At 41.1% G+C, this 144,179-nt stretch overlaps 4 protein-coding genes and 1 pseudogene across 4 annotated transcripts; 2 read left to right on the top strand and 3 right to left on the bottom strand.

Moving 5' to 3' along the window:
• The first annotated feature begins 7,053 nt into the window (after positions 1 to 7,053).
• LOC147451668 (uncharacterized) lies at positions 7,054 to 7,695 on the top strand. The gene has a single exon (XM_086518794.1). The coding sequence runs from the start codon at positions 7,054 to 7,056 to the stop codon at positions 7,693 to 7,695; it is 642 nt and encodes a 213-aa protein (XP_086374920.1).
• Positions 7,696 to 13,668: 5,973 nt separating this feature from the next.
• LOC147451669 (uncharacterized) lies at positions 13,669 to 66,868 on the bottom strand (annotated as a pseudogene).
• Positions 66,869 to 104,634: 37,766 nt separating this feature from the next.
• Positions 104,635 to 105,189, bottom strand: LOC147451670 (uncharacterized). The gene has a single exon (XM_086518795.1). The coding sequence runs from the start codon at positions 105,187 to 105,189 to the stop codon at positions 104,635 to 104,637; it is 555 nt and encodes a 184-aa protein (XP_086374921.1).
• A 111-nt stretch (positions 105,190 to 105,300) lies between these two features.
• LOC147451671 (uncharacterized) lies at positions 105,301 to 107,036 on the bottom strand. Its single transcript, XM_086518796.1, has 3 exons — positions 106,843 to 107,036; positions 106,184 to 106,630; positions 105,301 to 106,079 (listed from the first exon to the last, which is right to left on the bottom strand). Exons 1-3 carry the CDS (start codon positions 106,884 to 106,886, stop codon positions 105,302 to 105,304), a joined length of 1,269 nt encoding a protein of 422 aa, XP_086374922.1. The 5' UTR covers positions 106,887 to 107,036; the 3' UTR covers position 105,301.
• Positions 107,037 to 129,565: 22,529 nt separating this feature from the next.
• LOC147451672 (uncharacterized) lies at positions 129,566 to 130,102 on the top strand. The gene is made up of 2 exons (XM_086518797.1): positions 129,566 to 129,943; positions 130,019 to 130,102. The coding sequence occupies exons 1-2, from the start codon at positions 129,566 to 129,568 to the stop codon at positions 130,100 to 130,102; spliced, it is 462 nt and encodes a 153-aa protein (XP_086374923.1).
• Positions 130,103 to 144,179: the final 14,077 nt, after the last annotated feature.

The raw sequence follows: 144,179 nt of genomic DNA on the forward strand, positions 1-144,179 counted from the left end.
TGCTACAAGCAATGCATATCGCTTCTCTCATCCTAATGTAACGAAGAAAACATACAAGTGGGTCCCTAAAGCTTCTTTAGTGACCATAGCTAGTGCTAAAAAACAGAAGCCTTGTAAGAAACTTACCACTCGCTCCAAGAAAAGTAAGAAAATGTTGTGTTGGATCCCTAAACGACTATTGGAAGCCCAAGGCTACTATCAAGGAAATGATCAAATCTGGGTACCAAAACGTAGATTGTGCTCTTACCTATCACCTGACCCAAGTGAGCCCAATCCCGTAGCTCCAAAACGAATCAATGATCGTGGAAAGAAAAAAATCACAGAATGCTACACACCCGCTCCCGAGCTAGTTTGGGTACCAAAGAAAGAACGATTTGTTCCACCTAGCTCAGGAAGGGGGGAGTCCCATGAAGATTCTAGCTCTTCATGTAATACATCCATAGAGGTAAAAGCTTCTACACCGCCTCCATCTATAGTAGTGGACCTCCATGAAGCTACCAAAGAATCCACACCTCCCAGTGTTCAAGAATCACCTAATGAACCACTTCAAGTTCGATCCTGGGAGAGTACCTTACCACCCTTGCAGCTTGACAAGGCACCTAGGGTAATAACAAACTACTGGCAAAAATCCTCACCTATTACCAACTGGAACAATTGGTTTCAAAGGGTGACAAGCTCATTTCAAATGGTATGATCTACCCAAGGAAGGGGGGAGTGTTTGGTGACAGCCCTCATTCACTTGCTTCCCTCTCAACCTTTTTCCCTGACCTCTCAATTCCGATCTTAGGGAATGTATATATATAGCCTTATACTCGCAAAAAAACAAAAATAGTAAAGAGCAAGAGCGCCTAGCAATGAGAGAGCACCCTATCAGATCTTACATATAAGTCCAAATTCACCGTGTCAAGTCAAGCAACACACAAAAACAACTCTTATGTTTTAAAGGCCTAACCAAATCTATCTGTCTTGTCAGAAATGGCTACTTCACCAGAGGCATGCACTTCTATTTTTGATGAAAGGTACCCCTTGTCTTTTCAACAAGTGTTCTACGTATGCTACCCTATACTTTCTTGCGAATGGGATTTGATAGAGAGCCTTGCATGTGAGAGAAATTTTGAGGAGTTAGAATGGCTGATACGTCTATGGCTAACTAGTGATCCCTACCCAGTAGCGAATGTGTCTCCAATGGCACATGCTTATTCTTTTGCACAAGATGAGTATCCACGCATCACGAGGTTCTTGATTAGCATGCTTGCACAAGAGGATGATGAAGAGGAACTAATAGAGACCGAGGAAGACTATGGCCTCACGGACAACGATTTTATTTATCTAGATGATGAGGATAGAGGCCTAGCCTTAGGGTGGCCACCCGGTTTATATAATATCCTCTTTCCTTGATTCTAAAAGGGGTGACAGATAGGTAGGTTAGGGGTCTAGATGGTGTTTTGAGTTTGTTTTTTAGGAGTTTTAATTTTTTCCACTGATGTGCCTCCTGGAGGTATTCCTTTTGTTTCCTAGTGTGTACAGGAGCGTGTTGCTATTGATAGGATTTGGATCTTCATGGAACCTTCAGATCAAGCGCGACCATCAACACAAACAGGTGTTTCTTGTCCATTAGCATTGCCGTTATCTTTTTGCATCTATGATTGTCTGCCTTGATTGTGATTGGTAGCATAATATTCAGTGCATATTGCTTAGTATCAAACATTTAATTCAATGTAATGTTTTGTCATAATCACTTGTTTAGGTGTAAAAATCAAGCAGTCCGACTAAGCTAGTTTGACCAAGCTAGGTATTAGAAATCTTCTCTTAATACCATGGGGAATGCCTTCCTAATAATCAATGGTTACTTAGGTTCTTAATCCGATTTAGGCAGCATTGTATGAAATGTACTAGGGCTTTCTAGTGGGCTTAACCCTATTGACCTTTAGCTTAAGTATTATAAAGGGAGTTTACTAATGTGATGAGCCTGGGGAGGGTAACAGTGTTATATGGCCCCCCAAAGTTACAAAATTAAAATGCTGAAAATGAACAAACAAAAAATCAAAGTGCCACAATGTAAAATCTTAAGCTGGAAGAGAAATCTCGGCTTGATTTGGTACTTCACTCACATGTATCGCCTATGGTACTAGAGCCCTAGAGGTTCCCAGTGTGGGCGCTTTTCCTTGAAAAGCAAAAAACCCAAGGCATACAAAATAAGCACACACATCATAATTGAATCAATGTGAAAAGACTTTGGGGGGTCAAAGAAAAAGTAATCAGTCAGGCGATGATTTCATGAGAAATTCCTTTTATGGTAGCTTAACTACAAGGTTTTCTAGATATAGCCTCTAGTCAGCCCTCGAACATGAATACTTGGCTCTCGCGATTAAACAACTTAATTGACCACAGAAAATTAAGAAGCTTACCCATGGTATTAATATTCGATCTCTAGTGCTTTTCGACCGTCAAATTAGCGACCCCAGACTTGTTTAATTTTCTACCTTTACATCTGTTTATGCATTTGATTACATTGCAATTTAATGTTCATTGCTAACAAATTGTTTGAAATTCTTTTACCAATCAAGGTGTCTACCTAAAACTGCTTATGCTTTTTAAGAGAATGCAATTACTGTGCCAATGTTGTTTGATTTTGCAGTGACTGAAGAAGGCTAAGGACATTCATCTCAAATGCTCTTCCACCTCGACGAACCAGCTTCAACTCAATAGCTTCCGAGGACGGAATCTACATCAGGAAGGGGGGCATGTTAACCCTCACGGCTCACGGACACCCTATCACCTACGATGGACGCGTATTATGTATTTGGTAGAGTCAGGTACCGGGCTTGTCGGTCCAATAGGGGAAGGTAGAGTGATCGCTGATGAGAGGCGCACTTTAACTTGGACATTCAAGGGATTAGTTGGTTAAGCATGGGCGCCCAAGTGTGAATGGGGTGAGCTCCTATAAAAGCCAACTAAACCTAATTTTTACTCATTCTCTCATTTGTGCAATTGAAGAGTGCTCTTGCTCCATCTCCATCTTCTTCTTCTTCACCTCCTTGTGTGTGTGTGTGTGAGAGAGAGAGAGAGGGAGAGTGTGTGTGCGATCGAGCATTACGAAGGCACGACGGCGGCGAAGCGGTTGAGCGCGGCACGACTGCAGCTTCTTCTTCATCGCGGCGAGGAATCCACCACGAAGGCGAGCGTAGAGCGGTGAGTGACACACCCTTTGTTTTCTTGAGCTTGCTAGTTTAGGCTTGTTGTGTGCTTGGAGCCGTTTGTGGCTCGCATACGGTGTATTGGCAAGTCCCTTGCTTCGACAGTGCGGCAAGGAGCGCACAGTTGGTCACATATTTTTTTGTTTTCGTAAGATTTGATGCTTGCAATGCGCACAAGGACACGCCATCCTATCATCCATACTTTATCTACCAATGATGCAACAAATAATTAAAACACACTAGTTTTTATAACTATATACTATTAAGTACATGACAAGCTTTAACAACCTCACATTCTCTAGCCAGGCCCGATTCCCACACACCTCGGTCTAGACGTGCACGGAGATTAGGACCACAGGGTAATAATCTCGTCTTTATTGGTCAATGACTATATATTAAAGTTCTTGAAGTCTGTGTGCACTTTTGAAGTCCGATTGCATTTTTTCAACTATTTTCTGCTAGCTCTAACAACCTCACATTCTCTAGCCAGGTCTGATCCCCGCACACCTCGGTCTAGAGGTACACGGAGATTAGGACCACAGGGTAATAATCTCGTCTTTATTTATCAATGACTATATATTAAGGTTCTTTCATTCTGTGTGCACTTTTGAAGTCCGATTGCATTTTTCTACTATTAATTTGACGCTATCTCTAACCTAACCTATAATCTAACCTAACGTAAAACCTATATCTAACCTAACTTAATGTAACCTATCTTATAACATCTACCTAACTTATAGCCTAACCTAACCGAAGTCCGTTTGCGTTTTTCGAAGTACATGAGTCATCTTCGACGTCCGATTGCGTCTTTTCTACTATTAATTTGACGCTAGCTCTAACCTAACCTATAATCATTATGCCTAACCTATAATCTAACCTAACGTAAAACCTATACCTAACCTAACTTAATGTAACCTATCTTATAATATCTACCTAATCTATAACCTAACCTAACCTGCCGTTTGCATTTTTAGAAATACACGAGTCATCTTCGAAGTCCGATTGCGTTTTTTCTACTATTAATTTGACGATAGCTCTAACTTAACCTATAATCGTTATGCCTAACCTATAATCTAACCTAACGTAAAACCTATACCTAACTTAACTTAGTGTAACCTAACTTATAACATTTACCTAACGTATAACCTAACCTAACCGAAGTCCGTTTGCGTTTTTAGAAGTACACGAGTCATATTCGAAGTCCGTTTGTATTTTATAGACTATTATGTCGTCGATAGCTCTAACCTAACCTATAATCTTACCTAACATACAACCTAAACCTAACCTAACATAAAAACAACACAATGATGAGGTGTTTAGAAAAACGACAAACCATACAACTTGCCCACAATGCATATGCGATGTGGCAAAGCTTTATGGCTTGCCAATTTGGCAAACGGCTCACCATTGTGTTGTTTTTAGAGTTGCGAAATGATTTTACGGCCTGAAAACTGCTCGCAGACATATAGACAACACAATGGCGAGCCGTTTGCAATATGGCAAGCCATAGAGCTTGCCCACAATGCATACGCCTTGTGGGCAAGCTTTATGGCTTGCTGTATTGCCAAACGGATCGCCATTGTGTTGTTTTTAGGGGCACGAGGTAATCTTAGCGCTTGAAAATCGCTCGCATACATATAGACAACACCATGCCGAGCCTTTTGGCAATACGGCAAGCCATAAAGCTTTCCCACAATGCATATGCATTGTAAGCAAGATCTATGGCTTGGCGTATTGCCAAAAGGCTCTCCATGGTGCTATTTTAGGACTGAAAAATCGCTCGCGGACATATAAACAACACAATGGCGAGCCGTTGACACTACGGAAAGCCATAGAGCTTGCTCACAATGTATGTGTATTGTGGGTAAGCTTTATGGCTTGCCGTATTGACGAATGTATCACCATTGTGTTGTTTTTAATATGTGATGTGGGTAAGCTCTATAGCTTGCCGTATTGTCGAACGTAGCTTAACCTAACTTAACCTAATGTAGCTTTACCTAACTTAACGTAACATAACCTACCGTAACTAAACTTAACATACATTAACTTAACCTAACCTAACATATAAGATAACCAAACCTAACTTAACGTAGCTTAACTTAACCTAACTTAATATAACTTAACCTAACGTAGCTTAACTTAATCTAACCTAACGTATAAGATAATCTAATCTAACCTAACGTATAACCTAACAATATAACAACATAGCTTAACTTAACGTAACCTAACATAATTTAACTTAACTTATAACCTAGACTTAACGTAAAACATAAACCCCATCAACTACATAATTTGAAAAACGACATAATTCAATAAAAAAAATTTCAGAACAAGATTTTTTCATAAACTTAAACAAGTTTTTTTCATAATTTAAAATAAAATTTCACATAACAAATCCTAATTTCTTTTAAAGCATTGAAAGTTTAAAGCATTCAAAGTTTAAAGCATTCAAAGTTTCAAGCATGAATTTTTTTCTCTTAATATACAAAGTAATTTAAATAAACTTAATATGCATTTAAGGTTTGAGCACTCACATTCGTTCTATTTGAGCAATGAAAGTTGTTGTAAAATTCCTTGAACTTGCAAAAACGCATACATAAACACAAAGTTAAACCCTAAACCCTAAATCTACAAGTGAACATGAAAACAATCTTACCTTAGTGTTATGCGCTAACCCACAAGCAAGATTAGCACCTCCGACGACATGTATCGTAGCAGATCTGTGAGAGATGGTGAAGAGGAGAGCTTGAGATGTGGCGCAAAAATTAGGAGAAATGCACAGAGAAAGCCCGCGGTTTCGGTTTTTGCAAGTACCGTCAGTATAGGTATCGGTTCAGCCGCCGGTCCAGTCATCGGAAGAGGCGTCGGAATGCGCATTCGCGCTGCCATCGGAAGAGGTGCCGAAAGAGGCATCAAAAATTTGAAAATGAAATTTTCAAAAAAAAACCTTAGCTCCTTCCATAAATACACACACATATATCGACGCCCGTCAGTGACGCCGATAATGTGGCGCCGAAATTCAAGTAACCTTTTGTAGTGGCAGGCCAACAAGAAAATGCAAGAAAAGTCAAGACATGCCAGATATGAAATGAAAGTGAAATAAAAAGATCCTTTTTTTAAAACCATAAAAAACACGAGCAAATTTATATTAAAGAATATTTGTATCTACTGACTGAAAGCTAACTATACCCCAAGTGGTAGTCTTTTGTAACTTCACTCCTTAAAAATATCCATTTACTATTTTAAAATTGAAATAACATTTAATGTAAGTTTCAATAATCATTGAAAACAATGAAAGTATACCTAACCAACTCAACTCCAAGGCTTGTTTTTAGATAGCAAAAAATGAGGGTGTCAATATTTAGAGACGAGGCCTCCCTAGGTATAAAGGGGCGAGGCTCCTAAAGAGATAAGGTGCCTTGCGGCCTGTAATTCACACTCGTACACGTCGAGGGTTGAGGTAGGGGTGTGAGTAGTCTGAAGAATAATATAACGCCACCATAGTCAATATAATTTATAAATAATGAAACAATACAAATAAAAGATATGAAGCAGCGTGAGCCAAAAGGTCACGAACTGCGCTTGTACAAGAACACAACGCTTAATGAAAACGAAGCAGTTGCATCTACATCTCTGCGCTCTCTGTGTTGTCATCTCCTTCTCTTATCTTCTTCATAGTATTTAATATTTCTACATGGTATCGGCTTGGTAAGAGGGAAATAACACAGCGCCATATTCTACACCAACGCTTTGCAAAACCATGAGCCACTGATCCGGACAGTCGGTCTCGATGGAACAAGTAGTAGCATAAACATACAAGATTGACAAGCTTAACTTCCAACCATGGAAGATGACGATGGAGATTGTCCTTCAGAAACTGGACCTCCTTGATATCTTAAATGGCACATCTTCTTGTCCAGATGCTACCATCGCGACAAATGCTAATGCCGTGCGGGATTGGAAGGACAAAGATTCCTCTGCCCGTTTAGAATTACTCCTGCATATGGATGATGCTCAGAAACAGGCTGTAAGAACACTTATCATAGCCAATGCTACTTGGGTTCAATTAAGAGACACGTATGAGCATACTGATGTGTCCACCCAGGTTGGCAACCTCAAACTCTTAGTGAACCAGACAATGAGTGATGACCAGGATGTTGAGAAGTTCATACAAACCTGGCGTCTCGCCATGGATGATGTAACTCTCTTGGGGCTCGACCTACCGCCTAGAGTACAAGCAATTCTTCTCTTGGGTGCACTTCCATCATCATGGCAAGCATATATTAGTACCAAAGCCACCAGTGCTAACTTAACCTTTCCCATTCTTATACCTGCTATCATTCAGGAACAAGCAATGTACCATAAGCTCTCATCTGGGGGTGCCGCATCATCATCTTCATCCCAATCCCTTGCACTTTATGCCAATCCTAGAAATCGGTACAACCCACGCAATAAATCATTCACTCCGCGTGCCCCTATTCAAGCTCCGCAACCCTGATCAACTCCTAATTTTCGTCTTACCAACATACCTTTTTGTAAGATCTGTGCTCGCTCAGGTCATCATACGCGTGATTGCTGGAACTCTCAGCGGAAAGGCAAAAAGCCTTATAGAAGAAGTCAAGCACATTATGCTGCAAATTATGACACCTTCTCAGATGATGATCATGACTCCTGTACCTCATCGTGTTCATCTGAGAATTCTCATGAAGATTCTTTCCTAGCCTTCATGGCTGAACATAATCCAACCCATCACTCATCCTCCACCTGGATTCTTGATACAGGAGCTACCTGCCATTTAACCTCTCAGCTTCAGTGATTATCACATTATCGTCCTCTGAGTCAACCGTTTGAAGTTCGATTTGGCAACAATGGTACTAAGTATGCCATCGGCGTTGGTACTACTCATATTCAGCTTTCGGATGGAAAGGTAGTAGCCATTGACCATGTCTACTATGTCCCACGCATTGCAAAATATCTCATCTCAGTAAGCAAGATAACATCTTCTGACATGACTATAGAGTTCTACCATAACTACTGTGTAAAGAATGAGGATGCAAGAGAGCTACACAAGACAAGCACAAAGCACACAGAGATGGAAAGCTTCTTCTTCTTCTTCACAGAAAAGAGAGTACAAAATGACTAAGTGCTAAAGCTGAAAAGTAGCACATATGTACATGCGGTCACTAAGTGTGAACTCGCTAGAAGCGTACTAGGCTGGCACTATAAGTGTAGTCCAGCTGTAGAATCACTGGCAGAGATCCTCCATGTCGGTCACCTAACGCGCCAGTGAGTAAATGCCGTAAGCGGCCAAGACCCGTAGTGGATGCCAGCTCAAGGTGTAGAGCTCGACATCTCAACACTCCCCCTCGAGCTCTGCATGTCGCAGAGTCCAAGCATAGTCCGGAAACGTCGAAGCTTCTCAGCTCCGAGGGCCTTGGTAAAGATATCCGCTATCTGCTCCTCTGTGCTGACGTAGACCAAGTCGATGTCGCCCGCCAACACTCGCTCTCGAACGTAGTGGTAATGGACCTCTATGTGTTTGGTCCTGGCATGGAACACTGGGTTCCTAGCCAACTGCATGCTGCTGAGGTTGTCACAATGGATGAAAATCTACTGGTCCACATGCACTCCCAAGTCCTCAAGTAATGTGCGTAGCCAAGCTACCTCGCACCCCACAACTGCTGCACCTCTGTACTCGGCCTCTGTGCTCGATAAAGCAACTGTAGGCTGCTTTTTGCTGCTCCAAGTAACAGCAGCACTCCCAAAAGAGAACATGAAGCCACTCGTAGATCTCCTATCAACAATGCTACCTGCCCAATCTGCATCTGTATACCCATACAATGCTAATGGTGCATCTGCTGCATAGAACAATGCGTAGTCAAGAGTACCTTGCACATACCTAAGTGTGCGTCGTACTCCATCCAAATGTGGCTTCCTCGGAAGTTGCATGAACTGACTCTCCAAGCCTACTGTGTAGCTCAAGTCTGGCCTCGTGATAGTCAAGTAGATTAGACTACCCACAATCTTCCTGTACATGTTGACATCCTCAACAACATCACCCTTCTCTGCACTCAGCTTTGCATTCACATCCAAGGGAATGGAAATCGGCTTACAATCAGCCATACCATACTTTGACAACATGTCCAAAGCATACTGTCTCTGTGATAGCCATACACCCTGTGGAGTCCTGATCACCTCAATGCCAAGAAAGTAGCGCAACTCGCCCAAATCTTTCATTTCAAACTCCTGTTTGAGAAGACCCTTCACATGGTCAATCTCCATAGCATTGTCACCAACAATAATAAGGTCATCTACATATATGGTAATGACCACAATCCCCACATCACTCTCACGTACATAGAGTGAATGATCAGCATGAGCTCTCCTAAAACCAATACTGACAAGATACTTGGCAATCCTGTCATACCATGCTCTAGAGCCCTGCTTCAAACCATACAAAGCTTTGAGAAGTCTGCATACATAATCTGGGTAACCTGGATCGACATAACCAGGTGGCTGATCCATATACACTTCCTCTTGCAACTCACCATTCAAGAAGGCATTCTTTACATCCATTTGATGCATAATCCATCCTCTAGATGCAGCCACTGCTATGACAGCTCTCACTGTCGTCATCTTTGCCACTGGAGCAAAGGTCTCCTCATAGTCTATGCCATACGTCTGTGCATAACCCCTTGCGACCAGCCTTGCCTTGTGATGCTCAATGTTACCATCAGCCTTATGCTTGGTTTTATACACCCATTTACAGCCAATAGCTTTCTTGCCACTTGGAAATGACACTTGGAAATTGCGAACGAAGGGATTGTGATGCTCTTGCTCTCTTAGCCTCTCTTGCCTGCACCAGGCTCTGATACCATGTAAAGAATGAGGATGCAAGAGAGCTACACAAGACAAGCACAAAGCACACAGAGATGGAAAGCTTCTTCTTTTTCTTCACAGAAAAGAGAGTACAAAATGACTAAGTGCTAAAGCTGAAAAGTAGCACATATGTACATGCGGTCACTAAGTGTGAACTCGCTAGAAGCGTACTAGGCTGGCACTATAAGTGTAGTCCAGCTGTAGAATCACTGGCAGAGATCCTCCGTGTCGGTCACCTAACGCGCCAGTGAGTAAATGTCGTAAGCGGCCAAGACCCGTAGTGGATGCCAACTCAAGGTGTAGAGCTCGACATCTCAACATACTGTATCGTGCGCCATACACTTACTTCAGGACACAACTACTCAGTGATTTGTCCCAAGATCGGTCGTCTATATATCCTTGGCCAAAATATGGTTGCTGCTGAGGCTTACTCATCTGTACAAAAGTCTGACACATCCTACAAAACACTTTTATGGCACTATCGTCTTGCCCATCTCAACATTTCCACTATGAAATTTATGGTGAAACATCATTTTGCTTCAAACTATACTATTGCCTCAACCAGCCATCTAAACTTATGTGACGGTTGTATCTTTGGCAAGCTAGTGAATCAAAAATACCCTTCCCGATTTTGGATTGGTGCCTCCAATTTTTGCATGTGTATATATGGAGCACTAGCATGACACCTAAAATGAATGCAATATTAGAAACAGTATTCAAAGAGCAGCAGGCTAACTGAGAGGTGCTTTTACACAGAGTCATTGTAGTGGACAACCTTGTTGGTAGATATATAGTAAGCCTGTATTCTTGAAGGATTTGAGATTGTTTTGGAAGAATTGCAACTTTGGGCCCCAAAACAGTCTAATTATTGACGATAGTATGTACAAAGTGTGATTGAACGCTGATGGAGGTTGGCTAGTTACTCCTAAGATAGAGGACCGGACCAAAGAACAGCCACAAAACTTCTTGATAGATACTTTGAGCAGCTGGCTGTTCCTATGGTTGCAATCAGAGGAACGTGTATTGTATATAGCTGAAAATGCGTTTGATATTGCCCCAAAAAAAATTTCACAACAAGTGATTAGGAAGCTGGAATAAAAAATGCACCGGTGCAACGAGGCCCAACGTAATGAAGCCATGCACAGGAGACAAAGGGAGGCTGATGAAGAAGCTGAAAGACATAAGAGAGAGAGGCTACAGAGGAAAAATTTAAAGAAGCAACAACAAGAACAAGAAGAAAGAGAGTTGCAAGAACCAAAATCTCAGCACGAAGAAGAAAGAGAGCAAGACTTAAAAGCTCAGCAAACAAAGAAGCAAACGGACATTGCGCAAAAGCGACTGTAAAGCGCGCTAAACCACGATCTTATCCAAAGTATGAGGCTCTCTGCAATTTTGTAAAGTTATGAGGGAAATTTGTAAATTGGCTTTCCAATGTTTATAACTATTCGAACATTCACTTCAAATAGTAATGATCAGATCCTGTACTATTCTTCTTTTGAAGACAATACTATGTGTATTGTTGGCGTCTTGTAAACATTAAATTTGTATACATTCTTGTTGGAAATCAGCGAAGGTATGCTAATTAGCATAATGTTTATGCTAGTTAGCAGACTGTTTATGCTAACATAGCCAACACAGTATGCTAATGAGCACACCATGTATGCTAATTAGCATATTCACGGTAGCTAATTAGAATACATTCTAATTAGCATACTGAGCATTTTTGTTTGTTCTAACTTCCACTCGCAGCATACCATAGTATGCTAATTAGCATATACAATATACATGAAGCTGCCATGTTTTCTCCTTGAAACCAACAATGGTATGCTAATCATCATACTGTCTATGCCAACTAGCATAAACAATATTCTAATTAGCATACATGGTATGCTAATTAGCATTCCTTCAATTAGCATACTGTGAATTTTTGTTTTTGCTAACTTCCACTCACAACATAGTATGCTAATTAGCATACACAGTATATTGAAAGCTGCCATCCCTTCTTGAAACCAGCATACAGTATGCTAATTAGCATACATGGTATGCTTATTAGCATAAACAGTATACAAAGAGTTGTGATCTCTTCTCCTTAAAACCAGCAAAAGTATTCTAATTAGCATACTATCTATGCCTATTGGCATAGACAGTATGCTAATTAGCATACCTTCATTTGAAATACTATACATTTTTTTTGTGCTAACTTCCACTCATTATAGTATGCTAATTAGCATACACAGTATACACAAAAATCTGCTATCCCTTCTCCTTGAAACCAGCGAACCTATGCTAATTAGCATACTGTTTATGCCAGTTAGCTATGCTAATTAGCATACCCACAGAATGCAAATTGGCATAAACAATATGCTAATTAGCATACACAAGATGCAGAGACCTGTCATCTCTTCTCATTGAAACCAACAAAGATATGCTTATTAGCATTCTATTTATGCCAACTGGCAAAAACAGTATGCTTATTAGCATACATAGTCTGCTAGCATACCTTGAATTAGCATACTGTGCATTTTTGTTTGTGCTAACTTTCACTCACACCATAGTATGCTAATTAGACCACATAGTACATAAAAAGCTGTCATCTCTTCTCCGTAAAACCAGCGAAGGTATGCTAATTAGCATACTGCTTATGCAAACTGGCATAAACAGTATGCTAATTAGAATACATAGTGAATTGAAAGCTGTCATCTCTTCCCCTTGAAACCAGCAAAGATATGCTAATTAGCATACACAATATACAGAAAGATGCCATCTCTGCTTCCCTAAACCAGCAAGGACATGCTAATTAGCATATTGTTTATGCCAGTTGGCATAAACAGTATGCTAATTAGCATTCCACTCACAACATAGTATACTAATCAGCTACACAGTACACAAAAAGTTGCCATCTCTTCTCCTTGAAAATCAGTAAAGTTATGCTTATTAGCATAATTTTTATGCTAACTGGCATATATAAGTTTATGCTAATCAACATAAACAGTATGCTAATAATTAGCATTATCATACACAGTATACAGGAAGCTGCCATCTCTTCTCCTTGAAAACCAGCAAAAGATATGCTAATTAGAACATTGTGTATGCTAACTATCATTAACAATATATGCTAATTAGCATACCATTTAGCATACACATAGAACACAATTAGCATACCTTCTTATTATCATACTGTGCAAGCCATTGGCCTTCTTTGTACACATCTTTCCAAACCTTGATGCCTTTATTATAAGCTAGGTGTGCCTTCTTTTATAGTTTTCATTTATATTTGTGGGCTAATTGCTCAAACCATATGGAGTCCTACTGTTAAAAGCGTAAATTGTAAGAGATCAAAGGAGGCAGACTTTGAGCTTGTTTGATCACCTATCTAGAGTTCTACATTTTCTTCATGAGCTTAGATCCTCTATGTTTAATGAGACAGGTTGTACAAATGATCTCTCTTAAACTGAGACCCCTCTGTGATAGACACCAAAGCCATGTATACACAAAGCACACAAGAGACACAAGAGACAGAAGATACCCAAGTTTTTGATAAAATTGCATTATATCCGAGCATGAAGTATATTGAAGATGCAATGATTACAACTTAAAAGATGAAGGGCATGCTATTATAGATTGCTTCGTAGCTTTCTGGGTTGATTGTGTACACCTGTCGTCTCCTTGGGATGTGCTCCATGGGTATTTTGATACATCGTACCATATGTGAAAGTACGTGGACGATGGGCTTCTTGTGATCTAGCTTGAAGGTGTATGCATCCAACTGCTTGTAATACATACCTTGCACAACATATGAGCCTCTATCAGTTGCATTGCCCCACTCATCAAGGTATCCTTTCTCCACCTTCTCCTTTGTTGCAACACACTTGACCAGGTAGAAATCCACATCCTTGACGTTGGTCGAAGCATCTGGATTTACAACAAATGTGCCGCCATCACATAAAGCGCTACTCAACACATCATGATGATGACCTGCGTATGTGAAGTCATTCTAGGCGGCTGCTTCATCTTCCGGCTCAGAATCTGACACAACCTCATCAAGTAATGGCAGTAGAGTATGATAATCCCAAGGCTGCACGTGAGCTTTATTGATGCAGTGATTCCATCTTCCGTGTATGCATGCATCACAGAAGCATGCCAAGGCTCTTGTTGCAAGGGCAGTTGGACCCCCAGGGTTGTGACCACAAAAAGCATGCAGAGAGCGAGTTTTTTCCACATGGCACAATTCCACTTCACCTCCTTGTTCACTTCCCCCTCTTTAACCTCTTAGAACACACGGGCCCATTCCATTTCTTTGGAAGGATAGTGTGAAGATGATCCCTGCAACAGGTTGGCTTGGTAATAAGCAACCACATCAGCTGCACACTGCAAAATAGCTCCATTAGGTTTTAGTTGTTCATGGGTCAAGGTTCTTTTCACAACTACTCCTGCACCATCATGCTCTCCCTTGCCGTGCCCTGGTCCAAATAAGAACTAGCTCATCCCCATCTCTGTGAGTCCACCATATCTTGCAACGAAGTAAAAAGGATTGGCTCCCTTTAACTATGAGGCCTCACCATCATACCACACCCAATTTTCTTAGGAGTGACACCCTCTTGTTGTAACCAGTCACGGTGTAGCATGAAGTAGTGTTGCACGAACAACGTGTCATGCACCTTGTCATCTGATATGAAGAAGTGGATGGTTTTTTACTACCTCCCCTGCCTTGCGGTAGTATGTTATGTGTACAAAAATGGTTACTTGACTAGAGTGCCAATGCATTGACTGAATCTCATTTTGTTCCTTGAAGGCATAATTCTCTGCAAAATCAACAACTACCACGACTACATCATCCAAAAAATAAAGAAGGAAATCCTTGAATTGTTGTCCTTGTCATCAAGCCACATAGTTATGAGTGATAAAGAGCTCCAACTTGGTCTTCAAGGTTGAAGAAACTCCCAGCACTGCATTTCTTTGTGCAAAAGATCTTTTCTTTTTTTACTGTTTCCATGCTTGTCTTGAGCTTGTATATATGCAAATACTTTCACATTAATACTATTACCTGTCTTTGCTATCTCCAAGAAGCATAATTCCAACCTATTCACTCCACATGTCAAACACTCTCCCATCAAGCATTCCCTTCTATGGAAAACTGCATCTGCGGGCTTTGGACAAAGAACAGACTCCCACATATGTGTGACACCTTTGAACGTGTGATGTGAAGCCAAGAAACCCTTGCTAATGTTCTCACGTGGGACACAGATATTGCATATTGTTAAGGCGGTTACGCCGCTAGCGGAAGCTAAATAGCGAGAACTCAACCAACAACAGAATTTGTCAGACGAGGACGGAGCTTGACCCGCAGGCGCATGGAAACAACTAGGTGGGTGTCAAATCACCTACTCGACCTTCTAATGACAATCACTACTAAGGAAATCAAATCTAAGTTCTAAAATACGCAAGTGACTGAAATCCGTACTACGAACGAATGCTATACGAAACAGGATCTAGAATCATTGAATCGATCTCAAACTCAAGGGGAAGTCTATACACTAGGTAAGAACAACACCCTAAAGACTTGAACTGCAAAATCAACCTATAACCACTCCGTGCGGTAAACGCGTATGAAGACAGGCCGAAAATTACAGGTGACCGAAACTTGACCCCGATGGTACTAATGCGTAGCTCTACTCATTGTGGTTCTATAGATATGCTGCACGCTCTATTCCGACACACGAGTTGGAAGAAAACTCACACCGAAGCTCGTAGGAACTTACCACACGTAGAAGCCGATAGCGCGCACTCTTGGTATCTGTGCGTAGCTCTCACCGTTGCTAACACAATGGCGGTGTCGCTTCTCCAATGGTGGCCCCGTAGCTCGCGTAGCAAGAAGTTAAGACTCTCTCTCTCTCTCTCTCTCTCTCAGACACAGTCACGGCGCTCAAAAACTCACTTTGATTAATAATTCAATCTCTTAGGTTACAAAACTTTGGCTTATATACCTCAGCCTTGGAGGTGAGAACATCTCTAATTATTTACATCAACAGGTGAAATTACTTCGTGATTACAAGCTGGAAACTCAATTGAGTCCCGTTACTTAATGAATGGCTCAAATCAAAATTAATGTCGGAAAGACATTTATTACAATCAATGGTTACAAAATGATGGGTGTGAGCAAAAATGTGGGTGTGATCCTCTGCTGGCTCAACACTCCCCCCCTCCGCGTTCATGTCGTCCCTGACATGACTTTTAGGCTTGGTCAATAGAGTCCTGTCGTCTTGAGCATCTGCAAATGTGATTCGTAGCGTAGGTTGCCGATGGTCAAGGTTGGGCCGAATATTTTGCTTTCGTGAGTGAAAAAGCCGGTGTAGAAAGCTTCTTCGAATGTTTGTATGTGGAAGCTAGGCAAAAACATAATTCTTTGGTATAAGAGATGTAACACCTTTGGTGATGGCTGCAATGAAAGATCATACATCATATCCGTCACTGTGTCGGCCGTCGATAGTAGACTCGAGGTAGTGGCTTTATCTGGCGCGAACACTTCAATGCATGCTAAGAGAGTCCTACAGATTTTCTTTAGCATCTGACACGAAAGGTCAGGAGAGCCAGTAAAGAGTTTGATGGTGCCCGTTAGGGTTTTCACCATGTAGGCTTTACCTATTCTCTCTCCTGCCTTTGGTCCTGGCATCCTTGGGTAATTAAGCCAATTTGGCTTCTTTTCTTCAATCCTGCCATGCTCTTTCCAGCTTCTGACTCTTGGCGCCGGGCAGAAGGTTGCATCCTCCCGAATCTCCTTTGGAGCCTCTACCAAGTAGATGAGGTAGGCTGGGTATTTGTTCAGCCAACCTTTCCTCCATCTAGGTTGAGAATCTACAATCTTCTTTGATTGTTCATCCTTTGTGATGTCGCCTTCGTAAAGAGCGACATACTGCTCCTCCTCTATTCTCTTTTTCGTCTTTATCACTTCAAATTTCATCAGAGGGAAAGGCAGGCTGGGTTGCATCCACTCTTCATGGAGCACTTTTGTGTCTAAACCTTGAAGTCTAATGGAGATGAGGAGTCTCCTTTCCCATTCCATTTCCTCCTTGGCACTTTCCTCTGTTGACTTTTCTATTTGGTCCTGGAGCCTTTGTTCTTCTTCTTCAGAGATTCCTGAAGTTGAGGCCACTTCTTGAACTGGGGCTGGATCTTCAATTGTGGTTGCCTCTCCAGTTTCTGGTAGCTCTATGGCTGCTCCCCCTGCTTCTTCTTGTGGTGTCTCTGTTTCTCTTCTTTGTTGCTCTTGGAGGTCTTGGAGCTGTTTGCGGAGGGCCTCATTTTCTGTCCTTAGTGTTTGGTTTTCTGATGTGAGCCTCTCCTCTGCAGCCAATGATCCCTCCGCCATGTGCAATCTTTGCACTTGCTCTAACCTTAGCTCTCTTTGAAAACTTCTGACCTGATCTTCCAGAGCTGGTACGAGGGCTCCCTCTTGTTCTGTTCCTGCTCTGCTAGCTCTAGGGGTGGTCCTGAGTCTCGTGATTGTCCTTTCTTGAAGTTCGACTCTTTCCCTTAGCTCAATGAGCTCATCCTTGGCTGCCTCCAGCTCATCTTCTATTCGCTCCTTTGCTTCCGGTGAACTTGTTATCTCTCTTGAAGCTTCGGCTAGTTGGAGTATCAAGCCGTCTCTCTCGTTTTCTGCATCGTAGAGTGATGCTTTATGACTTTCAGATTCAGTCATAGCATTCTCTAACTTCTTCTGCAACTCTGCTTCCTTTTGTTTTGCTGTCTCAATTGCTACTTCCTTTGCTCTGGATCTTTCTTTAATCTTGCTGAGCAGTTCATGCACCATGTGCATGTCTTTTTCATCTTCATTTGTCAACTTGACAGCTCTTTCTGCCACCACCTCCAATGGCTTCGGCTCTTCTAGTATGTTCTGTTCGTCCATTTTCTCTTCACTCTCCATTGTACCTTTTGTCTTTTCCTTCGTCCCTTTCCGATCATCTTCTTTTCGTAGGGATATCCCATAAACTGCCTCCAGGGCCTCTTCTTCACTGTATCCGATCGCTACCAGATCCTCATAATCATCTTTCTTTTGCTGAACTGGATCTATCTCCTTTTCCTTGGTCCCGGCCTCTGGCTTTTCCATAACTTCTGTTTCTATTTCTATTGTGGTCTCCTCCACAATAATTTCCTTCTTCTTCGGGCTTGGTACATAAGTAAAGGAGGGCTGATTGTCCTCAGTCATCTTGGCTTTCCCTTTGTTTGCTTGCCCGTCTTTCTCTCGAAGTTCAGTAGACTCATCTACTTCCTTCTTCTCCTTGTCGTCCTTTTTCAGCTCAGCTTTTAAAAGCTGTACTTCCTCTTCAGTATAAGGCTCGACAGGTTGCTGCTCCAGTATGGCCTCCGACTCCTCATAAGCTCTAATATATTGATCATATTGATCAACATGTGGCCTGGCAGAGCTGGTTCCGACTTTAGTGGGGTCTGGCACCCACATTTCTTCAAAGTCCCCCTTTAGAGCTCTTTCCGCTCTAAACTGCTCCACCAGCCTTTCCATTCTTGCGGCTTTTTGACTTTTGGTTTGCTTGGGATCAGCCTTCTTCTTCGCTTTCTTCTTGAGCGGCTCGTCCACAGCCTCTTCAGGTTCTGAAACTATTTCTAGTTTTCGGCGTGCTCTTGTGGACGCCCTCTTGGATACTTCTTGCTGTTCTTTCGCTTCATCGGCTTCTCTAAGCCACTCATTCTGGGATGGAACCCGTGGCCCTTGATCCCTAGCTCCAATAGCTTCATAAGCTATTCTTGTTAGGATTTCTCCTCCTCCTATGTACTTTGGCTTCTGGTTGTGCATGGCGATTACTTGCTCGTGGATGTATTGAGCATAATTCACCTCTTTTGGCATGTTGCTCTTCAGTGCCCATGTGATGGTTGTCGCAATGGCATGGGGTGGTGTAGTATACTTCTGCGGTCTTTTACTGCACACATGGAAAAACTGGTTGTATAATCGGCAAAGGGTTGCCGCTCGTTGATCTGCCATATCTCCATAGGTTGTATTTTGTTTCTTTGATCCATAGACCTCTATGGCCTCCCTTCTTTCTCTGACAGAACTCCCTTTGTTGTGCAGCTTCAATGCATCTGCAATGAGCTGTGGAGTGATCTGTACTTCAACTGTTTCTCCATCCATGGCTGTCAACGTGGCTTTCCCATCCTTCTGAATGGATGTTGCCAACTCATACACTCTTCTTGTGTCTACACCTGATGGTCTCGAGGTGAAGAACCTGTGTAAGTCAACCTTTTCCAGGTATTTGCTGATGTTCTCTGATCTGCTATAATCCACTAATTCTCGTGGGATCATAGGTACATCGACCGATTGCCCTTGAGGATCTCTGAAAGTCCCCTGGTAGATCTTTATTCCCTCTTTTTCTAGTACTGCTTCCTCCACCCAAGTCTTGGTTGGCTTGAGGGTTTCTGTTGGAATATCAAAAGGTTCTGCTTCTGCAAGAGCATCCTTGATGGTTGGTCTTTTTCTCTTAGTTGTCGATGACTTAGCGGAATCCATGGATCCTGTAACTCCAATTTCAGAAGTTATCGTCTTTTTAGTACTGAAAGCTGAAATGAAGCTTTTAACTATTCAAACGACTTGAAAATTGAAACATGAGCTATTCAGGGCCTAAGGATGCAATGTAGGTGAAAAAATATGCAAACTGGGCTCAAAAACATGCTTGAGACATCATACACGTATGATGTCTTTTGTGTCAGAATGACTTCATATTGGTTGTGCTTGTAGCTGATAGTGTATACATGAGTATCATATGCTTGGATTTGAGTTTGGATCCCATTTGGTCAAGTTTTGGCCAGTTTAGTCCGGTTCAGGCTCTTGGCAAAATTTTGAAAGGGAATTGGATTTTATGATCCAAATTGGGTAAAACTTGGTGGATTACTTTCAAATGGCATGTAGAACACTTCTGTTTGGTGGTTGAAGCCCTGAGGTGCCAAAATCACATAGTGAGACATCATACGCGTATGATGTCTTTTAGTGCATTTTTGGACCAATTTTCTCTATAAGCTTGGTTTTGGCTTTAGATAGGCTTATTCAGTGGATTTATCAAGTTTGGATAGAATTTGGACTAAAAATGGCTTTGGAGACATCATACGCGTATGATGTCTTTTTCATCAATTTTTCATGGGATTGGTTCTGTGGACTCTCCATGTGCTAGTGAAGGACTGTTTATACTCAAATCTTGGTTTGGACTTGAATATGTTGGATTTGGGACAAAAATAGGCTTTGTATGAAGGATTTTCTCTTAATTGGGCTAATGGGGTGATCCACTTGACCAAATGGTTTCAAACTTCATATGTAGCATGTATTAGATATATATAATGGATGTATGATGACAAATGAGCATTTTTGGCTCTGTAAGTGCAAATAGACATCATATGCGTATGATGTCTTTTGTGTCAAAATGGTGCTTTTTGGTTCCAGATAGCTTGTAGATATGTTAATCAACAATCCTACAAAGTTTCAATGAGTTTGGAGTTATTTTGACAAAATTAGGACCAAAAATCAATTTTATGGCCTACTTTGCGTCTTTTTGGTTTTCCTTGGGTTTTCTAACTCCAATTCTCATGATACTTGGTTCATAGGATGTGATTAACATGTGGAATGAGGCTATGCACTCAAATGTTGAAATGGATGTGAAAATCATGCTGTGAGACATCATACGCGTATGATGTCTTTTCTTGAAATGTTGGTCTTTTTGTGCAAAGAATGCTTTGTGCTAGTGCCCTAAGCCCTGCTAACTAGTTTTCAACTTAAGAAGTCATCAGTTTAGCTAAAAAGCCCCCTTATAGGCATTTCAGTCTCCGAAGTCGTCTTTTTGCCTTGGAGTTGAATTTCTTCAACTTTTCTTCTCGAGAGTTGCATTTCCAGCTCATTGGATATGCTGTGAAGCCACCTATTTGGTTGAACTTGACTTTGGCTCCCCGTTCTCCATCTTTCTCCATTTGGTTGCCCGAAAGCGTCTTTTTCACCATCGGTAAGTGAATCAGCTTTCTTTTGGGTTTTGCTTGCAAACATAAGTCATCCATGTATATTTGAAGCTGCTTGTGAAGTTTCATGTCATTTGGTCGTCAATTTCAGCCGTTATGCCAAAATGACGCTTTGTGTGTCCGCCGCCGAATCGGTTGTTCCGACCTACTTTTGGTGATCCAAACCCGGAGATACTCCATGGTTGCATTGCCCTCGATGTTGTTAAGCTTCCTGAGAAGTTTTGTGTCGTTCCGACAATTTTTTTCTGTTTGCCTCTTGCAGGCTCTGTTGACCTAGGGTTTTTCCAGTCGTTCTTTCTCGAGCTTTGAGTGCTAGAAACTCATCTCCTATACTAGGGTAACCCACCTCTAAGTTCTTGTAAGGTTTGGTTAGGCGGTTGTGCCCCTACCTAGCGTTCTTCCCCATTCCCCGTCTGCTCTTGTTTCTTGGTTTTGGTGAGTTTTCGCGACAAAAGTTAACGATAAGCATCAAAAGCTTATGGCAACGAGTCTACCTCTCATGTCTGGTGTCCTCTGAGCTCTCGTAGCAGTCGTAGAAGGCGGTAGAAGGTCGGATGCTCCTGTGTGCTCTTTGCTCTCTCCAAGAAGGTAATAGTGGAAATGAGCTTGATAGTGAAGTGAAAAATACTTAACTTCGGGCTTCCCGGATCACTTGTTACCAAATTTGACATGTGCTCCTATCTCGTCGTGAAATGCACTTTAGGATTTGAAATTTCTCAATTTGGACTCCATTTGACCTGTTTCTGAGAAATCTGTCCACTTTGCCAAAATTCTGTCATTTCGGGCTTTCCGCAACTTTTTCAGAATTGTACCCCATTTTTATCCTGGGTTGCCCTTGGCATTAGGACCATCACCGTCTATTCTTTTCTTTTTTCCGATCTCATTTCACCTGCTTTTTTATTTTTCTTTTATTTTTATTAAGAAAATCATAAAAAATAAAGGAAAATAGCAAATTGAAGCCAAAAAATTCCAAACATACACGATAAATAGCTGGTAACCTTGTGTCTATGAATACACACTTCTTTGTGATTTCTGGACTTGGATTACCACTTTTTTCCACTTTTTAGCTCCAAAAACACTCTTATTTAGTGATATTTACACATCTAGAGACCCAAATTCATCATTTGATCTCTTCTTGTTGCAAAACAAGGTATATAAGGGCATAAATATTATCAATATCCGCAATCAAACATAAAAAATTACAAAATCATGTAAGACACTGCCCTTGTAATATAATTTTTGTTTTTCTTTGTTTTTTCCGCTTGTAGCTGCTTTGTAGCTCCTGTATACCTCCCCCCCTCCTAGTCTGAGTCCTCCCGGACGACTATGAAGTGTCTGTGGGTGAAGCATTGTAGTTGTTCTGGTCATAAGTTCCCACTGCAATTGTAGAGCGATGATACAACAGTCCTTCCAATAAAGCTGCTCTTTGTTTGATTGAAGGATTGGTGGTCGGGTTTTGGGTTGGTTTTGGCACTTCGGTAGTAGAATCAGTAGATGGATTCTTCGTTACCTTGTTGTCTTTTTTCACAATCCAAATCTGCTTCCGCTTTGTTTGTGCTTGCCACAAACTCTTTGCGACCCAAACCTGCTTTGTTCTGTGTGTTGATTTCCTCGCCTTGAAATACCTAGGAGTTTCCGTTGATTGTATTGAAGGGAGTTCCTGTTTACAAATCTTTGGGATCCAAATTTGCTTGCTATAGCTTTGTGCCGTCATGAACTTCTTTGGAATCCAGATCTGTTTCACTGTCCTTGATTGTCTGGAATCACTCTGTTGTCTGGTATTGAAGACTCTGTTTTCCACCTTTGTGTTCTCTGGCACAGCCTTTTTTGGTCTCCATACCAACTTTGACTCCGTTTTTTTCCAAGGTTGAGCTGTTATATTATTGCTTGTCTTCCTTATCCACTGTTGAGAATTCCTCGTCGAAGAGTAATCCGGTTGTATAGAAACTTTTGGTTGCCATTGCTTCTTCTTTTCTCTGGTTGTTGTTTATCTTTGTCTTTGGGTTCGTCCTTTGGAGTTGGCTCTTCTCCTTTGGTGAACTTAACTGATTGACTTTCACCTTCGTATTTGATAAGCACTGAATTAGAACTCCAGTCAATCATTGCATTATATTGCTTCTGCCATGGTTGTCCTAGCAATAATGGATGTTGTGTAGCTTGGTCTTCAACCACGTAAAACATATGAGGATACACATACTGGTTAATCTGTATATGTAAAACTGTGCATCCGACAGTTTTGATTGAGTTCTCAGAGTAACTCTTTAACTCTTGCTTGGCAGTTTGTAGTTTAGTGTCATTTGTCAATTGTCTATACAAACTGAGTGAAAGTAGGTTAGCTTGAGCTCCTGAATCCAATAGTGCTCTGGCTTTGATTTGGTTGGTTCCTACTTTGCATTCAATGATGGGTTCTTCTTTGTCATTATCCATTTCTGTTGTACTGACTGCGTTTATTCGTATTGCTCCTTCATTGCGCTGTTTCTGACGCAGTAGTCTTCTTTTCTCCATTCTTTCCTTCGCCTCAGCTTGCGCTTCCTCCTCAATCTTTTTCTTTTTCTGGACACGCAGCTTTTCTTGATGTATTTTGAGAAGCATGTCTTGGGTTAGCGGCAAAAGATATTTTTTCACTCTGCATCCACTAATCCAATTGGGCATTTCTTCTCCGTTTAATGTAGCAAGCTTGACGGCTCCACTTGGTGATAGATCTTTAATCACCAGAGGTCCCATCCCTCGCTTTTTAAGCTTCTTAGCATGCTGTTTCAGAGTGTAAACTAGGACATAGTCCCCAACTTTAAACTCTTTAGTCCGCCCATGCTTATCAAAAAATTCCTTTTGTCGCCTTTTTTGAGCGTAGATAGAAGCTACTGCTTTTAGGCGAAGCTCATCTAGCTTTTCCAGGTCATCTATTCTATCAGAGAGCTCGTGCCCTGTCCACTCTAGATCTTTAGCCACCCTTAAGGTTGAAATCAAGAATTCTATTGGCAAGATAGCATTTAGCCCAAAAACCATGTTATATGGGGTCGTTCCTATTGATGTTTTATATGCTACCCTATATGCCCATAATGTTGAATGCAACTTCTGGTCCCAGTCAGTTCTCGACTCAGATACAATCTTCGTAAGGACCGTGCATATGGTTTTGTTTGTTGCTTCAGCTTGTCCGTTTGCTTGTGGATGATACGGGGCTGATTTCCTATGGATTACCATGAATTCATCTAGAAGGATCTTTATCACTTCATTTATAAAATGTGTGCCTCGATCACTCACAATTTCTATTGGCAATCCATATCGTACAAAGACGTATTCATACAGAAATTGTGCCGTGGTCCTGGCATTTGCTTTTTGAGTTGCCTTTGCTTCGACCCACTTTGTTAGATAGTCTGTAGCCACAATGATGTATTGTGCATGAGTCTTATATGCAGGAGGTGAAATGGGTCTGACATAATCAATCCCCCATTTTGCAAAAGCTCTTGCCTCCATCATTGGTCTAAGCGGCATATCATCTCTTTTAAGTGGTACTTTGGTCCGCTGACAGTCATCACACCGTTTAACGTATTTCTCAATGTCCATATGTAATGTTGGCCACCATATTCCTGCGGCTAAGACAAGTTTTGCTGTCTTATCACCTGAGAAATGGCCTCCACCTACTCCTCCATGAGCTTGCTCCAGGATTATCACATACTCAGACTCTGATGCGCAAATCCTAAGCTGGTTGTCTTTACCTCTCTTATAGAGTTGATCTCCTATTAAAGCGTACTCTCTAGCTTCTGTCTCTACAGATTTCTGACGAGCTTTTGACGTTCCTTCTGGGAAAGTTATTTGTGAGATATTCAACAATATACTGACTCCATTCTAGAGCGATCATTATCTGATATAATGTCGAATACTCGGCTGGCGGTTTTGATGAACATACAATACATACAGTGACATATTCATGTACGCTTTCTTTCATTCCTGGCCAATAGACTCCCAATTGTAACAAATTCCTATATGTGTTCCTTCTTGAACAATGAAATGCACATTCCTGAACATGTGCTTCGCGCAGATATATACTATATTCCTCAGGATTGATGCATAGTCATAAAACATGATCATTTCCCAATTGATACAACCTTCTTGCAACCAATTGAAGATTCTTGGATTGCTGAATAGCAATATGTTTCAGGTTGTATTCTCTTCTATCGAACTCTCCTCCATAGGTTAATAGGTTAACGACATTTTGAGACCACCTCGGTATCATTTCTATGTTGAACAAGTACGCGTCTGGCATGTCGTCATCTACTCCTATAGGGTCTTCTCCATTCGTCAATCGCGAAAGATGATCAGCTCTAAGATGTGTTTTGCCTTTCTTTACTACTACCGTGAAGTCGAATTCCAGTAAGATAATGAACCATCTCACTATTCTCCCGGTATTGCATGGTTTATTCACTAGGTAGAGCAAGGCTTGGTGATCCGTAAAAAACACAAACTTGTTGGCTAGAAGATAATGCCGAAATTTCTTCACAGCATAGATCATTCCTAATCCTTCTCGCTCTGTTGTGGTGTAATTCTTCTCTGCATTGTTGAGCTGTCGACTGGCGTAACAGATAGGAAAATCCATGTTTCCTTCTTCTGGCTGAGCCAGAATGCATCCTATTGCATATGCCGAAGCATCTATATGCACATGGAATATCTTCTCCCAATCTGGTGATTTCAAGACTGGAGCAGTAATGAGTGCCTCTTTCAATTTCTTGAACGATTCCTCACACTCCTCTGTCCATTCAAAGTTCACTATTAGCCTGTAAAGTGGTTGGCCTATTATAGCGTACATGTAAATGAATCGTCTATAATATCCACAATGTCCCATAAAGCTCTGTACTTGTTTCGCATTGGTTGGTCTAGGCATATCCACTATAACTTTTATCTTCTCTAAATCCGTGGATATTCCGTTTTGTGAGACAATATGTCCCAGAATTCTGCCCTGTCGGACCATAAACACACATTTCTCAGGATTGAGACAAATGCGATATGTCCTACATTTCTCAAATACTTTTCTTAGGTGTTCTAGATGCTCATCTCTCAGTAGAGAATGTACACATAAGTCATCCATGTATATTTCGAGAAACAGCCTTAAGTATTCTTTGAAAGCATGCGTCATCAGCCTCTGGAAGGTTGCGGGAGCATTGGTTAGACCAAAAGGCATAACCCGATAAGCATAAATTCCCCACTCCGTTGCAAAAGCTGTTTTATGTTGATCTTCCAGTGCTATGGCTAGCTGGTTATATCCTGAAAAACCATCAAGAAAGGAGTATGCTGTTTTTCCTGATACACGCTCTAGAACATGATCAGTTATCGGCAGGGGATAATTGTCCCTGATTGTTGCAGCATTCACTTTCTTTAAGTTGACACACACTCGGAGTTTTCCGTTCTTCTTAGGTACTACCACAATCGGAGATACCCAATCAGTGTGTTCAATCTCGTATATGAATTCAGCTTCCATTAGCTTATCTATCTCCTCCTTGATTCGCTTAGCAAAAGTATCATTATATGTGTATGGTCTCTGTCTGCTAGGCTTTGCGTCTTGTTTCAGTGGGATTGAGTGTTGGCATATCGATGGGTCAACTCCCTTTAAGTCCTTATAAGACCATGCAAACACATCCCTGTACTCTCTGAGAAGACTCAAAAGTCTCTCTTCCTCGCTTGGAGACAAATCTGTGGCTATGTACACCGGTCTAGGCGTCTCACCTGGAGCTGCTAAATCAACTTTTTTTGCATCCTCCGGTCCGTCATAAGATTCGTTCTCCTTCCTCTCTCGAATAGGTGGGTTAATATCACCTTCCTATCCTCTATTGTGAATTTCCTATAGTGAGAGGGAACATCCATGTTTTCCTTGATTTTGACGTTTTCGTCCTCTCCACTCTCAATTTCTGTCGTCCAAACTTCCTTCAGAGTTTTCTTGAGCTCTCTGTACTTGTTTCTACGTTCTAACTTGGACTCCGTGTATTCTCTGTTGCGCTTGTTCTTTTCTGATTTTTCTGTTTCAGTTTTCGTTCCATTCTTTTGAACTTGATTTCTTGAGCCTCTTTTGTCTTTTCGTAAGCTCTTTTGATCACTGCCTCTCATTCTTCCAGAAATCTTATCCTTAACACAATCTTCAGCCTTTACTAGCATTAGGAATTGATTTTTTCCTCTTATTCTAGGCATCGGATTGGTTCTAACCCCTTTTGTTTTTTTCTTTGCTCTATAGTGTTTCTGGCGTTGTTTAGTTTGGTTCGGAAAATCATAAAATCGGACATCCGTTATAGTTTCTTCGTTTCCGCTTGAATTGTCCGTTGACTCGTTGTCTGCTTCATTTCCCCACTCTGGATGATTGGGAATGTCGTGAAACACCTCTTCTTCATCTTCTTTTCCAGTGTATCGTTCTTTTCAGTTTCTTTTTCGAGTACAGTTCTCAACATGAAATACGGAACCACGTCGTACCCGTCCTTGTCGCAAAATTTCGTTGTGGGACCATCCGGAATTGCACAAACATCTAGGGTTGCTAGAATGTGTGTCCATTCTAATGGTTCAAACGTGTCCTCTGGAAAGGGTTCTCCTACATAAGTTTCGTCTTCGATAGCCCTTTCTAAAACACATTCTTCTCGTTTCAGACTTCCACATTTCGAAGCTCCACACATCCATAACTCCTTGGGTTTACCTAACCAAGCTGGAAATTCGGATCCCGCCAAAGTAGCTGAATCAAACTCCTCTACCGGTGTTCGGTTCACATCTTTGTAGCTATGGTCTTTCAGGTTCACACGTGTAGTGGTTTCCATATTTCTCAAGTATATGTGATCGTAGCCCCAATCTTGGACCATTTTCAACTGTCTCATGAATGGTCTTCCCAATATGATATCATAGTTATTCTCCTTGGCAAAATCGACAATAGCAAAAGTATGTTCGTATTCAATGCCGCAAGAAGTCACTACAACTTTCTCTAATAACCCCATAGGTTTCTCCATGTGTCCATCTGCTAATTGGAGTTTCAACCTAGTCTTCCTTATTGCTGGTTTCCCCCATTTTTTCCAGATTTCTTTTGTAGCAATGGCTACCCCTGCTCCGCTGTCTAGTATTGCCATCGTCTTCACTCCTTGGAATTCAACTGGTAAGGTTGTATTCCCCTCTTCACCTTCGCAATACTCTCCGACCTTGTTTAAGGGTACAGGCTTAGCGTTCTTTTGTGGCTTGCTCAGCTCCTCTATGCTCTCTTGCAATCTCGATGTTGGATCTTTTATCCCGAATTTCTCCAAGCATTTTCTACAGTGGTCCACATATGTGGTCTTAGCCTCAAAAGCTCAGCTAAGTGATAGTGCATGTCACTGGTGTTGACAAAATCTCTATCAATCCTTGCGAGTCCATGACTTTTTCTGATGAGATTTTCGTGAGGGAAGTGCTCTAATCTCGGATTTTGCTTCATACTCTCCTAAGTATGAAGGTAAGGTTTTCAGTGAATGAGGTTTACTCTCCATTGTTCTTACAGAGCCCCCATCTCCCCAGTAAGATTGCAGATCCAAGTCCACTTGAGATCCTGCCTCAAATTCCACTATGGGAGGATTCCTGATGTCCTTTTCCCAATTTGTCTGATTAGCTTGGCAACTTAGCTCGTTTGCAAAGTTTGCCTCTCTCACTTGTTTCCAAAATTCATTGTAATCCTCATCTCTTCCGTAAATCCTCTGTATGACTGGATGAAAACTCTCGACCTCCTGATCGGTTGTGTTCAACACTATGCGGTCATCCTTGTGTGTATTTTCAGGCTTTTGTGCACTGGGAGTCTTTTCAGCTACCCGTGAAACGATAGTCTCTTGCTGAATTGGGTTTTCCTTCCCACAATTCATTGTTTCTTTTGGTGGTTCTAATAAGGCTTGTGCAGTCTCGATCATTCTCTGGCACATTTCAAGTCTCTGCTTTTCCAATTCCGCGTTTGGGTATGTCATCCACCTCTGTTCTTGTGTTTGGTTGTTCTTTAACCTAGCTTCGTAAGCTCTCATCAGTGCGTCCAATGGTTCGTGTACTTTGTCGACTAGCACTGATCCCCTTGAGCTTAAGCTCGTTGTTTCTTTGATACTCTTTTGTTTCGTTCTTTCCGGGCTCATCTCTCGTTTCCCGTTTTGACTCTCAAGTTTTTCTAATCTAGCTTTAGTTTGCTTTAGTTCCTCAACTAGAATAGCGTCCTCACGTTCTTTTCTCAACTTCATGCGTGCTTTTCTAGCTTTCCATGTGTTTTTCTGACTCCGTGGTCCTTGACTAACCACTTCAGTCGCTAACTTTCCATTCTCAGGTTCTCTAGTGGTTTTCTTAGCTTGAGCTCTAGTAACAACTTGCGTTGGTATAAGAGTTTCATTTCAGACCCACTGCTGGTAGGAATAGTTTCTAACATATTCAATGTTGTCTTTTGCACTTTGTTTGGATTCTTTGAACAATCCTCAATGAAGTGAGTAACCCCACACTCAGTGCAATAAGCGTTAATTCTAATGATTTCCGTATGTGGGCAAACATTCATCAGATGGTCACCTCCACACTTGTAACAGGGTCCTAGTGCTGGTCTTGGTCCCATTTGATTCGTCCTTTGTGGATAGGATGGTCTTTGTCCTGTTAACCCTCCATGAGCTATGAACATCAAGGTTCTTGCGTCCATATTGTATCTCTCTTCATCAGAAGCACTTGTAACTGTTGGTGTTCCAACATTCCCCATCATGCCCCATGGTTCTGGTTGTTTGGGTTCTTCTGGTGGGTAATACACTGTCAGAGACATGTGTGCACCCGATTCTTCGTAATAGGCTTGAACAGGCACTAAAGCTTGTTCTTCCTGATTCTCTAAGGTTGGTGCATATCTAATGCCCACTGGTCTTGCTCCTGGTAAAGGTGGTTGTTGTCCCAATACCGGTTGCGGTCTTTCTATCCCCATAGGTCCTGGTACATTTCCCGTTGGGTATCGAGGTACTGGATGTATCTGAGGTGGTGCTAATTGAGCAGGAGGTGCATACTGGCGCTCCCTTACATACCCTTTGTTGTAATAACACTCCTCTGTTGGATGATTTGTCCATTTTTGTTCAATAGCACACCATTTCAATGTTTTTGGCAATGGTTTTTGGTATGGTGCCATCCTTTTTAGAGCATCTTCTATCATTTGCTCTACATTTGGCATGGTTGTTGTTTGAACATTCTTTTTAGTGGTAGTCTCGCTCGCTACGGAGGAGGAGCTACTGGATGCAAAATCTGTATCCGCTGACACCTCTCCATAAACCGTACAGTTATCCACTAAGTACAATGCCTCTCTCGTTACTTGCTCGAAACTTGTACAAGCTTTCAAGTGCAAGTCCTTCTTGAGAGTGTCGTTTCTCAGTCCCTCAATAAAGAGAACAGATAGTCTGTCATCTTGTGGTCGTTCACGTACTGGACATCTCTCAATGTATTGTTTGAAGCGAAGTGAAGCTTCCTTCACTTTTTCGTGTTCTCTCTGTTTAAAAGCATATATTTGTGAGACCGTATTGTGCTTAATCCCTCGTTTTGAGAATTCCTCAGCAAACTCTCTTAGCAAATGGTCAATGTCATGGAATCCCCCTATGTTCATTGGTTGAAACCATGTCAATGCAGTACCTTCTAGAGTAAGACCAAATCCCTCGTATTGTGTATGGAAATCTGTTATCTGCTCAGCTCTTAAGACTTGCTTAAAGAGTGACACATGTGCATACGGATCTCCTGAACCACCATACTTCTTTGGCATACACTTGGCTACTTGAGATGGTCTCATACGTCTATGATCTGCTACCAATCTCATTGCTCATGTGTCTCGGCTAAAGCTTTCTCTAGCATCATGGACTTCATGGGTTACCCTTGTCGGTTCCTCTGCCCTGAATCTACTACTGGGAGGTAAATGTGATGGTTCCGCTTCAAACCTTGGACCTGGAGTGGTATAGGTGGGGATTGGAACCGCACTACCTCGATTCGTCTCCATTGACTCTCTGGAATGTAATGATCCCATTGGTCCAAGCTTCGAGTCCCAAGGTTGACTGAAAGAGTCAGCAACCTGAGTTCTTTGTCCTCCTGTTGTCATTGAGTTTTGCACTCCAGTTGTTGGTGCTGGTCTATGTGAGCTAGAAGTAACATAATACTGATGTAGTGGTCCCCCAAAGTATGTATATCCTTCTAATTCTTTCTTGCCCATTGTTGAGTATTGCCTGCCATACTTATCGTAAGCGGCAATTTTCACTTCCGATCCCTCTGTGTAGGTAAAGACATAGAGTCTTTTTTTGTCTGTCAACTCTCCGGTGTAGGGTTCTTCACATCTATAATAGAGATCTTGCTCCCCATTATTATATTTGTATAGACCCACATAGATGTTATCAGTGTTGATCCTTGTAGTTTCATTCTCTCTTCTTAACCTCGCATTAGGGAAGTTCATTATTGGTGCTTTCTCCTCGAGTTCTTCATCTATTTTGGCTTTGGTGCCCATCAATCCCCACTTTTCCACAATGTTAGGGTTTAGGACTACCAAGTACATGGTACCCTCGTCATCTAGATATCTATCTCCGCTATAGCTCACAGGCACTAAGTCCTTGAACTCACTAGGTCTCTCTTCTATCTTTACACAATAGCGGTCCATTCCATCTTTGTAGATCTTTGCACCTTGCTCATTGTCGTACTGATATTTTATGAACAATAGCTTCATTGTGGCGAAAGGGTTTGATGATCCTGCTGCCATATTTTCTCTGTTGTTCCTGTTCGAGTGTTCGGTGAAATTCTCGTAAGACCTCTCCGAAGAAGTATCAGAAACACTTCCTTCAAAGATCGGCTCTAATGGTTGCACCCAACTTTGGTTTACACTTCCCTCGGTTGATATGACACTTGCTAGTTCCCCTTGTTTTGGTTGATTATTCCGGAGATTCCTGCCCGATCTCAAATTCATCAATTCCCCTAAAGGACTGTAACTTTTCCGTCTCGGCAATTTGTTTTCCCCAAGTTTTTGTGGTCAGAATTGATCAGAATTGATCCAAACTGACTGATACTTGGTCAATTGTTTAATCTTGTCAGTTGGACAACTTCTGTTTCATCAAGTGAGAATTTTGTCGCACTTATGCTGAAAAAGACATTATACGCGTATGATGTCTTTTTTCACAGATTTTGACTATTTTGGTTATGCTCACTCTCAGTGGCCCCTTTATGCTCTGTTCACTCACAAAATTCAGTTTGAACTCTGTTTGAGCAAGTTATGGCTAATTTAGGCTTTTCTTGGCAATTTTCCGCTTTTGACTTGTTTTTTGGGTCAATTGTGATCCAAATGGGATGAAACTTGAAATATAACCTCTAGACAGCTATTACAATGGATCTGTGTTAGCAAAGTATCAAAATATGTCCAAAATTAGGTCAAAGACATCATACGCGTATGATGTCTTTTTCATCAATTTGGGTCCAAACTTGATATTTATGCTTTCTACAGTGTTTGTAACAATCTTGTCAGGTCAGATTTCAAAAATAAGCAGTGGAAGTGCCAAAAGACATTATACGCGTATGATGTCTTTTGTCCCAGATTTTGACTATTTTTGGTTTTAAGCCTTCTCCAATGTTTATAATTGAGTTTCAAGTGTTTTTGTCAGGTTTGAATGTAAAAACAAGATCTGAATCCAAAATTTCCTATTCTTTGCGTTTCTTGGACTCCGACTTGTCTTTTTGGGTTTCTTTGAGTGTTAATGCTCTTGTTTTAAGTTGATCTTAGGGTAAAACCCCCCTTCTAAACACTCTGGTAAAGTCAAAATTTCTGTTTTGGTCTCTGTTTGGTCATTTAGACATCATACGCGTATGATGTCTAAAGTTGCAGATTTCCAGTTTTTCAGCACAGAACTCTTCCAATAGCTCTTTTAAGTGCTCAGCAACAATCAGTTACACAGAAAATTTTTCTGAACTTTGTTTATTGCATATTTCACTACCAAAGCGACTTTTTCAGTGATCTAACATGCAATCAAACACATCAAGCAAATAGAACACCAATTGATAGCTCTAGATCAGGATCAAATCAGGCCCTACCTATGCTACTTCTAATCATAAAATGGATTTTTTGCAATTGAAAATATAAAGAGATTTACTACCACACAAGGAGTAGCAAATGCTTTTTATGTCAACAACCACTTAAACACCATAAAAAACAATCTAATCTAAGCTAAACTAAAAATACTGTCAACACGGAAGACCCAGGAATACCCCACTTCCTAGTATCTCTCGAGACCTTCGGAGTCCACCACTCCTAGATCTTTTCTAACTAAAGTATACAAAGTAGTTTATACGACTCACCTTGTAGGATTAGTCTAAGGTCACCTACTTAGGGCTCTCGTCCCCGGCAGCGGCGCCAAATGTTAAGGCGGTTACGCCGCTAGCGGAAGCTAAATAGCGAGAACTCAACCAACAACAGAATTTGTCAGACGAGGACGGAGCTTGACCCGCAGGCGCATGGAAACAACTAGGTGGGTGTCAAATCACCTACTCGACCTTCTAATGACAATCACTACTAAGGAAATCAAATCTAAGTTCTAAAATACGCAAGTGACTGAAATCCGTACTACGAACGAATGCTATACGAAACAGGATCTAGAATCATTGAATCGATCTCAAACTCAAGGGGAAGTCTATACACTAGGTAAGAACAACACCCTAAAGACTTGAACTGCAAAATCAACCTATAACCACTCCGTGCGGTAAACGCGTATGAAGACAGGCCGAAAATTACAGGTGACCGAAACTTGACCCCGATGGTACTAATGCGTAGCTCTACTCATTGTGGTTCTATAGATATGCTGCACGCTCTATTCCGACACACGAGTTGGAAGAAAACTCACACCGAAGCTCGTAGGAACTTACCACACGTAGAAGCCGATAGCGCGCACTCTTGGTATCTGTGCGTAGCTCTCACCGTTGCTAACACAATGGCGGTGTCGCTTCTCCAATGGCGGCCCCGTAGCTCGCGTAGCAAGAAGTTAAGACTCTCTCTCTCTCTCTCTCTCTCTCTCTCAGACACAGTCACGGCGCTCAAAAACTCACTTTGATTAATAATTCAATCTCTTAGGTTACAAAACTTTGGCTTATATACCTCAGCCTTGGAGGTGAGAACATCTCTAATTATTTACATCAACAGGTGAAATTACTTCGGGATTACAAGCTGGAAACTCAATTGAGTCCCGTTACTTAATGAATGGCTCAAATCAAAATTAATGTCGGAAAGACATTTATTACAATCAATGGTTACAAAATGATGGGTGTGAGCAAAAATGTGGGTGTGATCCTCTGCTGGCTCAACACATATACAATCAGAACCTGCTCTATGCATCCCAAAAGCACCAAAGCGCATGTGGTTCAATGTGTCCTTCAAAACAAACATTTGCACATGGTATTCGCAACAGCATGTGTATCTATCCTTCGGCCGCCTACAAAAGAATGGCTTCAACATCTCACTCTCCAGTCACTTTGCAATACGTCGTGCCTTACACAGAGGTGGCTCTAGCCGAATACTTCATGTATCGCAAACAACATACTCTGATTATCTATGACGATCTCTCTAAACAAGCCTTTGAATCTGAATGCGCAGAATTAACCAGTCACGTCCTAAGATCAGGCCGAGAGGTATGCCAATCTTGAATCTACGAAAGAAATCAACCTGCAACATCCATCAATTTCATGAAAACAAATCATAGTGTTAAATAGCACAATCAACATCCTAATGTGCATGCAACAATGTATGTTAACTAGTATAAAGAGTGTTAGTTAGCATATATCTTGTGTTCACCAGGTAACTTTGTATGCTAGGTAGAGCACAAGGCATGCTAACTAGCACAGACCATATGCTAACTAGCATACTCATTAGGACACCTATCATGTTGTTGAGCATACTAGGTGTTAAATAGCAAAAATTATGTTAATTAGCATACATCTTGTGCTGACTAGCTAACTATGTATGCAAGGTAGAACACAAGGCATGCTAACTAGCATAATCCATATGCTAACTAGCATACTCATCCCAGCTGGTAGTTCTGACTAGCATAACCCTTGTCTTGTATAGCATACCCATCATGCTAGTGAGAATACTAGTTGTTAACTAGCATAAGTGGTGCTAACTTGCATATTTTTTGTGTTGACCAACTAACTTTGTATGCTATTTAGAACTCAAGGCCCGGTAACTAGCATACTCCATATGGTAGCTAGCAAACTCCATGTGCTAACTAGCATAATCACTTTCTATTAGACAACGTACTTATCATGCAATTGAGCATACTAGGTATGTATTTAGCATACTAGGTATGTTAACTAGCATACCAGGTATGTTAATTAGCATACGTATTGTGTTAACCAACTAGCTCTGTGTGCTATTTAGGACGCAAGGCATGCTAGCTAGCATACTCGATATTCTAACTAGCAGAATCCATATGCTAACTAGCACAATCTATATGCTAACTAGCATACTCCATATGCTAACTATCATAGTCGCTATGATAACAAGTATACACATTAGGACACCCATCATGCTATTGAGCATACTAGGTGCTAATTAGCATAGATGATGTTAATTAGCATACATCTTGTGCTAAATAGCTAACTTTATATGTTAGGTAGAACACAAGGCATGCTGATTAGCGTACTTCTTATGCCAACCATCATACTCCATATGCTAACTAGGATACCCAGCCCATTTGCTAGTTCTAACTAGCACAACCCTTGTCTTAAAGAGCATACCCATCATGCTAGTGAGCATACTAGGTGTTAACTAGCATAAGTGGTGTTAACTTGCATACCTTTTGTGTTGACCAACTAACTCTGTCTGCTATTTATAACTGAAGGCCTGCTAGCTAGCACACTCCGTATGCTACCTAGAAAACTCCATATGCTAACTAGCATAGTCACTTTTTATTAGACAACGTACTTATCATGCAATTGAGCATACTAGGTATGTAACTAGCATACTAGGAATGTTAACTAGCATACCAGGCCCGGGGGATTCACTCTATATACAAAACAGGACGCCACCTGCGAGCGGACAACTTTGAGGAAATCCCTATATACGATTCATATTAGGGAATATGACCCCCTTTTCTACGCTTATACGACAATCAATGTAGAAAACTATCATACCCCTATCTTACATATACAATTTAGGTCTCACATGATCTAACTGAGTAAAACTAGTCAAAGAGCATGCAACATAGTGATTGGACACGTACTAAGGAACCACTTCTATTGATAACTAGATGTACCCTCAATGTGTCTTAATTTGACTTTCAAACTATGTGCCACTTCAACCTGCACTCTAGCTACTCATCCAATTTTGACCCATCTAAATTACTCAAAAAACATGGTTATAAAGTTGTGCTAGGTTCTCAATGTAAATTTGCATCTATACAAACTCTTTATAGCTTTCATCCCTCAACAAATGAACTATAATCAGAAAACAAGAAATTGATACAAAGCAGTGTTAGTTCTTGCATGTATCTTTGCAGCTATTGACTAACAAGTTCGAGGGAAAACTCTTTTGGGAATCATTTTGAAACACAAAAACTTTCTCTCATTTTTCCATTTTCTCACACCCCCCCCCCCGGCCCAATAAATATGATACCCCCTCCCTTATTTTAATGCTTGGGAGATAAATTGTTGGGGGCCTACCCCTAACTTATACGCTTATATAACTTGTAAAAGAACCCCCCTCCCCTGCACTTACCTGGTGCGGTAAGTTTCTATGGTGAATCCCCCAGGATACCATGTATGTTAATTAGCATACATATTGTGTTAACCAACTGGCTATGTATGCTATTTAGAACCCAAGACATGCTAACTAGCATACACCATATGCTAACTAGCAAAAGTCTACAGATCAGTATGCTATTGATCAGCATATATAAGTTACTGAGCACTAGAGATGCAATGCATAAAATGTATAAGTTATGATACAAGTATTTGATTGATCACTTGAGGCTCGTCTAGGAGCTGCACAGGGTGTTCTATGTACCTTTTCCTCCCCATCCTCTTTCGACAAACATCCTTCTTGTTCGGTGTCTCCACTTTCCAAAATGTGTAGACCAATTCCTTAATTCCATCTGTGATAGGGCTATGATGGTGTTGCTTGTGACATGCAGCCAATGAAAACAATCGACCATCAACATCAGGCTTTGCCTGTCGTGATCTCGCCTTGTGCAAGGTGTGACGATTGACATTTAGGACCCTGGAAATTTTTGCAATAGGCATGTTTCCTTTGAATTCAACATCATCTGCAATGCTGCATTCTTCAAAAATAACTCCTCATTGGAACCTAGCTATTTCTTGTATTAAAGCCCAAGTGGCCTCTTATACGGATATTGCCGGCCGCCCGCCCAACTCGCTTATCACTAACTTTTTGTATATACTCACTTGTGTGAATAATAAGATTTGGGAGATAACCCTTAAAATAATTATCTGCATGCTGTGTAATCTCTTTGTCTGTGTATCTGTGTGTGTGTGTGTGTGTGTGTGTGTATGTGAGTCGATCTAAGCTCCGCTCCTCGACTTCAATTGGTATCATAGCAAGGTTCAGTGTGTTTTCGCGTAATCGCGCGCGCGCGCACTTTTCAGACAGATTCTGGATCCGAAGCTTTCCGGGAGTATTTCTAGCAGGTGAGCTACGGTTTTACCCCCCTTTTGAAGCTATTTTTGCCCTCAGAATTTCATTCTGAGCACTACATCAAAAGATAGGTTTCAGGCGCAAAGAAACCCGTCTTGTGTAGATTGGTAAGCAGGAGGTGGTCAGCATCAATATCGGCATCGACATACATCACTCATAGTCTTCAAAGCATCATCTATAGACCAGGTACACATATATATCATCATATATATATAGTAGTCTGCATTGCTACTTCTTGTGCTTGCCAGGTTCCAGGGGAGGTGTGGCCGTACGACGGCTTGACACCACTGGCATGTATTGCAGATTGATGTACTGTGATTGTGGGTCTACTAATTGTGAGTCACTCTAGCAGACAGACCACTACAGCGATCATAGGACAGTAATTGGTCTATTGTAGGATGTATGCTAGTTCTAGGCAGTTTGCTGAGCCATCTGAGAGGGTCGTGTGTGAGGTTTTTTGAAGCCAAGCACTGGGGGCTGGGTTACCTAGTGTGAGGTGGATTAGGTTGCTGGAGTTCCCCTCTACACGCATCCTCTTCGGAGACTTCTATCCCATAGGATGTATGACTTTGTGTAGACACCGGATTGCATGAGGCATTGTTCAGGGTTCAGTCTTTGAGATAGATACAGGTTCTGTGATTGCCCAGACAGGAGACAATGTATGCTTATAGGATAGCACATTACAAAGATTTTTAGATTTGTCACTGGTCAGCTATTTATGGTTGTTTTTGAGATATCTTTTGGTTTCCAGAGCTCAGTTTACAAGGGAGACTCTATCAAAATTTTCCAAAATACTCAATGTTCTTGAGGAGAGGTGTTCAACTTGTTGTTTACAGCTTTTATTGTGTACAAAGACCAGTTTACAGGGGAAACTCTGTCGGATTTTTCCCAGAAGTAAACAATTTGGTAGATATGGCATCTTCTCAAAGTGAGACTCTTTACAACATAAAGAAGCTGAATGGCACAAACTTTCTGTTCTGGAAGAAGCAGATTCGGCAGGTTTTGGTGCAGAAAAAACAAGTGAAGCCACTGAAGCTCAAAGGGGAGAGACCAAAAGGTATGGTTGAAGATGGTGGGAAGAGCTTGACGAGTTAGCTTGTTCCACAATCATTCTGACACTGGCAAAAAATGTTTACTTCAACGTAGCAGAAGAGACTATAGCGTATGGCGTATGGCAAAATCTATGTGGTATGTACGAGAAACAAAGTGCTGCTTCTCAGATTTATTCGCTCAATAAATTGGTCGATTTGAAGATGAAGGAAGGGACAACCATATCAAATCATCTCAATGAATTTCACACAATTTTCAGCCAGTTAATAGCACAAGAGATAGTCTTTCCAGATTCAGTGAAGGCTATGTTTCTCTTAATCACTTTGCCAGACAGTTGGGATACTTTTCGCACAGCGTTAAGTAATTCTGTCGCGCCAGAAGGTCTTACAAGTGCCAATGTAGAAGGCAGCTTGCAAACAGAGGAAGTGAACAGGAAGAACTTGACAGAGGAAAAGGCAATAGTGCTTTGGTCGTTCGAGGGAGACAACAGTCTAAAGAGAAGAAGGGTAAGAAGGCACAAAACCGAAGTAAGTCTCATGACTCGAAGTCAAAGGATGACATAGAATGCTACCATTGTGGCAAGAAGGGTCACATGAAGAGAGACTGTACGAAGTGGAAACAAGAAAAAGGAAAAACAAAGAGTTCTAAGCAAGATGGAAAGAAGACTTCAGTGAAGATTGAAGAGGTGAATGTCACAGGATCTGGTTCAGACAATGATTCTGGTATAGCAACTGGTGACATCCTCCTCACAAGCAATCTTGATTCTGTTTTCTTGACTGTAGAGGATGGACATGCTATGAGTGATTGGATTATCGACTCAGGGGCATCTTTACATGTTTCTCCGCACAAAGAGTGGTTTACATCATATGTGGCTACTAAAGATTATGTCAGACTTGGCAATGAGTAGGTTTGTGACATACTTGGAGTGGGAGATGTGCAGTTGAAGTTTGAGAATGGCTCTTCTTTATGGCTCAAGAATGTCAGACATGTTCCAACAATCCAAAAGAGCTTGATTAGTACAAGGAAGTTGGATGATGCGGGTTATGTGAGAGTTTTTGGGAACTGCACTTCGAAGATCTCCAAAGGTCGATGATTGTAGCACGTGGAAGCAAGTCATGAACTCTGTACACTTTACATGTTTCAGAGGTTAAAAACCATGTAGTTAATGTGATTGAGCAGCCAAGTGTGTCACTGTGGCATTGTAGGCTGGTACATATGCCAAAAAGACGAATGGAAATACTTTCTCATTATGGTTATTTTTCTGCATTTTCATTTCAAGATTTTGAGTTTTGTGAGCATTGTGTTTATGGTAAGAAAACACAAGAACCTCACAGATCAAAGAGGAATCGTAGGGACAAACGGTTAGCTCTTGTGCACAGTGATCTATGCGGACCAATGCCTAGTTTGTCGCTAGGGGGAGCAACGTACTTTTGTACCTTTATAGAGGACTATTATCGCATAGTATGGGTTTACTTCTTGAAGCACAAGGATGAGGTTCTCAAGGTCTTTAAGACATTCTTGCAGCTTGTGGAGAATCAGAGTGGTCAGAAGCTGAAGTGCTTGAGAACTGACAATGGTGGAGAGTACGTTTCCAAATCTTTTCAAGACTTTTGTGAAGCAAAAGGGATAAAGAGGGAACTTACTGCACCATACAATCCTTCACAAAATTGAGTTGCAGAACGTATGAATAGGACCATACAAGAGAAGGTCAGAAGCATGTTGTCAAATGTTGAGTTGCCTGATGGATTTTGGGCGGAAGCAGTGGCTACAGCAGTCCATTTGATCAACTGGTCTCCTAGTAGGGTTCTGAATAAGAGTGAAGTGGCCGAGATGCTATGGACAGGCAAGGCACCTTTGTATAAGCATCTCAGATTCTTTGGTTGTGAAGCTTATAGCCATATTCCTAAGGAGTTCAAGAATAAGTTAGAACCAAAGAGCAAGAAGTGTATATTTCTTGGCTACGGAGAATCGGGCAAGATGGGTTACCGGCTTTGGGATCCTGAGTCCAGAAAAGTTATTCGTAGCAATGATGTGCATTTCAATGAAGCCAAGTTTCACTCTAATCCAGAGAAGACAAAGGAGATCAGAAGAGTTGTCTTCAGGGAAGATGGACCTAGTGCTAGCACATCAAGACAGCATGGTCAGGCTCAAGAACAGCCTATATTGGCTAGAGAGGCAGAATTAGTTGTGGTGAGATGTTCTGAGCGTGTCTCCAAACCACCTGATCATTATGTGCCACCTCTAAATTATGTCATGCTCACGGATTGCGGAGAACCATCTTGTTACAAGGAGGCATTACAAGTGGTTGACTCTGAAAAATGGCAGTTGGCCATGCAATCATAGATGACGGCTCTGCATAAGAATCAACCGTGGGATTTGGTTCAATTTCCAGAGGGCAAGAAAGATCTACCTTGTAAGTGGGTTTACAGGTATAAGCTTACTCCTCATGATGGACAGCCAAAATACAAAGCACGGTTGGTTGCTAAGGGTTTTAAGCAAGAACACGGAATAGATTTTGATGAAGTCTTTTCACCAGTTGTCAAGATGACAACATTGAGAAGTGTACTTGCTTTGTTTGCCAAACATGATCTGCATTTACATCAGATGGATGTGAAAACGGAATTTCTTCATGGAGATTTTCATGAGGAGGTTTATATGCAGCAGCTAGAAGGGTATGTTGAGAAAGGCAAAGAGAAATTGGTATGTCGTTTGAGAAAGAGTCTCTATGGCTTGAAACAGGCACCAAGAGAATGGTACAAGAAGTTTCACCAATTTATGCTTTCTCAAGGATACAAGAGAAGCGAGACAGATCATTGCCTGTATATTCGACAAGCTAAGGATGGTAGCTTGATAATCCTCATCTTGTATGTGGATGACATGTTACTTGCTGCTAGACAAATGGCAAGAATTTCAACTCTTAAGTCAAAAATGGCAAAGGTTTTTGACATGAAAGACATGGGTGAGGTAAGTCATATACTGAGTATGCGTATCCAGTGAGATAGGTCAAAGAAGATGCTTTACTTATCTTAGGAAGAGTATATTGACAAGGTGTTGCAACGTTTCCATATGGACAGGGCAAAGGCATTGATGACACCATTGTCGTCATATGTAAAACTAAGCAACCAAGATTGCCCACAATCTGAGGTGGAAAAGGTTGAAATGGATACGGTGCCATATGCGTCTACATGTGGGAGTTTGATGTATGCAATGATTGCTACACGTCTGGATATTGCATTTACAGTGGGAGTGGTTAACAGATATATGTCAAATCCCGGCAAGAAACATTGGGAGGCAGTGAAAGGTATCATTAGATACTTAAAACATACAAAGAGTATGCACATATGCTATGGTATTCAGGATTTGAGTGTCAGAGAATACACTGACTCAGATTATGTAGGAGACTTGGATAAGAGGAGATCTACATCAGGCTATGTCTTTACATTGGCTGGAGGTGACATATCGTGACGATATCGATTACAAGATTGTATTACGTAGTCTACTACAGAAGCTGAGTATGTTGCAGCAAATGAGGAATGCAAAGAAGCTATTTGGCTTGGTAGATTGGTAGCAGACTTGGGAATCAAAGTAGATATGCCAGAGTTATATTGTGGTAGTCAAAGTGCCATACAATTGGCAAAGATCCAGTGTTCCATTTGAAGACTAAGCATACTGATGTGAAATATCACTTCATTAGGGAATTACTTGAAGACAAGCAGATACAACTGATGAAGATCCACACAAGGGAAAATCCTGCTGATCTACTCACAAAGGGACTTCCAGGAGAGGGCTTTGTGCATTGTCGTGAGTTATTGGGCATTGGATAAATGGCAGCCATGTAAATCTTTGTACATTTATGTGCATAGATTTGCAGTTACTTAAAGTGCCACATTGGACTTTAAGTGGGAGGTTGTTGGGATTAAAGCCCAAGTGGCCTCTTATACGGATATGGACGCCCGCCTGCCTAACTCACTTATCACTAACTCTTTGTATATACACTCTTATACTTGTGTGAATAATAAGATTTGGGAGATAACCCTTAAAAGAATTCTCTGCGTACTGTGTAAGCTCTCTGTCTGTGTATCTATGTGTGTGTGTGAGTCGATCTAAGCTCCGCTCCTCGACTTCAGCTCCTTCACAGTAGCCAGTGTGCTGCGGACATTGGACACAATTGTAGTCTGTACAATAGCCTCCTCCTCGAAAGACTCATCATGGATCTCCCAAACATGCGGATGTTGAGCAACAAGATTCTAGATTTCCCACTTTGCTTCTGTACTAAAACCTTTAGTCCTACTTTGAAATCTCTCACAATCTCGAAGGAGATTTTCTTTTTCTCCTCATCGTTGAGGGCATGATGTTGTCTCTCAAATTTCATTTTCTTTTGCTCCCATTGTTTCCTCTTTCTTACTCGCTCATATTCCTTGATTATAGAAAGAGCTAGATCTTGGGAGTTGTAATTCATTGCTTGTAGTGGCTCTCTTCTGCTTTTTTCTAAGAACTGTAGACGCGTATAATATGTTACTTACTTAAAATCACTTAAATGTATATTTGTCAACACTTGATGTTGTAATACACACATACTGTGAACAAATACCCTCACAAAACTATAGAAGTGACCAACAAAACCAATGACTGCATTTGGAGTGGGTGGGCTACACATAAGATTTGCTTACTATCACATTACACTACGGCTCCATTTCCAGCATGGAGCTAGTGGCAATAATGTTGGCTGTTGGTTCTCCATTTCTGTAGGTCTGTGTCAGAATGGGAGAAGGAGCTCAACTTTGACAACTCATCTCTCAGGCAGGATTCCCGGTGCAAGGAACAAACGATAGAGAGAGAGAGAGAGAGAGAGAGAGAGAGAGAGAGAGAGAGAGAGAGAGAGAGAGAGAGAGAGAGAGAGAGAGGGAGAGTCCCCACGTCATCTACAGTAATTGAAAATAGAAGCACATGAGGAGGGAAAATAACTTTTTATATGGAACATTTGAAATTCAAAGGACTTGCCCATCCATTTTTAGTATATGCTAACAATCACAAGTAACTAGCACTGTCCGAAACAACATATTCAGTGACACGTTAACATGCTTCTACCCATGTATGAATCCCATGCTCCTCCCTATGTGAGGCATAGAGGCATTTAATCTACTCTTTGAGGATTAGAGACGTACTTATATTGGCCTACCATGAAAGTAGACATACAAGAGTATGTTTCAAAATGTGTGGTATGCCAAAAGACCAAGTATGATAGACAGAAACAACCTGGATTAGAGACATACTTCTATTGGCCTACCATGAAAGTAGACATACAAGAGTATGTTTCAAAATGCGTGGTATGCCAAAAGACCAAGTATGATAGACAGAAGCAATCTGGATTAATCTAGCCATTGCCAATCCCTAATTCACCATGGGACAGTATATCCATGGATTTATCTTTAGATTACCCAAGTCTATCCATGGGAATACGGGAATATGGACATCAATCGGCAGGTTTAGCAAGAAATCATACTTTATTTCTGTCAAAAAGACTATTACGAAACACCAAATGGAAACCCTCTTCATATCCCCCCATGGATTGCCAACATCCTCATGTCAGATAGAGATCCTAGAATGTCCAATAATTTTTGGAAAGGTTTGTTTGAAAATCTAGGTACAAGATTGAATTTCTCTTCGGCCTATCACCCACAAACGGATGGCAAATGTAAGATAGTCAATCTTACGATTCTTGATCTACTAAAGACTTATGTTATAGAAGTAGATCAACACTCACAATTGGAGAAGTACTTACCCCTTGTAGAGTATGCCTACAATAATACTATCCATACTACTAAGGGAAACACACCTTTTGAGATCATACAGGGAAGACCGAAAAGTCCCTTGATCCTTGAAGTACATGGGGAGATCTTCATTGTTGATGACTATAGCCGTGACTTACAAGAATCTTTCCAAAATATTGAGGAGCCTATATCCATCTCTCAATAAAGGCAAAAAGCAGCTGCTGATAAGCAGAGAAGGGCCTTAACCTTCAAAGAAAATGATTGGGTTTTACTCAAGTTTCCCAAGGCTTGATTAAGGCAAACACCGAGCAAAAATCGTACGGGCCACCAAAAGTATTATGCTAAACTAGCAAAAAGATACTATTGTCCTTTTCAAATGTTGAAGCCAATCAATGGCATGGCTTATCAACTCAAGTTTCCAAACCATTGGCTCATACACAATGCTTTTCATGTGAGCCAACTTAAGCCCTGCAAAGGAGGGACACCAAGAGAACCAATTATGGAAGACCCCCCAAAAATCGAAGACCAAGAAGAGGTACTACAACCCAAAGCTATCCTTCGACATGAAGACAAGGTGCTACAGCATGGTAAGATTATCCGACGATATCTTATCAAGGTTAAAAATTATCCTTTTGAAGATGCTAGATGGATGCAAGGATCAGCTTAAGGATAGTATGAACCTTGTCAATGCTTACAATGCTACATTAGAGTAAGCAAATGTACATGTTTCTTTTAAATGATCGATGCTTTTGTCTTACAAGAGTAATTCTGTTTTTCTAGCTTGTGCACAAATTTAAGTAGTATGCATGCTTAGAATCATGTTTGTGATGACGATGTCTCTTAAACACCAAGTAGAATTTGTCACTCTACTTTGGGAGAATGAAATGGACTCAAGAGCAGACATTCTTGTGGCGGCTAAGCCTCCCAATCCTCAAATGGATTAGTCATCCATCTTGGAATGATGTCATAGGGTAAAAAGGGATCCTCTACCCACTAAGAAACATCGACTTATGACTACGGATTTATCTATTCTACCTCATATAGTCATGGACGACTATGATTTCAAGAGAGAGGTAATATCATAAAATCTAATATCTAACCAACCCAAATGATTTTCTCATATTAAATTGATCATTTAATGTGTGAGAATAAACGGAAACAAGGGTAAGAATATAGACATGTGCTTATGGATCTTTGTCAACACGGGGCCAAAGTCAAAGGGTCCAAATGAGAGATGGTATGTCAAAGAGCAATGCTAGCTAGTGGAGATTCATTAAAGACCTCCAAAGCTTAGTGTTAGAAGTCCTTAGACTTAGGACCTTAGGCAAGGTAGGGTTGTGCTTGAGGTAGCAACCGGACCCAAACTTGAGGTTCTTGTCGTGCTCGCTTACTAAGGTGATTGAGGTGCTTTATGACTAAGGTGCTTAAGGTTCTCCATGACTAAGGTGCTAGAGGGGCTTAAGGTGTTCCAAAATTCAACCAAGATCCTTAATCATGGGGGGGAGAGTCCTAATTGTAGGGGCATGAGAGAGAACACACACTCCCTCACACAAGGCAAGCCTAGTCTAAAGAAGCAACAAGGACACAAGTCAAGTTCCTCTTCATCTTGCCCTCATAATGTGCTTAAAGCCTATTGGTTAGACTCTAAAGGGGTCGAATAAGATTTTAGTTATTAATTAATTGTGTATGCATTTATTCAATCCCTCTCTCAAAGGGAAAAGGAGGACACTTGTCCTAATGCTAGCAGGGTTGCTTGATATGCACTATGCATGCGATTGTGGCTAGGCTCCAACAAGGGCTACAAGGGGGGGGGGGGGGGGGTCGACCAAAGCCAGCTGGGGGTGTGCTTGGTGGGTATACTCTCTCTCACACACACTCACATACTCATTCTCACTTGGTGAAAGTGGAGGAACTCCATCTCCTTCACCAAGCTTGTTGAGAAGTTGAGAACCTACACCAACACTCTTGGCTATGGAATGCAAATCCAACCAAGAGCCATGTTTCAATGATTAAGCTTGCCATCTTCTCCATCTTCATTACTATGCTATTATGCTATGCTAAGCAAGAAGAGTGATGATAAGTGAGGAGCTATTTCTTTCTCATATGAATGTTTCTTCTTGCTCTTCCCTACCCTCATTCCCTGCTAGCTCTTTCCACCTTAGATTTAAACCATAATCTTAAAGCTAAGCTTAAATACAAAAACTAAACCCTAAATCTAAACCCTAATCTTAATCCTAGATTTTAACCCTAATCCAAAAGCTATATATATACCCTATATCCTAATCCTAGTTAATTATCTACCTCTCGAGAATTGATGATGATCATGATGATGATTTTACTCTTTTAGTTTACTACCTTTTTTTAATGATTTTTGTACCCAAACATTGGATTAGATCCACCAAGATTGTATCAGTCTGGTCTCATAGATCATTTGGCCTTTTGAAGACTTTTAGTGTAATATTTCATTTCATTTCTCTCTCTCTCTCTCTCACACACACACACACACACACACACACACACACACACACACATTGAGAGAGATCTAACACACACACACACACACACACACACACACATTGAGAGAGAGAGAGAGAGAGAGAGAGAGAGAGAGAGGGATAGAGTGGGAGGGACAAAGAAAAGAGGGGAAGGGAGCATACATGGCTCTCCCTTCTCTCCTCATGTGTGTGTGTATGTGTGTGTGTGTGTGTGTGTGTGTGTGTGTGTGTGTGTGTGTGTGTGAGAGAGAGAGAGAGAGAGAGAGAGAGAGAGAGAGAGAGAAAGGTGAGGGCATTACCTTCGTCATCGTCGCTTGTTTGAGAGCACAAAAAATTAGATTCAAATCCGAGTTTTGATGTTCTCGAATAATTTCTACCCCCACTATCGATGTCGTTATGAACATCATTATATAACGACGTCGTCAGTTTTGAACGTCACACAATGAACGTCGCTAAGCTTCAGTGGCTCTTGTAGTGGAAATACATATATATTTGATTAACAATTTAGAAAATGTTAATATTTTAACATGAGAAAAATAATTATATAATTATTTTTGCTTGTAATTTGATCTTTCTTTTGTTAGTTATAAATATAGGAATTTAACATTCACATTGTTGTAAGCTCGCGAGGGGCGCGGGGGGAGAGAGGGGGGGGGGGGGAGATTATGTAATCATGTTAATGTGAGTTCGAAAGGAGGGGTTTCAAAATACAAAAAATTTACGCTAAGCTCGGGAGGGGGGGGGGGGGGGGGGGGGGGGGAGAGATTAATGTGAGCTAGAAAAGAGGGGTTTTAAAATACAAAAAATCTACACAAATTAATGAAGATACATTAAAATAAAGAGAATTTATATTTAATTTTAAAAAAAATTATTTTATTCATTCAAACATATTAAAAGAGAGATTTTTTGAAGGTTTTTTTAATACCCACAAACTCACATTATATAGAGGGTACTAAACATTGAACCCCCGGACGTTGTAAGAGTCCTTGAAGAAGTAACGATTCGCAGGATGATGAGAAATCATTTGTTTCTTGCGAGATGAGAAATTGTCATCCGTAGAAAGTGGAAATTTATGTGTAGAAAGTGCATCCAAAAGGTGTACATTTTCATCACGTGAAAATGTTTTCACTACATGACAAAGTAATGTTTCTTACCATGAGTTATTTTTCAAGTATAAGTTATAAATGTGTCTTTTTGGTTTTGCAATTAAATTTTTTTTTTACACTAATTAAAGTAGTTTCTTTTAGGTGTAAAACTCCCATGAATGTTTATTATCATGAGAACAAGATACAATCCACTAAGCCCCCTAATCTTTGCTTCTTAAAGACGTGGCATGTGTAAAAGTTGACATGGATAGATTGATTTATGAATCTTGATGATGTTGGTGACTTTTTTTTTTTGTGTGTGTGTCTGTGTGTGCGCTTTTTGTTTTTTTTTTTTTTTGTTGGGGGGGGGGGGGGGGGGGGGGGGAGAGACACAAGCCCCTTTGATTGATCATAGAATCTGTCTCTCTCTCTCTCTCTCTCAACCTCACCATTCATTGACTTTTTTGTAGAGTCCTCTATGTGGATGTGTGTCTGTTTTTTTTTGGGGGGGGGGGGGGGAGGAGGGGGGAGGACACGCTATTCTTCAAGAGAGATCGCATATCTTGCTCGGTGCAGATTGGGTGACTTAGAGCGCCTGCCCATAGCTATGCTAAAACCACACCGAGAACAGATGGCCGTTTGATAGGTAAGGCCGGTTTACTATGACGAGGCAATCCCATGGAGCAGCTTTTTTTGACTGCAGGGTACTGTCCGGTCACTGTTCCGGTTTTCATTGCTACATTGAGTCCTTTTCAACGGGAGTCACTTGATCACTCATGCTAAACCTGCAATCACATATCTCATAGGTGGGCGGTCTATTCGGAGGGTGGTTGAACCACCCCCCAAGCTGGGGGCTCTTTTCGGCTCAGTGGCGCCTACAGCAGCAAGCCTTTTCAATTAAGGGGCACCTTCAGAGGCTCTTTTGAAAGGCTAGGGAAAGCCCTCTTACTAAAAGAATCACATCGTATGATGGCAGCTCTACATCGACATAGTGAGCACCCACATACTGCTACAGCCGGAAGCATGGAGTTCCCTGCAAAATACCTGAAATAGCATACACAAACCATAGAACAGACTAATCGACATACCTGGCAACCACATAGACGCATAATCGACAATATACACGAACAAAGAGAGATAGAGAGCGGCGAGAGAGTGACAGAACGCGTGTAGGCGCACCTCCTAGAGCGGAGTGCTACGCCGACACGGCGAGAGAGAAAAGAGGAGAGGAGAGAAGGAGACACAAGCACTGGGTACAATCTCCCCCCGTGAAAGAGTGATCATTTTCCTCTTGCACGTATTTTATTTATAGATTCTTGAATGGTCAAAGTGAGTACAAACTGGCCGGCCGGACATAATTGGCCAAATCTCACAAAGAGCACTTGAATAATCAAATATACATAAAATGTAACATCCTTGTGCATAATCCATTATCTGCTGATGCTCTTGCCACCTGTCAGCTGCAATAGATAATAAAATATCAATTCTATAACATACCTCTCCGTTGGAAAGCAACTGTCCTCAGTTGCGAAGATAAAAATCTGCAATCAATACTTGTCAAAAACAGTGATTAATATGTTGTGTCAAAAAAATCACATAATAAAAGAAAAATTTATGAAACTAAACAACATTAGCTTATGCTTGCCGTCATCCACATACTGCCTATTCTAGTGTCCCATACCACTAGAATAAGCAGTATATGTCATACCCTGATGAATCAGGATATCATTGGTCACACTCATCATCAATCTCATAATGTCAAGTCTCATCACATAAACACTGTCGTAATAATCACCAGATACCAAATCCCAATCCAATTCCAATTCCACAATATAAGTCCAAATCCAAATCACTTTCATTATGTACCCGGGTAACAAAATCATACCAGTTACAATGGTGGCCAGCCACTGCAGCATGATTTCGTGATTGGTGTTGCCTCATCCGGCGAGTCTACACCAATAAAACGTGCTGCCGAAATCGGTAAATCTGCACTAATGCTGCCTATATCGGCGGATCTGCATTTACAATTGTGAATTTGCAAGTTGTCAGTGTGCTGCCTAAATCGGCGGATCTGCACAGATAACTGATGTTGCCTAAATCGGCAGATGTACACCAAGGTGAGCATTTACACAATGCCTAAATTGGCGAATCTGTGTGCATGTGACCAATGGACTAGACCAGGCATAAAAAACAAAACATCTACTACCTGTTTGACACAAAATTGGAGTATGCTTATGTGACAAGTATTTACAAACAATTTTTTTTTTCTAGTATCCCAAAGCACCTTAGCTCACATGAGTAGCTGCATAGCTTACTGACAAATCATCTCAACAAAAATTTCTTTCAATACAATTAGAGGGCATGACCTTAGCAGTGTAAGAGGGTATCATAAAATTGGATAAAATGTGGTTAGGAGATTAGTACGAAAGCTGTAAAAATGAATTTGCAAAATAAAGTGAAGAGATTACTTAGCTGACGTCCTCGCATTATGGTCTGCATAGGTTTTTCTGAATCCTTAAATGAGATAGAGAAATGTAACAAAAACAAGTGAAGATCATGATAAAAACCATTTGAGGAAGGTCAATCAAGATAGCGACTTTTATTTCCTTGAAATTGTGGAAATGAAAAAAAGGTAACGGTGTGGAGCAGTGCTATGGTACAACAGCTAGTGGAATATAACATTGAGTCATACAAAGAGGAGAAAACCCAAAAAATCTTCAGAATTTTATAAGTGCAATAATTTTAAGGACCATTTATGAATGCTTGATATTGGACAACCGGAATTGATGAAGAGAATCACAGAGAAGATCATGTGATATTGAACATTGCTTGTGTAAGCTGACCTTAATGTCACTGAAAAAGGAAAATACATTGGATAATAAATATGGGGAATGGGTGGGAACTTGGAATAGTCATGAGTAGATATGGGACTTGTTTCAAAGTGTTATCTATCTTCGACACATACAAGAGTAATCATACCAATTGTAGTTTGGAATTACTACTGTTCTTATTGCACTTGTTTCATGCTAGGAATTGTCTTCTAAGGTGTGTTCGTAAAACCCTAAACAATATTTCTTAATGTTATCCTTGTATTCTGACATAAACATAAAGAAGTGGATTGCTATGTGCATATTTTGAAGTAAAAAAAGAATGCTACAAAATTACCCTTACTTGAACCAGCTTTCTTGCTAGAAATAAATTGACTTATCTTAAAATAATGAAGATAGACAACAATCAATCAACAATTTCTCAATCCAAGATAAATCAAATTGGTGATATAAACTAAACAAACCTCGACATAATGGGATGTCGAACAATTGATATATAAGGATTCCGTTGAGTGTATTTTTTTAAAAAACAATTTTAATCTTGATAGAAGAATGCCCCTCGGGATATTCCATCCCGGAAGAGGATGCCGGTGCCCAAAGTCTGTGAAGACAATTGTGGCTAAGCATCATCATCATTGATTTACATATGTTGAGAGTATTCCCCCACATGGGGCCGCTTGATATAAGCAATTATACCAGCAAATTGTGAGGTGTGTTCATTACCCACAAAGTCTTGCTTGACAAACGAACACCAACTCCGTCTTTTGTTGTGTCGTGTTTTGAGACAATCTCGAGGGCATACGATATGATTGCTAGTAGCATGACGTAGCCAATACTACTCACAAGCTAAGCTATTAAGAGAGAGCAAAACGAAATGAAATGTTATATTACGCGTCTTCAAAGTCCTATGGGACCAAACTCAAATAATCTCGATAGAGTGAATACAATGTCTGGATACAAAATAAAATGAAGTAATGTAAAAAAAAAAGAATTTTTTTTAAAAGTTGAAACATCGTCGTCGTCGTCGTGACTGGGAGGATGCCCGATAGCGGCATGTTGTCGTTGAGAAAGTATTGAGGCCGTCGCAGAAGAAGAGCTTTGTCAATGTCTGTGTGTGTAGGCAGTCGCCCAAGGGGAGAGAGAAATAGCCGGGGAAGCACGGGGACAAGGGGGGGTCTTCTTTTTGTAGAGGGATAGAGAGTTTTGAGAGTTGATTGACCTTCAATATCCTCATGAACAACCTCAAGGAAAACACTACATGAGAGTGCCGGCTGTCTCTGGAAGCCCGGAACCATGCACTGATGGCCCTTCAACTTGTCGCCATGTATGCCTGGTGACAACATGGCTACATCTTTGAATGAAGGTAGTGCGATGCTGCAGGGCGGTCGCCAAAAGGCTGAGGTCTGTGTGTAGTTGCGGGTGTGCGCTACAACTTAGAACGAAGGTCTCCATGTGAGTATTGTGGCTGGTGTGGGCACCCGTTGCAGACGAAGGGGAGAGAAAATGATCACTAGATGGGGAGGGGGAATTGAGGTAATGCAAACCGTTGTAGGGGCGTCAGGTGTGATGAGAGGGAGACTAGAGAGAGGTAATTGGAGTGTGAGCACCACACGTAGACTGGGAAGGTGCTTCTGCCCTATGCCATGCAAGAACAAGAGAGAGAAATCTGCTGACGAGGGGTGTGTGTGTGTGAGTGGGGGAGAGAGAGAAAATACATGCAGCAGAAAGAAATGGTATAGAGAGATACAGTGTGTGTGGTCATGGCCTACCAATTCTATGCACCTCACGTGGGGAAGAACGGGCAGAGAACTGCGCAAAGAGAGAGAGAGAGAGAGAGAGAGAGAGAGAGAGAGAGAGAGAGAGAGAGAGAGAGAGAGAGAGAGAGAGAGAGAGAGAGAGAGAGAGAGAGAGAGAGAGAGAGAGAGAGAGAGAGAGAGAGAGAGAGAGAGATTTGCAGCTTGCCACACAGTGCATGTGGCGGCTGCATGGTTGTGGGTGTGTAACGAATGTGTGGTTCTGCTGAGGTGTGTACTAAGAGCGCAAGCAACTGTGTGTGGTTGGCAGCCACTCCCGACTGCATGGTGTGGGCGACAAAGAGAGAGAGAGAGAGAGAGAGAGAGAGAGAGAGAGAGAGAGAGAGAGAGAGAGAGAGAGAGAGAGAGAGAGAGAGAGAGTTTGTCATCTCAGGAGAGAGAGGGGTGGCGGCTCAAAAAAAAAATCCAGAAAGAGAGAGAAAGAGGTCGCCGCTGCATGGGGGTTGGTTGGCGGTCTGTGGAGATCGCCATTCGTTGGCTGAGAGAAAAAGGAGAGAAGTCGACTGAAGAGTTGGTTGATATAGAGAGAGAGAAAGTTGAAACATTGCATGGGAATAACAGGCACTATTTGTGTGGCCGCCAGTAGACCAGAGAGAGAGAGAGAGACGCGAGAAACGATAAGTGTACTGAGGGTTGGTGATCGAAAGCTGGGGCTGAAGTGCTGCATCTCTAGTTTGCATACGCACACGAGTGGTGCAGGCCAAACGACAGCTTAGGCTGTAGCGCGTGTATTCTCTGGCAAAGCCAAGGCGGAGGTGAGACGGGGTAGAGGACAACGATGTGAAGTTTGCCCAATTGTGTTTGTGCGCTCAAAGAGCTACACACACTTGATGCTTCAAGCTGGAGCATAGTGAGTTCATATGCTTGCTAAATCCCCCCGACGTAGAGCACAATTTGCTAAGTTTTTATTTGCTGCTGACCAACGTTGTTCGATTGACATTATTAGCGCCACTCCTCAATTCGCTGCTCATTTCAACAACAGAGCGTCCGATTAACTGTGTGATGAGACCAAAGGCGGTAAGCATTGTCCTTTGACATTGACACCACCTCCACGAACTAGCGCCGTAGTTTCCCCGGCCTATATCCTTTCGGGTTTTGTGTTAATTTGATCATTCGTAATCTTTTGAATACCTTAATTACTATTTGGTGTATTGTTCCCATGCTGCTAATGTTAATCAAGCTCCTAATCAAAGTGTTCATGGTTCGATGATATCATAGAACATTTGAAATTTCCTATCTACTTCCTACATCTAATCTAATACTTACCTAAAATATGATATTGTGCTTCCTTTTCTTCTATTGACATCTCCATATCTTGGCAATTATATGCAAACCTATTACGATTTGGCGATTTCTATTGTTCAAACACCTATCTTTTTCGGCACACATGTAACAACTCAAGGTAAAATACTTATTGCAATAGTTACTTAATACATGCATGAAGATCATTATGAATAAAAATGAGTAATTAAAAAAAAAGGACTTAGCTCTAGATTCGTCATGTTTTCGCTTCCTACGATTCGTATCTTGCCAAGAGAGATGACCTGTGCTCTGATACCACTGCTACAACCGGAAGCATGGAGTTCCCTGCAAAATACCTGAAATAGCATACACAAACTATAGAACAGACTAATCGACATACCTGGCAACCACATAGACGCATAATCGACAATATACACGAACAAAGAGAGATAGAGAGCGGCGAGAGAGTGACAGAATGCGTGTAGGCGCACCTCCTAGAGCGGAGTGCTACGTCGACACGGCGAGAGAGAAAAGAGGAGAGGAGAGAAGAAGACACAAGCATTGGGTACAATCTCCCCCCGTGCAAGAGTGACCATTTCCCTCTTGCACGTATTTTATTTATAGATTCTTGAATGGTCAAAGTGAGTACAAACTGGCCGGCCGGACATAATTGGCCAAAGCTCAGAAAGAGCACTTGAATAATCAAATATACATAAAATGTGACATCCTTCTGCATAATCCATTATCTGCTGATGCTCTTGCCACCTGTCAGCTGCAATAGATAATAAAATATCACTGCTACAAACGGGAGCGTGGCTGCCCTGCGAAATACTTGAAATAGCACAATAAACAACATAAAACAGACTAATCGGCATACCTGTCACAATCACGTGGTCGCATGATCGCAAGATACACGAACAGAGAGAGACAAAGAGCAAGACAACGCACGTGCAGGCGCACCTCCTAGAGCGGAGTGCTACGCCTGACACGACGAGAGAGAAGAGAGGAGAGATGAGAAGAGCAACGCAGACACTGGGTGCAATCTCCCCCCGTGCAAGAGTGAGCATTTCCCTCTTGCACGTATATATTTATAGATTTCTTGAATGCCCAAAATGAGTACAAACTGGCCGGCCGGACATAAATGGCCGAAGCTCATAATGAGCACTTGAATAATAAACCTGGCTCTAATACCACTGCTACAGCCGGAAGCATGGAGTTCCCTGCAAAATACCTGAAATAGCATACACAAACCATAGAACAGACTAATCGACATACCTGGCAACCACATAGACGCATAATCGAAAATATACACGAACAAAGAGAGATAGAGAGTGGCGAGAGAGGGACAGAGCACGTGTAGGCGCACCTCCTAGAGCAGAGTGCTACGCCGACACGGCGAGAGAGAAAAGAGGAGAGGAGAGAAGAAGACACAAGCACTGGGTACAATCTCCCCCCGTGCAAGAGTGACCATTTCCCTCTTGCACGTATTTTATTTATAGATTCTTGAATGGTCAAAGTGAGTACAAACTGGCCGGCCGGACATAATTTGCCAAAGCTCACAAAGAGCACTTGAATAATCAAATATACATAAAATGTAACATCCTTCTGCATAATCCATTATCTGCTGATGCTCTTGCCACCTGTCAGCTGCAATAGATAATAAAATATCAATTCTATAACACATACCTTTTAGAGGGCCCTATACAAACACCTTTAGGCTTCATTCGAACTCCATAGAGGCATCACGAGCAATCAAGGCATTTTCCACATCGAGATGTTCACATTGTGTGTGGAGCATTTCATCTTGTAATCTGAGAGCACTTATTAGGAATCCAATCATGTGCGCCTCGTGTCTAGCTCCTATGACTCTCCTCTGCGAGATTTTAGAGATCGAGTAGCCGGCGTTGCAAAAGTGCTTCGCTCAGAGCCTCCTCGTCTTTGTTCTGGGGGTTGAGACCGCCCGCTATTTCTTGGGTCCGGAGAAGGCGCTCAAACTTTTGAGCAAATAGTCCTTCACACGTCCCTTGTCCTTTTACATTTGTTGCGCAGTCTGAATGCCCTCTTAGAAGGGGGCATTGGGCAGTCCTCTTAAACCAGGCCAGAAGACCCTTCTGTGTTAGTGCCATGTGGCTATTTGCAAGTATGAGCCCAACTTTGCACCTTCGGTGGTGACAACACGTGGAGAGTCGACTTTGTAGTATGTTACTAGTGTGGCTGACGGCCTTCGGCCGCCTCTCTCTCTCTCTCTCTCTCTCTCTCTCTGCACGCGCATTGTCATCCCTATTGCCAGAGATACAGGGCCATACTGTCGAATGAAGCAAATTGCACCACATGGCCCCGTGAATGTCTCTCTGCTTAATATATAGAATAGAATAGATATCATATACATGTACCACGTTCGAAAAGTGTAGAGTCCACGCTCCAGCAGGGATTTCAAAATGACCTGATCACACTATAATTTCAGGTTAATAACAATAGAAATGCAAAATAACATATATTATGTTAATTGAAATTCATCTTTTTTGACCTCGAGGGAGACCTGGAGACCCAAGTTAGTTGGCCCGCCGGGCCCGCCGGGTAAAGCTATTTCCCCGCCGGGCCCGCCGTGGCTATATAAAGGCGACGCCTGTGCTTGTCTTTTTCACAAAAGAGGTACATTGAAAGTCTTCACCAAAATTTCTGGCAGCTTTCCACATTCTCAAAGCAGTGTAGCAATAATTTTTTAAACCCTTCCTTATTTTATTGATGTTTTTTTGAGTTTTTTGCGTTAAAACTTAAAGGTATAAAATTTCTTTTATCAAATCATCATACGTGGATGCACTGGCACATGGTTGCAATTGCGGCTAGGTGTGTCATTGCAAAAGCGTACGATGATTATGTTTTATATTGCTCCCAGTCATTCATGCTTCGGTACATGGTTTCAATTGCGACTAGGTGTGTTGTTGTTAGAATGACAGGAGCATTTCTTTGAAAGAAGTAACCGTGCATGAATGCACTGGCACATGGTTGCAATTGCAGCTAGGTGTGTCATTGCAAAAGCATAGGGTGATTATGTTTTATGTTGCTCCCAGTCATTCATGCTTCGGCACATGGTTGCAATTGAGACTAGGTGTGTTGCTGCTAGAATGACAGGAGCATCTGTTTGAAAGAATTCAACGTGTGTGGATGCACTGGCACATGGTTGCAATTGCGGCTAGGTGTGTCATTGCAAAAACGCAAGATGACTATGTTTTATGTTGCTTCCCGTCATTCATGCTTCGGCACATGGTTGCAATTGCGACTAGGTGTGTTGCTGCTAGATTGACGGTAACATCTAATGCATGAATGTGTGCTCAAATAATTTCATAATGCTTCATATGCTTGAATCTTGAAAGAAGACATCGTGCGTGGATGCACTGGCACATGGTTGCAATTGCGACTAGGTGTGTCATTGCAAAAGCGTAGGATGACTATGTTTTATGTTGCTCCCAGTCATTCATGCTTCCACACATGGTTGCAATTGCGACTAGGTGTGTTGCTGCTAGAATGGCAGGAGCATTTTTTTGAAAGAAGCCACCGTGCGTGGATGCACTGGCACATGGTTGCAATTGCGGCTAGGTGTGTCATTGTAAAAGCGTAGGGTGACTATGTTTTATGTTGCTCCCAGTCATTCATGCTTCGACACATGGTTGCAATTGCGACTAGGTGTGTTGCTGCTAGAATGACAGGAGCATCTATTTGAAAGAAGTCACCGTGCGTGGATGCGCTGGCACATGGTTGCAATTTCGGCTAGGTGTGTCATTGCAAAAGCGTAGGGTGACTATGTTTTATGTTGCTCCCAGTCATGCATGCTTCGGCACATGGTTGCAATTGCGACTAGGTGTGTTGCTGCTAGAATGATAGGAGCATCTGTTTGAAAGAAGTCAACGTGCGTGGATGCACTGGTACATGGTTGCAATTGCGTCTAGGTGTGTCATTGCAAAAGCGTAGGGTACGGTGACTATGTTTTATGTTGCTCCCAGTCATTCATGGTTCGGCACATGGTTGCAATTGCGACTAGGTGTGTTGCTGCTAGAATGACAGGAGCATCTGTTTGTAAGTTGTCGTACGGTGAGGCATTGGCACATGGTTGCAATTGCGATTAGGTGTGTCATTGCAAAAGCATACGAGATCTATGGTCTATACTGTACTTTTTCTTTCACGTAGAAAAGATCCAAATGTAGTGGCACATAGTTATATTTCACAATGTGTTGTTTGCAATATACCATTGTAGGAAAAATGGATCCTTTTGCTACTTCAATGATAGAGTTCAAAAAGAAAATTATACAATTGTTGATTATAATCGTCAGTGCACTAGATCCCGACGATATAGCGCAGATTGGTGCAGATGAGTCTAGATTGCAATCATTATACAGTGAGATTGCCCGCAAAATGTTGTTGTTATATCCAGACAAAACAACCGAATCAATAATCTCATTACTGAGCAATTGGGTGGGCAATTTTCCAAAGGTGGCCTCTGATTTGAAAGAGGAATTCCCTCAAGAAGTAGACAATGGTATGCTAGAGCATTGGAACAGTAGATGGAGAGCTGAAAAGGAGAGGTCAAGGCGAGCATCCCACATAGACACACAGTTTGTCCTAAGCAAGAAAATGCGAATGGCTATCACCGGAGTTATGGGGAGCAGCCAAGTTGGAGAACCCTTTATTGAGGAGGCTGCCATTGAGGGAACATCGGGTTCTACTGCTTTTGCCAGTCACCTGGTGATCAGTATATACAATTCTGAATGTAGTATGACTTTGGGCATTCCAAATAAGTCCATTAAGAAGATCAAGAAACTTGGAAACTTGGGTCAGGGGATTATGGCACAGGGTGGCAAGTTCAAATCAAAGGGATCAGTTTCCTTCCTACAACGAATACTTATTGTGCCAAGGAGTTCAAATGACAGGCCAAGCATCAGTGGAAAAGCTTTGCATCAGAAAGTGGGGTAGATCTCAACCATAGAGGGATTGTGAGGAGTATTGCCCACTCTGTAACATTGCCATGGTTTCTGATATTCCACTACTTCAATGGGGGGAACTTTAGGTGATCTTATGGAGACAATGCCCCTTCCACATGGCTCTTTCACGACGCTTGTAGCGCATCAAGAGGGGAAAGGAAAGATCCCTGAAGACTTTAAATGGGAGCAGCCCTCTGAAGACCAGAAAACACGTATCAAGAGCCTGTGCAATCATGCTCCCTCATTGATCCATGCCTTGGTGAAGGCATTTCCATTCACACATGATGAGGGAGTGATCCACAATGATCTCCATCCATGGAACATCACGTTGGACTTTACCAAGGATCTCACTCCCCGTATTGGAATAATTGATTGGGGATTGGCTTTGTGTGTTGTCTTAGAGACACAAAAGACCAACAATACCGATAAAACGGGCAAAAGCTTTATCCTTGGCGAGCTCCTGAGTTACTAGATGGCAATCAACCATGCCCATGGACCAAGGCCATGGACCAAGGCCACATATGTGTACGCCATAGGATTGGTGATATGGCAATTTTGTAAGTTTTGTGGAGAGTTCTCTAACTACTACAGCACAGATTGGTTCAAACATAAGGTTTAAGTGGAGGTACAAGCCATATCTAGGATTGTTGTGGAAGGTTGGGTGAGGAAGAAATCCACAGACAGAAAGACCTTGGCACTTTTGGACGAAGAATTAGAAAGATTTGAAGCCCAGCCAGAACGATGCTTACGCCCTCCCTCTGAAATGAGTGTAGCATTTTTTTGATGGATATATGATGTACTTTATGAAGCAGGGTTTTCTGAGACTTTTGACTTATAAAAGCACTTTTAAAAATTGGATTTTATGCGCCATGGATGATGTTTGAGTAATAAAAACACTTTGTTATATCTCAATAGACAACAAATTTTCTATGAGTTTTGTTTTTTCTCTTAAGTTTCAAGCAATAAGCCACGTGGAATCACTGATTGTCATTCATTGATTTAAAAACTGGTGGTTACTCTTATATTAATTGATTGTCGTAAGATGGTGGTTATTCTAATATCAATTGATTGTCGTAAAATGGTGGTTAAAATTATAGAAATTGATTGAAAGACCTTGGCACTTTTGGACGAAGAATTAGAAAGATTTGAAGCCCAGCCAGAACGATGCTTACGCCCTCCCTCTGAAATGAGTGTAGCCTTTTTTTAATGGATATATGATGTACTTTATGAAGCAGGGTTTTCTGAGACTTTTGACTTATAAAAGCACTTTTAAAAATTGGGTTTTATGCGCTATGGATGATGTTTGAGTAATAAAAACACTTTGTTATATCTCAATAGACAACAAATTTTCTATGAGTTTTGTTTTTTCTCTTAAGTTTCAAGCAATAAGCCACGTGGAATCACTGATTTTCATTCATTGATTTAAAAACTGGTGGTTACTCTTATATCAATTGATTGTCGTAAGATGGTGGTTATTCTAATATCAATTGATTGTCGTAAAATGGTGGTTAAAATTATAGTAATTGATTGTCGTAAAATGGTGGTTACTCTTATAGCAATTGATTATCATTAAGTTTGTATGCCGTAACTGAAGTATAGTGTTTAATCAGGATATGGATAATGATAATCAAAGGGCTAAGCGCGCTTTTGAGCGTCTCAGATCCATGTGTCAAGGCGGTGGAGTGAATGACACCGCTCGAATTGCAGCTCGTTGCTCCCAGTGGACCAACCCAGTGGGTACACAATGGAAAGAGGTGAACACTAGGATTGACCGAGAAATGGTCAAATCCATATGGCCAGGCGTTGCAGATGAAAACATCAAGAAAGTCCGACTCAAGCTATCACAATGCATTAATGCAGACATACGAGACAATGGAGAGAACATATATCTCGATGTTATGGGTCATCCTATGCATCATATGGATTGTCCATTGTGGTTTGCCAAGATGTTATACATGCATTATGTCTTGGGTGAAGCAGTGGACTTCAGCTCAAGGACACCTCACATGACGGTTGAGGACATTCGCAGTAGTGCAATCACCGTCACACGGCAAGAGATGTCATTGGCACTAGAAGGTGCATCAATGGAAGTGCACCAAGTTAAGGAGGAGCTTCAAACTCAACTCAGGCAAGCATCACAAGCTACACAAGGCTCTCATGCATAAGAAACCCTAAATAGAGACTTGCAAAGGGAGGTGAAGGTGCTATCTCGCCACGTAAAAGAGTTAGAGGCGACTATAAAAAAACAAAATGCTGCCACATTGATTGAGCACCCAACATCTATTGAGGCCCCTCCAGCTTCTGGTGAGCACGGTGGTCCTTGCCCCATATGTAGATCATTCTTTCATGAGTGGTGTGGTCACTTCAGCTTGCCATGCGGACAGATGTACCATATATCATGCTTGATGCAAAGAATGATGAATAACTTTCATTGTGCTATATGTGAGTATGAGATATCCAAAAAGCTATATGCAATGTTCAAAATGTCTGAAGACTATAATAAGCTTAAAGGTCAGCGTGAACAAGAGAATGAAGATATTCTCACAAATATTTCACTATCACTTGGATAGTTTTTGTAACATTTGAAAACATTTACTCGTTGTCTTGCGAGAATTTATTAGTGAATTGTGAATTGTCTTCACTTCAGCTTCAATTATGATATGTGATAATGCAAAGATTTGTTAGGGCTTTGTATATTATGAAGCTTTAATAGTGATTTGTGGCCTTGTAAAGGTTTTTAATGGCTTCGTTTATTATTAAGCAAATGTCTAAACCTTAAACTAAATATAAAAAAAAGCTTATAAGATAAACAGTTTCTGAACTTAAACAGAAGTCACTCAATGGATTCGATAATCTATTAATTAAACCACCGTCGCTTGCTGCGACGGGTCAAAGTTGGTTCAATTTCCAAATTCTCTTCAATCTCTTCTAAAGTACATGTAGTTTCTACTTCATGAGATTCCCCTTGCAGCTCACTGTCTTCGTCCACCTCATCATTGGTTACATCATAAGTCTAGCGCGGCATCTCCTCTTTGTAGTTCTCAGCTTGCACTCTTGCCAATAGCCGATGGTTGCAGTACATATACACCAATTTTTCAGCGCTTGAATTTAGAAGGCGGTTTCTGATGGTGGAATGTACATATTTATATGTACTCCAGTTTCTCTCAGAACTTGAATTGGATGCACATTGGGCTAGGATTCTAACAACTAGGCGTTTAAGGGTGGGTGCACTACCACCATTCATCATCCACCACTTCCACGCTGGTTGCTTCGTGGCAAGTTTCTGCACAAATTCTGTATCAAACTTACCCTCTTTGAGTTTAAACTTCGTAAGATCAGTAACAGCAGATGCATGCTCATCAGGATCATCATAAAACCTGCCTATCACATCATAAAAGTCTTCCAGCACCTCCTCATCAAGTTTGTCTATTTCCATTGCCCAATACTCTGGATCCAATAAGAAAGCTACGCTGTGTAGTGGACAATGTGCTCCAACCCATCGACCATGCACATACTTTCTCAAAATTTCTCTCCTCTTTTGAGTGAATGGTGTGTTCCAAGGCTTCACAATTGGCTCCTGGGGCTCCTCTGGATTTGCAAGGCTTTCTTGAACATTCCACCAAGCCATCCACACCTTACCTGTGTTAGGCAAGGCACAATCCAGTTGGCGTAATGCGAGCATAATTGGCATCATGACATTGTGCACATCCACCACATCATCCCAGAAGTGGCGATCATCTAGTAGATCTCTGATCACCCCTATTTTGATTTTTATCTTCTCCCTTTGACCGGCCTCCCATCTGAAAAAGTGGCACAAACAAATGTCTCCATCACAGCATTCTTATTTTTTATTAGTGATTCTACCGTATAGTAGTTGTTGCAAAATCTAGTTTCGCACGGCAGTTTTAACATAGTAGACATCCTCTGACGGTACATGTCAAGAACCCTCTGACACTTCAAAACAAACTTGACTATTAAGCGAGCATTGTCTACTATCCATTTGAACCACTCTGTGTCCTCCCTCTTGTACCAATCTTGCAATACCAAGTTCAAGCTGTGTGTCCTGCAACCAGCACTATATAGGTGAGAGAAGCGACTTTCAAGTATCCTGCCTACAACCCTGCAATTTTTGGCATTGTCCATGATTACTTGGACAACATTTTCTTTTCCAAGTTCCTCAACTGCGTCGCCAATGATGTCAGCTATAAAACTGCCAGAATTTATTTGACCAGAGCTATCCACAGCTTTGACAAAACATTCACCACGAGGACATACAAGCATGATGTTGATCAATGGCCGCCTTTGAACGTTGGACCAACCATCACTAACTATGGTGTATCTAGATTGTTCTGTTGCATTTAATATTACCCTTTGAATATCCTGTTGTGTGCTTGTGTAACATTTATCCAACAATTGGTTTCTCATATGGTGATATATTGGAGGGGTAAATCCAGCACCATACTCCCCAATGCGTTTCCAAGATGACTTCCATGCATCACGGGTGACAATGGCCAATGATCCCCCCAGTGAAATAGACGGCTTTAGCTAGTGCAAGTTGTGCTTCTTCTAAGGCAAGCATTTTGAAGCTCGTCTGTAAGCTAACCTGTCTAGTTTTTGATGATCCTTCCTGAAAGTCAGGAGATCCATGGTTTGAAGGTGTAGTTCCATTGATATGAGAAGTTGGTTCCCTGCTTTGAGTGCTTCCATTGGTGGGCGTTACACCCAATGATCCCTCATACTGGTTTGATCTTATCGATACCGGGGTGTGATGGTCGAAAGTAGAGAGTTTTGATCTTTTGCTCGTGGAAATTAGCTTACCAATTAAAGCTTTTAAGCGCATAGCTGCTTCTTCTGCACCTAAGCCCTTGCACTTTCCTCCTTGGATTCTGGTATTGCCACCTAGCAAATGATCCCTTATTCTTGGTGCTCCTCCAGATTTCTCTTCGCCACAAAAGTTACATTTCCAATCTTGATACTTATTTAAATTTGTGGCAAAATTCCACTCGGGTCCTGGACTTTTTCCACCTGCCTTTCGCTTGCCCTGCGAAGTGGTGCCTTGCGAAGCAGGACCTGGCATCGAGGTAGGAGGTCTCCTCAAGGAAGCGAGGCTTGAGACACCAACATCACCGCTCACATTCCTGGTGAAAGACATACTTATTGGATGCCTGCAATATCAATAAACATAGCTCAGTATGCTATCTCTTCTTTCAAGTATTATTCAAACCAAACATTAGTGTTATAATCAATATCACACACAAGCGTAGTAGTGAAGCCTGAAGGGAATAAACCTCAATCTACTCAAACATGAGAAAGAAAATACAACGGTGAATCAAATATGTGATCAATCCATCCCAAAATTAGAGATATCAACCCAAAGATTCACCTTCCTACCCCTTTCATGAATTAGTCCAGTCCAAAAAAGAACTAATGACCCATTATTGGAGCTCTAATCGAAAGAGCAAGCAAATACAGCGGTGAATCAAACATGTGATCAGTCCATCCCAAAAGTAGAGATATCGACCCAAAGATTCACCTTCCTACCTCCTTTCATGAATCAGTCCAATCCAAAAAAGAACTAATGACCCATGATTGGAGCTCTAATTAGAATAGCAAGCAAATACGACGGTGAATCAAACATGTGATCTGTCCATTCCAAAAGTAGAGATATCGACCCAAAGATTCACCTTTCTACCTCCTTTCATGAATCAGTCCATGTCATCCTCTTGCTGTGAGGGTGAGGAGGTGATGGCAAAGCAGACAAAATTTTGATTCAAGGCCATGTGTGGCCAAAAGATTATCGATACTGGTTGTAGTAGCATACAAATCCTCTAAAGACCGCGTGTTGGTGGGAGTTCAAGAGTGGTGAGGACATTGATTTGTTGTCGGAGAGGCTGAGGAACTTGGATGCTGATTTGTTGACGATGTTGAAGTAGAGGGTCCTTCAGCTGTAGGGTTCTCATTTCGAATAGGGACAGGTATAGCAGTAGAAGTTGATAGTTGATGGGCTGTTGGACTAGGATGTTCATAGTCCAATCGAGTGAAACAACCTCGTGATGATAAGGAGTGACATGGTGAGTGGAAGTGTGTCGTTTGACTGGCCCAGTTGATTAAGGAATAAGATAGGAGTGGGATGGTGGAAGATCTAGATTTGGATTTGGTAGGGCTGGTGAAATTGGAGCAGCCGGAGCAGGAAGATGAGGTACCAAAGGATCAAAGGGAACACGCCATGTTACAACACCGTTAGCAGAGGGTGTACTAGATAAACTTGGATCTGAGGAACTTGGATTCATTGTGGGCATAAGAGGAACTGGAGGAGACAGGGCTAAGCGAGGAGGATCAGTAGATGGAGTACTTGATTCTGAGAGTGAGATGAGTGAAGCTTCGTCAAAGATGACACTTCGACTAAAGAAGTAGATAGATTATAAAGGCAGAAACCTTTTACTCCATGTGGATCGCCATACCCAACGAAGATAGCTTTTGATGCATGGTCAGATAATTTGTCACGATGATCAGGTGGTATGAAAGCATAAGCAGGGAAGCCAAATACTCTAAGATTAGAGGTGGTTTGCGAAACCAGAGACTATATGGAATTCCATCAATACTTCTGTGATAAACATGCTTTTGAATGTAATAAGCTGTACTCACAGCTTCTTCCCAATTATAAGAACTAGGTAATCCAGCAACCTTCAACATACTTCAAGCAGCATCCAGAAGTGTGCGATTTTGTCACTTAGCCAGGCCATTTTGTTGTGGATTATCTGGTACAGTAAAACGTTGATGGATACCATGATTCTTGCAGTAAGCTTTGAACATGTGTGATGTTTCCTCGCCGCCATTATCTGTCTGAATAGAGGTGATACGGAGTTGAAGCTGATTCTCCAAAAGTTTATGGTAAGCTCGAAAGGTGGAGAGGACTGTGGCACTAGTCTTATCTGGGAGGAATGAGACAACCGTAAGACGAGTATAGTCATCTATAAAGGTGAGAAAATACTGATTCTGCGTTAGAGACACCTTGGATAGTGGACCACAAATGTCTGAGTGGATAAGCTGAAGTGGAGTACTTCATGATGCAAACCAAGATTTACGACAAACAAATGGGGTGGCCAGATTTTTGTTCGTTATTTTTGTTTCATATTGCTCACATTGTCAATAAGCATAATCAAGTGGCCAATGCACTTCCACGATGACCAAGAGTCAAGGTGGTGTCTATAGAAGCTCACAATGATCTATCTTCTATGATAGATGAGTATGCTTCTGACCCTAACTTTAAAGACATAATGTCAGCCCTTGCATTGGAGAAGAAGGAAGAACCATTCACCTTGCAGGATGGTTATCTTCTCCATCTCAATAGGCTATGTGTTACCCACTCCCTTCGTGAGACAGTCATGTGGGTGGAAGCATGTTAACGTGTCACGCTTTTTTTGCTAGTTAACATATGCCAACAAACACATCTTGTAAGCATAACACATGGATAGGACAGTCATTTTTTTTCAAGTGTGTGGGCCACCATCATGAACTATACAAAGTGTAATACTTAAGACTTCGAAAAAATGAATCGTAATATTTTTAAAATCTCTAACAGTTAAGCTCAGTTGTTATGTTGAGGTAATGATGTAGTCATGAAGCATGGAGAAGGAAGCACAGCGCAGGGGCCACAGGTTAGAGAGAGGAAGGAAAGCAATTGCAAGCTGCAAGCAGGCCTACAGCAACAGTTAGCCCAAGTGGAGGATAGCTCACCACTGGAGCCAGCCACCACCGACAACAACCTTGACAGTACTCCACTAAGAAGGAAGTCGAGGGGCAAAGGTTCTGTTGCTTCTCCTCCACCCTGCAACAGATTGAATGCTTCTAGTTTCCAAGGATCCTCAATGTCAAAGTACATGCATGCAGGGAAGGGGAACCAGGACTCAGGTACTCTCTCTCTCTCTCTCTCTCTCTCTCTCTCTCTCCAATGAGGGGAGCACATTTGGAAGTTGTAAATCAAGCAAAGCATGACACATTTCTCCAGCATGCCCCGACTACTAATCTGTTAGTGAATCCTCTCACCCATGAGAAAATTGTGTTGCTAAGCATATGTTGCAATCAACACAGAGGACTATGCATTCGGCTTATATGCTTGTTTTTGTAGTAGCCCCTGCTACAATCTAGTTGTGGATTCTCTCACACTGATCAAGTGTTTGTGCATTGTCTTAGGCGCCTTAGGCATTCAAGGTGTATGCTTAGAGGATTGCATCTAAGGAGAGCCCGCGCAATTGCCTGTGTAGAAATTATTTAATAGCTCTATTCAAGTGGGGTCATGTAAGTTTTTAATCTTATAATACTGTGTGGTGTGCAAGCCAATGGAAATCTCCCAAGCTGAACATCCCACTGTAGGGAAAGTTTTGTAACAGTAGAAGAGTTTAATGTTGTCCATGGCCTCTCCATGGACGGTGTCGGCCGCAAATTGGTGAAGTGGGAGCAGATTACAAACTTGGAGTGGTTCAGTGTATTCAGAGAGGCCAAGGATCACAACAAATATCGCTTCAAATGCAGTAGCATTCTAGCAACATGTACTCAGTTGCACTACAGGCTGTATCAGAAGGCCCCCACCAACATGGAAATTAATTTAGCTTTTACGAAGGGTTTTGTAAAACAATTCAGTCTAGTGGCAATTGCAAGTGGCTCAATCATGCAGTTCAATTGGGTTGAGTTTGATGTCCAGCATTTGCAGGACCTTCGAGAAAAAGGAAACTATGATGCCCATGTTGAAAAGTGGAGGGTGCATAATACCCATCCCTCAAGTCAAAAAAAAAAAGGAGGGCTCCGTGGAAACAAAGGATGATTGCGCTGGCCAAGTAGCTCCGAACGTTGTTTCTGCTGCTAGGGCAACACCCCTCTCTATTAACAGCTCTCACAAAGTGACATCAAGCCTGTCATATTTTGAGCTCTCTAATTTGCAGCACATCATGACTGCAAATGACCATCTCAGAAATCGACTGCAGGATGCTAAATAGTAAATCAAGAATGCAGGTTAGGAGCTTGAAGTTGCAAGGGTTTTGAAAGCAAGCCATGATATGGTCGGCCCTGTAGTACTTGCTATGAGACATAAGCTTCATGATGCTAAGAATGAATTGTGGTGCTTAGGCCTCACTAACAGTCTGGATGCAAGGAGAGAAATAGAGCCGTTTGATACATACTGTTCCAAATTATTTTTCACAACAAGTGATCAGGAAGCTGGAATCAGAAATGCACCGGTGCAATGAGGCCCAATATAATGAAGCCATGCATAGGAGACAAAGGGAGGTTGATGAAAAAGCTGAAAGACATAAGAGAGAGAGGCTACAGAGGAAAAAATTAGACATTAGGAAAATTTTGAACTCATTTTTGGGCCTTTTAAGAGTGCCACATCATCAAAGTTGTACAAAAGAAAGCAACCCGATAGACCCCTCTAAATATTGCTTAGAACCCCATGATATGACCTATCGTTGGAAAGTTCTTGAAAAATGGATTCTAAAGAGCCAAGGTCCAAAAATTTTGGATGACTTCTATGAAATTTATGCCATTTTTTTTCAATTAGCCAGGTTTTGTTACCGTTACAGTAATCTAAAATCACCTTTTTCTAGATCTACATGAAGGCAATGTCCGATACATGCATGCTATATATCAATAGATAGCATTTGAAGAGTAGATTCTAAATATCCAACCTCCAACAATTTTGGATCTTATTTGAAAAAAAATTACCGATCCCCACATTTTGAAAGCTATGACACATCGACAATTCTTACAAGGCCCATTTTTGAGTCCAAACTTTTCCTAATGGAAGCAGCAGCAAGAAGAAGAAGAAACAGAGTTGCAAGAACCAAAAGCTTAGCAAGAAGGAGAAAGAGATTAACACCCAAAAGCTCAGCAAACAAAGAAGCAACAGGACACTGGGCAAAAGCGAGCGTACAAGCACGCTAACCCATGATATTATCCAGAGTATGAGGCTCTCTACAGTTTTGTAACACTATGAGAGAAATTTGTTAATTGCCTTTCCAATGTTTGTAACTATTCCGACATTCACTTCAGATAGTAATGATCAAATCCTATACTATTCTTTTTTGAAGACAATACTATGTATACTGTTGGCATCTTGTAAACATTAAATTTGTATACATTCTCGTAGGTATGCTAATTAGCATAATGTTTATGTTAGTTAGCAGACTGTTTATGCTAACACAACCAAAATAGTATGCTAATTAGCATACTCATAGTAGCTAATTAGAATACAGAGCATTTTTGTTTGTGCTAACTTCCACTCACAGCATACAAGAGTATGCTAATTAGCATATACTATATACAGGAAGCTTCCAAGTTTTCTCCATGAAACCAGCAATGGTACGCTAATTAGCATACTGTCTATGCCAACTAGCATACATGGTATGCTAATTAGCATTCCTTCAATTAGCATACTGTGGATTTTTGTTTTTGCTAACTTCCACTCACAGCATAGTATGCTAACTAGCATACATAGTATATAGAAAGCTGCCATCCCTTCTTGAAACCAACATACGGTATGCTAATTAGCTTACATGATATGATTATTAGCATACACAATATACAGAGAGCTGTTATCTCTTCTCCTTAAAACCAGCAAAGGTATTCTAATTAGCATACTATCTATGCCTACTGGCATAGACAGTATGCTAATTAGCATACCTTCAATTGACATACTATATATATTTTTTTGTGATAACTTCCACTGAGTCTAGTATGCTAATTAGCATACACAATATACACAAAGTTGTCATCCCTTCTCCTTGCAACTAGCGAACCTGTGCTAATTAGAATACTGTTTATGCAAGTTAGCTGTGCTAAGTAGCATACCCACAAAATGCAAATTGGCATAAGCAGTATGCTAATTAGCATACATAGGATGCAGAGACCTGTTATCTCTTCTCCTTGAAACCAGCAAAGATATGATTATTAGCATACTGTTTATGCCAATTGGCAAAAATAGTATGCTTATTAGCATACTTAGTATGCTAATTAGCATACCTTCAATTAGCATACTGTGCATTTTTGTTTGTGCTAACTCTCACTCACTACATAGTATGCTAATTAGACCACACAGTACACAAAAAGTTGTCATCTCTTCTCCTTAACACCAGCAAAGGTATGCTAATTAGCATACTGTTTATGCCAACTAGCATAAAAAATATGCTAATTAGAATACACAGTGAACTAAAAGTTTCCATCTCTTCTCCTTGAAACCAGCAAAGGTATGCTAATTAGCATACACATTTTACAGAAAGATGCCATCTCTTCTTCCCTAAATCAGCAAGGGTGTGCTAATTAGCATATTGTTTATGCCAGTTGGCATAAACAATATGCTAATTAGCATTCCACTCACAACATAGTATACTAATCAACATACACAGTATACAGAAAGCTGCCATCTCTTCTCCTTGAAAACCAGTAAAGTTATGCTAATTAGCATATTGTTTATGCTAACTAGCATATATAAGTTTATGCTAATCAACATAAACAGTATGCTAATTAGCATTAGCATGCACAATATACATGAAACTGCCATCTCTTCTCCTTGAAAACCAGCAAAAGGTATGCTAATTAGAACATTGTGTATGCTAACTAGCATACCCACATAACACAATTAGCATACCTTCTTATTATCATATCGTGCAAGCCACAAGCCTTCTTTGTACACATTTTTTCCAAACCCTGATGCCTTTCTTATAAGTTGGGTGTGCCTTCTTTTACTGTTTCCATTTATGTTTGCGGGCTACTTGCCCAAACCATATGGAGTCCTACTGTTAAAAGTGTAAATTGTAAGAGATCAAAGGAGGCAGACTTTGAGCTTGTTTGATCACCTATCCAGAGTTTTACATTTTCTTGATGAGTGTAGATCCTCTATGTTTAATGAGACAGGTTGTACAAATGATCTCTCTTAAACTGAGACCCCTCTGTGATAGACACCAAAGCCATGTATACACAAAGCACACAAGAGACAGAAGATACCCAAGTTTTTGATAAAATTGCATTATCTTCGAGCATTAAGTATACTGAAGATGCTGTGATTACAACTTAAAAGCTGAAGGGCATGCTATTATATAGATTTCTTGGTTGATTGTGTACACCTGCCGTCTCCTTGGGATGTGCTCCATGGGTATTTTGATACATCGTACAAGATGTGAAAGTACGTGGATGATGGGCTTCTTGTGGTCTAGCTTGAAGGTGTATGCATCCAATTGCTTGTAATACAAACCTTGCACAACATATGAGCCTCTATCAATTGCATTGCCCCACTCCTCGAGGTACCTTTTCTCCACCTTCTCCTTTACTACAACACACTTGACCAGGTAGAAGTCCACATCCTCGACGTTGGTCAAAGCATCTGGATTTACAACAAATGTGTCGCCATCACATAAAGTGCTACTCAACACATCATGATGACCTTCGTATATGAAGTCATTGTAGGTGGTTGCTTCATCTTCCGGCTCAGAATCTGACATAGCCTCATCAAGTAATGGCAGTAGAGTATGATAATCCCAAGGCTGCACGTGAGCTTTATTGACGCAGTGATTCCATCTTCCGTGCATGCATGCATCACAAAAGCATGCCAAGGCTCTTGTTGCAAGGTCAGTTGGATCCCCAGGGTTGTGACCATGAAAAGCATGCAGAGAGCGATTTTTTGCCACAGTGGAACAATTCCACTTGACCTCCCTGTTCACTTCCCCCTCTTTAACCTCCCAGAACACATGGGCACATTCCCTTTCTTTTGAAGGATAGTGTGAAGGTGCTCCCTGCCGACAGGTTGGCTTGGTAATAAGCAACCACATCAATTTCACACTGCAAAATATCTCCATTAGGTTTTAGTTGTTCATGGGTCAAGGTTCTTTTCACAATTGCTCCTGCACCATCATACTCTCCCTTGCCGTGCCCTGGTCCCGTGCCCTGGTCCAAATACAAACTAGCTCATCCCCATCTCTATGAGTCCACCATATCTTGCAATGAAGTAAAAAGGCCTAGCTCCCTTTAACTATGAGGCCGCACCATCTTACCACACCCAGTGTTGCTTAGGAGTGACACCCTCTTGTTGTAACCAGTCAACACGGTGTAGCATAAATTAGTGTTGCACAAACAACATGTCATGCACCTTGTCATCTGATTTGAAGAAGTGGATGGTTTTGAATACCTCCCCTGCCTTGAGGTAGTATTTTATGTGTACAAAAATGGTTACTTGACTAGAGTGCCAATGCATTGACTGAATCTCATTTTGTTACTTGAAGGCATAATGCTCGGCAAAATCAACAACTGACATGACTACATCATCATCCAAAAACCGAAGAAGGCAATCCTTGAATTGTTGTCCTTGCCATCGAGCCACATAGTTATGAGTGATAAAGAGCTCCAACTTGGTCTTCAAGAGTTGAAGAAACTACCAGCACTGCATTTCTTTAAGCAGAAGATCTTTTCTTCCGTTACTATTTCCATGCTTGTCTTGAGCTTGTACATATGCAAATACTTTCACATTAATACTGTTACCTGGCTTTACTATCTCCAAGCAGCATAATTCCAACCTATTCACTTTACATATCAAACACTCTTCTATCAAGCATTCCCTTCTATGGAAAACTGCATCTGTGGGCTTTGGATAGAGAACAAACTCCCACATATGTGTGACACCTTTGATTTGGTGGTCCGTTTGCAAAGAAATGGAGTCCCCAATAAATAGTGCTTCCATGTGTCTAGGTCATGTAGAACATCTAAAAGCTCTTTTTTGTATATGCCCAAGACTCGTTCATCGGCATTGAGCCTTCGGCTCTCATAATGTATGGCATGCTCTTCTTGAAGCAATAGTGCTCCAAGGCAATCACCACAAGAATCACATTGGACCTCAAATGTCTTTGAGAGATCCAGAAACATAAGCACTAGTTGGGAGGTAAGCTTCTCTTTGAGGTTGTCAAAAGCATTTTTCTCTTTAGCAATCATGTAATGATCCTGTTATTTGAGAAAATTTTTCTATGAAGCATATATAGTATGCACACATACCAATAAAGCTTCGTAGCTTGTGTAGATTCCTTGGATTAGGCCATGTCTGTATTACCTCTAACTTAGATGGATCCATACGAATACCATCTTGAGAGATACTATGACCTACGTATTGAATCTCTTGAAGGATCATTATTCTTTTGATTGATAAAAAGCTTGTTCTCCCTCAAAGCTTAGAAAATCACATGGAGATGTTGCTTATCTCCTCCAAGGATTGGGATCGATAATGATATCATCAAAGAAAACTCCAGTGAATTTGCGGTAGGGTCTAAATATTTTCTCCATTAAACGATTGAACATAGCTGGAGCATTTGTCAAACCAAAAGGCATGACAAGATATTCATAAAGACCAAACATTGTACGGAACGCGGTCTTTACGATATCTTCATTCACTATCCTTATTGGATGATAACCACTTTTAAGGTCAATACTATTGAATTAGGTCAAACCTTGTAGATTATCAAACAGATCTTCTACCTTTGGTACATGAAATCTGTTTTTGATAGTGATATGGTGTAGCGCTTGATAGTATACACACATGCGGTATATACCATCTTTCTTTTTCACTAAAAGGATTGGATAACAAAAGGAAGAGGAGCTAGGCCTCACCATGCCCTTGTCTACCAGTTCTTGTACTTGCCTCAGGATCTCCTCTTGTTGAGCTTGGGAAACTCGATAAGGAGTCTTGTTAGGCAGTGAGCTTCCTGAGCATTATTCAGAGACTCTTTGACAAAAATCATGTACAAGGAAACTGATCTTTTCATTGACTTATCAAAAGCAGGCCAAACAGGATGAATGCATCATGATCCCTTAACTTTCCCCAAGCATAGGGGACAGGTGATCCTTTGCAATGAGAATTCTCTTTGGAGCTTTGACCCCGTGGAATCTCTAGGAGACTCATTGTGGGAATTTCTTTTTGGGGCAAGAATGATAGACATGTCCTTGCTACCTAGACTTAAATCATTTGTGGTCCTCACAAAAAGCTTCTAGCTCTTCAGGAGAGAGTTTATTTTTACCTTTGTAAACTCCCTTCTCCTTGGACTGATTGTTGTTGTTTTTGACATACTCGACCATTTCTTCATGTAATCCCGCACAAAACTGTTGCTTTTTTGTGGTGAAATCTATCTTTTGAAAGACAATAGCCTTGAGATGTAAATCCCAAAACTTGTCCATATATTTGTGGATAGACTCATTGAAGAGTAGCTTCAAACTCCACCATTTGGTAAGCACTTTGTCCTTTGCATTGCTTGCAAGGAATTGCTTCATGATGGATACTCGTAGAGTTTTTCACGTTTCATCATTCCCACAAAGGCTAGCCCACCATTGATGGGAAGATTTTTGGAAGTACATAGCTAGTAGCTTGGAAGACTTTGTGAATCCCTCATCTCCAAAGGCTGCATCAAATGGTTGGATGAAGGCCAAGATGAAGGCCAATACTTTGTCAGTAGCACCAAAGGTTCCATCATAGATGAGAAACGAGATACTCTTTCCCCCCTCTTTGAACTTCTTAATATTTTTTGACCTTCTCCGAGCAAGATAGGGTTTTCAATGTCCTCTCCACTTGTATTCTCTAGGAGAATAGATGTTGCTTTCATCGAAAGAGGAGGAAGGTGAAGAAGAAGGAGAAGAGGGTGACCTCTTTCTTGCCTTTTTCTTCCGTTGTTTCCTCTCTTCCCTTTCAAAGTGACGAGGACAACGACTATGGGTTGACCATTTCCTCGTGGGAGGAGTTGGTGATCGTCTAGACCTCCATCTTTGTGGAGCCACATCTTTAGATGAACTTATTGATTCACTTCTTTTTCGTTCTTTGGATTCCTTCTCTCTTATGGGAGAGAGTCTTCTTCTAGGAGTCTCATCAAGATGCCTCCTAAGCTCTCTCTCCTCTTGGAGAGAAAGGGAAATCCCATAAGCACAAAGTTGTTGAGTAGCTTTGGCTTGCAAAGAAGGGTTTCCCATAAGCACGAAGTTATTGAGTAAAATTCATCTTGCAAAGCAGGGTTGCCCATAGCTTGTTGCAACCTAGTAACAAGATAGTTAACAAAAATTGGGGAATCATCATTAGCACCTTTATGTGCAAAATCAAAGTTGTCAATATCCATTCTACTCTCTTGAATATTGTTAGCCATGCTAATTAAACTTACGTATGAATTACTTTGTGCTTTGATACCTCAAAAAACTTAGTATCTACTCTTCTTACCTTTGAAAATTAGTTCTCAAGTAGCCACGCACACCCATGGTTTAGAGACTGTTGATTGCACAACGACTAGTGGAGAGGGTCTAACATTGCTCGGTTGATTATGGTTCCTATTGAGTTTGCTAGTAGCTCAATAATGGTTAATACAAAGGCAAGCCCTGAGAGACTCCATTAATAAGACTATAGTTCCCAAAGGTGTACCTCGAACTAAGTCCTGTCCAACCAATATAATAGATCCTTGTCCCACTTACCCTATTGCAATGAAGAGATCCAACCTTTCATGGAAAACGTAAGGACCTCTCTTCTTAAGCAAGAAAAGAGAAACCAATAGCTTTGATACCAATTAATGGAAATGGCCTATGAACATTGAGAATAGAAGAATTAGGAGAACTATAGTGAGAATTTTTATGAGACTACTTTGAGAACATAAAGGGTGAAATTAATTAGCGGTAGCAACATAACCATTGCACTTAATTAACTTGGCATGAACAATACTTACTCAAGAGATATAATTATAAAACTTGGCAATAGTCGAGGACCGGATTTATGTGAATCCTGTTACCCCTCTAAAATGCTTTTGTATTATAATTTCTCCCATAAAGAGAGACTTGATACAATACAAGCTTGTATTTCTTGAGACCTTGATGGTTCAATTAAGATAGAGATCTTCATGCACCACAATTATGCTCATAACTTAGCTAGGCGAAAGCATTAACTTATCCCCGACCTCAGTCCCAAGACCTCAAACACATTTGAAGGTGGAGAGAGCTAGCAGGGAATGGGGGTAGCGAAGATGAAGAAGAAACATTCATATGAGAAAGAGATCGTTCCTCACTTATCATCACTCTTCTTGCTTAGCATAGCATAACAACATAGTAATGAAGATGGAGAAGATTGCAAGATTAATCATTGAAGCATGGATCTTGGTTGGATTTGAAGTCCATAGTCAAGAGTGTTCGTGTAGGCTCTCAACTTCTCAATAAGCTTGGAGAAGGAGATGGAGTTCTTGCATTTTCATCAAGTGAGAATGAGCACGTGAGTGTGTGTGAGAGAGAGTATACCCCCCCAAGCACAACCCCAGCTTGCTTTGGTCGATCCCCCCTTGTAGCTCTCGCTAGAATTTGATTGGACCCCTAAAAGCCTAGCCACAATCACATGCATAGTGCATATCAAGCAACCATGATAGCATTAGGACAAGTGTCCTCCTTTCCCATTGAGAGAGAGGGCTTGAATAAATGACTAAACAATTAATTAATAAACTAAAATCTCACTGGACCCCTTTAGAGGCCAACCAATAGGCTTTAGGGACCTTATGAGGGTAGCATGGAGAGGAACTTGACATGTGTCCTTGTTGCTTCTTTAGATAAGGTTTTCCTTGTGTGAGGGTGTGTGTGTTCTCTCTCATGCCCATACAATTAGGACTTCCCCCCCATGCGTAGGGATATTGGTTGACTTTTTGAACACCTTAAGCCCCTCTAGAACCTTAGTCATGGAGCGCCTTAATCACCTTAGTCATAAAGCATGTCAAGCACCCTAGTCATCAAGCACGACAAGCACCTCAAGTTTGGGCTGGGTTCCCACCTCAAGAACATCCCTAGCTTGCCTAAGGTCCTAGGTCTAAGGACTTTTAACACTAACCTTTTGGAGGTCTTTAATGAAGCTAGCCCTAATGTCTTTAAGCTCCATTAGCTAGCATTTCTCTTTAACAGACCATCTCTTATTTGGACCCTAGTTTGACTTTGGCCCCGTGTTGACATAGATCCATAAGCACATGTCTATATTCTAATGCTTGTTCCCATTTATTCTCCCACATTAAATGTATCAGTTTGATATGAGAAATATTTTTGGGTTGGTAAGATATTAGATTTTATGACATGATTATTGACAATGATGTGGGGCCATATGACCAAGACGCCTATCTCACAATAAGGATCTTATGAGCTTGTCATTTATGCAAACATGATGTGCAATGGACAAGGCACATTTCTTTGCAGTACGTTTGCAAATTTGGCAAGTTTGACCCATCTATTATAGATCAAGTTGTTTTCAATTACAACTTGTTGGACTCTCATGTTGGCCAACAAGCCACGATCTTGCAACCAAATAGACATGTTCATAGGCGCTTTACTCAAGCAGTATATATGAGGCCACAAAATACAGCCTTTTCAAGCTCGGAGGGTGACCATGCAGAGCACATCCCCAACAAGGCTATGTTTGAGCTCAATATTGACAAAATGATTGAGACGATCATGGTTTTGGAAAGGCTCATCTGCAATGACATGAAACATGAGGCCGACACACCCTTGTATGATGGAGCACGAGTGTCTAAATTGAAGGCACTCTTGGTTCTTCTCAACATGTAGGCAAAATTTATATGGAGTGACACTAGCGTCACCTAACTTTTTAGGTAATCTCTTCCAATGTGTTGACTTCAATAAAAACCTTTACCTGTATAATGTACCAAATTATGAGAGATGTTATTGTGTTTCTCTGTGTAGATTGCTAAAGAAGCACATTTTACCAATTAATAATGTGATGCTAGATTCCAAAGAGGATGCAAGAAAGATCCTACGAACCCTGGGGATGGATTACCATTCCATTCACACTTGTCACAATGACTGCATTATTTTCAAGGGGGAATGTGCGGACATGTAGGAGTGTCCGAAATGCGATTTTGAGAGATATCGAACGGATCTCCATGGATAAAAAGTGTCATAGAAGGTGCTATGACTTTTTCCTTTGCTTCCTCACATCAAGCCTTTCTTTGAATGCAAGTCCATGACCGCTCTAACAACATGGCATGAGGAGAGCAGATCTTTGGATGGCGTGCTATGAATCCTTGCAGATTTTGTGGCATGGAAACATATTTGATGATATGTAGCCAGATGTTGCTAGGGAAGCTTGAAATATGTGCCTCAGCTTGGCTATGGATGGCGTAAATCCATTTGGTCTTAGGTCGATATCTTCTAGTGTATGGCCAATTTTCATTTTCAACTACAACATTCCCCTTTGGTTGATGACTAAGAAGGGACACCTATTTTTAAGCTTGATTGTGCTGGGGCGGTTTAAAGTGAAGAATATGGATGTGTATTTGTATCCACTATTGAAAAACATGCAACAAATGGGGACATGAATAAAAGTGGTGGATATGAGTCGACATGCAGGTCGATGCAATGCTTTGATCAGAGGCCTTCGAATAGGGACGATGCATGACTATCCCGGGCTAATAGAATTCTCATGTGAGTTTCAAATTCCTATGACCACGTTTATTGTCATGTGTATGGGTGCAAGGCGTCAGTGGGTTTATTATTGTGTGTATGGGTGCAGGGATTTAGACAAGCGGTTACAATGCATGCATCACATGTGTCCCGAGACTTAATGCACACCAAGTACCCTCACTCAAGAAGAAAAACTATGAAGGTCATTGAGCCCAACTTCTAGAGAATCATGAGTTACAAGAGGGTTTCTTCGGAAGAGAACCTCCAGGGATGTCTGCTTGAGCGTGGTTAGAGCATAAGGAGATGTGTGAAGATAGTCTACCCCTAGGGATGAAGAGATTCTCTCTATGGTATGAGTTGCCATACTGGTAAAGGCTCAAGATTAATCACTTGCTGCATCTAATGCACATATTCAAGAATGTGGGTAATCTATTGTGGGACCATCTCATCAGCAAGAAAGATACATTGGGATCCAGAATTGACCTTAGGGATGGTGGTCATATGGAACAATAATGGCCATAGACAACAAAGGACGGATCAATAAAGCTGCCTAAAGCACCATGGACCTTGACAGGACAATATGAAAGCAAAGTGAAAGGGATAATTTGATCCGTGCATATATCCACATGCATAATGCACTCGCTCCGAACACCATTCACAAAGGAAGGGAAGCTTACTAGTTTAAAGTCACACGACTGGCATAAAATGTGTCAGGTAAGTTTGAAGTGAACTAGAGCATAGTAGGATAGGCATAGTATTACACGTGTGTGGACGTTGATCTAAATGCTAACTTTTTTTTGCAGTTTATTTTTTGGTGGCCATTGAGGATTTTTTGTCCCCCTACTTTTGCCAAAAAATCTACAAACTTGCAAAATTGGTGCAATGGATCTCCTAAAAGGAGATTGATGCAGTTTTTATACCATCTTCCAAACAAAACATTGTAACTTGTGGAGGTTGTCTGCATGTTCAAGACACACTTTCCTACTACCATGCTGATCATTCAAGTTCACCTTCTTGTTCATGTAGTTGACGAGGTGGAAATAGCAGGCACAATGCATTCCAGATGGATGTTTTTTTTAGGATGTTTCATAAAAACACTCAAGGGATATGTGTGTCGGAAGGCACGTCCAGAGGGTAGCATGGTTAGGGTTTGGCTTGTTTTAGAGTCCCTTGTGTATATTGGAGAGTGGCTCTCCTGAGCTGATCATGCAAGAGATGTGCTTTGGTGCACCATTGATGATCAACACATTTCTTGGATTGTGATGTGTAATCTCAGTGTGGAAAAGAAGATGACGGATGATCTAGAGGCTAAGATTAATCAATTTATCATGCTTCATAACTCAATGATACAAAAGTGGGTTTCAAAGTACGAGGATGCAAAGCAAGAGCGACAAAGGGAACGACTTGAGTGGAGACAGGGAAGATGACCATAGGTGCATTATCTGATGCCTTGAAAAGTGCACAATAGCACAACAAACATGTGACTAAGGAGGACTGGGATTACTCACGAGGATGCAATCGCAAGGTATACTTATAATCTTAGACCCATGGCATGTTTTTTGTATTGACGGTCACTCATTATCATTGTTGGTTGTAGTATAACTCATACACAACAGTATGGTGTAAAGGTCGGCATTTTAGGGTACAACAGATTGACAAAAGGCGTTTTACACAAGATTGTGGAGTCATGGAAAAATTCAAAGAGTCAAGTCGACGACAGTCCTCCGATGTAGATCCTATGGTAGCAGAACTCACATACTCTGGCACGCTACAAGAAATTTTGAGGGTAGACTGTAAAGGATTTCTTGTGGACTTGTTTGATGTGCAATGGTTGAAGATAAACATGGAGGGCTACAATGCTATTGTGCGCAGAGAAGAGTCCTGGATGAAACTTCAGACATTTACTTAGATGGACAGCTTTATATAGACACAGGGATTTATGTTGAGTTATGTGAGGATGAGAGAGACCTCTTAAAGTCATGGACATTGTATCAGAGAAAATTTTCTCCCTTTTGTCATAGACTTTGTATTTGAGCAGTTTTTCCCCTTTTATCTCAGTTCTAAACTTGTGAAACTTCAAATTCTGAATCAAATTGCGAACCAATTTGTTTTAATTTCAAATTGTGAATAAAATTAGTATCACTAACATGTTTTAACTTCCAATTATTGCCTGAGATGTTGGTAGCACTTTTGACTGTTGTCAAGCTTTTTCTCGCCATTGGTAGGTTGGTTGCTTAGTGCGGAATGGTGTGGTGGAGTCTTCTGAGACTTAACTCTCCATTGCTTGACTAGTTTTACGATTTGTGGAGAAGATAAGTGCTCTTTTTCTGCCAAATCCATTTTATGCTAGGTTCCTTTTCCGGAGAAGCTCGTCACTTTGTTTTGATCTTTGGAACCTCCTTTGGTTTTGTCGATGATGTTTTGGGCACCCAGATTTGAATCGGCTTGTCCTTAAGCTGTACTTTTGGTACCCAAATTTACCTGACTCCTTGCATGCTACTTGTAGCATTTTCTTGTCGAGAGGATGGAGAAGATTGATTTCTTTGTGGTTTGCTCTACTGATTACTCCCTTTCCATTCCTCCTTGTTTGGTGCAATTGGAACAATGACTTGTCCGCCTTTAGGTGATAGCTTGAGATGATTTGTATCCCAATCTGGTACTGCTTTGTATGTCCGCATCCAAGGAATTCCAAGAATCATCGTCTCATTTATGTGTTCATCTAGTAAGCTTACAAACTAATGAGGGAATGAACATCCATGTACTATCACAATTAAGTTGACTACTCCCAATGTTGGTGTTGTGTTCTTGTTGCATCCTTTTATAGTCGCTATTCCCGCCGTCAATGCTTGATTTGTTGCTTTCTTGTACGTGGAATAACTGATTGCATTTACTCTAGCTCCTGTGTCAACCAAAGCATTTGTGCTATGATTGTGAGTTGTACTTTGATGTGAAGGTCCATTCCATCTAACCATTCATCATCTGTTGATACGGCATCTTTCCATTGTCGGTCATCTATTTCCAGAGTGTTGATGGGAATCGGTATCTGTTGATTCTTGAGGGCATCTTTCCTTTTGAGTACCCAAGGCCGAGCTTCCTCTTGGGCTTCATCAATAACGTGATGTTGTTTAATCCTCCTTTGCTTAACTGCATGCATTCTTTCTAGCAATTCATTGGTTAGCGACAGATTGTATTTCTTTAAACGACATCCACTAATCCAATTAGTCATAGGTTCACCATCTAGGGTGGACAAATTTATTGCTCTACTTAGAGATACATATTCAATGATAAGCAGTATGTTTCCCTTTCTCTTAAACTTGGGAATGTGTTGCTTAAGGGAATAGACTAAAACTAAGTCCCCTTTCTTGAAGATTTTTGTAATTAGATGGGGATCAAAAAACTGTTTTTGTTTCTGCTTTTGTGCATAGATATGAGCTACGACAGTTAGCCTTTTCTCATCTAGCTTTTCTAAATCTTCAAGTCTTTCTGAAAATTCATGTCCAATCGACTCAAGATCTTTAGCTACCCTTAATGTCGGCAATAGAAATTCTATTGGCAGTATGGCATCAAGACCATAAACAAGGTTAAACGGTGTAGCATTTAAAGCCGTTTTGAATGAAACTTGATAAGCCCATAGAGCTACATGGAGATTCATTTCCCAGTCTTTCCTTCCTGAACTAACCACTTTAGTCAATATCGAGCTAAGAATTTTGTTCATATGCTCATCTTGTCCGTTTTCTTGTGGGTGATAGGGAGGTGATTTGTTCTGGATGACCATAAACTCATTAACAAAACACGCTATTACCTCATTGAGAAATGAGTTCCCCGATCATCACTGACAGTTTCTATTGGTAGTCCATATCTCATGAATACATACTCATATAAGAATGCGGCAGTGGTTTTGGCATCATTCTTTTGAGTTGCTCCAGCCACAGCCCACTTGGTCAAATAGTCCGTAGCTACAATGATATACTACGCTTGGGTTCTATAAGCAGGTGGCTGTATTGGCCCAACAAAATCTATACCCCATTTTTCAAAATCTCTAGCCCCCATCATTGGTCTTAAGGGCATGCTATCTACACGTGTTGTCATTCTTGCTCGTTGACAAGCATCACACCTTCGAACATATTCTTTGGCATCTGCAAAAAGTGTTGGCTACCATATGCATGCCATTAAGATTGCTCTTGCGGTGGTTTTACTAGAAAAGTGACCTCCAGCTAATCGAACATGTGCTTGTTCTATAATCGGAATATCCTCGTCTTCATTTGCACAAAGACGCAAATGTTGATCCTTACCTCTCCGATACAATTGGTTTCTAATAAGAGCATAGTCTCTTGATTCAATTTCAATTGCTCTTTGACGGCGTTTACTCATATCCTCAAGAAATATTTGGCTTGATAAGTAAGTAACTAGATAGTTACTCCACTTAGGAACAGGTGACATTTGAAACAATGTTACATGAGGTATGGGTGTTTTTTTTTGACATTGAGGACAATCCTTTACAAAAGAGCGAAGATCACTCCTCATAGTTGGCCAAAATACTCCAAGTCTCAAAATTCATCGCATAGTTTGATCTTTCGCAAAGTGAAGTCCTACTATGGTAATATGTGCTTGACTTACATACTGGGTTTTCTCTTTAGGATTAATTCATAAGAGAAATATTCCATCTCAATTTCTTTTATATAGCCTACTAGCTAGTAATTGATACAAAGCTGATTGCTTGATTAATCCAATTTTAATCGGAAGTGGTACTTGTGAATCCACTTGAGCTATTGTCATCAATGATACCATGTTTTTTTATCATCGAGGTATCATTTTCACAGAGAACAAATAGGCATCTTGAAGATCATCGTCAATCCCTTTAGGTAATTCTCCTAAAACAATCCTTGACAAATGATCTTCTCTTTGATGTGTAGTGTCCTTTTTTACAAGCACAATGAAATCAAATTCCAGAAGAATGATGAACCGTCTCACAATTCTTCCTGTGCTGCATGGCTGGTTGACCAAATACAACAAAGTTCGGTGGTCTACAAAGAACACAGACTTGTTGGCTAATAAGTGATGTGTATACTTTTTAACGGCATAGATCATTCGTAACCCTTCTCTTTCAGTGGTAGTGTTATTCTTTTTTGCCATGTTCAATTGTCGACTAGTATAAGAAATAGGAAAATCGATTTTCCCGTCTCCTGGTTGAGCTAGTATACAACCTATGGCAAAATTGGAAGCATCTACATGCATGTGGAATATCTTATTCCAATCTGGTGCTTTCAATATTGGAGCTGAGGTGAGAGATTTTTTAAGCTTCATGAATGATTATTCACATGCCTCGGTCCACTCAAAGTGTGTAATCAAGCTATACATGGATTTTGCAATTATAGCGTACATGTAAATGAATCGTCTGTAATATCCACAATGCCCCATGAAGGCTTGAACCCCTTTGACTGTTGTTGGTCTAGGAAAATCAGCAATGACATGAATTTTTTCAATATCAGTAGCTATGCCATTTTTAGACACTATATGTCCAAGAATTTTTCCTTGTCTACCCATGAATATGCACTTTTCAGAATTTAGGCAAATCATATAAAGTCTACATTTTTTGAATACCTTTTTGAGGTGTTCAAAATGATCAGTCCGGATAGATGAATGTACGCATAGATCATCCATATATACTTTCAATAATTTCCTTAGATATTCTTTAAAAGAATGGCTCATCAATCTTTGAAAGGTGGCAAGAGCATTAGTTAACCCAAAAGGCATAACCCGATAGGCAAAAATATCCCATTCCATTGCAAAAGCAATTTTATGCTGATCTTTTGGGTCAAACCAACAGTTGATTGTATCGTGAAAATCCATCTAAGAAGCTGTAAGCTTCCTTTCTTGCAAATCGTTCTAAAACATGCTCAGTTATTGGAAGAGGAAAGTTGTCTCTGATGGTAGCTGCATTCACTTTTTTGAGATTGACACACACTCGTAATTTTCCATTCTTCTTAGGTACTACCACAATTGGAGACACCCAATCTGTGTGCTCAATTTCGTAAATGTATATGGTTTCCTTTAGTTTTTCAATCTCTTCTTTGATCTTCCTAGCAAATGTTTCATTATATGTGTATGGCCTTTGTCTACTTGGTTTCGCATCATCTCTCATGGGTATAGTATGTTGGCTGATTTCTGAATCAACATCCTTGAGATCCTTGTAAGACCAAACAAAGATATTGTGGTATTCTTTTAGTAAGATTAGTAAAAGCTCTTCTTCTTCTTCTGTTAGGTCATTTGCAATGTAGGCAAGCCTAGTCTCTTCTCCTGGTTCAGCCAGATCTATCTTTTTAGCGTTTTCAGACCCTTCGTAGGACTCACCTTGTTTTCATAACTCCCTAACAGGTTGTTTGACTATGATTTTTCGATCTTGGAGAGTATATTTCTTGTAATGGGATGGAACACTCATTACATCTTTACTATCCTCTTCTGTGGTGTCCATTTCAATCGTATATATCTCCTTTAGAGCTTTTTTTCAACTCTTGATACTTCTTTTTTCGCTCAACTCGTGTTATGGGTGACTCCTTTTCCTGTTTCTTTGGTTTTGCTTGAGTATCCTTCCTCATTTTTCTCGATGTTTTTGACATTTTTGGATTTTCACTTGAAGGATATCTACCAGTGATTTTGTACTTGACACAATCATGTGCATCTATCTGTATCAGGATTGTGTTCTACTAGAGACTGATGGCATAGGTCTAGCGTTCACATTTTTGGTGTCTCTTTTGCGTTTATACCATTTCTATCTTTCTAGGTTTCTGGTTAGGAAAGTCAAAAAACTTTTCCTCCCCTTCTTTCATGAGTAGCTTAGCTCTCACATGTTCTTTTTCGTACCCCGAATCTTCTGAGGTAGCTGAGTGTTCGTCTAACTCATTTGTTGCATCGTAGTAGAGGTTTGAAAAGACTTGTTGAGCTTTCATCAAGTCCTTGGTTTCCTCAATTTCATCTTCAATGTGTAGAGTTGAAATAATTTGCATGTGAATTAAATAATAGCCATTCTCATTGCAAAATTGAGTAGGCATACACGTATTCACACATACATCTCCTTTGTCTTTTTCTGACCCTGAATCTTCTGAGGTAGCTGAGTGTTCATCTAGCTCATTTGTTGCATCGTAGTAGAGGTTTGAAAAGACTTGTTGAGCTTTCATCAAGTCCTTGGTTTCCTCAATTTCATCTTCAATGTGTAGAGTTGAAATAATTTGTATGTGAATTAAATAATAGCCATCCTCATTGCAAAATTAAGTAGGCATACACGTATTCACACATACATCCTTTGTCGCTAAAATTTGAGTCCACTCAAATGGCTCGAACAAATGCTCTGGAAAGGGTTCAGGTACATATGCGTCATCTGTGTAATCCCTATTTAAGATGCATTCTTCTCTTTTTAAGCTCCCGTTTTCTGAAGCTCCGTACATCCAAATAGGAGTGTCTTTGTTTAACCAAGATAGAAGCTTAGTTTCAGCCAAAGAGACTGAATTGAAATCTTGTATGGGTATTTTTATGACATCCCTATAAGTGTGATCTTTTAGATTTACCCTAGTTATAGATCCCACTTGCTTCAAGTACAGATAATTGTTTTTCCAATCTTGGATGAGCTGTACCTGTCGCATGAAAGGTCTTCCCAATATAATTTTGTAATTGAGTTTCTTCCCAAAGTCTACTATGCCAAAAGTGTATTGATATTCAATCCACAGAAATTAACTATCACTTTTTCAAGTAGTCTTAAGGGTCTTTCAATGTGTCCATCAGTCAATTGCAATTTCATTCGAGTTTGTCTAATGACTATTTGTCCCCGGGTTTCCCATACTGCTTTCGTGGCTATGGCTATGCCTGCTCCACTATCCAGTAATTCCATTGTTTCAATGTCATTATATTTTACTAGAAGGGTGGTGTTTTCTTCTTCCCCTTTGTAGTATTCTTTGACTTTGTTCATTGGAACATATCGAATCTCTCTGTTGTCCATTTTGTGTTTCAATTTTTCCAATTTTTTTGCAATCAACCTAGTTATCCTCACCTTCTCTAGGGTTTTTTGTAGATCATTCCATAAATATGGTCTAATTTTTAGCAGTTCTTCCAAAGTACGAGTGCATTGGATGGGTGTAGACATGATTGAATGAATGTTGTCTACTTCTACGGTCTGTTCTGATCTTTTTACTTGAGTGGTCTTACACACTATGGATTCATCTTCGTTATCTCCTAAGTAAGAGGGTAATGTTTTCAAGATCAATGGTTTTGACATTCCTGAAGCTTCAGATCCGCAATTCCCATACAAGGATTGTACATCCATGTCCATATCAGAAGGTAAGTTGTCTAACCAAACTTCCTCTATACATTAGGGCCAAAAATGACTCAAAAAAGGTTGTTTGTTAATCTAAGGATTAAGGAATAGTCCAATAGTCATTTGACATGTATACAAAAATATGTCACTCTTGTCTCCTCTATTTTGGGTTTTGGTGGTCCTATTCTGACGGAGAATGGCTAAATGTCTTGATCATAAGACTGAAACTACTATATTTAGGTGCTCTTGGCGAGTGAGCTTATTAAATTTTTGGCCCAAAGTAATGAAGTCTCATTTTTTATTCTATTTTATATTTCACAAAAGAGTCGTCAAAAGATACAAAATCTATGTCAGAAGACTCTCAAAACAAGGCCATTAATGACAAATCACCTACTTTTTTCAAACGTATACCTTTTTCACTCTCTCCCTATTTTGTGAGAGGTTTGTCTTTCAGTCTCTATATTTTCTTTCTTCTTCTCTAATCTCTGAGTTTCCATGAAGTCTTCTGCATGTCGCCTATGACTTTCATAACGTTAGAGAGGATGGTCTTTGGAAGCCCATATCTTTTCATGTGAATGACTGGGTAACAATGCTTCCTTTATGCAAAGGTGTACACAGAGTGAAGAGAAATAAACGTGATAAAGTAAAAATCATTGTAAAGGTCGTGTTCTTGCTTTCAAAGTGACCGACAATTGCTGGCTAGCTAAGGTTCAACATGTGTACATGGCCAAGGATATGGTGTTAAACAGGGACGAACATCCCACACTGCATTCTTACTATAAATAAATAAAAAAATTCTATTTCATACAATGAATTTTTCATTCTCCCATTGATTTTTCTCATTTTTTAATTGCATTCCAGATATATTTCCTTCAATAGCTGTGGAATGGCATCTTGTGGAGAGTCTAAGTGGGACGTTCAAAGCAATGCATAAATGGATTGCAGATGCTATGTATGCTGACAAGCCACCTTCCTTTTACAAAACAATGGATTTGTTTGTCTATTTTGCAGAATACAAGGTTCCATCACAAGAAGATGCATATGGAGAACTACATTAGTTACCCGTTCCCACCATAACTTCACTTGAGTGGGAAGCTCCTCATGCATGAACTATATCAAGATTCAAATCCAAGATCAAAGAAGACATCCTTAAAGATATGTCTCCGGGCAGGACATCAAGAAGAATTCAAGTTCAATGGTTCTTGCCTATACATGTCTTTGTGGCATGTTTCAAAACAACGAACTTGCAGAGGACAAAGACGATGTGGCTTAATAGAAGACTTTCTATGACTGAACTAGATAATGTACTTGAAGATAGAGTACCAAGGAAACTTTCCATATTGGCGATAATATTAGTTGTAGAGTAAGCCCAAATTCTATGTCTATCTCATATCAACTATGTCGTCAATCATTAGTTCTGGGCTACGACTATAGGAGATGGAGAAGAAAATTAGGTAGCTAAGTTCCTCTCGACTCTGAGGAAGATCATCCAGAGTTTGAACTAAAGGTCACATTCCATCCACACACTGAGTATAGAAGCCTTATAGTAACAACAAATTGGCAACTACATGATGTTAGAGAATCTCTTGAGTTTCTTGATGAAACATCTCCTGAGTATAGATTCAGAGTGGATGGAATTGTGGTGATCACAAGGATGGAGAATTCAACCTCTTGCATCACATGCCTTCTCCCAAAAAGAGTTGTATTTGAGCCACTTGCAAGGACTTGAAAAAACAAATTCAATTGTAATCATTGCATTTTGCAAACATATTTTTATCTTTTCTCTACCTTATTGAGATCATTATTTATGTTGTTTAAACTTACATGACACCATGATACACATTTAAGAATCGATAGTTGGTATTAAGTATTTGAAGTACAAAATTATGAATCACCAAAGGGTATATGTTCATATGGACAAAATGAACAAAAGTGTACATAACTTTTGTGGAGTAATCAATCATGAAACTCCACTTTTCTTTTTGCCTGAGAGGATTCTGTATCCTTAGAGACACTTTTTCTTTTGTGTTCAGGAGGGGATGAAAGTTCAAGAGTGGGTGGTGGTGACTTGGGCTCCTCAAGGCTTGGCACGGGGGACTTGGCAGGGGTTGGAGCTTTGGGCTCCTAAGGAGTGGTTGGCTTGGGTGACTTGGCAACCTTCTTTGGCAACATGAATGGTAGCTTGAAAGGTGAGCTAGGTGCCTCCTCCTTACTGTTCTTAGCTCTACGACGCTTTTGAACTTTGAATTTCAATGGTGAGTGGAATGGATGGCCCTTTGTATCTGCTCTTATTTTTGCAGGGCTCTTCTTCTTGGTAGGAATCTTCCCCTTGGCAGGACTCTTCTTGGCATGGATCTTCTTTGTAGGACTCTTCTTCTTGTGATCTCTTTTCTTTGAAGGGCGTTTCTATGTATGGATCTTCTTTGCAAGAGTCTTCTTCTTGTGATCCATTTTCTTTGCATCCAAACCCTTGGTGGCTCTACCTTTCTTTGGTGGCAAAGGAGATTCTGGATCATTTGGGTTTAATGATCTTTCCAAAACCATAGAAACAGCCTTCTCTCTCACCCACGTGACCCAAGACTCTGGATAGTCATGCAACTGAAACAAATAGAAAAGGAAATTAAAGGACATGAGTACATACATACATAGTTAAGAAATCAAAATAAATCAATGGCAGATGAGATACAAACTTACAGTGAGTGTAGTCATCCTGCACCTTGACTCAAGATATCTCCATGCCTTGGCAAGCACCCTCCATCCACAAGATGTTGAGTCTATTTGTAAAGGCACTTTTTGATTGTAGTACTTGAAACCTTCTATATTGTAATCCTTATTTGTGGTACTCAGGTGACCAACGATAAGTTTGGCACTGCACTGCAAGAAGACATCAATCAAAAAGCTACTAATAGAAAACAATGGGCCATCAAGCATAGATCATACTTCATACTTACAATTTACTTCTCCCATGCATATTTGACAATGAATTCATAAATATAATATCTTTCTCCAAAAGATTGAAGATAATAAGACTCCAATGTCCTCTACAAAAAATAACAATTAGCTGGGAATACCACAAAATGTTATAAATAACATGTTAGGAGTTAAGATTTACCTTCAACATAGGGGTATATTATGTAATTGCAGGTCAGCATGTTAAAATCTTGAAAAAAACTTGAAGGGCTTTCTTGCTTGTTAAAAAAGCGTTGTGTCACTAGAGGATCAAGTATGGCAATTTTCATAGCTATAGCCTCTGGAAGATCCCTCACAAGACACCTGAAAAAGAAAACACATCCCCCAATGAGGCCCTTGTGCCTGCACATGCAATAATAATTAGCAAAGGGGCAACACATACCTAACACAGATAAAGAGGACAGTATCACCAAGCTCAATGTTGGGGTTTACAAGCATACTTGTGTCTTGAGGGAATATGTCACAGTACACCTCATCATCCGCACACAAGGAGACATCCACCACCATTTGGCCTGTAACTTTTTCATAAAGGGGAGAGTTGGATGCTTTTTAAATTTTTTCTTTCTCTGTAAGGATAGCATCCTTTGACATCATGTCTTGCTCCCTCTCAACCTCCTTGCCTGCTTTGATATCCTGGGCCTTTCTTGTCTCATACTGATGTGTAACATCTTCAATGACAACCCCTGAATTTTTTTGCTGCCTGGAAGGTGGGATATTTAAAATTTGGAAGGCTTTAAGATCCTCACTAGGAATAAGCTCAAGAGCCTTATCAAACTTGTACCTCAGCCTTGACACAAGCACAAAATCTTTGCTCATAAGTGTGACCCTGTGAGCAAATGCAGCTGCAATGTAGCTATCATTCATAAAGTCTATAAGAAAATCCTCAACAGCCTCCTGAAGGCACATCAAGACTTGAGATTGCCACCTTACTAAAACAAAGGTTTTGATATTCATCATGCTCACAAGTCTATCTGATATCTCTTTGACAACTCTCATGAAAGGTAGCTTTGGAATGAGAAGACATGCAAGTATACTTTTGTGCTTTCCTTATTTCCCTTAGAGATTTGACTTTGTAATTCAATCTTTTTCTAGCAATAGGCCTCTGACGAGGTTGTGTAGGTGGTTTCCCTTCTTTCTTTACAACCTCTGGATCGACTGATTCTTTTTGGCTGTCATCATCTTTCTTTGAATCTTTTGGGGCTTGGTAAACTTTTCTTGCAGTTTGTTTTTTCCTCGCCATTTGATAGCCAAAAACTTTTGTCTTTTATCACCAAATTCTTCAAAACAAGAACCACAGAGAGCTTGGTATCACGTGGCTCCGGAATATGGAAAGGTACCGCAGGACGCGATAGGAGCTCCTCCCAAAGTCTGGAAGAGCTCACTATCACGTCGTACGAGAAGATGACGAGCTCGGTATTGCGTGGCCCGGAAATATGAAAAGACACCACAGGACACGATAGGAGGTAAACCCACAATCTACAAGAGCTCACTATCGCATCGTATAGGAAGATGATGAGCTCAGTGTAGCATGGCCAAGAAATATGAGAAGACCCGGTAGGACGCGATAGGAGGGGCACCCACAGTCTAGAAGGGCTCCCTATCCTGTCGTACGGAAAAAAGATGAGCTTGGTAAAGCGTGGCCCGGAAATATGAGAAGACAATGCAAGACGCGATAGGAGGGACACCCACAGTCTAGAAGGGCTTGCTATCGCGTCGTGCGGTAAATCAAGTAGAAAGGGGGTGTGTGGGTGGATGAAATAATGCAAAAGAGGGTGTGCGGGTTGATGAAAGAAGAGATTTCGGAGGATGCTTGAGGTACGAAGCGATGTGAATGTGTTGTTTGGGGGAAGGTGAAAAATGAGCACGTGACTCAAGCTTTTTATACAAGCGACTGTCTGTACAATGACCGTTGAAATCATGCCACATGGCATGTGTGCATGAATAACACATGTCCATAACGATCATTTTTTACCTCCTTATATAAAGCTTGATCTCGTCTTTTTGTGGTGTTGTACTTATTTTGGTGCCGCACGACGTGAGAATCTTTTAGTTTTAACATCAAGCTTTGTTTCACTTCTCTCTCAACTCTATCACGGCTTCTCTCTCAATTCCATCATTGGTCCCGCACGACATGAGGGTGAGCCTTTGCAATCTCTGGAACGTGCATCTATCGCTTTGTTCAAGCGCATTCTTATCGACAGGCACGACGTGATAGAAGAAGGCCACAGATTGTGCTGCGTGCTTCTATCGCGCTGTTTGGGTTTTGGTGCTTAAACCTCTGCAGGATGCAATACGGTAGTCCATAGATTGTGCCTGGGGCTTCTATTGCGCCGTTTGGGTTCTTCTTTGGCCTTAGGCTCTCCGGTTTGGTCTAGCTTCTTCGATTTGAACTTTTTTCCAACCAAACCATAAACGAAGGTCGTGAAGAGATTCTAGAGGAGAGTCCAAGTGAGAAGCTCCTAGTTGCTGTCATGGATGGTGGTGACATGGAAGTGTACACTAAGGCATACGAAATATTCAACCCTTTGTTTGACCTTGCAGTTATGCTAGACTATTTGAAGGACTTTTTGTCAGAAGAATTCAAAGAGTTTGAAGAGGCAGTTAAGGCAAGTGTTTGGTTTTAAATGGCAAGACTTATTGTCATCTAACTGAATTTACTACCAACTCAATTGAGAAAGGAAAAGTAACAAGGAGGTTTGAAAAATTTTCTAAGAAGACTTCATTTATTTGTCCACCTACCATTTTTTGTCACTTACATTCAAAGCCTTGCAACCTTGTTCCAAAAGAAGTTTGCTTTCTTTTCTTTTTTGTTCCTTAAAGTTGATATGCAAGGCAAAGGTGATGTAGTGAAAAAGAGGGAACAAATACAAATGTTTCCACTATTTTGCAGCTTGAGAAATGTTCTGAAATCCACCTCGGATTCTACTTACCCTACTCCTAGGTTCTACTGCGATGGGGTTGTGGAAAGCATCCACAAACACTCATTTTCTTTCTCTTTTATGGTTTTCTGAGCCTTGATCTTAAGATTTGTCTCGTCCATCAATCATTATCAAAATCCTAGTCTAATTCTACAATCCTACAATCCTAAAGGCACTCAGCAAGTACGATTACTTCCAAACTACCTCTACACAGCAAAAGATGACAATCTTAAGCTATGTAGTTTTAAAAAGAAAGTTTCTACTTTAGGAGATCTTAGAGGAAGTTAAAGGATAACTTCACAAAGTGCTCGTGTTTTTCCCTAGTTTATGTCTCTTTGATCGTCAGCAGCGGTGCCAAATGTGGGACGGGTGTCTAACCTCACTCATATCTTATTGTAGATATAGCGAGAATCACGATTAAATTGTCAATCCATAGGACGAAGCTGACTCGACTAGTGCATAAAGGCTTCAAGAGGTTTTCAATCTCTCGAAAAAAAACAAACAACTCGCATCTAACTCAGGCTACACTCAACTGACTGAAATCACCAAAGCCAATCACTCATCGGCAAACAAATCACATCTGTTACAGCAGCAAATAACATCCAAACGTAACGAAACTTCTAGACATGTTTATAAGACCTAAGCACGCATGCTTATGGTTTCAAATCCCACTTTAGGTCAAGTGCAAAAAAATCCCGATTATTAACAGCAGTGGATTTTTAACCTAGTCGTTTTTTACTCCGAATGCATCTAAATGCTTAGCAATGATGCACCAATACCCCACCTATACTTAGGTTTTGATTTTGAAGTGTAAATTCCTACTTATGATGAAATTAGGCCGCGGGTCGGCGACACCAAAAGCTACGGAATACCTTGAAATGCTATGTCAATGCATAGAGCTCTTGCCTGCAGTTGCAACGCAACATACGCGACTGCAATGTGACAATCGGGGAGGGAGTACAAAGCGCAAGAAGGAGAAAAGTGAGCGCGTTAGCTCACGCTGTGTATTTTATTATCCAAAAACTTGAAAATAACTCACAAAAATTGGCTTTTATACCTTAGCCAAGGTTTTTGGTGGTCAAAATTAATAATCTGGGAGCTCTAACTAAAGATGGGTAAAGAAAGGTTCATACAATTTGAAAGCTTGTAGTCCCGGCTCATCAATTACAAAGTTTATTCGAAAAATAAGAGTTATAATATTCCCGATTTATCAAAATAATAAATGTTTTTACAATGAGAGCTCCAAAAAATGGTATCCGAATTAGCTTGCTGCTAACATTGCAAGAGACATAAGCATGTCAAATTTTAACTCTTAAAAATATCCATAGCCGAAACCCATAAATATTTGAAGATTCTGATGGCCAATTGGCATATCTTCTCCCTTACATGAGGCCAAGGCACAAACATTCTTTAACTTGTGTCACCACATTCCTTCGGTCACTTCCTTTTATTAATCAAGCTTCTTCAAAGTGGTTGTCTATAGAAGTTGTTGTGAGATTGTGGTGAAAAAGTTGGAATTCACACAGTAAATTTATAGGTGAGAAAAAGTCTAAAACTTGTTGTGACATGGTCCAGGGGTACGAGAGGTCTCCCAAGGTGATAAAAATAGTCTTTTCTCTGTCCAAACTAGCGGTGTATAAAGTCTTATGACTCTTACCATAAAAATGGACCGATGACTCCTCGAGGAGTGCCGTCCTTACCCACCCTATGGCTATACAAAGATGGATGTACTAAAGGTCTCCTTCCCCACCGCAATCCTCGTACGAGATACAGCCAATGTAGAGGATGTCTCCTTGAGCCCACAGCGCATATGAATCGGGGAGTTCTTTGACTAACAAGCATTGGAGGTCTTCTCCAAGCTCATCCACAAACTTTTACAGGTTCTTAATCTATTTAACATAATATGGCGGAGGGGAGTTCCCTTTACACGTGGCGCAAGCTGCGAGATGAAGGCTAAATGACAAAAGTGAGAGAAGCTCATGTGCACGCGATAAAGAGGGGGAGCAAAAGAGAGAGAGAGAGAGAGAGAGAGAGAGAGAGAGAGAGAGAGAGAGAGGGGCCGCCTTCGACGGCCAGCCGTACTCTACTACAAAAGGTGGTCCATATTAAATGCAAATATATTTATTGCAAGAACTGATCGGTAAGACAAAAGGGTGAGGAGAACTTAATATTTCTCCCAAGTGCTTGACCCCGAATAAGGACACTAATCGTTTTTTGGAAGAAGATTTTCCTATCTATGTGCAAGTGGATTATGATCCCTCAATTCACATTCAAGACTTGCAATGGTGGAATGGGGTTAGGGTATGAATTTCAATTTTGAATGCCTCAACAACAGTGAATGCAACGGCTCTTCCTTGTAATTACAACAGCATTTCTGTAGATACAAAAGGTTAAAGCACATGATCTCCTTGACTCTAGATCTTGTAGTTGATTGGTACTTTGGAGTGAAAGCACACTTGATGCGCCGAATTGGCTCTTAACTCATCTCTCAAGGTCTCCTACCGTTGGAGGCAAATTAACCGATGGCTCGGAAATATTCATCTCTCGGGAACTTATCTTGGATTTCAGGAAGCGCTTGACCTGCCTCTGTGTGATTGGGATGGCCTTCCCAGTGTTGAGGTTCTCAATGTCTATGCCAGGCAAACCAGACTTCATTTTTCCTGTACAACTCTTTATGAAATCCTGTAAATCCTAAAGGACATGCCATGCCGTTAGATTTTTTTATTTTTCTTTTTTCTTTTTATAAGTGCAAGGTAAAACTAGAAGATATAAGACTATACTACAAACTTACGAAACCGAAGTTCAAAAACTACTGAGTGGTGTAGTGCATGCACAACATCTTACTAAAATGCACGCGGATAACCAAACATTTGCATGTAAGTGCAAATGAAGGGTTCTTGGCCATCCTCATTAGGGGCACCACTTATGAGATAAAGAAAATTTATACGAGACACGACCTCTACAGCACGAAAAATCTCCACTACCCATAGAAGAACCTAGGGGGACTGGGCATCATCGCATAGAGACTAGGGACGAAGGGGGTACCACCTAGTCCTAGAGAGGTGGACTAGGACACCTATACTACACAATCACTATCCAAAGCCCAAACTCTGAAACCCATAGAGAAGAGGGTGAGATGGTGGTGACAAAGAGAAGAGGGTGAGAAGGTGGGGATAGATGCACAAGTCTAGCAACCATGTCTAATGCTATGCTCGTGAAAACTCAAGAAAACCCAAAACACTCTGCATCCCTAAGCCATGCAAAAGAAATATTCACAATGTGTGATGAGGGGCCTACTAGTGCGAGGATGGGTGCACAAGTCCAGCAACCACGTCTAAAGAATTCACTCTCAAAGGAAACACTTAGACATGATCGTGACCATATGGGTTAAACAAAACATCAAGAACTTAAAATAAACCAACTATTTTTTTTGTGAGCACAAGGGTCCACGGCTTGCAAGAGCGGGGAAGGAGATTACTGAAGCAGACCATCCTAATGCAATGGTGACATGAACAATGATTTGGGGAGAGGCATCACACAACACTTATAATGAAAATGACAAAGTGAGCAAGACAAAATTACTCCAAACAATGCCCCAAACAACCACCTTTGATTACTTTTGAGGAAGTGATGTGCCACAAGTGTCCCCTCTTCAAGAAACACCACAATTGAGGGCGGAAGGTATTGATGAAGATGAGGGAGCTATGGAAGAGAGAGAGAGAGAGAGAGAGAGAGAGAGAGAGAGAGAGTGGTTTTAATATGAATAAGGAGGACACTAACAAGGGTTATTTACGTCCCCAAGAGACACCTTAGTAGCTAGATAGTGATAGATAGACATGATTCCCAATGTCTTGATGCCCTTGTGTCTAATCCCTAAAACTCACTTAGCTTTACCACAAAACTCCTAGCCTCATGTGTGTTGTAATCCCATGCTCCTCCCTCTATACAAAGTGCTCATGTAGGTGCATCAAATTCCCCATATGAGTTGTATGATCCTATAAATGTGAGTTGATGTGAGCCAAATGCTATGTGCCCTTCTCTAATTGTGCCAATGCTAAATTTCATAGCCCCTAATCACTCATATGTATACCATAGCTATGCTTTTGGCTAATGCTTTCCCCATGTGAGTTGTGTGATGCTCTAAATGTGAGTTGATGTGAGCCCAAATGCTATGTGCCCTTCTCTAATTGTGCTCAATGCTAAACTTCATAGTCCCTAAGCATGCTCATATGTACACCATAGCTATGCTTTTGGCTAACGATCCCCCATGTGAGTTGTGTGATGCTCTAAATGTGAGTTGATGTGAGCCCAAATGCTACGTGCCCTTCTCTAATTGTGCTCTATGCTAAATTGCATAGCCCCTAAGCATGCTCATATGTACACCATAGCTCTGCTTTTGGCTAATTCTTTCCCCCCTAAAACAAGAGAAAGAGGGGGTATTTATACTTGAAAATGAGAGGGGAGGGGGTAGACAAGAGTGGTCATCCTCCCATGTGGCTTTGGGCCACATGAGAGGGTCAATGGGTGAGGTGCATAGATGATGCAAGAGAGAAGGGAGAAAGGGAAGTAGTTATTTAGAGAGAGGGGCACACTTATTTATATTACAGGGTGGAGGTGTGTTTTACAAGGCTAAAATGGAAATATTTGATGATGAGGCTTACCAAAATGCTCGGGCAAAAAGTCGTAGGGAGCACAGTGATCCCGTGGAGGCCTGTTGAAGTTGAATCCCCTACTAGCATGAGTGTGGGTTGAGAAGTGTTGTAGCAGTAAGTGCCACAACCTACATAGGGTAGAATGAGAAAATGCTAAAGATAAAGTCGCTGGCAAGGCTACCACCTATTGTCGAAGATGACGAAGTGGGTACCGCTGATGATGTTGCCATGACCATGGAAATGCTTGCAAGGGTGAGAGTGTTGTGAGCGGACTTGCATAGCCATGGTATGGCATCCATATGCATCCATGCCATTGAGTCTCATTTTTAAAAAAATCCTAGGAACACCTAGATGTCCCTAGTTTTATCATGAAGTGCTGGATGAAGTAATGTGTTTATATACACATCATACACATACATATATAGATATATCCATAGGAGGATGCTGATGATAGTAGGAGATAGTGCATGTGGGCATTACCATGTACATAGTTTTCCCATATGGCCCTTAGGTTTGTAAGAAACCATATAAGAATGGTCATAACTATAGCTAGATATAGAATCCACCTCTATCCATGGTGATAGGTGATATTATTAGATGTGTATATAGGTGCAATATATATATATATATATATATATATATATATATATATATATATATATATATATATATATATATATATATATATATATATATATATATATATATATATATATATATATATATATATATGTATGTATGTATGTATATATATAAACCTAAGTAAAACCTCCCTTGAGAGGGATTTTCTAAAATGATGTGTGGGTGTGCATGTGAAAGTGTTAAGTGTTTGAAAGTGGGTGGAAATGTGAAAATGTGTGTGTAAATATGTGTGTAAACATGGGTGGACAAGTGTCTGTGTGTCCGCATGTGCGCCACCATAGAGAGTGAGAGAGAGAGGTGTGTGGCAATGTTTAGGGTGGTCCCCCCCTCTTCTATAAGCGCAAGATGTTGAATATTTACAAGCGAAGACCCTTTCTCTTGTGGGATGCCCCTTTTAGAGAACAATGAGAGAGGTATAAAGAGATGACGGAGGGTGAGAGGGAGTGTGTGTGTCTGTATGGGTGTGTGTGTGTGTCTCCGCGTTGTCCATAGTTTGCAAACGAGAGAGAAGGCAAGAGGGTGAGACGAGAGAGAGAGAGAGAGAGAGAGAGAGAGAGAGAGAGAGAGTAGGGGGGGGATGTTGCAGATGTTGATTGTGCAAGGAATTACAATGTTGGGGATGCGAATGTGATGGACAATGTTGAGTCTGCCACCGGGAGTGGAGTTATGAATGAGAAATTTATCTTTGAGGATGATACAGTGGACGATGATGGTGCTGAGGTTGAAGATTATGATTGTGTACCCATGGTGATGCCTTTGAGGGCTATCGTGGGACCCCATACCTCCAAGGATAAATGTTTGATTTTGGACCTCAATGGATTGTTGCTAAAAAGATACAAGATTTCCTACATTCTAGGAACGGGAATGGGGTTTGTGTTTGATGATATAAGCAGATTGTATAAGGTCATCACACCCAAAAGGGTACACAGACAAGCACATTTTTAATACGTCATGAGACCTGATGCACTACAATTCCTACAAGGTTGTGAGAAGAGTTTTTACATTGTGATATGAAGTAGTTGCACAAGTCAAAATTTAAAAACAGCCATGCTAGCATGCTTTCCTATTCTCAAGAGAGGATTTTTCCTTGATATCATGTCACAGTGCAAGTGTAGAGTTTCTGATTTTACTCATTTTCATGTTAATGGGGTCCCTTGAGCAAGGGATAATAGTAAGCAAATCTTCTCAAGTGTTTGGCAGACTTCTCGCGATATTTTTCAAACTTTAATAAAGACAACCCATTTCTTGTAGATGATACACGATACAAGAGTATGTTAAACCCATGGCAATGCAACATCTGTCCTCCCTCTTTTGATCCAAAGAATGCTGATCAGGACCCATATTTTCTATCGGCGACTTTATTGCCTTGGTTGGTGAGATGGAGGGTTACTCCAAATCCTGCCCAATATTCAATCCAAAACATGATGTATAATCATAAGGACACATTGTCTGGCCTTGTGATGGAGCACTGTAATAACTTGCAACAATCAAGGAACGGATGGTGATGGTCAAGCTTATATTTTTGTTACATACATATGTATAGCTATCAGGGTTTGTCAAAAACTCAATTTTCTACATTCTGTTTCAGATGGTATATGGCTAATATTGCTCAGTGTCAAATCATATTTTTTTCACATGAAAGATAATGTAACATGTTTTGTAACCTTTATCTATATAGTGAATTGACATATTCTATATGTTTAACCTTGTCAATAGCCAATACTATGTGCAAAATTCAAACTTTTTCAATTTTTTTAACTGCAAATAGTATATAGTTGTCATATATAGCATGTTTTCTTCGGTCTAGTGTGGCATCTCATGTATTGGAATTTCTTGGAGGTCTGAACCTTATTTTCTCCATACTTCCATACTCGTATGCGTTTGTCATATGGTTGTCTATCTATGGAAAAGCTATGATCCCAATGAAGCACTTGTACAGCTGCACATTTTTTACAATTGCACATTGATATAGTTCAAATTTTTTTATAGTGTGAACACTTGTACTTGATATCACCATCTTGGGAGTGTACTAATAGAAAGAGCCTAGAGTCTAATGATAGCAAGTAAGAGTAGCTACCAATGTCTAAGAGTGGTAGATAGGTCCATGAGTTGTTTGATTTACTATAAAAGTGGTAGGCTACCAAGACTACAATGGTAGCTACTACTGTAAAAGTGGTAGGCTACCAAGAATACATTGGCAGCTACTGTTGTAAAAGTGGTAGGCTACCAAAGTCTACCAAGGCTACAATGGCAGACTGATAGCTACCACTCCAAGATTGGTAGCTACCTTTACTAGGACCAGGACTATAATATAGGTAGTTGCTTACTAGCTTCCAGTCTACTTACTGGTAGCTACCAGCCCACTTGGTACCTACCCTTGTTTTGAGTCTATTAATAGCAAGTAAGAGTAGATACCAATGATTAACAATGGTAGCCGCTAGTATAAAAGTGGTAGCTACTAATACCTACCAGGGCCAGACTGGCAGACCGGGTAGCTACTACCACTGTAAGACTGGTAGTTGTCTGGTAGCTTCTAGTCTATCTGGTGGTAGCTACCAGTCTATATAGTAGCTACCCTTGTCCTACTAGAACATATACCACTCTCCTTCAATTTTTTTAGAAAAGGACATCTTAGGTTCTGTTTACAAGTAACATAGGCAAAAGCCTTGACCAAATATGCTTTAAAAAATTGTACATACAAGGATAATCCTAAAATGCTCAAGGGAAATGGGAATCATCTTAGATTAGAACCAACAATGATATACATCAAAAGGGGATAGTAATAATTTTCTCCTAGGTCCCACTTTTTGCATTGGGAACTTAATAGCTTTTACAAGGTGGGATTGCAAGGTAGCTTCATGCTTAGATTGCAAGAGCTTGAACTCGTAGGTATTTCCTCATGGTTGTTGGTACCAAACTCCCTTGACAAAAAATAAGCCAGAATTTCAAACATTCCCCCATGCATCGCTCTGCAAAGTATCATCCATTTTCTTTTTCATTGTGCATTTCAAGACGTAGAAGTCTACAAGCTCTTCATTGTCTTGCAGAGCTATAATAGCAAAATTGTCACCAGCACAAAGTGCATCATTCAAAGCATCATCATTAGGGGGCTTTTGGACCCCTTCGAGGGTCTCTTCGGGGAAAAGATGCTCTTTGAATATGCTCTATGGACCAATGAGAATGGACTAAGATGCACCTTTTTCCCTTTGCTGGCTTCTTCAAATGGACATAACTTGCACATTTTAACTCCAAATTGAGTGGACAATAGTGCATCTAGATCACATCACCGAGCTCTTTCCATAGATTTGTTACATGATATGCTTTTGGTGTACGTAGATATGGGCTATCCATGTCCCCCCCTTTTTTGGCTTGTTGTTGATTGAAATTTGATTGGTTCTCCTTACAAGGTCCTCAAAGCGGTCCAAAAGCCCCCTAATGTGGTGTCCTTCATAAGCAGACTCTTCAATCTCATCATCACATTGGACATCATCTGAAGGTTCAAGGGTAACATAGTCCCATGAAGGAACATATGCTTTATTAGAACATCTCCTCCAAAAGCCTTCCACACAAGCACTATAGAAGCATGAGAATTGCCTACGCTTGAGAGCTTTTCCATTTGTTAAGGAGTAGCCAAAGACATAATGTAACCCATGTGCATTGAGCACAGGTTTACAATCCCAACATTTGCTTCTATCCACATCAGCTTCTTTGACCTCCCAAAACACTTGAGTCATTGGTCGTACGAGGTCGTCATGCCCTAACCGGATAATGTGATCCTTGGATGATATTTTTGTTCATCAAGGTGTAGCATCTTCCCCTTTAACAATGCCACTAATGTCGGTGATTGATTGCCTAAGCTAGAGGATTTCACACCGAGTAGGAAAGTGTTTAATTAAGCTCCAATTAGTTGCAAAATTAATTGGATAAAGTGTGTGCATTCCAATTGTATTGAGTAGATCTAGAAAGAATTGGGTGTTAATACCCCCTTAATTCGGTTGAGATTACTCCCGATTTGGTTGGTCATAGCTCCCATACTCAACAATTTACACTAATTTGAACTAATTCTTCATTCACATTCACTAATTTTTCTCTAATTTTCATGTGTATACAAAGTGAGAGAGTACAATGGAGGCCTCTATTGGGATGGCCATTGGAGGGTTGGTTGTTGTTGGTGGCTTAAGCTTGAGCCTCCCTCTGCCTAGCTGAAGGTGTGTTTTCTTGAGCAATTTTGGATGAAGTGACTTTCAGCCCCGTAGTAAAACCAAGCATTGAGGAGATGTTTATAAAAGATATCTTGATACAAAAGGACCCATCATCTTGGTTGATTTGGAAGGCAATGGGAAGTCTCCCTCTAGATTCATCTCTTCTAGTACATGAGGATGCCAATGTGGGTTGATGTCTAGAGGGGGTCCACCCCTAAGACCTTATGTAAAGGGCTTTGCTAGGATTTTTAGAAAGTGGTACTATTGAAATGGCAGGCTGGGGAATTCCACCTAGATTGGGAACCTGGTTGGCTTAGATCCCTCAAGTCTAAAGGTAGGGGACCACATGACGAGGCAGAGGGGACAATTACAAATCATCCATTGCCCATGGCCTGCGAACAGCCGTGTCGGGTGTTTCCATTAGAAAGATGTAGAATTTTTGGGTAAGGTATGAGTAATGGAGACCTCAACATTCAGGGGAGGTTTGAGTAATGGAGACCACAACGTTGAGGGGAGGGCCATTGTGTTCTAGTCCATTGCCTGAGCACCTCAATGGGAGGTCTAGGCCCAAAGATGACCCCACTATTGCCTTAGACTGGTACTCTGTCTCGAACTTTCTCAGATTAGAAGATGGAATGTTAAGTTCTTTGAGAGTACCTGGTTAATTTTTCTAAGGGATGTTTGTGTCCAATGCAGGGTTACCATCTCTGTTTGAGGTTTGGGTAGGGCAAGAGGCACTCCCATGCCACCATGCAGTACATCTTCTTCAAGAGTAACTGGTGAGTATGCAAAAGAGTCTTGTAGTTGTGACATGCTAGCATGATTCTCAAGGTAGGCGAGGCATTCGGATAGAGCATGGACCTCTGCATCTTTGGTTTCTATGGTTTTGATGAGGGTTATCTCTCTATGGGAGCATGCTCGCTTTGAAGGGGGAATGTCTGAAATCACATAGAGAGGGGGAGGGGGATTTTGTCAAAGCACTATGTTGAACTTTGGGTTTCACATGCGGTCAAGACCAAGCACATTCTCATTGGGAGAACCACACGTTTGATACGTCATGTAACGGGGACGATTGGGCGTACCTGAGGGGGGCAAGATAGATGGGACATAGGCAATGTGATTAGCAAGGGATTAGCAAGAAGATAGAACAGATTAGGGTTAGGATTAATGTGGCTAACCCTCATCCCTCATATGTCTTTTTGGAAATTAGACTTCCGAGTAATCTCATTAGCCTTGAAGTTTTTTGAAATTTTTTGGCATGCTGAAGGAAGGGCTTGGTATTTGTCCAAGGGCACAATTTCTTAGGTGGAAGTTGCACACATGCCATCATCAATTTATTAACAAGAAAAGCTTTCTTTTTTTTAACTCCCAAATTATACTTTAAAGTATAGCTTTACCTTATTTTTATTATTAAACTTTATTCTCTTTTCCCTTACATCAACCTTTTTCCCACTACTTGCCCACACTAAAACCAACCCATTATCCATATACTTTTTTTTTTTTAATCCCTTTTCTATCCTTGTTCCCACCTCACACACACTTATTTATAACAAGCATTTTTCCCGAATTTCAATATTTTGTTTCAACTTTAAGCAAGAGAACCCCTATTGAAAAAGGAAGCAATAAGTGCATTGGAAATCCAAAATTTTTCACTTTGAAATCTCTCTCTCTCTCTCTCTCTCTCTCTAACATGAAATTTCAATGTGGTAAAAGAAGCAGGTGAGGAGAAGAGAATATAGCACTCTAGACTCTAGAGAGGGAAGAGTACGATGAGAGTTGAGACCCTTTTCTTTTCATTAACATTTTTTTACTTTTCGTTTTTTATTTTAATTTTAATGAATGTTAAAGGCAAGCCATCTTAAGTTTTTTTCTAGTATAGGTAAGTTTTGTTAGTCACCTTCTTATATTCTTGGGTTTGTTTCTGATTGGCAACATTAAGCTTCAAATGCTCAAGTTGTGTATGTTGTCTTAAGTGCAAAGTAAGTTCTACATGTTGTTGATAACATTAAGATACACATGTTTCAAGTTGTGCATGTATTCATGGTGAGTGAAGGGTTGCTTGTGTTTCTTATTGGAAACATGAATCTTTATATTTTGTTATGTCTGTCTTTGCATTGCATGCAATGCAGATTCAATTGGCCCCGACAATCATTTAGCCATGTAATGTCCTCATGTAATGTCTTCGCACGACGTTCTTTTTGCAATGTCCTCATTAGCAACATGAAATTACACATGCTTCAATTTGTATGCAACGTATTATGTTCTTGTGCGCTAAGCAAAAAGCATTGCTTTGTATTTGCAATTCACAATTTGCAAGTGTGCTTTTTTCGCGTAATAGTCTATCTCGTAACCATCTATTTCCCAAGGTATTTCTCGTACTCGCTATCTTTTCATTGATATTAAAGTGAAGAAAGAAATTGTTTGAGGTTTGTATGAGTGACTGTTGTTTTGATCATTTTTCAAACTTTACCTCTGCTCTCTACTCTAGCAGCCTGAAATATGACTAGGAAATCACATTACAACTGTGCAAATTTTATTCTTCCAGTCCACCCCTTAAGTGGTGCTTCCACTTTCTCCATTGTTCCATCCATCTCCACAAAAGTCACTGATGCTGAGACACTGTCAACACTGAAACAAACTGAGACGAAAACCACCGATGCATGGCATTGGGACATGACAATCTCCTGACTCTTGTTTGAGCAGAAATTGATGACAAATACCTGAGCTAAGTGCAGCTCATGGTAGCAAATTGCACGTTCAATGTGTTCAGTTATGACCTTCTTACTTCCACTTGCTACAAGCTCAAATCCAAACTTTGAGTTATCACTGTCCCAAACAAGGGTGTCCAGGCGCAGATGTTTACTCCGCTTCCCATGCACAGCAATTTGCTTGACTTCTGGCAGGACACAAGCTCCAATAGAAGGATATGCTTGTCTTAAAATGGCCTTTACACGGCACATGAACAGAAAATGATGTGCATATTCTGATGGCTCACCACAAGCATTCAGACACTCAGGCCTGCACATTGTTTCACCATCAAGAGTTGTAATAGCCTGCAAGATAACCCACATTCTATCCTACAAACGAGTATTAGGAGGTGGATCCACCTCCCCATTCACGGTTGAACAGTTGTGGAGTATAGGAGTGGTGAAGAGATGCTCAGAGAATATTGTCCACTCTCTGTCACAGGGCCTCCAAGACACCCTGGCCAATGAAGTCACGCAAGTTAACGACCGTCTCCTCTTCACATAGATCTTCCTCTAATTCTAGCAGCTTCACCATCAAAGGATAAAATTCATCCTTGTCTGCATGCCTTCTGACAAATCGAATAATCCGGCCATAGGTGTCCAACCCAAACACATACATCCACAAACGGTAAGACTCAGCCCGACTAATCCATGCCTTCAAAGTCCACAATTCCTCTTGGACAAGATATGCCAAACAAGTTCCAGTCAAGCCCTTGTGACCACATGTCCACTGCATGATTGAGGACACGATTGCATCCATCTCAATGTGGACACCTGGTCTATCAGCAGCTGCCTGTCTAAGTAATGACAGTATATCCTCTAGGCTGAACTTTGCTGAATTGATCACATGATCATGAGGAAAAGGTGAGAGCCTGCTTGGAGTAGATCCACTGTCATAATCACGACCACTTCGCACTGCATCACGCACACGCTTGTTGCACAGAGATTCAATGAGATCGCGCAGACACTCTGTACCAACCAGGAGAAAACCAAATACATTGAACAATTGGGTATTGCCCTTCAAACCCCTGATTAGATGGAAGAGGGCCTCAATGCAGGCAGAAGGCAAATAAAGCAGAGAATCTGCTTCATCAATTATGATTGTCATAGGGGTTAGCAGCGTGCTCTTCAAGAAGAGTGAGCTGAACTGCACATCACTGCACTCTTCGCCTCGATCCCTGACCTTGAAGAGCTCCGGGCATACCAGGTTCAGGCTGTCCCACAAACGGCCCAAAGCCTCTGTGCGTCCCAGCTTTCATCAGCAGCACCCACACCAAAAGGTAAATACACTGATTGCTGGCCTGACTCTTTCCATAACCTTCGCATGGCAGCCACTCCAAAGGTGCTTTTTCCACTTTGACGTGAACCCAAGAGTAAACAATATTTGCCCTGCCTGAGATCCCCCATGAGAGCATCTATAACCGAGGGAACATAGTAATTGAGGCTGGGATCCACTGAGGGGCCAGCCGCAAACTGCCGTGCTCCTCTTGGGGCCGGCTGAGCCATCACCAACGACCTGACTCTGTATTTCCGCCCTGCAAGAAGAGAAGACTTTCGCCTGAGTACGACAGGCTCCTCCTCCGTCATCATCTCCATCAAAAGCGTATCCACCTCAGCAGACGGTACCTCCGAGCACATGTACATGAAGGCTTCCTCCACTAACGTTCCCGATTCAAACCTCCATTGACGCCCCAGGCTCTCCACGCTCAACACCTGTATCTCCTCACCTGCACGCTTTGTCGCCATGTTCGAGCAAGTTTTTGACCTACACAAAGAGGGCTTTCTGCGTAATAAGGGTTACAAAACGGCAAGGGGAATTTATAAGAAGGGAGTTATGGAATCAAATGCTTATGAAAAGTTGAGAGAGGCATCTGAAAGATCGATCAGCACGCAGAACCCAAAATGCGATGAGATCATGGACTCCTGAAAAAGCGATTCAGGCAACCCTCTGTGAAAGAGAAGAAGTGAGGAGCTCACCTGTGGTCTATTTGATGGTGCCTGTAAGAAGAGGGGGACCGCATGCCAAAGTAAAGCTGACAGATGGTCTTGCTTATCGGCCGATCATGCTAACCTTGCCTAAAGCAAACAGAAATCAAAGAAAACACACTCTCTCTCTCTCTCTCTCTCTCTCTCTCTCTCTCACATAGCTTCTTTCCGTATTGGAAACCAAGATCGTGCTCTCTCTCTCTCTCTCTCTCGCTCTCTCACACATAGCTTCTTTCCGTATTGGAAACCAAGATCGTGCAATTCAAAGCCATGAGGCTTGATGTGTGTGTACTTCCCTCACACCGATGGAGAGAAACACGTGTCTTGGGGCCTTGAATGATCCATGTCATTTAGTCCTGAGGCTTGCCATGCCGCTCACACACACGCCGTGCACGAAAATCGCAAATGTAACAAACAACTCAAACAACGCATCGAGGTCATGTCACCAACGTTGTGTCTCCTCGTGCTCGTGGACTTTCCTCGTGCCGCGTTGTAGATAAATTTGAGTTTTAGAGAATGAACTCTAATTTTGTACCCGAGGAAAGTGAACCGTATTTTTGAACCCAAAGTGGAATGTACCTCTATTTTGAGCGCTTGCTTTTAATCTATTTAAATATATGCACAAGGAACGTGCTCATTCGTGCATGGGGGGATGATTGTATCCATTACTTGTGATATTGAATATATGTGTGTGTGTGTGTGTGTGTTCTGCGAAACAGTCTTTTAATCTCTCTCTGCTGCAACAATGGTATCAGAGCAAGGCTACGACAAAAAGAAAGAGGACACGAGAACACATGAAAGAGGACACGAGAACACAACATCTCTTTTTTTTCTTTTTTTATAAATCAAATATTTCTACTCTTTTCAAAACAAAAAAAAGAGGACACAAGAACACAACATAGGCACACATGGAGCAGAGCGCCCCGACCGCCGTCACTGTACCATACATGAGACACCTTGGCGGGCGAGCAAGGCATAGTCCTTTGTATCTCTCAGCACCAAGGCACCGTTGGCTTGCCCTTGGCACCGCTGGCTTGCCCTTGGCACCGCGCACATAGGAATATCCCCTTAACCCTTGCAAGAAGGAAGGTTTTGAATCCACCATCTCAAGGTAGAGAGGCAAGTGAGAAGAAGCAAGTGCTACACCTCCAACCAAGCGTCGAGGGAACCATTTGGGCATCGAAAACAAAACAGCCATCTATTGCCACGTGGTTTGCAAAAACGTCGTCTTTCAAAATTTAAAAACTAAAGCTTTTATAAATTTAAAATTTGTTGACATGATACAAAATTCTGATTTGAAGCCTTGTTAGGTAAACCTTGAATTTAAAGGCCAGATGACAAGGTTGGAGTCTCAAACGGACGGTGTTCAACAAAAAATATTTTTCCAAATTGAAAGATAGCACTTGAATATAGCCCTTATTTTATATAATAATCTTGTAAAGGTGTAGTAGAAATCTCTATAGTTTTTAAGAATTTTGACCAGTAAGTTAACATCCATAGTTGTCATATGGTACGCATACGATACGGTATGATATGGCATATTAGACTTTTAGCCGGTAATTTTACACGCCTAGTTGTCATATGGGTACACACAACGTATGGTATGGTACAACATATTTACCATTTTTTATCATTCCTATTGTACAATATGGTAAAAATTTGGTGTGTTTTTAAAAATACTTCAAAAATACGATAGCGCAATTGGTAAGGTGGAGTGTTGTCAAACCCCAGGTTATGGGTTCACTCCCCTGCTGCGTCCCGGGGGATATGATACCAATAAGGTGGATCTCTCCAAATATATATATATATATATATATATATATATATATGACTTACTAGTACATACATATACTAGTAACTGTATACTATATGGTATATAATATATGGCATGTATGATATGATATATATATCCTATATAGTATATATCATTAGTGGTAGAAAAAGGCATTCGCTGGAGCTTCTCAGGTGGCAGCTTCTGAGCATCATAGCTGGCAGCCTCTCATGTAGATCTCTCTCTCTCTCTCTCTCTCTCTCTCTCTCTCTCTCTCTCACACACACACACACACACACACACACTTTTTCTCCCCGAGAACCTCTTCCTCATCCATGGGCCTATATTGGCTCTAAACTTCTTCTCCATGAAGATCTCTTTGGCCTTCTTAATTAAATCTTTCTTGGATACCTTAAAAGTGAGAATACATAAGCAAGAGTGCATATAGTAGAGAAGGAAGTAGAAAAAGAAGTTGTCGGCATTTGATTGGAAGCTCCTTCTCTCCTACAAGTATGTACATGTCTCTCTCTATCAAATTAATTAAGATAGATTAACTTTTAATTAACCTAATATGAAATTGATTCCTTGATTAATATAAACTCTCTATTTCTTTCTTTCTCTCTCTCTCTCTCTCTCTCTCTCTCTCTCTCACACACACACACACACACACACACACACACACACATTCTATGTGTGTGTGAAACCACGCATGTTTTCTCTATGAAATAGGTGGTAGAAATAAACAATTGAGCATGTGTTTTATGTGTATGCTAAGAAGAAGAAGAAGATATAAGCTTACATGATTTTGTTCCATTGTTGATACAAAAAGTTGTGGTATGCTTTGCATAGAAGAAATCTGATGCTAGTAGAAATGATAGGCTTCTTGTAGAGATGGTAGTAGAAAGCTGAGTGTGAAAGGTTTTTTTTTCATTAGGGCCAAAAACGTTAATTTTTGGGCCCTTTGCTAATATATCAATTAAGAAATCGACCAATAATATTTAGACACATGTACAAGAATATGACATTGTTGTCTCCTCTAACTTGGAGGTTTTTGGGTCGCGTTTCGGGAAAACTCTCTAAAACGTCTATCAATTTAGTTGAATAACAATTAAAAGATTTTTAAGTAGTCATTCCCAAGTTTGATGGCCCAGAATACAAGAGGAATTTTTTTTGTTTCGCCTTTTCAAATTCTCTCTCATTTTCTGTAACACAAAAAACTATAAGCATTTATAGCTTCTGTTGGCGTTTTAACTAGTTTTCACTTGAACCCATACTTCTGTTTACTTTTCTCCTAGTTTTCATTCAAGCAGGTGCTTTCTATGTTAATTTCAAGCTTCAATGGCTTCTTCTTGCCACCCTTCTAATACAATCACCTCCTATGTTCTTCATAATTGTAAAGACTCTAAGGTTTGGAAGCCTTTGACTTTTCATGTGCATGATTGGATCATTATGCTTCCATCATGCAAGGGTGAACACAGAGTGAAAAGAACTAAACAAGGAGATTTGAAAAATCATTGGAAAGGTCACATTGTTGCATTCAAGGTGACAGAACGTGGCTTGCAAGCAAAAGTACAACATGTGTACACAACCAAGGACATGGTTTTGGACAATGCTCAATATGCGCTTCTACATTCTTATTGTAAGTGCTCAACATGCATCCTTCTTTCTTACAATATGTTCTAAATGTGCATTTTCTATCATGAAAAAATATTTGATTAATTTGTAAATATAATTGACTTGCAGATGTTTTTCCATCAACAACTATGGAATGGCAACTTGTGGAGAGCTTGAGTGAACATTTCAAGCCATTCATAAAGGATTATCACACCTACTTCAGTAGGATTGACCTAAAAAGTGGCTATCATCAAATAAGGATAGTTGATCAAGACATTGTAAAGACCGCATTTCACACTACGTTTGGTCTTTACAAATACATTGTCGTGCCTTTTGGCTTGACCAATGCACTAGCCACATTCAACTGCTTGATGGAGAAGCTATTCAGGCCTCACCGAACCTTTACTGGAGTGTTCTTTGATGATATCATCATCTACTCTAATTCATTAGATGAACACAACCGACACCTCCAGGTAATATTTCAAGTTCTAAGAGATAGTAAACTTTATGTTAATCGAATGAAAAGTGATTTTTCTTACAAGAGATTCAGTATTTAGGTCACATTATCTCTCAAGATGGCATCCAAATGGATCCATCAAAGTTAGAGGTAATAAAAGGATGGCCTAAACCGAGGAATCTTCATGAGTTAAGAAGCTTTATAGGTATGTGCGCATACTATAGACGCTTCATAGAAAAGTTCTCACTAATAGCAAGGCCATTACATGACCTAACAAAGAAAAACGTTAGGTACACATGGTCTGCCAAGGAGAGCAATGCTTTTGAAAAGCTTATCTCTCAACCTATGCTTACACTACCGGATCTCTCAAAACCATTTGACGTCCAATGTGATGCTTGTTGTGATTGCCTTAGAGCTGTTTTGCTTCAAGAAGGGCACTCCATAGGCTATGAAATTCGAAGGCTCAACCCTGTTGAGCAAGCTCTAGGCATATATGAAAAGGAACTCCTTGCAGTTCTACATGCCTTAGACTCATGGAAGCACTATTTATTGGGGACTCCTTTCATTCTACGAAACGGATCACCAAAGTCTTAAGTACTTCATGACGCAGACCAAGCTCTCCAACAAACAAATGAGGTGGGCAAATTTTCTTTCGCAATTTCATTTTCATATTTCTCACATTGTTGGCAAGCATAATCAAGTAGCTGATGCACTCTCAAGACGGCAGAGAGTGAATGCGGTTTTTATAGCAACTCACAATGATCTATCTTCTATGATAGATGAGTATGCTATTGATCCCAATTTTAGAGATGTGATTTCAGCCCTTGCACTAGGGAAGAAAGAGGAACCATTTACTTTACAAGATGGTTATCTTCTCTATGGCAATAGACTATGCGTTACTAGCTCACTACGTGAGAAAGTAATGTATGAATCTTATGCTCCTCCTTATGCAGGACATAGAGGGATTCAGTCTACCCTAAAGGGCATTGAAACATATTTCTATTGGCCTACCATGAAAGCAAACATACAAGAGTATGTTTCTAAATGTGTGGTATGCCAAAAGACGAAGTTTGATAGAGGGAAGCAACTTGGCTTGCTTCAACCTTTGCCAATCCCTAATTCACCATGGGAGTGAAGGAGTACGAGCGGAAGTGCGACACGAGAGAGAGTGCGAGAAGAAGAGCACGACGATATGGTGAACTCGCTCTACTGTAATGTGTAGAGCATAGTGAGTTCTTATTAGGTTTTAACAAAACAATATGTGTACATACCTGGCGGCCCGCCCACTTACCTGGGCGACCACATTGGGCTTTATACCCCAACAACCTCCCACTTAAAGTCCAATGTGGTACTTTAAGTGTGAGAGAAGCTACTATACAAGCTAATATACAAGAGATGTAGAGAAGTGATGTACTACCCTACACCTAACTGCTTGCGAAAATGCGCAAAGCTCTCTGAGGGAAGTCCTTTTGTAAGTAGATCAGCAGGATTTTCTGTGGTGTGAACTTTGACAAGATGAAGTTGCTTATCCTCGAGCATTTCCCTGATGAAATGATACTTCACATCCACATGCTTTGTCTTTGAGTGATAAACTTGATTGCGAGCCAATTGTATAGCACTTTGACTATCACAATATAACACAGGCATCTCTTCTTTGATTCCCAAATCTGTTACTAGTCAATTAAGCCAAATTGATTCTTTGCATGCCTCTAATGCTGCAACATATTCAGCCTCTGTAGTAGACTGAGTAACACAATCTTGTAATCTAGAACGCCATGATACTACTCCACCAGCCAATGTAAAGACATACCCTGACGTAGACCTTCGGTTGTCTAAGTCACCTGCATAATCTGAGTCTATAAAACCCTCTACACTTAGCTCCTGACTCCCATAGCATATACGCATACTCTTTGTAGCTTTCAGGTATCTCAATATTCCTTTCACTGCCTCCCAATGTTTCTTGCCTGGGTTTGACATGTATCGACTTACTACTCCCACTACAAATGCAATGTCTGGGCGAGTAGCAATCATGGCATACATCAAACTACCCACTGCAGACGCATATGGAATCTTATCCATTTCAGCTTGTTCTTCCTCAGACACAGGGCAATCTTGTTTTCTAAGTTTCACATATGGTGGCAATGGAACACTCAGTGCCTTTCCCTTCTCCATATTGAAACTTTGCAAAACCTTGTCAATATACTCTATTTGAGATAACCAAATCAACTTCTTTGATCTGTCTCTCTCAATGCGCATACCAAGTATATCACTTGCCTCACCCATGTCTTTCATGTCAAACGATTTTGCCATCTTTGACTTCAAAGCTGAAATTTCTTCCAAGTGCTTGCCAGCAATCAACATGTCATCCACATACAAAATAAGGCTCAGCCAACTACCATCCTTAGCCTTCTTTGTATATAGACAGTGATCGAACTCACTACGTTTGTAGCCTTGAGAAAGCATAAACTTGTGGAATTTATGGTACCATGCCCTCAGTGATTGTTTTAAGCCATAAAGACTCTTTAACAACTGGCATACCCAATCTTCCTTGCCTTTCTCAACAAACCCTTCTGGCTGCTACATGTAAATTTCCACATCTAAATCACCATGCAAGAATGTTGTCTTGACATCCATTTGGTGCAACAACAAATCTAATATGGCAACCAATGCAAGAAAGCATCTCAATGTAGTCATCTTGACCACCGGAGAGAAGACTTCATCAAAGTCAATGCCTTGTTCTTGCTTAAAGCCCTTGGCAACAAGCCTTGCTTTGTACTTTGGCTGACTATCATGAGCGGTGATCTTATACCTGTAAACCCATTTACAGGGTAGAGCCTTTTTGCCCCGTGGTAATTTAACTAGCTTCCATGTCTGGTTTTTATGCAGAGCTGTCATCTCTAACTGCATGGCCAATTGCCACTTCCCGGAGTCCTTCATTCGCACTGCTTCCTTGTAACATGAAGGCTCATTGCAATCAGTCAACATGACATAATTCATAGATGGAACAAACCTATCAGGAGGTCGTGTGACACGTCCAGATCTACGCACAATAGGTGGCTCAGGCTCAGCCACAACATGTGGTTCCACTCTATCTTGTCCTTGCTCCTCTTGAGCCCTGACATTTTGTCTTGCACGTGCAGGTCGATCTTCTTGGAAGACAACTCTTCTAATCTCCTCAACCCTCTCTGGTTTAGAGTGATATTTGGATTCATTAAAGTGAACATCATTGCTGCGGACAACCTTTCTGGATTCGGGATCCCAAAGTCTGTACCCCATCTCACCAGAATTACCATAGCCTAGAAAGATGCACTTTCTACTCTTTGGCTCAAGTTTGTTCCTAAATTCCTTTGCAACGTGAGTATATGCCTCATAGCCAAAGACTCTGAGATGCTTGTATGAGGGCATTTTGCCTGACCATACCATCTCTGGCACTGAATCCTTTTGCAAAACCTTGCTAGGAGATCTATTTACAAGATGAACAGCTGTTGATACAGCTTCAGCCCAAAACCCATTTGGCAGCTGTGCATTAGACAACATACTTCTGACCTTCTCTTGTATGGTCCTATTCATCCTCTCAGCAACACCATTTTGAGGAGGATTGTAAGAAGCAGTAAGTTCACGTTTTATACCTTTTGACTCACAAAAGTCCTGAAAGGCCTTTGAAACATACTCTCCACCATTGTGAGTGCGTAAGCATTTAAGCTTCTTGCCACTCTGATTCTCCACAAGTGTCACAAACGTTTTGAAAACACTAAACGCTTCATCCTTGTGCTTGAGAAAGTAAACCCATACTTTCCTCGAGTAATCATCTATAAATGTCATAAAGTAAGAAGCTCCCCCTAGAGATAGGTTAGGCATAGGTCCACACAAATCACTATGAACAAGTGCCAACTGTGTATCTCTTCTACTGCTTCTATGCTTATGTGGCTGCTGTGTTTGCTTACCGTACAGACAATGTTCACAGAATTCAAAATCATTAAATGAAAAGCCATGCAAATAACCAGAACGAGACAAGATTTCCATTCCCTTCTTGGACATATATCCTAACCGGCTATGCCACAAAGAAACGTTCGGCTGTTCGGTTACATTGATTACATTTTTAGAGACATTTGATACATAAATCATGTAAAGTCCTCCAGACTTTACTCCATGTGCTACTGTCATAGAACCCTTGGATATCTTCCACATGTTCTGTCCAAAAGTGGTGACGTAGCCAGCATCATCAAGTAAACCTGTGCTGATCAAGCTCTTTGTAATTGCGGGAACATGTCTCACATTCTTCAGCGTGAAAGAAGAGCCATTCTGAAACTTCAATTGTACATCTCCAACACCTAAGATCTCACATGTCTGCCCATTGCCTAGCCGAACATGATCTTTAGTGGTCACATAAGAGGTAAACCACTCCTTGTTTGGAGACACATGAAGTGATGCCCCTGAGTCTATAATCCAGTCACTCAGTGCATTTCCATCAGATGCTGTAAGAAGAGCTGAGTCCATTGTATTCTTCAAGAAGTAGATGTCTCCTGACACTAGACTGTCATCCTCTGCAACAGTGTTTGTCACATTTATTTCTTGAATCTTCACTGAGGACTTGTTCTTCTCACCATGGTCTTCAGCTTTCTCTTTGCCTTTTTCTGCTTTCCATTCTCTGCAGTCTCTTTTCATGTGACCCTTCTTGCCACAATGGTAGCATTCTATGTCACTCTTGCCTTTAGGACTGCGGGACTTGCTACGAGACTGATTCCTCTTTCCACCTTTGTACTCTTCTTTGGTCCTTCCCCTGACAACTAAGGCTGTTCCTTTGCCTTTGTCCATTGTCTTTCTATTGGTTTCTTCAGTAAGCAGACTTCCTTCTACACCTGCTATGTTCAAACCATCTGGAGGTGCAGAATTACTCAAAGCTGTGCGAAAAGTGTCCCAACTTTCCGGCAATGTGATCGACAGGAACATAGCTCTAACAGGTTCATCAAACTTAACACCTTGAGCTGACAACTGACTATAGATTGTGTTGAGTTCATTCAGATGATTGGACATAGGTGTCCCTTCTTTCATCTTCAAGTCAACAAGCTTCTTAAGCCAGTATACCTGTGAAGCTACACTCTGCTTCTCATAAAGATCACTCAGCTTTAACCATGCTTGATAAGCCGACATCTCGTCTGCTACATTGATGTATACGCTTTCTGCCAAAGTCAGCATAATGGTAGAAAGTGCCAATTCATCCATTTCGCTCCATTCAGCTTCGTCCATATCTTCTGGTTTTATCCCCTTGAGCTTTATAGGTTTTATCTGCTTCTTTTGTACCAACACGTGCCAAATCTGCTTCTTCCACAATGGGAAATTGGTTCCATCCAGCTTCTTGATATTGTAAAGAGCAGTGTCCTGTGATCCAGCCATAGCTACGCTTCACAGTAGTTTACTTTCCTGGGAAAAATTCGGCAGAGTTTCCCCTGTAAACTGACCTCTGAACCAATATCAACCTGTCAAATGAACCAAGAAAGCTTCAGATTCTGCAGAAATTTTGGCAGAGCCTCCTTTGTAAAATGGCTCTGGTGTACTAAAACAGACCAAAAAACAGCTCAAAAAACACTGTCTCTCTGACACTGTAAGCTGCGGGTAAACCTGTCCTGCACCTGTACTGTCTCTCACTGTCCTGTCACTGTCCTGTAAGCATAGAATGTGACAATGCCTCAACGGAAGTAAAGAAAAGATGAAATCCCAACTGTCTAACTCACAATCAATACATCCTAGCTGCCTATCTTTGGGTGCTCGAGGGATCGCTCCAAGACCTGTATCACCGAAAGGATCTCAACATTCAAGAATCCCCCAACTCAATAAAACCTCACTCGACCCTCAACAAAGGCTGCAGTAAATCTGACAGTACATAGACTTCCCACAAAGTCATACATCCACAAATTTCCCACTATATGCTGTAACCGCTGCGGCGGTTGTTTGCTGCGTGACTCACAGCCAGCAAACCCTCAACAGACATACATCATCTCTGACAATACATCCCATGTGGAAGTACCTGCAATGTCAGGATGAAATCTGGAATATTGTGCGCTCCTTGCCGCACTGTCGAAGCAAGGGACTTGCCAATACACCGTATGCGAGCCACAAACGGCTCCAAGCACACAACAAGCCTAAACTAGCAAGCTCAAGAAAACAAAGGGTGTGTCACTCACCGCTCTACGCTCGCCTTTGTGGTGGATTCCTCGCCGCGATGAAGAAGAAGCTGCAGTCGTGCCGCGCTCAACCGCTTCGCCGCCGTCGTGCCTTCGTAATGCTCGATCGCACACACACTCTCCCTCTCTCTCTCTCTCTCTCTCTCACACACACACAAGGAGGTGAAGAAGAAGAAGATGGAGATGGAGCAAGAGCACTCTTCAATTGCACAAATGAGAGAATGAGTAAAAATTAGGTTTAGTTGGCTTTTATAGGAGCTCACCCCATTCACACTTGGGCGCCCATGCTTAACCAACTAATCCCTTGAATGTCCAAGTTAAAGTGCGCCTCTCATCGGCGATCACTCTACCTTTCCCTATTGGACCGACAAGCCCGGTACCTGACTCTACCAAATACATAATACACGTCCATCGTAGGTGATGGGTGTCCGTGTGCCGTGAGGGTTAACATGCCCCCCTTCCTGATGTAGATTCCGTCCTCGGAAGCTATTGAGTTGAAGCTGGGTCGTCGAGGTGGAAGAGCATTTGAGATGAATGTCCTTAGCCTTCTTTAGTCACTGCAAAATCAAACAACATTGGCACAGTAATTGCATTCTCTTAAAAAACATATGCAGATTTAGGTAGACAAATTGATTGGTCAAAGAATTTCAAACAATTTGTCAGCAATGAACATTAAATTTCAATGTAATCAAATGCATAAACAGATGTAAAGGGAAAAAATTAAACAAGTCCGGGGTCGCTAATTTGACGGTCGAAAGGCACTAGAGATCGAATATTAATACCATGGGTAAGCTTCTTAACTTTCTGTGGTCAATTAAGTTGTTTAATCGCGAGAGCCAAGTATTCATGTTCGAGGGCTGACTAGAGGCTATTTCTAGAAAACCTTGTAGTTAAGCTACCATAAAAGGAATTTCTCATGAAATCATCGCCTGGCTGATTACTTTTTCTTAAACCCCCCAAGGTCTTTTCACAGTGATTCAATTATGATGTGTGTGCTTATTTTGTATGCCTTGGGTTTTTTGCTTTTCAAGGAAAAGCGCCCACACTGGGAACCTCTAGGGCTCTAGTACCATAGGCAATACATGTGAGTGAAGTACCAAATCAAGCTGAGATTTCTCTTCCAGCTTAAAATTTTACATTGTGGCACTTTGATTTTTTGTTTGTTCATTTTCAGCATTTTAATTTTGTAACTTTGGGGGGTCATATAACACTGTTACCCTCCCCAGGCTCATCACATTAGTAAACTCCCTTTATAATACTTAAGCTAAAGGTCGATAGGGTTAAGCCCACTAGAAAGCCCTAGAAAGCCCTAGTACATTTCATACAATGCTGCCTAAATCGGATTAAGAACCTAAGTAACCATTGCTTATTAGGAAGGCATTCCCCATGGTATTAAGAGAAGATTTCTAATACCTAGCTTGGTCAAACTAGCTTAGTCGGACTGCTTGATTTTTACACCTAAACAAGTGATTATGACAAAACACTACATTGAATTAAATGTTTGATACTAAGCCAATGCGCTGAATATTATGCTACCAATCACAATCAAAGCAGACAAACATGGATGCAAAAAAGATAAGGGCAATGCTAATGGACAAGAAACACCTGTTTGTGTTGATGGTCGCGCTTGATTTGAAGGTTCCATGAAGGTCCAAATACTATCAATAGCAACACGCTCCTGTACACACTAGGAAACAAAAGGAATACCTCCAGGAGGCACATCAGTGGGAAAAATTAAAACTCCTAAAAAACAAACTCAAAACACCATCTAGACCCCTAACCTACCTATCTGTCACCCCTTTTAGAATCAAGGAAAGAGGATATTATATAAACCGGGTGGCCACCCTAAGGCTAGGCCTCTATCCTCATCATCTAGATAAATAAAATCGTTGTCCGTGAGGCCATAGTCTTCCTCGGTCTCTATTAGTTCCTCTTCATCATCCTCTTGTGCAAGCATGCTAATCAAGAACCTCGTGATGCATGGATACTCATCTTGTGCAAAAGAATAAGCATGTGCCATTGGAGACACATTCGCCACTGGGTAGGGATCACTAGTTAGCCATAGACGTATCAGCCATTCTAACTCCTCGAAATTTCTCTCACATGCAAGGCTCTCTATCAAATCCCATTCGCAAGAAAGTATAGGGTAGCATACGTAGAACACTTGTTGAAAAGACAAGGGGTACCTTTCATCAAAAATAGAAGTGCATGCCTCTGGTGAAGTAGCCATTTCTGACAAGACAGATAGATTTGGTTAGGCCTTTAAAACATAAGAGTTGTTTTTGTGTGTTGCTTGACTTGACACGGTGAATTTGGACTTATATGTAAGATCTGATAGGGTGCTCTCTCATTGCTAGGCGCTCTTGCTCTTTACTATTTTTGTTTTTTTGTGAGTATAAGGCTATATATATACATTCCCTAAGATCGGAGATTGAGAGGTCAGGGAAAAAGGTTGAGAGGGAAACAAATGAATGATGACTATCAGCAAACACTCCCCCCTTCCTTGGGTAGATCATACCGTTTGAAATGAGCTTGTCACCCTTTGAAACCAATTGTTCCAGTTGGTAATAGGTGAGGATTTTTGCCAGTAGTTTTCTATTACCCTAGATGCCTTGTCAAGTTGCAAGGGTGGTAAGGTACTCTCCCAGGATTTTATTTGCAACGTTGTTGTAGGTGGTGAACTTACCCCGGAAGGTGCAAACTCTTTCGTGCTTGGATGGATATGTACAGTGGTAGGTGGAGGTTGTGTCGAAGCTTCTATTTGCGTAGAGGAACTACATGAAGAGCAAGAAGCTTCATTTGATTTCCCTGTTCCTGAGCTAGGTGGAACAAATCGTTCTTTCTTTGGTACCCAAACTAGCTCTAGAACGGGTGTGTAACATTCCATGATTTTTTCCTTTCCGCGATTTTCAATTTGTTTTGGAGCCACAGGATTGGGTTTACATGGGCCAGGTGACAGGTAAGAGTACACTTTACGTTTGGGCACCCAGATTTGATCATTTCCTTCATAGTATCCTTGGGCTTCCAATAGTCGTTTAGGAATCCAACGCAACGTTTCTTTACTTTTCTTGGAGTGAGTGGTACGGTTCTTACTAGGTTTCCGTTTTTTTGCATCAACCATGCTCACTACAGAGGTTTTAGGGACCCACTTGTATGTTTTCTCTGTTATATTAGGATGGTTCTTGTGTGTCTCAAGCTTTCTTTCAACTACATCAGTTGAAGCTCTAGAGAGTCGGGCTATGGGGACGTATGGTTCAACCTCCTAGACATGCAATGTCTTGGGTTTTATTTCCTTGGGCAATATCTCAGGGACTATGGCTTGAGTGGTAGGGCTAAGAGTTGGTTTTTGCGTTGTAACACCCCCAGTCCCCCAATCAATAGTGCATTTGGTGGCTATCATCCACGTGCGGCCTAGGTTTATATTACCCTCCATAGTTCCAGTAGGCATGACCAAAAAGTCTTGAGCTACCACCCCATTGTCATAACTGACAGAAGTGTGCCAGATTCCAAAAACCGTAGTTTTTTTCTTGTTGACACCCTTGACTTGGATAATACTCTCAGATAGAGGTGGCTTCCCTAACTGACACCACACCCCATAGGATAGCAGATTGTATTTAGCACCCGTGTCCAATAAGGCGTTATATAGCACTTTTCCATAGGCACTATTTAACTCAATGGGGTATCGTAGAGGTGTGTCAGAGTCCAACCCATCCTCTTTGTGTGCTTCATTTGCATCAGGTTCCGAGCGAGTAGCACTACCTAATGTTTCCATGAAACGGCTAAACATACTAGTACTAGGCTGTGGAGCTTCGCGAGGTGCATGGCCTTCTCTCTCAGTGTTTTGGGTAGGGTATGCTTCCATGATTTCTGAGTCGGAGGAGGAATCACTAGCGGCTATTTTAGGGTCTTGGGTGGTGCTACCTTGTGTCCTCGCTGAGGGTCTAGAGCCTATCGTGGATGGGTAATGGGTGTCCGTATGAACAGAGGCACCCTCAATATGCTCGTGTTCTAGCACCCGCCCAGAGCGTAAGTGCATGTGCTTTTGATACCCTAAGGTGTCAAAAAACTGCTCTAGGAGGCCTTGTGACTAGTTTTTAGCGTGTTTTTTGTTTGTTTTTTTTTTGCTAGATTTTTTAGAGCGTGTCGTGAAATGGGCCGTGTGATAGCTCGAAACGAGCGTATCGGTCAGAGGGTCGTGCCGTGCTTTACAGCCCTCCGTTTGGTCACTCTATGCCCTCGGAATCCCTAAAACTGTCAATTTCTAGTAGGGAACTAGGCCTAAACTAGAAAGTCTAAGGGTGCAAGTGGGAAGAGAAAGGAGGAGAGTGGAGGACTTGTCCCACATGCTCTCATTCTCTCTTGAGGGAGTAGGGTATATATATAAGAGTGAGTCTAGTATATATCATAAGACTGAGGACTGAGGCCTGGGCCTGGGCTTGGGCTTGGGCTTGGGCAAATGATCTCGATCCCGATCTATCTTTTGTACAAACCAACCCGATCCCGATCCCGATCTATCTTTTGCAGAAATTGCAGAAAATTGACAGAAATGCAGAAAATTGCAGAAATTGAAAACGCCGAACTTGAAAACGCAGAAATTGCAGAAATTGAAAAAACGCAGACAATAGCAGAAATTGAAACTTGACAGCAAATGCAGAAAACGCAAAAAACAGAAATCTCCACACACCCCTTCCCTGCCTTTCCTACGATACAAATTGCACCACAAGGAAGCGTAAAGTGCTAACCGAGCTTAGTGTAGGGCATATCCCCGGCAGCGGCGCCAAAAATGTGCGCTCCTTGCCGCACTGTCGAAGCAAGGGACTTGCCAATACACCGTATGCGAGCCACAAACGGCTCCAAGCACACAACAAGCCTAAACTAGCAAGCTCAAGAAAACAAAGGGTGTGTCACTCACCGCTCTACGCTCGCCTTCGTGGTGGATTCCTCGCCGCGATGAAGAAGAAGCTGCAGTCGTGCCGCGCTCAACCGCTTCGCCGCCGTCGTGCCTTCGTAATGCTCGATCGCACACACACTCTCCCTCTCTCTCTCTCTCTCTCACACACACACACAAGGAGGTGAAGAAGAAGAAGATGGAGATGGAGCAAGAGCACTCTTCAATTGCACAAATGAGAGAATGAGTAAAAATTAGGTTTAGTTGGCTTTTATAGGAGCTCACCCCATTCACACTTGGGCGCCCATGCTTAACCAACTAATCCCTTGAATGTCCAAGTTAAAGTGCGCCTCTCATCGGCGATCACTCTACCTTTCCCTATTGGACCGACAAGCCCGGTACCTGACTCTACCAAATACATAATACACGTCTATCGTAGGTGATGGGTGTCCGTGTGCCGTGAGGGTTAACAAATATCAAGCAGCAAACACAAGCTACCTGATGAACTAGTGGATGTCGCCTACAGTCTGTGTGTAGATACGCCCGTGTCGTATGTGACACGCCTCCAAGAACTATGAGCCGTCCTTCAATGTGTAGACAGCCACAAATCAACACTCTGGGAGCGTCGATATCCTCAGCACCTGCAGTCGTAGGCCGAAAACCCCAAATTTGCAGAGTCGGATCTGCACCCGTCGAGACCACGTAGTCGAAAATGACCTACGCAGACCTTTGTCGAAGCTGAACGGTGGCCGAGATGACCTCAGAATGAAATTCTGACAACACCAAGCCCTTCAGGCCTTCCCACGAGATTTGGGGCCGTGTCTTCGCCTGTCGAATTTCACTCCAATCTGAGTCGGTGACTCTAGCCTCCTGCAGTGCTGCCCCGAGCCTCGATCTGAGCTCTGATACCAGTTGAAGGAGTACGAGCGGAAGTGCGACACGAGAGAGAGTGCGAGAAGAAGAGCACGACGATATGGTGAACTCGCTCTACTGTAATGTGTAGAGCATAGTGAGTTCTTATTAGGTTTTAACAAAAGAATATGTGTACATACCTGGCGGCCCGCCCACTTACCTGGGCGACCACATTGGGCTTTATACCCCAACAGGGAGAGCATATCCATGGATTTTATCTTTGGATTGCCTAACTCTATCCATGGGAATACGGGAATATGGACGATAGTAGACAGGTTCAGTAAACAAGCTCATTTTATACCTGTCAAAAAGACTATCAAAGCCCATCAAATGGCAACCCTCTTCATTTCACAAATCTTCAAGTACCATGGCTTGCCAATGTCCATAGTGTCAAATAGAGATCCTAGAATGACCAGTAATTTCTGGAAGGGTCTCTTTGAGAATTTAGGAACAAGGCTAAACTTCTCTTGGCCTATCACCGCAAACGGATGGCCAAAGTGAAATAGCTAACCTAACAATTCTCAATCAACTAAAAGCCTATGTAACGGAATTAGATCAAAGATCCCAATGGGAGAAGTGCTTACCCTTAGTGGAGTATGCATACAATAGCACTATACATGCTTCCACCGGAAAAGCACTTTTTGAGGTAATTGAGGGAAGATCAAAAAGTCCCTTGCTACTTAAGATACATGGGAAGATCTTCGCTGCAAATGAGTATAGCCGAGACCTACAAGAATCTTATCAAAAGATTAAGGATGCTATCTCTATCTCACAGCAAAGGCAAAAGGTTGCCGCTTACAAGCATAGAAGAGCCCAAGCCTTTAAAGGAAATGATTGGGTCTTACTCAAATTTCCCAAGGCTCGATTAAGGCACATGACGGGCAAGAATCCTACGGGACACCAAAAGTACTATGCTAAATTAGCAAAAAGGTACTATGGTCCCTTTCAGATTCTTAGGAAAATCAATGAGATGGCCTATCAACTCAAGTTGCCCAACCATTGGCTCATACACAATGCTTTCCATGTGAGCTTACTAAAGCCTTACAAAGGAGAGCCACCTCAAGAACCAACTATTGAAGACCCACCAGAGATCGAGGACCAAGAAGAGGTGCTGTAGCCCGAGTCCACTCTCTGACATGAAGACAAGGTACTAAGAGGCGGTAAGACTATCCGAAGATATCTTATTAACTTTAAGAATTATCCTTTTGAAGATGCTAGATGGATGCAAGGCATACAATTAAAGGATAACCTAAACCTTGTCAATGCTTACAATGCTTTCCTAGAGTAAGCAAATGTATAAATGGTTAAAATGAACAAAGTTTTTGTCTTATAAGACTCTCTTTTTCTTTATTGTGCACAAAAATGAAGTAGTATGCATGCTTAGATCAAGTTTGCAGAGACAACGTCTCCCGAACGCCAAGTAGAGCTTGTCACTCTACTATGGAAGATGATAGGACTAATGTGCAGACATGCTTGCGGCAGCCTCAAGCTCTCAAGCGCCAAATGGACTAGTCATCCATTGTGGAATGATGTCGTAGGGTAACATATGGATCCTCTACCCGCTAGGAAAAAGGACTAATGAATATGCTTTATCCTCTCTACCCCATAATCAAGGACGACTATGATTTAAAGAGAGAGGTAATGTCATAATAATCAATATCTAATTCTCCTAAATGATTTTCTCATGTTAAACTGATTATTTAATATGGGGAAGTGCCAGGGGAGAAAAAAGCTAGAATATTGGTTAAGCTAGCAGACTGGCCACAGTAGGGATCCAAAGGGGGGGCCATCTGCAAAAGATCAATGTGCAACAATGGGCTTAAAAGACCCTAAGGTTCAGCCCATTAAGACTTCCAAAATGCTAAGGTTCCAAAATTCAAAGGTTGTGTTCAAAGGCCAAACACTAGGGAAATTGGATGCTTAGTGTGTCTCACAAAAAGTCTTTGTCAATCCCTACATAGGAGGGGGCGAGCCTTGCAAGTAGGGGATGAGAGAGAAACACACACACACACACACACACAAGCTCCCTTTACACAAAGGGAATGAGGGACAGATGTCAACTCCCTAGCCCAGATGCCCACAAGGTGTACCCAATTCCTATTGGATGGCCTTGGAGGTGGACCAATGAGAATTAGGCTAGAGTAAATCTAGTTTAATTTAAAAACACTTAATAAAAGAACCAGTAAGAATTAAGCTCTCTAGAAGACTATTGGACAGTCTCCCAAGGGTACCAATGAGCATTCAACAGCCCAATGGATTGCCTGATTCCTATTGGCCAGGAGGCAAAGGGGTCCAATGAGAGTTTAGTTGAATTAAATAATTACCTAAAGCTCTCACAAAAGGGGAAAGGGGGACACATGTCAGAAGGCTATCACTTATGTTGCTTAATTACCATTGGCTAAGCTTAGGGAGGTCCAATAGGATGCTAGCAAGAGAAAATACCAAGAGGGGTCAACCAAGAGAGAGAGGGGCCTGATTTTTGCAAGGCATTATCACCTACACACTCACACTAGCTCATGTGTGAAGCAAAGAAGACTCTCTCTCCTTCTCAAGCTTTAATGGAAAGCTTACCACCTACTCCAAGCTTGTGAGAAGGGAGGCCTACACCAACAACTCTTGGCTTTGTGATGCAAATCCAACCAAGAGCCAAGCTTCAATGCATGTTCATCTCCTCTAACATGCTAATTGCTAAGCTAAGCTATGCTAATATGAGTGATTATGTGAGGAGATGTACATCTTTCTCGTAAGAATACTCCTTCTTCCTCTCAATCTATCACCATCTTCGAAGGTGTGTGAGGTCTTGGGTCTGAGACCGTGAGGGAATTGATGTTGTGTTTGATAAGTGTTTTGCTTAGTGCATGAAGTTTCCATCTTCATTGCACTAGCTAGTATTAAAGGAACACAAAGAATTGTATTGTAAAATGTCTCTGTTGATGGGAGAAACCATAATACAAAGCCTTTTGGAGAGGGGACCGGCTCCATGAAAATCCGGTCCTCAACTGTTGTCAATTGCTTAATTTCTCTCTCTTTTGAAGTATTTTTCCTGCTATCTATCTAGGTGTTATGCTTTTTGTTGCTCTCTCCACCCAAGCTCTCTTGTTATTCTCATTAGGAAGCTGTCCTTATGAAATGCTCACTATGTTCATGCTATTTTTTGCTACACACAAGTTACTAGACCATTAAATGTTACACGGACAAAGTCTTTGCTTTCATCCAACAATTCGATGTGGCGTTTGGAGATGAGGGCTTCACGGAGTCCCCTAAGCTACTCCATGTAGCTATGCATTTTCAAAAGTCCACCAGGCAATGGTGGTCTAGCCTACGGGCCAACGGTGAAGCTCCACGAACATGGAAAGCTTTAAGAGCTCCCATCATGAAGCAGTTTTTGGCCACCGATGCCAAAGACCAAGTACTCACCGAATGGCTAAGCTTGAAGCTCTCTCCCTACGAATCCATTTATAAATAAGTAGACAAGTTTTGGGACTTACATCTCACAGCCACTGTCTTAAAAGAGCAAAAAAAACAATCTTGTGCGGGCTTAACTGAAGAAATGGCGGAGTATGTCAACTCCCAAAGGCCATGCACCATATCTGCGGTTACAGACCATACTATGGTGGTTTCTCAAATCAATTTCCAAACAGGGGCTAAGAGAAATCTTAAGCCCACGAAAAACAAGGGTTCGAATGAGCCTAAGGGAAAGGACAATGTCCAAAAGTCTCCTAAGCGCAATTTCGATAACAACAAAGCCAAGGAGAAGGGAGTTTACAAAGGCAAAAACTAACTCTCTCTTGAAGAGCTTGAGCGTTATCGCAAGGATAACCGTTGTTTCAAGTGCGGTGATCAGGGCATGCGTACCGCGCTTGTCCCCAAAAGAACACCCACCATGAGCCTCCTAGAGCTACCTTGGTCAAAATCCAAGAAGAGGAAGCTCACCACAAAGGATCTCCTCTATGCCATGCTTAGGGAAAGGTAAGAGAACATGATGCTTTTATTCTCTTTGACCCTTGTTCTACTCACAATTTCATATCCACAGAGTTGGCCACCAAGCTAGGCATCCAAGCCTATGAGATGGGAGATGTCCTACCTACAGAGGTGCTTTCAAGGGGCAAGAAGCTTCACTCACTCCCTTAATTGGGAAATTGAGGCTCCATGTCTAAAGCTATGTGGACAAAGAGGACTTCTTTATCTCTCCTCTCAAGCGTGATGATGTAATCCTAGGGGCACCATGGTTTCATCGCATGGCTGCCAATGTTAAATTCCCTGAAAGGAGAATCTATTTTAGGTTCAGGGAAAAGATATGTACATAGATGCCAAAGACTCATGGGTAACACCATACCCATTGTACACATGCAAGCTTTCAAGAAGTCAATAAAGAGCTCTATTTCCGTGTACATGGTTTTTGTTAAAGATTCTCAAAATGAACCTAATGCTTTAGCAAAAGAAAATATAATTAATCAGAAGGAACTAGAGTTATCCAATTTTCTCAAGGGGTTTCAAGATGTTTTTATTGACAACATCCCTTGTGAACTACCTCCTAAACGAGGCAATGATGACCATGCAATTCAACTTCTCCCAGGAAGTTCACCGCCTAATAAACCTCCTTATAGAGTGTCTCAAGGTCAACAAGAGGAGATTATGTGGCAAGTGCATGAGTTAGTTGAGAAGGGCATGGTTAGGCCTAGCTCATCTCCATTTTGCTCAGCCGTGTTATTAGTGCCAAAGAAAGACGACACATATCGTATGTGTATCAACTATAGAGAACTTAATAGGATCACTATCAAAAATAGGTTTCCCGTTCCACGAGTAGAAGACCTATTTGATAAGCTACAAGGGTCGACCTACTTCAATAGGAATGACCTAAAAAGTGGCTACCATCAAATAAGGATAGTTGGTCAAGACATTGTAAAGACCGCATTTTCCACTACGTTTGGTCTTTACGAATACATTGTCATGCCTTTTGGCTAGACCAATGCACCAGCCACATTCAACCGCTTGATGGAGATGCTATTCAGGCCTCATCGAACCTTTATTGGAGTTTTCTTTGATGATTTTATCATCTACTCCAATTCACTAGACGAACACAAGCAACACCTCCAGGTAATATTTCAAGTCTTAAGAGAGAATAGACATTATATTAATCGAAAGAAAAGTGAGTTTTTCTTACAAGAGATTCAATATCTAGGTCACATTATCTCTCAAGATGGCATCCAAATGGATCCATCAAAGTTAGAGGTAGTAAAAGGATGGCCTAAACCAAGGAATCTTCATGAACTAAGAAGCTTTATAGGTATGTGTGCATACTATAGACGCTTCATAGAAACGTTCTCACAAATCACGGGACCATTACATGACCTAACAAAGAAAAATGTTAGGTGTACATGGTCTGCCAAGGAGAACAATGCTTTCAAAAAGCTTAAAGAAAAGCTTATCTCTCAACCTGTGTTTACACTGCCAAATCTATCAAAGCCATTTGAGGTCCAATGTGATGCTTGTGGTGATTGCCTTGGAGCTGTTTTGCTCCAAGAAGGGCACGCCATAGCCTATGAAAGTCAAAGGCTGGACCCTATTGAGCAAACTCTAGGCATATATGAAAAGGAACTCCTCGTAGTTCTACATGCCTTAGACTCATGGAAGCACTATTTATTGGGGACTCCTTCATTCTGCGCAAGCCTTAAGTACTTCATGACACAGACCAAGCTCTTGGACAAACAAATGAGGTGGGAAAATTTCCTTTCACAATTTCATTTTCATTAGAAGAAAAGTGGACTCACTTTTGGGCCTTTCAATTCTAGAGAGAGAGTGGCGCTCGACCAATGAGGAAGAGGCTTACGGTACATTGAGAATTGACATTTTGGAGCCAAGATCTTTTAGAAAAAAGGGAGAAAATATTATTTTTGTTCATCAAATTGCACAATTTCACGCTTTCAAGGCATAAATGCCATAAGTCGTACTAACTCTGTACCGATGAATTTCAGAACTTTCATTGAAGACTCTAGTATCTATGTTCCCGCCCAAATATTACTTTGAGTAGCTCTACTTCCCTCTCAAAACTTTCTTCCCTTTTTCATATTTGTGCTAGCTTTTCTGTGTATTCTAGTGCACACCATGACTACTTCTCAAAGGCCTAGCACTACCATTGACTTTGTTAGCATTTTTATTAGTTATACTACAGATGATCAAGCATGAATACCATCTCGAATAACTATCGGAAGTTGGGTACTACTGCAAACTAGGAGGAGGGAGAGGAGGCAACGCAATGATTTTGTGAAGGCTTCCAAGGGACAAGTTAAAGAGTTTAAAGTGTGTGCACAAAGCAAGCGGATGAAAGAGGTCCTCATACAACATGCTTCCAGCATGCAGACTTAAGGTTGCAAACATCTCCTCCAAGTTTTCCACGGCATCGACCCAACTGCAAGTTATTTTGAGCATCTCACTTAGTGCATGATTATATTCAAAGGTTAAGCGGTGGATATTATCTTTGGTATGTTTCAAATATTTATCCATCGAATAAGATGGACCGGCAACCAGTTGAGAGCATAGTTGGGATTTTTTATGCTTTCCATGCATTTATTGGTGAGCAAATGTACCGGGAAGACAACACAAGGAACTTGCAGCTAATGGAATATTCTTTTATGATATGTCATATTTGGAACCGATAACTTCCTTTGGTTGGGCATGTAGCTCCTTTGCCACTTCCATCCTTTGACAACAAGGATTGGTCTTTGCCAGCTTCGCAAACTAGTGAAAGCTTTAGGAATAGGTTGTTTCAAGATATACAAAAGTCCCTCAAGTATTCAATTGCCACAAAAATAGTTCGGCTCGTATTATTTATGCCTCTTGAAGTGTTTGTAGATTTCTTCTTTGATGAGCAAATAAGAACTACCACAACAATGTTCATTTGCAAGTCTGAGAGCTGTTTGGACATTTTAGATGATAATTGGGATAGGAAACAGTCACAGGGGAAAATCTGTATTTTGCAAAAGAAGTACATAATTTGCAAGTTTATTGTAAGCTCTCAAAATTTCATAGTGTCGTTTTACCATTTTAGATATCATCTTCTGAGTGGGCAACTTATTCCACTAGACCAAGATACAGAGTCTAGCCCTGAGAATAAACCTTTATTAATGGAGCTCTACTTTCGAGACATCCTACTTACTATGATGGAGACAATGTCAAGCACAACTCTTGCACAGCTCAGGGTAGATCTTACATGTGAAGAACTTCCACTTTTGCCGGAATTGTATGCATTCAGTCTGAACAATAGAAAGGTGCTTACTAAATTGATGAATTTTGATTGCCTTTAATACATTGAGACATAGAATCTAACTCTTTCTTCTTCTCAGATTCCAAGACGCAAGGAGAAAACAACATTGTGCAAGGAATCCCTCTCAAATACACTTCACTTAATTGCTTCCACTGGAAGCTAGGTCACATACATTGTGCACGCAATGAGCTTTGATGCCATGCAAACCATGATGTACTCTTCAAGATGACTAATACAGAGACATTTTGTGTCTCTCAAACAATGTTTAAAAAATGTACACTTTTCATTGTCTCAAAACTTTACAAATTGTGTTGTTTTTGTTAAGATGTATACAAAGAAAGGTAGTTATTGCTCCCTTCCCTTGATATTACTCCCCTGTCCTCTCCCCCGGTTGGTGCCATTGGTCCCCTGCCCTCTCCCTTGGTTGTTGCCACTGCTCCCCTGCCCTCTTCCCCGGTTGCTGCTTCTTCTCCCTTGGGGGACGCTGGTTTCAGGCATCCTTTCGCGTCGTTCAAAATCATGGGCATCTTCCATGGCTTCCCATGCATCTTGCACCTGTGAAACTTCCCTTTGTTCTTGCTCTTGCCGCTGAAATGTAGCCCATTCCTCTAATTCTGCAGTGTCCACATAATATTGATTGATTGCTTCTTGCATATTTCAAACCTCCTCTTGAGTCTGCTGGTAGCACTGCATCATTTCGTCAATGCGAGCCTATTCGAACTCCTCAGCTCTCGCGCTTTCCTCTCTTGAATGCCTGTTTATCGAGATATGTTGGATGGCCATTACAGAAAAATGTCGCACATCGTTGGGGGTGTAGTTATGTAATTGAAGTTCCTGTAGTAGCATGATAATAAGAAAATAAGTAAAGATGTTGCTTCTTTTAATACAAACGTTTCAGCAAACAAACAATGAAACAACACGATTACTTTATTTGGTACATCCAAAATTTAACTGAGGAGCAACAAGACATTCAAACACGTTTGCTAGCCACAGCTATTGTCATCAACCTGTGTGGGCACGGTGACCGGTTCATGCCGGATGGTAGTCCCTAGATCATGTTCTAACAAAAGATGCTCTACACAGCATACAAATTTTTTCGCGGCACTACATACGTAACCACTTGAGTCGATAACACGTTACAAAGAGATACTACTTCCAAATGTATCAGAATGTGCCTTACGTTTTTACACGCCCGTGAAACAACCTACTTTGCCCAGAGTTTGCGTAGTAGAATCTTATCTTCAAGGTCAAATAACAACAGACTCCAATGATCACTACACCAAAACCATCAAGGATGAGGAGAAAGATCCTAAATCCAACATGGTTTTTACAAGGCAAGAAGAAACTCACGATTGATTGTATGCAGTGACCAAAAAACGCGCTAGATCAAAATTGACTCTGCTAAACCAGCCCAACAGAGCAAAAAAGGAAACTTCATTGTTCTACAGCACAGGCGAGATCAACGGATCTATTACGTATGTTTTGTTTTGAACATCAGCGGGAAAAAGCGAGATAGCGTGCCTAACGTGAATCAATGGTAGAGATTAGACTTTTTAGCGGGCTGTCACTGCCACAAACACTTGGGTCAATACCGAGCGATTGGCGCACCTATCAAATTCCATAAGCCACTGATTCGTTTGGTATTGACCCATGTCTTAACAGTAGTGAGCCATCTAATGAACCAAGCTTGACTCATAAAGAGCTTGAGATGGACCACATAGAAATGTTGACGATTGCCACAAAGACATGGGTCAATACCGAGCGAGTTGTGTACCTATCGAATTCCATAAACCACTAACTCGCTTGGTATTGACTCATGTCTTAGCGGTAGTGAGACATCTAATGAACCAAGTGTGACTTATAAAGAAAAGCTTGAGACGTAACACATAGCAATGTTGACGAATGCCGCAAAGACATGGGTCAATACCGAGCGAGTTGTGTACCTATCGAATTCCATAAACCACTGACTCGCTTGGTATTGACCCATGTCTTAGTGGTAGTGAGCCATCTAATGAACCAAGCATGACTTATAAAGAAAAGCTTGAGATGTAACACATAGCAATGTTGACGACTGCCGTTAAGACATGGGTCAATACTGAGAGAGTTGTGTACCTATCGAATTCCATAAACCACTAACTCGCTTGGTATTGACCCATGTCTTAGTGGAAGTGAGCCATTTAATGAACCAAGCGTGATTTATAAAGAGCTTGAGAAGTACCACATAACAATGTTGACGATTGCATCCGTTGCGTTGGTGTTGGAGAAAGTACGCATGCATAGGAAGTCTTGTTGATCGAGGTTCAAAATGCACAACTCCTCTGACCTTCTAGGAAACAATATTTGTGCATGCAGAGGCATTGAGCTAATTAGAACTTGCAACTCCTCTTTCTTTTCTTTGTTGATTTGCTCTAAAATAATCCAGTCCTCTGGTAAAGGCTCCTCGTTGGATGGCCCTCATGAAGCAGAGACTTCCCCTTGCCTTTCTTGAGCTTTATTCCTGGCTGCTCATTCTCCTCCTTTGAAGGGACATTTTTGTCCCTTACTGGCACATGCTCCTCCCTAATAGGCTCCTCCCTTACTGGCACAGGCTCCTCCCTAACTGGCTTCGGATCCTCCATGCCTTGCTCATTTTTCTTTCTAACTGGTTCCTCCATAACTATCTATGTTTCTTCCATGACTGCCTCAGGGTCCACCCTGGCCTGCTCATGCCCCTCTACGGCTGGCTCAGCTTGCCCATCTATGTCGTTTCTCTTTCCCCGTGATTGTGTCCTTCTGCTGTTTAATTCAGCCCTAAAAGGCTCTATCTATCGTGCACGAGGATGGAGACGAGGGATGTTAATAAATATCCATGGTTCTACTATCCCGGATAGGTACTGGCTGAAGCAGCCCATCGTAGCGGAAGCGTAGCCTCCAAAGAGTGTAAAGATCCGTGGCATGATAGTAACGCGGTGTGCGTGGGCAGCTAGGATATATCCATTGCTGAACAATTCAAGAAGGTAGTCTTCTGTAATTTCTTGCAGGCAGAGAAGTGCACTGCTGGCCCATGGCATGCCCAGTCTCCAATGCTCACAAATCTCTCGTACTACTCGCTAGAAAGGAAGATGTGGAATGGCCAGTTGCATGTGTCGTTCGATCCTTCGTAGCTCTTGCAAGACACCTCTATGCGCCTCATATTGGCGTCTTCTTGCTTGAGCATGCAAAGAGTCACTTGTTGCCCTTTTAGGCGTGGCTTTGCACGAGGCATCTCTATAAATTTCATAACAGAAAATGACATGTCATTTCTTGCACAAGGGACTTAAGCTTTCTAAGGTCAGCACAAAGCAAAGAAGTGCACCACATATGGTTGTATTGCCTCTACTCGCTTGGTACTGACCTCAGAAAAGTATAATAGCATACCTCTTTAGTGTGTCCCTTGCGCAAAAGGTGCTCCGAGCAACAATGGTCAGCACCAAGCGAACAGGTGCAATGAACAGAGTTTGCCTTCCCTTATTCGCTTGGTGCTAACCTCACAAAATACAAGTGCACAAAAGTGTAGTAGCATACCTCTTCACTGTGTGTAGAGATCTGCGTCACTAAAGTGCTGCAAAACATGTGTCTAAAAAGTGATGGGAGCACTAGAGAGTAAGAGGAGGATGCACAAAAAGGGTTGGGAGCACAAAGGAAATGGTTTGCTCACTATGTAGCATCGACGGGGGCAGAGTTAAAACGTTGGGCAGTAGAAGATGCGAAAAGAGGCAGAAGAGCGCTCAAGCTTTTACTGTTTGCTCACTGCATGAGCGCTCATCTGGGGCAAGGGTATAGTTAAAATGTTTGGCGGGGGTACTGCCTCTAAAACTTAGTATTCTCACCTCGGAAAGGATGAAAACTTCACTTATGCGCATGATTACACCCGAGATTGTGGTTGATAGATCGTACTGCATGGGAATCTGAGCCCGTTTACTACTCCCAAGCTGGTTGTCCTTGTGAGCACAACCCACGTGCCTTTTTCAAGTGACCGTTTAGAGTCAGATGCCAATCCTCGTTGCAGTCGCCATCTCCATCTCCAAGTAGAACAAACAGACTAACCTTGCTTTTGCCTTTTCTGCGCTCTTCCCCTTGGCCATCTCTCATGATCTTGTGTTGAGCGACCTCCACTGGTTTGAGTCCTTTGCTGCCGCGTCGCCATCGCCCTTGCCTACTCATGACTGTCCCCACCTCACATGGTGCTCCCTCGTATTTTAATTTTCCCAAGCCATTTGTTTCTTCTCTTTGCGGATGTGTTGTAAAGACTGTGTAATTTCTGAACTCTTAAGAAGCTCCTTTTGCCTTTCTCTATGAATAAGTCGTCTATAAGTCCATTGGTGTAACTCTGAATAGGCTATTGGCCTTATCCTTTCCTCCCCCCTGTCTAGTGTGCTTAAAGTAGCCTGTTCTTGCCATGTAGTGGGTTTTTTCCATGCCTTGTGTGGACCATATTGATAGTGAGCAGTATGTCTTGGAAAAATATGGACCATGGTTGGACAGTTTGTGCTGCATTGAAATAAAACAAAATGGTGAGTAGTAGAGTACAATTTTAACTTTTGTTTGTATACGCCCACCCTGTAAGGTAAGCCTTCTTCCAATCCAGCAAGGCTGCTTGAAATGATGTGAGCTTACATTGGTCCCAAGAATGCTGCTCAACGTAGTGGAAAATTTTATCTAGTGATTTCCACACGTTTGCCTTGTGATTTTGGATTGCCCCACCACCAACATTGTTTTTAACCACTTTATGTAACTGTTTCCATTTGTTGAACAGGTTTCTCCTCTCTTCTCTGTCTAAAGCTTTGAGGCTAAACCCAAGAAACCTTCTGGCCTTCACGCTGCCTATCGATGCTTTCCTAGGCACCTTGTAACGACTTTGAGACATCTAGGGTCCTCTTTGATTTTGACATTGCCTCCATGCAAACCAATGTCTAAGAGCACTCCCTCTACTGCTTTGATCACTCTTTTTGACTCACTCTCTTGCTTTGATGTCCATGCAAAACATATGTACAAACGAACCACCTTTTCAATTATTCGATAGAGTGCATGAAGTATACAGACGTGAACTCTACTCAGAGGACTATCAAGCACTCCCCTAAAAGTTTAATCTGAAGTAGTTCAACTACACGACATCCCAACCGTTCAAAACCATGAAGCCGACGCCTTGGCAAGCGAAAGACTGCAGGAAGTGGTGATTGGGGCTATAAAGCTAAAGCTCCCTCTATTTCAAGGTAGTGACACCTTACCCAACATAATGCATTTCTTGGAAATAGGGGAATGTCCACCGGACCTAGCAAGAGGGCAGAAGCAATGGCTTACCATGAAGTCCACAAGGTATTGGCTTATAAAGGACGGTTTGTATTGTAATGGTAAGGACCAAGTACTCCGGAAGCTGCCTCTCTCTAATGTCCACCGGACCTAACAAGAGGGCAGAAGCAATGGCTTACCATGAAGTCCACAAGGTATTGGCTTATCAATGACGGTTTGTATTGTAATGGTAAGGACCAAGTACTCCGGAAGCTGCCTCTCTCTAATGTCCACCGGACCTAACAAGAGGGCAGAAGCAATGGCTTACCATGAAGTCCACAAGGTATTGGCTTATCAATGACGGTTTGTATTGTAATGGTAAGGACCAAGTACTCCGGAAGCTGCCTCTCTCTAATGAAATTACGGGGGTAATTGCCATTTGTCATGATGGTGTTTGTGGCAGTCACTTTGGCCTAGATATAACAAGTAGGAAGATCTTGCAGGATGGTATTGTATGGCTTAGCCTCAATCGTGATGTACACCACTGGTGTAAAACATGTAATATTGTCAAAAGGTCAGCACCAGATCACTCATGCCTTCACCACAAACGCCTATCCTTTCATATGGGCCATTTGAAAATTGGGGTATAGATGCCATAGGACCATTTCCTAGGGCCAACTCAGGGAAGTTCTACATCATCATGGGATTTGACTATATGACTAGGTGGGCAGAAGCTACAGCCACAACTAGGATCACAGCAGTGGAGATAGCAAAGTTTGTCTATGAGCACATATGTTGCAGGTTTGGCACACCATTAGAAATCATCTTTGATAGAGGGCCAGGTTCAGAGCAGACTTAGTAGGAGAGTTTATGCAAAAACTAGGCATTACAAGGAGGCACTCCTCACCATACTACCCTCAATGTATTTGCCTAGTTGAAACCATAAAAAACAAGAAAACAAGTGTTTGTGGACACTTTCCACAACCCCATTGCAGTAGAACCTAAGAATAGGGTAAGTAGAATCCAAGGTGGATTTCAGAACATTGCTCTCCCTGGAAGAATCAATTGTGAGTTGTTATTTGAAGCTGCAGAATTTCAGGTCTACGGCCAGAAATAGCATGAAAAGATTGCCAATCACTCAATCCGATTGGAGAGTATGTTTAAAAGGTTGTATGAACCAGTGGGTAAGCTCAAGGACACATTGAGGTAAAAGTTTCAAGAGTTTGTAAAAACTCAAATTATTTACTTTTTCTTGAGATTTTATGCCAAATTAAGTTTTGACTTGATTCATAGGATTAAAATAGCTCCTGAAAAGACCGTCCATTGAAAAAGTGCAAAAAAATGTTCATTTTTAAGCCTGAAGTAAATAATCGCGATTATTTACTTTCAGCTCAAAATTGACCAAGGTTGATATTAATGACTCATAGCATGTGTACAAACAACTTTTGTAAAGGCACATAGAATTTGGATCACCAAATTGACCAAAAACTGGATAAAAACTAAGGTTTGTACTGACTTTTGGAGACTTGAGTATAAATTGGAAAAAGTTTTGATCAAACTCAATGAAACTTGATTCATAGGCTTATATTGATGTGATAGACATGTGTATATTCTCAGCTGACCAAAAAGATGTAAAATTTTACCAGAAGTAAATAATTGCGATTATTTACTACTACCCCGGTTTTCAACTTTTTTGACCAAGTTAGCATATCACTAGTTTTACCATGTTGTAATAAGCCCACAAACCAAATTTGGTAAGATTTGGATCATTGGATTGAAAATAGTGACCAAATTTGCAAAGTCAGTCTGCGGACAGAAAACTGATGACCATTTGACCAAAAATGATCCAAACTTGATGAAACTTGGCTAGAGACCTTAAGTTGAAGTGCTTAATAGATCTGTGTCAAGATTGGGACAAAAACTTGCAAAAAATTAGCTAAAGTAAATAATCACGATTATTTACTACTACTTCAAAAATTGGTATTCTTGCACATTTGAGTATACCACAAGGTCAAGCATATCCAGTAGACCACACAAATCAATTTTGGTGAAATTTAGATCACAAAAGTGAGACTTAAGCCAGATTCTTGAAAACCGAGTCTGCGGACACGAAATAGTTGTTAAACTTGAACAAATTTTGTCAAAACTTAGTGAAACTTGTCCAGGGATTTTAACAAGTTGTACACTTGGCAAATCAAGCCAAAAAGTGTAAAAATATGAGAAAAGTAAATAATTGTAATTATTTACTACTGCTCCATTGAGACACTAATTTTGGCTTTTGAACTTGTACAGTATTAGACCAACATAATACGAAGCCACATAAATTTTTTGGATTTAATCGGATCCAAATTGGTACATGTTTACTCAGTTTCCAGGTTGAAAATTAATCCATTAATTTTTGCCAAAGTCGAATCTGAAAGTCTCAACTGTTGACTCAATTAGCTCGATTTGAAGTGATAAATATAGACCAATCACAATAGCTAGCAAAAACTATACAGTTTTTGTGAAAAAATAGCTAACTTGATCAAATTGATACGGGAATCAGGTTGCAGGCAAGGAATTGATAGCTTGACGGAAATTGCAATCAAGTCACGTGAAAAAAATTGTTAACAAGTCAATCCAAAGGTAAGTACTCTATCCAGGGCTCCACAAGTCTTTATGAACCTTAAATCTGGTCGTATACTAGGAAACCAAGGCATATTTGAAGAAACCTCCAGTAGAGTATCCACCATAGAAAGTGTGAATCAAGACAATCCCTTGCACACTATCCTTGAAGAAGTCTGAGACACTTTTTCAGATTCAACAACTGAAATGTTGTCCTACTTGACTCACTCAAAAACCGGAACGACAGTGCGCTACAAGCATATACTCTCTTTTTATAAGACTAATCGCCGTGGAGCTCAGGTTTACTTGGACCCCAACGAAGAGTATGCTATTCGCATTGATGACCATGGTATTGAGTTCGAAGAGGAGATCAGTGCAAACAAACAAGGAAAAATGTACATGGATAGAAACGGAACTCAGTATTTACAAATCAAAAACCCTGACGTGATAGACAAATCGGGGTTAGAAGTAAACACCATAATTGTAGATATGGCACCAAAAGAAGGACCGCCAACTTTAAAATTCGAGGGATACGATCAAGTTGATTTGAAGCCTTTGAAACGGCTTAGTACAGACAATCCTAGGATCGGAGTCTATTGTTGGAAGGATAGAAACGTTAAAGATATTCTATGGACTTTGCATGCCAAATGAGGACAACTAACACCCATCAAGATCATCTATATCTTCAAGATCAAAGATAAGGATTCAGCAGACCTACCAACCTACCTGTTTCGGGATTGTTATAACAACAACTTTGTTACGATGACTCTTGAGGAGGTGGAACAAACCAAATACCAAGCGTATTCCATAATGGATTGGATATTGGACCAAGGACCAGGAACTATTCCAAGAGATGAACATCGTGAGAGATCTTCCTAGAGTAATGTTAAGAAACCAAAAACCACCTCATCACAAAGAAAACCGGGGGACACTAAAGCCAGTCCCGGGCTACATGAGTCACTATTTCCAACAAACTGGTTTGAAGGACTTGGAACAGGACCAACTGCCAGGAGACTGGGAGTTGAACCAAATAGACGTGTAAGACCAACTAATTTTCAAAAATGAGTCATAAAATATAGTGGATTTGGGGATCCATACTACCACTTAGCAAGCTTTTAGCAAGTACTAAGAGCAGAACATATATTCAATTTCCATAATCAATTCGAGGGGTTTGGAATGACATTAGAAGGAAAAGCATTGACATGGTTCCAAAACATTCCACCAAGGTCAATCATGGACTTGAATACATTAGCTCAAGGATCTATAGCTGCTTGTTCCAAAATGGGGATCAAACACAATACGGTAGCTCAAATCTACATCTTAAAAAAAAAACAAGGTGAGTTTGTTAGGGATTGTGCAACTCAAATGAAGCAATACATTGCAAGATGCCCAGAGCTAGAGATACCTGCATAGGAACGACTAGTATCATTGTTTCTAGAGGAATTGCTAATTAAAGAACTTCACGCTATACTGTATAGCAAGAAGCATACAAGCCTAGAAGGGCGTGTGTTAGATGCTATTGATTTAGGAGACAATTGTGATATTTTCAATGAAGAAGATCCCTAAAGATAACCAAAGCGAGAAAAACAGCATCCACCAAACCAGTTCAAGTGGGAACGGCTGCTGCAGCACCACTTTCAGCCATAGAAGACATGCCGAAAAGGATGAATGACATGATCAATAACATGCAAAATCACCTATGAGAGGACTAAGGCAAGGGATATCTCAATAGGGACAACCAATTAGGCTGCAGAAATGGTGTACAATCGAGGATAAATGGACCAACCATGAGACCAATGAGTGTTATTACCGACCAAAGTATGATGGGAATGTTCAATACATGCCTATGAGTCCACAAGGACAACCAATGTATAGATATCAGCCTAATATGGCCCCAGCTCAAAGACCTCCTATGAAAAGACCTCAACCCGTGTTGGGTCAACAACCTCCATATCTGAGACATAATGTAGTGCTTGTAAAGTAGATGCATCCGGAAGGAGTCATAGATGAACAAGCACTAGTGCCTGTTACACCCTACACTAAGCCTAGTCCATCCACAATAATGGTAGAAGAATATTGGTATAATTCACATCCACCACCAATGGAAGAACCTGTGACTTATGCTCCACCAGAGCTTGCACCAACGTATTATGTAGCTAATCAAGGTGCCAGACTTTCTATGGTAAGACCCATGATTAAGCCCAGAACTGGAAATGTCATAACTGTGGTGCAGATGATCATTGGAAAAATGAACGTCTAGAGCCTGACAAGAACCTCAAGCCAATTGAAGCTTATTGCATACAATGTTGAAAAAAGGTAGGACACTTCTCAGAAGATTGTCCAAAAAATCCTTCAAACAAGGATAAAACAAAAGTGAACGTAGTCCAAGTGATACCTAGTAGCTCATCTGAGAGTGAACTGATTGTTCCAATCAAAGTAATCACCAGAGCCCAGGCTAAGAAAAAGAAACATAACTCCTCTGATGATTCATAAAATAAAAAAATTTCCTCTCAAAAGACCAAACAAAGCAGAAACAAAAGGTACAAGATGAGGAAACAGAAACAAAGGGCAGAAATCGAGGAAAAAGCAAAGAAGCTATTCCAGGAAAAGGTGAAAAAAATTGGAAGAGAAATCAAGGAAACCACCTTGAAATCTGGAGGGTCAATTTTGGTAGACAAAATTCTTGAGCCTATTAATGCAGCCTTGGAAGCCTACCAAGCAGAACTTAAAGCAGGCCAAAACATGGAAAACAAATGGAAAAACTATCTTTCTCCAGACATGGAAGCAGCTAAGGTTGAAGCTTATCAAAATTTGGTAAGAATCACGTAAGAGTTGGTGGAAAAAACAAAAACCCAAGCTCAAAAGTATGGCAAAACCTGAGGAGCTTGTGGAAGGAAACAATAAAGAAAAATCCAAAGTGGTGGTAGAACCCCACCTGAAAACAAAAGAGTCAGAACTTATAGCTCCAGACAACGAAGATGCCTTAGACGGAATTCCATTCGTAGAAGAAGATTGGCCAGGACACTTATGGGAAAAAGTTAGAGAGATCAATGAAGGGAGCCTAACTCTGAAGTCAGCTCCTATAGAGGAAGTTTGGTTTGAAGGAGTACGAGCGGAAGTGCGATGCGAGAGAGTGCGAGAAGAAGAGCACGACGATATGGTGAACTCGCTCTACTGTAATGTGTAGAGCATAGTGAGTTCTTATTAGGTTTTTACAAAAGAATATGTGTACATACCTGGCAGCCCGCCCACTTACCTCAACGACCACATTGGGCTTTATACCCCAACAACCTCCCACTTAAAGTCCAATGTGGTACTTTAAGTGTGAGAGAAGCTACTATACAAGATAATATACAAGAGATGTAGAGAAGTGATGTACTACCCTACACCTAACTGCTTGCGAAAATGCGCAAAGCTTTCTGAGGGAAGTCCTTTTGTAAGTAGATCAGTAGGATTTTCTATGGTATGAACTTTGACAAGCTGAAGTTGCTTATCCTCGAGCATTTCCCTGATGAAATGATACTTCACATCCACATGCTTTGTCTTTGAGTGATAAACTGGATTGCGAGCCAATTGTATATAACACAGGCATCTCTTCTTTGATTCCCAAATCTGTTACTAGTCGATTAAGCCAAATTGATTCTTTGCATGCCTCTGATGCTGCAACATATTCAGCCTCTGTAGTAGACTGAGTAACACAATCTTGTAATCTAGAACGCCATGATACTACTCCACCAGCCAATGTAAAGACATACCCTGACGTAGACCTTCGGTTGTCTAAGTCACCTGCATAATCTGAGTCTGTAAAACCCTTTACACTTAGTTCCTGACTCCCATAGCATATACGCATACTCTTTGTAGCTTTCAAGTATCTCAATATTCCTTTCACTGCCTCCCAATGTTTCTTGCCTGGGTTTAACATGTATCGACTTACTCCTCCCACTGCAAATGCAATGTCTGGGCGAGTATCAATCATTGCATACATCAAACTACCCACTGCAGACGCATATGGAATCTTATCCATTTCAGCCTGTTCTTCCTCAGACATAGAACAATCTTGTTTGCTAAGTTTCACATATGGTGGAAATGGAACACTCAATGCCTTTCCCTTCTCCATATTGAAACGTTGCAAAACCTTGTCAATATACTTTGTTTGAGATAACCAAATCAACTTCTTTGATCTGTCTCTCTCAATGCTCATACCAAGTATATGACTTGCCTCACCCATGTCTTTCATGTCAAACAATTTTGCCATCTTTGACTTCAAAACTGAAATTTCTTCCAAGTGCTTGCCAGCAATCAACATGTCATCCACATACAAAATAAGGATCAGCCAACTGCCATCCTTAGCCTTCTTTGTATATAGACAGTGATCGAACTCACTACGTTTGTAGCCTTGAGAAAGCATAAACTTGTGGAACTTATGGTACCATGCCCTCGGTGATTGTTTTAAGCCATAAAGACTCTTTAACAACTGGCATACCAAATCTTCCTTGCCTTTCTCAACAAACCCTTCTAGCTGCTGCATGTAAATTTCCACATCTAAATCACCATGCAAGAACGCTGTCTTGACATCCATTTGGTGCAACACCAAATCTAATATGGCAACCAATGCAAGAAAGCATCTCAATGTAGTCATCTTGACCACCGGAGAGAAGACTTCATCAAAGTCAATGCCTTGTTCTTGCTTAAAGCCCTTGGCAACAAGCCTTGCTTTGTACTTTGGCTGACTATCATGAGCGGTGATCTTATACCTGTAAACCCATTTACAAGGTAGAGCCTTTTTTCCCTGTGGTAATTTAACTAGCTTCCATGTCTGGTTTTTATGTAGAGCTGTCATCTCTGACTGCATGGCCAATTGCCAATTCCCAGAGTCCTTCATTTTCACTGCTTCCTTGTAACATGAAGGCTCATTGCAATAAATCAACATCACATAGTTCATAGATGGAAAAAACCTATCGGGAGGTCGCGTGATACGTCCAGATCTATGCACAATAGGTGGCTCAGGCTCAGCCACAACCTGTGGTTCCACTCTATCCTGTCCTTGCTCCTCTTGAGCCCTGACATTTTGTCTTGCACATGCAGGTCCATCTTCTTGGAAGACAACTCTTCTAATCTCCTCAACCCTCTCTGGTTTAGAATGATATTTGGATTCATTAAAGTGAACATCATTGCTGCGGATAACCTTTCTGGATTTGGGATCCCAAAGTCTGTACCCCATCTCACCAGAATTACCATAGCCTAGAAAGATGCACTTTCTACTCTTTGGCTCAAGTTTGTTCCTAAATTCCTTTGGAACATGAGTATATGCCTCACAGCCAAAGACTCTGAGATGCTTGTATGAGGGAATTTTTCCTGACCATACCATCTCCGCCACTGAATCCTTCTGCGAAACCTTGCTAGGAGATCTATTTATAAGATGAACATCTGTTGATACAGCTTCAGCCCAAAACCCATTTGGCAGCTGTGCATTAGACAACATACTTCTGACCTTCTCTTGTATGGTCCTATTCATCCTCTCAGCAACACCATTTTGAGGAGGATTGTAAGAAGCAGTAAGTTCACGTTTTATACCTTTTGACTCACAAAAGTCCTGAAAGGCCTTTGAAACATACTCTCCACCATTGTGAGTGCGTAAGCATTTAAGCTTCTTGCCACTCTAATTCTCCACAAGTGTCACAAACGTTTTGAAAACACTAAACGCTTCATCCTTGTGCTTGAGAAAGTAAACCCATACTTTCCTCGAGTAATCATCTATAAATGTCATAAAGTAAGAAGCTCCTCCTAGAGATAGGTTAGGCATAGGTCCACACAAATCACTATGAACAAGTGCCAACTGTGTATCTCTTCTACTGCTTCTATGCTTATGTGGCTGCTGTGTTTGCTTACCATACAGACAATGTTCACAGAATTCAAAATCATTAAATGACAAGCCATGCAAATAACCAGAAGGAGACAAGATTTCCATTCCCTTCTTGGACATATGTCCTAACCGGATATGCCACAAAGAAACGTTCGGCTACTCGATTACATTGATTACATTTTTAGGGACATTTATTACATAAATCATGTAAAGTCCTCCAGACTTTACTCCATGTTCTACTGTCATAGAACCCTTGGATATCTTCCACATGTTCTGTCCAAAAGTGGTGACGTAGCCAGCATCATCAAGTAAACCTGTGCTAATCAAGCTCTTTGTAATTGCGGGAACATGTCGCACATTCTTCAACGTGAAAGAAGAGCCATTCTGAAACTGCAATTGAACATCTCCAACACCTAAGATCTCACATGTCTACCCATTGCCTAGCCGAACATGATCATTAGTGGTCACATAAGAGGTAAACCACTCCTTGTTTGGAGACACATGAAGTGATGCCCCTGAGTCTATA

Source organism: Adiantum capillus-veneris, chromosome 8, assembly GCF_014529385.1.
Source record: "Adiantum capillus-veneris isolate H3 chromosome 8, ASM1452938v2, whole genome shotgun sequence".
Taxonomy (NCBI): Eukaryota; Viridiplantae; Streptophyta; class Polypodiopsida; order Polypodiales; family Pteridaceae; genus Adiantum; species Adiantum capillus-veneris.

Bases quoted from the DNA above. Each gene is read 5' to 3' on its own strand.
- LOC147451671 (XM_086518796.1), bottom strand. From the start codon at position 106,886: ATGCGGTCCCCCTCTTCTTACAGGCACCATCAAATAGACCACAG. The intron at 106,631-106,842 runs GTGAGCTCCTCA...CTCTTTGTGTAG, and splicing joins CACCATCAAATAGACCACAG to GTCAAAAACTTGCTCGAACA. The intron at 106,080-106,183 runs GTTATGGAAAGA...TTTGTGGGACAG, and splicing joins GGAGTGGCTGCCATGCGAAG to CCTGAACCTGGTATGCCCGG.
- LOC147451670 (XM_086518795.1), bottom strand. From the start codon at position 105,189: ATGTGGGTTATCTTGCAGGCTATTACAACTCTTGATGGTGAAACAATG.
- LOC147451672 (XM_086518797.1), top strand. From the start codon at position 129,566: ATGTTCATTTGCAAGTCTGAGAGCTGTTTGGACATTTTAGATGATAAT. The intron at 129,944-130,018 runs GTGCTTACTAAA...TCTTCTTCTCAG, and splicing joins TCAGTCTGAACAATAGAAAG to ATTCCAAGACGCAAGGAGAA.
- LOC147451668 (XM_086518794.1), top strand. From the start codon at position 7,054: ATGGAGATTGTCCTTCAGAAACTGGACCTCCTTGATATCTTAAATGGC.